Source organism: Sphaerodactylus townsendi, linkage group LG07, assembly GCF_021028975.2.
Source record: "Sphaerodactylus townsendi isolate TG3544 linkage group LG07, MPM_Stown_v2.3, whole genome shotgun sequence".
Classification (NCBI taxonomy): Eukaryota; Metazoa; Chordata; class Lepidosauria; order Squamata; family Sphaerodactylidae; genus Sphaerodactylus; species Sphaerodactylus townsendi.
In genome coordinates, this window is record NC_059431.1 from 17,898,096 (window position 1) to 18,042,274 (window position 144,179).

Here is a 144,179-nt window from a genome sequence, read left to right on the forward strand (position 1 = left end):
CTTTCAAAAACAATCTTGTTCACACTTTACTTTCACACAATCTCTGGGAAATTGGGAGGGGGGATAAAAATGAATGTAGAAGCCAGATCCAGCAGACCTGGTTTCCTGGGTTCAGGGAACTTGTTGCCTACTCAGTAAAGATTGCCCCCATCCCATATGCACATACACCCCGATGTGCCCTGCAAGCCACTGCTCTTTACTAGTAAATGCAAAGGTTTCCAAACATTCCAGGATGGATAAATGTCAATGATTAAAAATAATAATAATTAAAATCAGATTTTAAAAGTTAAAATCAGATCTTTTCAATAAAGTGCTTTTTTAGGGGGGAAAGATAGTTCTCTATTTAAGACACATTATAGTCAAAAGGTTATTCATCATGAAATAAGGATTATTTTTTTTAATTATGTAGCATGAGAATGAAAATTCATTCAGTGTTTTTGAGTAAATGAATTCCATTAATCCATTCACAATGTTACGTTTTCCAGAGGTTTCTGTAAAATTATTTTGGGCAGTTTTTCCATCTAGACGAGATTATCACAGATGCTTGGTTTTGCAAAACTGTTAAATTAGTCTACAGAGATAACATGTGTCTTCTTCACTGTAAAAATGTTATAAAATAATCATACAGAGTTGAGAAAAAGACGTTAATCCCATTGTTCCTTTACAAATCTATGTATACAGAATCAATCCCTTACCTTTTAAGTACTAAATTTCAAGCAGTTCAATTAGAAGATTGTTGAAAGTGGAACAGAGCTGCACAAGGAGCTAAGTGTGAGGAGGGAGGAGCAAGCAAGTTTCTCTTACTCTACAAGTCTTGGGATCTTTGTGTGTATAGCCTGAGGTTTATCATATTATACTCTCCTGGAGGAGAAACTCTACTATGGCAGCAGGTCATAAAAACAGACTCAGTTTGGGAATATTTGAATGAGCCTATGGAACGTTTTACCTATGGAGAAGGCAGGTTGCATGCAAAATACAAAAACTGCAACAAGTTTAAACTAGAAATTAATCTATGGCAATGAATAAGCACAGATCAAGAGGTTACACAAGACAGGCCAGCCAGGAACAGTAAGTTCTGAATGTCACAAGACATCAATTTAATAACCACTGTAAAGTGAAGACATTTTCTTCTAACAAAAAGAGGTTGATCGTTCTTGTTTGAATGCAGACAGTAGGAGGAGGAAATGCGTTTTTTAAATTATTGATGGACAGCATTTTGCTAGACTACGGCGTGCCCAGAAGATCTCGACTAGGGTTTGCAGCGCTGGACGAAGCGTGGATAGAGACACACATCCCGAATGTGGTGCCTGTTCAGAATCCAGGTCAGAAACCTTTCCAAGCCCAGACCGTAGCCTCCGTGAGGGCAGGTGCCAAACTTACGCTGGGAAGCCAAAGGTAAGAGAGAAACACGGTTAGAGATGGAAGAAGAAGAAGTAGTAGATAGACAGACAAGCCTTTATTGGCATTCCAAAATACAATAAAACAATTGTCCATAAAAGACAGATAGATGCAACAACCATTCAGAGTCTTATCAATAGTTTAGTCCAAATGGACTCATCAAAAGTGCCATTCCCATACACCTCTCCACAGACCAGACTGAAGACCCACCAACAGAGCCCAGGCATCACAACAGCATACAGTATCAACACTCCACTGTAAAACACAGAGTTTGTTAGAGTGGCACCTAACACAGAACAAGGGATAGGGGGCGAGGAAATGGGCGAACAATTGATTTGACTCCAATAGGTTGCTCGGCCTTCAGTTGTCACACCATCTGGCAATCAATAACAAAACTACGACATCTCTCAATGAATCACCCACAGGTTATTTGCCTTTGGGTGACCGTGAACCCACAGGTTACTGGCAGAGGTAGGCACTGTAAAAAAGTAGTAGTAGTGGTAATGGTGTTTGGATTTATACTCTGCTTTTCCTCTCTCCTGTAAGGAGTCTCAAAGCGGCGTACAAACTCCTTTCACTACTTTTCCCCACAACAGGCACCTTGTGAGGTAAGTGAGGCTGACAGAGTTCTGAGAGGACTGTGACTGGCCCAAGGTCACCCAGGCTCCATGTAGAGGAGTGGGGAAACAAATCCAGTTCACCAGGTAAGATACCACTGCTCATGTGGAGGGGTGGGGAATCAAACCCAGTTCTTCAGATTAGAGTCCACTGCTCTTAACCACTACACCATGCTGGCTCTCTGAGAATCAGAAGAGCTCAGTATTCCAGCTATTTTGTGGCATGATCCCAATAATGGGCACTTAGACCAGACATAGGAGCAGACCCAAGACCTAAGATGCATCTGGTGCTGGACTATGCAAATTCAGTCACTCCCAATACAGAAACACGGCAGAGTAATTCAGAGAAGCCAGTGGCAGAAGTTAGGCCAAAAGTGCAAAACATGCAGAAACACAGTAGGTGCCTTCTGTTAAGGGTGTTCTCAGAGCCACCAGAGCCAGCGTGGTGTAGCGGTAAAGAGCAGATGGATTCTAATCTGGAGAACCAGGTTTGATTCCCCACTCCTCCACCTGAGGGGCAGAGGCTTATCCGGTGAACCAGATGTGTTTCCACACTCCTACATTCCTGCTGGGTGACCTTGGGCTAGTCACAGTTTTTGGGAACTCTCTCAGCCCCACCTACCTCACAAGGTATCTGTTGTGGGGAGAGGAAGGGAAAGGAGCTTGTAAGCCACCTTGAGTCTCCTTACAGGAGAGAAAGGTGGGGCATAAATCCAAACTCTTCTCCTTCTTTTTCTTTAATTATTAGCCAGCTGATTATTTTATCATTATATAGGAGCACTGAAATTGAACAGCAGCCTAAACATTTGACATACTCGTCACAAGTCATGCACTTCTGAATGACATGGGAGAGGGGGGAGGAATGTGTGTTAATATTATCTCAGCTGTAGTTTTTTGTTCCGCTAGGTGTCCTCTGGTGGATGCGGGTAATCCAGTTCTTCCAAATTAATCAAAACAGTTTGTGGTCAAAATGTTCACTCCTGCTCTTTAGTTAGTCGCTGAGCATGCAGAACCACCGATTGATTGATTGATTGATTGATTGATTGATTGATTGATTGATTGGATAAACCGCTCTACCCCAGAAGGGCTCAGAGCGGTGTACCTATCACTCGCAACAAACAAGCTGTGGTTAGAAAGCATTTCTAAACCTAAGTTGGCATGTTCCTTGTTTTCATCTGCATTTTGCTTTCCAGCCTTGGTGCATTCAAACATAAAAAGCCACCGACACAAATCTTACACACCTGGTCTGTGTACCAGTAGTAAGGTGTGGGGTCAATGCCTTCCCTCTTGTAGCCGGCCAGCAGCTCTTCACTGTCCCAAATACGCATCGAGCCTCCGACGATCTCACCAACGTTGGGCATCAAGACATCAACCTGAGAGAGGCAGGGTGGAATAAAATCATGAGTTTAGTGAGCAGAGGAAGCCGTTTCCGGTTATAAAACTCTATCTAAAACCTGATGCATAGGTGTCAAACTCGAGGCCCTCCAGATGTTATGGACAACAGTTCCCATTATCCCCTGCCAGCACACTGCTGGCAGTGGATGATGGGAACTGTCGTCCATAACATCTGGAGGGCTGTAAATTTGACACCTATGACCAATGCAATGCTGAAAGTTTTTGGCCTCATGCAATCCATGTTAGCTGGGCAACTGAGAATATGAACAGGTACAACTGTCAGAAAAAGGGCTTCTGATCAGAGAGTTACTAGCAGCAACACCCATCATCGGTGCCATTTGCACATTATGTAAGCAAGGTCAGGCAAACTGAATGTGGACTGTGTGAACAGACCCATGGAGAGGCAACCTAAAGAACACACCTGCTTTTTGGTGAAGCCACATCTAATCTGCACAAGACATAAAATAAAGCAGGAGGATTCTCAATCGTTGACTTCCTGCTAAAGGGGTGTGAATATAGGATGTGGGCAATGTATTTCTGATTGAGAATATTAAGCAGTCTTCTCCCCAGGGGGCTCCTATTGCTACATGTATGTTCTGAACAGAAGGGAGCATTTCATGATGCCAAAACTCTCAGTTCAAACCAGCTCAATCTACCCACTTCCTGATTCTGCAGAATGTGTGGATGTGCCCAACAGGCGAGGAGGAATCAAGAGGCACTTGCATAAATTGACTCTTACAGAGAAGCACTAAAGCCCATCTCAAAATATCCAGGGATGTTTTGAACTTCCGAATCTAGCTGCTTACCTTGGTTACAGACATTGGTCAATCAGTTCCCATCCTCCGTGCTCACGCCTGCTTGTGTAATGCAACTAGAAATTCTATTATTGGGGCAGGGAGACACACACTAAAATCCCTTTAGAGCTTCCTATATTTTGCAAGTGCCACTTTCAAGGGATATACACTGACCGATTCAGTCAGGCGAGAATCCTCAGGACAGCGCTGCATATAGAAGGACTTAATCTCAGTGGGGAATCGACACAACAGGATCGGCTCGTTGATGGCATCTGTCATGCGTCTCTCTGGAGCCTCAGGGATGTCCTGCGATTGAGAACAAGGCCTATGAATTGATCTCCCCCCATGGAGGGGAATGGTCTCTCCCACCCACACCAAGCCCTTCCTTAAAGCAACGTGACCCTTAAACCACACCAAGCTCAGTTCATCCGCAAAGACAGCAACGGGGGTGTCTACTCTTCGGAGTAGACAGCCCCTTTTCGGACAACAGTCCCATGCTGTCAAATGCTCCCTGAACCCCAAATGTTCTCAAGTGCGTGGCAGGCAACCTTGTCAACTGAGTCATGGCAATATCAGCGCAGCAAAGGAGGAACGAAGGCCATTTGCTTTTCAGCCATGTGGGAGATAGGTTCTGTACACATCGTCAAAGGCAGGCACACACAGGACCCAGTGGGGCTAACATTTACCTCAGGAAATTTCTGTTCTGACTTTTTGTCACCAATGTATCCAAACAGAAGATGCTGCAAGGGCACAAATGCGTATGCGATTTAGATCGCGGATACACTGCTGGGTGGTGCTGGTGTTTAAACCTTCCTCTCCCACCATGGCTGCTGCAACGCCTTGTCCCCGCCGTCCCCCCCTCACCCCCCATGCATTCAGCTGCATTACAGTCTGGCTGCAGAAACCCAAATGCCACTCAGACCTCTCTAGCAGCTGCCACCAACACCTTACTTCTCCGAATTCGTAATAGGTGCTGTCTTCCTTCTTCACGTCGTGCTCCTTCAGCCACACAATGGCATCTGCATAGTTCATTCGCCTGAAGGGTCGCTTGGGGGGCTGAAATTCCTGCATTGAGAGAGAGGCCGACGGATGAGGCTGTAGCCTTCTCAGCATCAGTTATTTGCCCGTTTCTAATGCTGTTGGAAAGTAGGGTGTTTTTTTCCTGGCTTACAATAAAAAGAACAATCTATCTGATCAACATCTGTATAACTGGCACAAAAAGATGGTCTCTCTATTAGAGAAAAGATTATTCAGTGACCAGAGTTGGAAATAAATATTGCATTGCATTTACCAGTTGGATTTCTGTCTGCTGTCTATAGATATGTATCACTGAGTCCTTCTCCATGGATGAAATAAAATTATGAAGAAGGGTCACATGACCACAGTAAATACCCCAATCAAGTGCCTCATCAAGATTCACTGGAACCAAAGAAGCACGTCACACACCTAAGACGGAGGTTGCACTAAACCAATATATGTATATGTAACTTGCTTTTTAACAAATTCTAGCACAACAATTCATATGGAACAAGTTTATGGGCATTCGATAATTAATAGACCATAACCATGGTTTAACTAACTGAAAAATAAATCAGAGAGACTGACTGAGATTGATTCTATAAAACGTTACTAAAATGGATATGATTTTGATTCTATGAAAAAACTGTAAATGGATGTTTACTGCTCCTATATAGGAAAATACTGAAGACATGATTTATTTTTCAGTTAAACCATGGTTATGGTCTACTAATTATCGAATGCCTATAAACTTGTTCCATATGAATTGTTGTGCTAGAATTTGTTAAAAAGCAAGTTACATATACATATATTGGTTCAGTGCAACCTCCGTCTTAGGTGTGTGACGCGCTTCTTTGGTTCCATTGTATTACGTCACCAAGATTCACAACATCCCCCATAATCCTTTGCAAAGTAATGGGGTTTTGTGGAAGAGGGACTGGGGTTCGTGCGAGAAGGTTTCCCTGAAGATACTGACTCAGCAAAGCAGTACTGCCATGCTGGGAATAGATGCTACAGCCTTGGCCTCTTGAGGCAGTCAAAGCAGTTGAAAGGAACTAAGAACATTTAGTTTTCTTTCACTTACTGGGTGCAGCTCGTACACCAAAGCTGACACGGGCGATTTCAAGACTCGGTCCACTACGTCGCAGACAAGATCCTCCAAACGGTCCAAGAGGTCTTCGTAGGTGATGAAAGGGCATTCAGCTTCAATGTGTGTGTATCTGCAGGACAAAATGCAGGGCCTTTAAATCAAGCAGAATGAGGACATGGCATATACTTCTGCCAAACCTCCCTTTCTTAGCTGTGAGACAGCTTTGCAGGAAAATCTGCAGAAGATACTAGTCCACATTATTTTATACTGGACCATTAGAACTAACAAGTTAGATGCAGCACGGTTTCACGGTTAGAAATCAGATGAGGATGTGGGAGACCAAGGTTCAAATCCTGACTGCCATGGAAGCTTGCTGGAAGAGCTAGGATCAGTCACACACGCAAACTAATTTATCTCACAGGGTTTTTGTCCTCACAAAAATGGAGGCGGGGAGAACAATGGCTGATTCTGCACGGGCCAAAAACAGCAGTGTGAAAACGGTGTGAAAACAGTACAAACCCTTTTACACAGTTTTAAACCCTTTTACACCATTTTCACACTGTTTTCACACTGCTGTTTTTGGCCCATGCGGAATCAGTCAATGTATGCTACTTAGGCTCCCCACCAAGGAGAAAGACAGACCATAAATAAGGTATAAATAAGGGGATTCCTAAATCTGTCCTTTTGTTCTCCAAAGCCTGTAAGACACAGATCATCTTCTGGGAGAAAGGCAGAGTATCAATAAGGTTAAAAAAATTAAAAGCCAAACAGGTTTTCTTGCTCAGTCTTTTTCAATCCTCCTGAATACTACAGCCCTGCTCCACAAGACATTTGTCAGTGTAGATCCCATCAATCCCAGCAGAGCTATTTTTTCTTCCCTTTCTGAAAAGCAGGAAAACTGGTTGGATACAGCCAGAGGTCGAGCAGACCCTAGTTCTGCAATCACAGCGCCACAACAAGCCACTGATGCTGAATATTGCCTGTTCAGACTGGCAGCCCCTCTCCTGGGTCTCAAGGAGGTGTCTCTCACATCACCTACTTCCTGTTCCTTTTAGCTGGGGGTGTTGGGTATTGAATGTGGAACATGCTGCATACAGAGCAGACAATCTACAGCTGAGTCAAAGGACCTCCCCTGCAAGATTAAGCCTCAAAGCCTTCCAAAGCCAGGGAAAAGTCAACACTGAAAACACTGTCTCTCCTAACTACGTCCTGGCTGCCGCTTTGTGCTGCACTACACAAGACATGTCATCTCCCCAAAGCTTACTCAGCCAGGTGTCTGCGGGTGCGAGACTGCTCTGCTCGATATGACTGAGCGATGCAAAACGAGTCTCCCAAAGAAGGAATGCAGGTCTCCAGGTACAGCTGGGACGACTGCGTCAAATACGCCTCTTCCCCAAAGTAGTCCAGTTTGAAGAGAGTCGAGCCTCCTTCTACCTGTGTTTGGACCAGTGTTGGTGGGGTGACCTAGAAAAGGAAAACTGATGTTATACATTTGTCATAAAAATTAATCTCCAAGGAACCAATCTATCATGTGTTATTTTACAGTATAGAATGCAATGAAAGCTTCTTCTGAAATACACACACACACACGGTTTTTATGATTGTCTTATATGTTGTTTCTAATTTTGTAAATCGCCCTGAGACCTCCATATAGGACAGACTATAAATTCTCTCATATATATAAATAAATTCATTCATTCATTCATTCATCCATTCATTCATTCATTCATTCATTCATTCATTCTCTCTCTCTCACATACACACACACACACACACGAGAGAGAGAGATAATTTATAGTCTGCCCAATATGGAAGTCTCAGGGCGATTTACAAAATTAGAACCAACATATAAGACAATCATAAAAACCATAATATTACCCTCCCACATACCCCCCCCCCCAAAACCCGGAAGCCTCCTGATGGGGCATCAAGAGGGTTAAAGGCCAAAAGCCTGAATGAATAGGAAGGTCTTCACCAGAACTGAAACACACGCAAACAAACACACAGATAAATAAAACTTTACTGAAAATATATGTATATGTTTAGCTCTTGCAGAGTTGTAGAATGCACTGTAGAGGTGCTGAATTTGGCAGGTAGTGCATGATTCAATACTGCAAGTGTAAGAATCTTAAGTTTCCTTTTTAAAAACAAATATCTAACCATCAAGGCTGCACACAATAACTCAGAAACTGTCTGGACAGTTTGAAAAAGCATCTAATGCTTGATAAACCTGTATACTGAACACAGAATAAATGCAGAGCTGTCCAGGCATTAAAGTTTATTTATTTATTGGATTTATGAGCCTGCCCTTTCTCTCCAACTATACCATTTAACCCAGCTCTTCAAATCCTTCAGTTTTCCAACACCCTAAGACCAACAGATAGACCAATCTGAGGGAGGTAACATACCACGGCAAAAAGGTCATAAGGGGATTCCTAAATCTGCCCTTCTGACAGACCTGGCAGAACATCTATGTCTTACAGGCTTTGGAGAGCAGAAGTAAAGCCCAATCCACAAATGGCAGGTATCCCCCACAGGACTTTCAAGTGGAAAAAAGCACAAAACCCCCCTGGGCTACCTGAAAGCCCTCCATAGAACTAAATGGAGTTATGTCACCCTTTGGGCTGGCATTAAGTCTGAGGCCCCGGTCGCTGCGTTCCTGGTCCTAAAGAATTGGCTCCACCCCCAGGAACACGCTGCCTTACTCCCCGCCCCCGGCACCAGTGTCCAATGAGATGTCAACATTCCACCGTGGCGGCACCCACTTCTTTGTTTTGCTGCTGTGAAGCTAAGGGATGCCCCTTTCAGCAGTGGTGGGGGCAAACACACTGGCCGATTCACCCTCTCCATAGAATTGGGCCGCAAATCCTGCAAGTGCACTGGTCTCATTTGAAAGACCATATAATAATAATAATAATAATAATAATAATAATAATAATAATAAGAAGAAGAAGAAGAAGAAGAAGAAGAAGAAGAAGAAGAAGAAGAAGAAGAAGAGGAGGAGGAGGAGGAGAAGGAGAAGAGTTTGGATTTATATCCCCCCTTTATCTCCTGTAGGAGACTCAAAGGGGCTTACAATCTCCTTGCCCTTCCCCCTTCACAACAAACACCCTGTGAGGTAGGTGGGGCTGAGAGAGCTCCGAGAAGCTGTGACTAGCCCAAGGTCACCCAGCTGGTGTGTGGGGGAGTGCACAGGCTAATCTGAATTCCCCAGATAAGCCTCCACAGCTCAGGTGGCAGAGCTGGGAGTCAAACCCGGTTCCTCCAGATTAGATACACGAGCTCTTAACCTCCTATGCCACTGCTGCTCCCTGATCTGATATTCAGCCTGGAGCCAGTGCAGCTGACAAGAGCACTGGCTGGATATGCACCCTCTGTGGTGTTCCTGGGAGGACCTGTATAGTGACATTCTGGTCCAGCTGAGGCTTCTGGAGTAGCCTCAAGGGTAGGCCCTGAGTAAAGCAAGTTACAGTAGTCTAGTCTGGATGTAAAAAGGAACAATTTGAGGAATAATTAAGTACTTATTTACAACTTACAGATAATGTATAGAACTCACAAGTTGGAAATTGGATTCAGAAGTACTGTCAAAAAGGTTTAATGAACAGCAAGGCAAATGTCCTCCAAAATCCCCCACTAGTCTGTCTGTGACGAACACAATGGTGCAGAAAATGCTACATAATTGATTATACCCATTCCACTTGGTTCAGATTAGCATAGTGATGAGGGACAGAGAGCAGGTCTGTCTTAGCACAGGGCACACCCACCTCTACAGATCTGAAGATGGTTTTCCAACAGACAGCAAATGTATTTTTTTTAAGGAGCAGAAGATGAACAACCTCTGGGGTGCAGAAGCGACTTTTACACGCACTTACTTCAAAATAGCCCCGGTCGAAGAAGTGGTCCCGGAAGCACTGGACGACCGTGGAGCGCACCTTCAAGATTTTGGTCAGGGTGTCCCCACGAATCATCATGTGCCGGTTGTTCAGCTGCACGTCCACATCCGACTCTTCGTTGAGCAAGTTATCAACTCCGCCGGCCGGAGCCAGGCCCACGAGCTCCCAGTAATCGCAGGACAGCTCATGACCTCCGGGAGCCTGTGGGGTTTTAGTGGGAGAAGAAGAAGAAGAAGAAGAAGAAGAGTTTGGATTCATATCCCCCCTTTCTCTCCTGCAGGAGACTCAAAGGGGCTTACAATCTCCTTATTGTTTGGGTTATAAACCTTCCTCGGAGGCCAGGCCTGTCGAAAATCTCCTGTGGAATCATTTTGTTTTAACCGCAGTTCGATTAATTGGAAATAAAAGACCAACATTTTGTGTTTTAGTCACACAAGTAGGATAAAGCAAGGTTTGGAAAATTTTAAGCAAGTGAAATCCTAGTATCTTTTGTCCGCCCTCTCCCACACCCAACACAGATCAGGGAATGTTTACTTTAGCTGAAGTCATTTTTTCCACCAGCTCTGCTCACAAAGTCTGTCTACTGTCTATTCAAAGTCAGCTTGTGAAGAGTGACTGGGTACAACATATTTCAAATCAGCCTCTTCAGATCCATCCTGTTCCCTGCTTTGAAGACATAAGAAGAGAATGACAGAAATACAACGGATGGAAGAGAAAAGAAGAGGAGGGTCAGATCAAATCTGGAGAACAAGAACAGTCACGTTTGTTCTGCAACGTTCTCCGGGGAAGCGGCATTCTCACCTGACAGATATGCAGTATATTCTATGAGGTTCGTTCTGGAAGAGAATGCAGTCCAGCATGTCCTGCAAATACACACACGCAAAGACACCCTCGGTCTTGTGGCACTTCACTTTAAAACCAATGTTCCCCAGCTGCGCTGTACATCAAGCCTGCTGCAGATATGAATCAAAGGAGATCTGATAAGGATGGTTTGTTCTCAAAGCTTTCTCTATTTACATAAAGTCTCTTTTTTGTTTCTGTTGACCTCCAGTAGAATGTTCTTCCTGGCCCTATATAACTTCAGGTGTCATCTGCACTATAGCCTATTGCATACATTTCTTTGGCATTTTGCAACAGGAAGCAGGAAGGAAATATTGCAGGGAACAAGCACAGTGGATCCCAGTCATATTTTACAAAGGGGAAAACAACACAGTAGCCATAGCAATAAATGACCAGGAAGTACCTTGCAGGTTTGTTAGCCTGATGTTTATGTTCTTCATCCTGACGTTCTTTAAATATACTTCATTGCATGGCTTTGAAAGACTGGCCTGATGCCAACCCACTTCTCCAGTGTCAAGTGAAAGAAAGGAGGAAAACTGAGACCCTGGAGCAGAACAGAATGCATAATGAAGATAGTCAATAGGGTGCTGTGTGGTTTCCAGGCTGTATGGCGTGTTCTGGCAACATTCTCTCCACGACGTTTTAGCCTGCATCTGTGTGGCATCTTCTGAAGATGCCAGCCACAGATCTGGCAGAATACTACTAAGTATGACCCTTGATCAGCTCCACAACTTTCGTATTCGACGTGAAAGCCGACAATACATTGAACATCTCTACGAGGGAGAATTGTTCCAAGATCCTCTGAAGATGCCAATACACAGATGCAAGCGAAGCGTCAGGAGGCTGCTGCTAGAACCTGCGACCATACAGCCCGGAAACCACACAGCACCCAAATTGATTCCGGCGGTGAAGCACCGACAATACATTGAACATCTCTACAGGGAAAATTGTTCCAAGATCCTCTGAAGATGCCAGCCACAGATGCAGGCGAAACGTCAGGAGAGAATGCTGGGAACTGCGACGCCTGGAAACCACACAGCACCCAAGTGGTTTAAGTCCGTGAAAGCCTTCGACAATACATTGAACATCTCTACGGGGAGAAATTGTTCCAAGATCCTCTGAAGATGCCAGCCACAGATGCAGGCGAAACGTCAGGAGAGACTGCTGCTAGAACACGGCCATACAGCCCGGAAACCACACAGCACCCAAGTGATTCCGGCCGTGAAAGCCTTCGACAATACATTGAACATCTCTACGGGGAGAAATTGTTCCAAGATCCTCTGAAGATGCCAGCCACAGATGCAAGCGAAACGTCAGGAGAGAATGCTGCTAGAACACGGCCATAAAGCCCGGAAACCACACAGCACCCAAGTGATTCTGGCCATGAAAGCCTTCGACAATACATTGAATAGTCAATATTCTGTGCATTTTGGGTAGCCTTTAAGTGAAGCAGGATTTATCTGCAATAGTTTTGAATCCATTTAGATTGGCTCTTGTACAAGTTCCATTAATCTTTCAATCAAAACATTGGGACAAACTAGATGTAACAGCATTCACAATTCTGACCTATGGATGCTGTCGCCATTTTAGAGTGTGCATCTCAGCTGTGTATGGCTACATAGGAAACCATTTGTACTTCACGAAACCTCTTAAAACTGGCATTATTCTGGCAGGGGTTGATGGGAACCATAGTGCAAAAACATCTGGAGTGCCAGAGTTGGACACCCCTGCCTTAAAAGAACAAAAGGCAAGATGTGTCAATTCAGATGCCGAGGAAGAATTGTTCAAAAATGTAGTCTAACCCCTAAACATGTTGTTGCCAGCCTTCCCAGGAGCTTCTGCACTGAATGGCTTCATTACTTCTCACCTGAATGTTGGAATATCTCTAGCAGTTGCCAGCATGCTGGCAGCTTCTGCACTTGAAGGACTTAATTACTTCTCACCCGGATGTTGGAATGTTTCTAGGCAAGTTGCCAGCACACCGGGAACTTCTGCAGTGAACGGCTTTATTACTTTTCACCCAGAGGCTGGAATATTTCTAGGACAACACTTCACGTGGCTTCGAAGCTGAATATAAGGGACCATTTATTATGTAAGTGTTTTAAAACTTTGATACTGACAACAACATTTGGGCGTTTCCTTACCCGAATCTTGAGCGGCCAGGTCAGCGTTCCGGCGCCAACCCGGCTTGGCAGCTAGGACGTCTGCGGACGGTCCTGGAAAAAAAAGCGGGCAGCGGTGTATGACGCCCGGCCTGGCCAACCGAGCGTAATCGGCCTCCGGCGTCGCCCGAGGCCTGAGACCATGGCCCTGTAGCGCCTGCTCCAGCGGCGCGGGGCGAAGTAATCTGAACACCGTGACAGCAACCGAGGGTCATGAATGCCGAGGTGGGGAATCTGAAGCTGCTGCGTTTTGCTTTCGGCAGCGGCTTCAAGCGGAGTTCTAACAAAAAAATTAACTCCCGGCTCTGGGAAGCCTTTAATAGCGGCCGATGCGTAGCGAGGCGGCCTTGACTGCAATACGCTCGCCCTATCGCGAAATGGTTAGCTGGAGGCGAAGCGTTTTACTGTCTCAAGGGCATATCCCATTCGGAAAGCGACTAAGGTGGTCCACAGCTGGAAGGTTTACAAGTTTGCGTGCAGAGATTATCTGTTGTGACACGTAGCGCTTTCTGATGTCTTATTGTTGATTTATAGCACCTTTGCACTGTTGAACTTTTCTGCTTTATTAAATCACTGAAGTTTAAATTTCTGAGCCGCCCTTCAACTGTCCCAATGCATGTCAAATGCTATACCTTGTCTGGATACTGGTATGGTTATAGTAAAGACTAGGGTGTGGCTTGCTTTTATCAATCTCCAGTTCAATTTAAATTATAATCCCCAAGGCCTAACCCCCTTGATCTTTTCAGATGCGTGGTTCAGAGCAGTTAGAGGTCAGCTGACAAGAAATTTCCGTTCTGTCAATGAAGCATGAGCAGGCAAAGCAAGCTCTAAAGCAAAACGGATATTGACTGGCAGGCAGACCTAGGCCCTGTCCAAACAGCAACTGTATAGTGGGTTGCAGTCGGGATAAAGTAACCCATTTTCCTGTTTTTGCATTCGCATGCATCCGTGCAGGCAGCAATTGGAGCCCACAGAAACAATCTGGGTTGCTGTTGCGTCTTCGCACGAAGCGCGTCTATTTTTTAAAAATTTACTTCCCACCGATGAGTAGCTACACATGCATGCACAAATGAATCCCCACAGCCATGCTGAAGTCCCACAATATGACCATCTGCCCCTGCGTAGCTACGCAGATATAAGCTGTGATTTTTTTAAAAAGGAAAATGGATGCAAATAAAGCGCCTCCTGTCTGGCCGCTCACTCACTCGCGGCTGCAACCTGGGATTTTTGAAAAGAATCACAAATAGCACAATTCCTAAACATACCCAGTTTGGGGGACGTGGCGAAACAGGCTTGCTTTATGGCTGGCAGGCCCTATTTCGCGCTCTGCACTCTCCCAGGGGTTATCAACTTTCCCTTGGGGGAGGGCATGCTGCCACCACTTGATCTTTTGAGGACTGCCCACTGGGAAAGACCAGGATTTCCCAGCTTCCTCTCCCGGTTACAAGGCCTCTGCCTCAGTTTCTTAATCACATAGCGCCGTGGTGGCGAACCTTTGGCACTCCAGATGTTATGGACTACAAGTCCCATCAGCCCCTCCCAGCTGGGAGGGGCTGAGTGAGCAACAGTCCTGCTGATCTCAGGGCCCCCCCAGGCCGGGGGGGGGGGGGCATACATGGCACAGAGACTTTTTTGTATGGAGTTTGAAAAATAAGTGTTATTAACGAAAACAATCATAAAGAACTCTCTGGCAGCGGACTGGCGAGATAACACAAGGAAAAACAAATAAAAGGAGACAAACCACAAATCCCTTTCCTTTCTCTAACATGCACCCTGCCTATTAGATGTTCAAAGCAGGGGTGGAGTCCTCAGCAAACAGTTACCCTCCGCAGTGACTCACATCTCTAGGCTGAGCACACGGCCTGGAAATATGGCCACTGCCTCAAGCCCATCTCTCTTAACAACAAAGACCAGCAGACAGCCAGAGAACCAAAGAACCTTCTACCAGGTTTCTGCCTGCTTTTTATAATACCACCCCTTTTGGTGCCCTCTACTGGTGTTGCCAGGCACACTGCATTTTCTGCCCTCCAATCTGAGTCCTCCAGATCTCTGGTGCCTGGTTGGAGAGGGGGGTGGGGGGAGAAAAGGAAGGGGGAAAGCCATTTCTCTACAGGGGAAATAACATGGGGCAGATTCATTTTAGCTGCGGGATCATGCCAAAATCCCATGGAACACTGTCCTACACCCGTGTTTATTGGCCTATGTGGTTACCAGCTTTTCTACCTCCTGAAAATGCAAGATATGTAGTCTCCCCTGATACCTACCTTTTTCATTTGGAGACTTGTAGCCACAGGAAGGCATTGGCCCTTGCTAGATGCCAAATACTCCCATCTTACAGTTCTGCATAAAATCTACAGAAAGACTTCCGTGAAGAATAGGGTATGTTCCTGTGATTTGGGGGAAATTGAAAGTGTGGAACATGTTTTACTTTTCTGCCCATTTTAAGTTTATTGCTCCCCTTCTTAACAGATATCCTAGTCACTTGGATTTGGTGTATTTCAAGATGTTATCTATGGATAAAAACCCACTGCGAAGTTCTGCACTGTAACTAGAAATTTTTATCAGATACTGTTGGGTTAAGATTTAAATATACATATTGGGATTTAAAATCTTTTCATACTTTTGTATTTATAATTTACCCTTATGAACTTATGAATTTGTATATGGAAAATATGTTTAGGTTTATGGGTTATTAATGTTTAGGGAATCTGAGAAGTTTATGCTGGTCTTTGACTATATAAGAGCAAAGATTAATTGACTAGGGTCTCATTTTACAAACCTAATGGGATGGTTCTCAGATCAATAATTAAATAAGAATTCAGGAAAACAAATTCCACGAGGACAGGTTGAAAGGAACAAGCATATGTTCAGCTGGAGAAGAGAAGACGCAGGGGAGACATGATTAAACCGTTTAAATACTGAAGGGTTGTCAAATGAAAGAGAATATAGGTGTGTTCTCTGCATTTCTAGAGGGCAGGACTATATCTAACATGCTTCATGTGCAGGAGAGAAGAGATACAGGTGGAACATTTCTACGTTGTAACGGTAGATTCCTGGTGAGACCAATAATCAAGCTTCTTCCTTTTGGGTTCTCAGGAGGAAGTAATTTATGGGACACACTTAATTACCATATATACTTGTGTATAAGTCGACTTTTTTGGCACATTTTTTATGCTGAAGAAGCCCCCCTTGTCTTATATTCGGGTCTTATATTCAAGTATATACGGTATTTATATATAACTGTATGTGCTATAGCTGAAGCTCTATTTGTGTAACCCAGGGTCCATTGGGCGGAGCTAAAGAGGACAGATTTTACATATAAGCAAGATAAGGCTCCATTTCTGCAGAATTGTTAAGAGGGCTGTAGCTGCATCAACAGGGCCACAGGACACAGCTAGAGAACTGTAAAGGACTGCGGGACCTGCTTTGCATAGCGGGCTAGAACTAATATCGTTGATTATTGTTTCTGTATTGGGTTTGCCATATTTCATTGTTATATTGCACACTATTGTTTATGAAACAGAAAACAGATTTAAAGTTTCTTTTGTTGTAAGTCTGGTGAATGTTAAAGGTCACAAGGTGGGATCACACTGTCAAAGACTTGAACTCCTTTTCCATTTCTGATAATATCCCTCTTAAAATCTAAGTTGGGTTACATTTGGACATACAGATGATGAGGAGTCGTCCAGTTTTGAAGGATTTTAACTCTTGTGTTTTAGTTTGGTTGCTGATTGAGCTAAGGTTTTTGTACTTTTAAAGTTATTGTTGATACCATATTGTTTTTGTTGACCCTCTTTTCCACTTACTGTTTTTCTTTGAAATAAATATTCAAAAACATTTAACCTACTGGTGCCTCAATTAATGTAATTTTATTGGTATCTATTTTTATTTTTGAAATTTACCAGCAGCTGCTGCATTTCCCACCCTAGACCTATACTCGAGTCAATAAGTTTTCCCAGTTTTTTGTGGTAAAATTATGTGCCTCGGCTTATATTCGGGTCGTCTTGTCCTCGAGTATATATGGTAGTTGTCTTTTCTTTGTCATACCACCATTAAAAGCTCTGTTCATAATGAAGGTTTTGGCTAGCAAGGGAGGAGTAAGCAAGGGGATTTTGTCTTTATCTGTCGAATTCTAATATGTTTTATTTATTCGTTTTTTTAAAAAAAGGTAGACCACCTTATCTCTTGAGACTCAAGGAAGCTAACAATGGAACACCAAGGTTTAAGGAAACAAAATATAGCAGTCTATTATCTTTTTTTAAAATATAATTTTTTATTGTATAGAATATTCATACATTTGTTACAATCAATATCTTCATTTCATTTATACATTTTTCCATTTTCTCCCCCCTCCCCCCTTTTCTATTGGTTATTTTATGCAGGCAGCAGGAGATTCATTCTTCTTATTCTCTTATTCCATAGTTCTTTGTTAAATCCGGCTTCTTCCATCCATTTTTCATACACTGTCCATAGTTTCATAATATCTTCCATTTTTTCTTTCCATAATTTATTTTTTGTCAGTCTCTCAAAGATCTCTAACTGTATTTGTTCCCATATATATTCCAGCCATTTTGAAACTGTCCCACTTTTGTATCTTTCCAGCCGCCAACTTTTCGCGTGTGCTGCTATCTATCCGACCAATATTATATTCATTGGTCCCAAACTTCTATTACTCTTATATCATCTATTATTCCCACAATTAATAAATCATTTGTTTACATCAATTTTTACTTTTACTAACTGTTCTACATATTTCAAAATATTTTCCCAAAACTTTTTCACCATTTTACATTCTATCCACATATGAGTATAATATGCTCCTTTTTCTCCACAATGCCAACATTTTGGGCTTAATCCTTTAATCATATAGGCTAGTTGTATTGGGGTTCTGTACCATTTAAGTAAAATCTTTCTTTCTAGTTCCACATATTTTTCAATCTTTAACTTCTTCATACTATCCATAATTCTTTCTATTTTTTCTTCATCTAAAATATTATCTTTGGTTTAAAGTTCTTCTAAAATATTATTTTTGGTTTAAAGTTCTTATCTATAGCAGTCTATTATCAAGATTTTAAAAACATGGAGATTACAGATTGGAAAACACGAAGGTGGATTCTGCACAGCATCAATATAATGTCTCAGGACATTTCAAAAAGATCCATTTTGGCATTTTGTGTTTCCACAGCATGGGAGAACACAAGTGTTATCAGTGAAAATGGATCTTTTTTTCCTCGCCTGCTGCATGTAGCTCTTGTCAGTTTCACAGTGGTGCCTGCCATTTGGTGTGTTGCAGCAGATTTCCCGTGAAGATTGCCCACAGAGGTTACCTCTGTTTGCTGCTCATTTGTTTCCTATTTCTCTGCTCCGCGTCTCGTCTCGTTCTTACGCTGACCGCGTGGGTCGACTACAAGATGGTGCCGAAACCCGGGAATCCTCTAACCTCCACCCTGCTCAACGTCGCCTAGAAGGGGCCGCCATACCGAAGTCCGCTGGATTTTCGGCACATCCAGGGACCACCGCTTCGGTATCAGTCTGATCAAGGGATCGGCGTATCCAGAGATCACGCGTCCTAGGACACTCTCTCACCGACGGAACACCGGTGAGCATGTGAGCTTGCAAAAGCAGGGCTTGCGACAAGCACGCTGACTTAACTGAAAGAAGTAACGTAAAATGCTTAGGGTCCCCGTATAGAGAAGGGAGCTGCGCAAATTCATTGAGTGAGATTTCAGTTTAGTGTCCATGGCAACCAGAGGGGTGGACATTGAATCTTAAGGACCGGGAAAACATCGGGCACACTCTTCAGCATTATTCTTGCAGTATTGGCGTCGATGTCGTTACCATCTGACGTGGAGAAGAATGCCTTGTCGCCATCAGCCTCTGCAGACCTACGCAGTTCCTTGCTGTAGCAGTCAGCTCTCCTTTCGATCTTTCACCTTCACCAACCCCGGAATTTTCTTCTATCCACCAAACTGGACGCCTGTCCTCCTTCTGCCCCCCTCAGCTCCTTCACCCATTTCAAACTCTCCCGCCGCCCAGCCGCCCCCTCCCCTTGTTCCGCCTTCCTTTGCAGAAGCGACTACTCCCTTCCATCAGCGCGACGTAATGGCGCTGTGGTTTCAAAACTCTCGCAGAACGTAGATAAATACGCATCTGCAGAAGAAAATAAACCCTGACGGAAGACGATGCCGATATTCTTGCATTGTCAGCCCGGATTCACTTTAAAAGTAGATATTTTGAGGAGGGATGAAGATAGTTTCCGGTTGGCGAGTACCGCCCCCTCATTATTTGGCAATATCCTTATCGAAGCTCCGCAAAGCAACGCGGGACGCAGGAGTCACTAGTTCTCACGTGAGGAGAAGGCTGGAAGTTAATGCAGAAGTAGAAATCCATCTAATGGTTCCAGATGACCGGAAAACCACGCCGAGGCGTTCTCCGGAGCCCTGCACAATTTGTGCCCATGGGAAAGTGAGTTCCGCCAGCAGTGCTTCAACAGAGCAGCCACCTCTGGCGGCGCCGAGATCATACCAGCTTTATGTAGTTTCGAGGTTATAGCCAATCCCAACGCATCAGATTGCGTCAGCCGCCTGAAGGCCACCCTCACGGTCGCCTCTGAGTGCGCCTATAAGGCGTTACCTATCAAAGTCCCCAATGCCGGCCACGAAGCCAACCCAGAGTTTCTCCTCCATCCGGTAAAAACCCCAAGAGCCCTGGGCGCTGAATTTCCAGAACAAGAGCTCCAGGAAGCGCTCAAGAGGCAGGCAGATAAAGCGAGGAGGCCCAAAACGAGTTTCCTCATGCGCTTTCGTAGATAAACGCTTCCACGGAACGACGTAGAGTAATTCAGCGGGGCTCAGCAAAAATCCCGAACCGTCGGCCACGCTTAAGGCCGCCAGGACATCGGATCCTCCTTCACTGCCAAGCGGGGCTCTTTAAAGCCGTGAGTATTCTCTTCCTTCCTTCCAGGCAGCCCTGATAGACATCGCAGACCAGCGGGGACTCTGACATTTTCTCCAAGGGAAAGGTAGCCCGGCGGGGGGGCCGGTACAACCCCGATGGAGAGAAGGTCCTCCCCGAGGAGGAGAAGCGCCACCGCAAAACCCAAGCAAGCCCAGCCGCGCAAGTGGGCTTCGGTTGGTAAAACGGACTGCCCGCTTAAACTCCCGCCTCTGGCGTCCCTCCTGTTTCAGGACTGGGTGAGGAGAGTACTAGAGCAGACCCAAACGCCAAGGCCCTTGGCACAAACCACCCCCTTCTCGTGGTATCCAGCTGGGATGGACTCAGCCCAAGTCAGACTTTAGAAGCCTTCTGTGGTTTCTGGTCGCACCAATCAGGGCGATATGACGAGTCATCCTTAAGCCTGGGATAATTAATAAAGCGCAGCCAAAGGCTCTTCTGGCGCTGGAATTAGGGATTGTCGCATTATCTTCCCCGGAGTGATCGACTTCACGCTATCAGTGATCATCACTCTTCAGGGTTTAATAGCCGATCTGCATAGGAGTTAAGCCTCTGCCTGAGTTGGTTGCGCTTAGCTGATTCTTTCGTCGGCGCTGCCTCCATGGTTGCCGATCATAATAAAGGCTACGAGCTCCCAGCAACCAACATGGCGCAGCATTTCTATATCGTACCGCCGCAGCGGTGTGAGACGCTTATCGTGAGGAGCCTTGCCAGCCCATACCTGGAGCTCGCCATAGAAGGGTGTAAGTTCAAGGGCCTGGTGGACACCGGCGCTGATATCACGGCCATCAGAGCAGCCAGAGCGGCCCGACCAGTGGTCAATCGAGGCTTCGCTCCAAGCATTATCTGGGGGGTGGGGGGGAGACAAACCGCGAGACGGAGCATCCGCCCGCTCACGGTCGAATAGCCCAGGACCTGCTGCGGCAGCTGCCAGTCCTACCATCGCTCTAGACATCCATGCCGATCTTCTGGGGAGAAGAGGAGACCTCATGAGTTAGGTTAAAACCCATCATGGGTTCAGATGGGTAAAGCTGCCACGGATCATTATTGATTCCAATCGTGCCTTCCGAAGTTATCTTCACTCCATAGGAAATCTGTTTTCCTCTCCCCTCCCCTTTTTCCTTCTGTTTTTTCAATTAGTAAAGGCTGAGGGCCAATTGGCTGACGGGTCTCTGGATTAAAAATTCGGGGCCCAGTTCTGCGATACCGCAGCACCGTCAGGATAGGGCTCGAAGTGGTGGTGGCAAGCAGCGCGATGAGGGTGCCTTTAATAATGAAACCCATTTGGCGAGATGGTTTCCCAGCGCCTGGCAACTTTATCAGTACCACATAATAAAGGCCAGGCCAGATTTAAACCGCCCTTGATAGGAAGGTTTCGGCGTATGGCATTTCTCGGCAAGATAACTCCGTATCAGTACCCTTAGCACCATCCGAAGCTTCCTGCATTAGGGCCGCATTTCATATTACGGTAATTGCACTCCTTTGCAAAGAAACCCCCCCTTCTTTTCTCTTTTCTGTGTGAAGAGGAATTCCGCTTCCCAATCACCCGATTGTCGATACTTCCTTCCCCGGATAATCGATCTCTGGCAGGTGCTTTCCAAAGCCCCCTGTGCCAGTTGACGGGCTAAGCATTCATACCCACAATCCCCCCAGGACTCTGGCTTTTCCTTTCCCCCTCGAGGTTCGGACCCTCGCCTTGACTAATCCTGATGACGCTCTGAAGCCAATTCCCACCAATTGTGGTTGGCTACCTCCTGCCCTCCCTGTCAAACAACCAAAAATATAGGAGCAGGCGGCATTCTGCGGAGCGACGTTAGATTGAAAGCAACCTTCAAGCGCTGCAAAACAAGCCTTCTTCCTTCTTATATTAAATTCAAAAACATCTCCCGCCATCCGCTCTAGAACTGAGCCTGGCGGGACCCTGCCCCCCCCCCCTGGGGAAACCTTTGAAAGGGGGGTGTGCTTCAGTCCCTTTTTCTACAGGTTCCCGTGGATTCCAGTGATTTCCATGCCATTGCGCCAACCCATGGAATACCAGGAGGAAACCAAACCCCATCCCGGAGATGAAACGCATCTCTCCAGAGGATCCCTACCATACCCCAGCAGGAACGCCGTCGCCAACGCCCAAAGACCCGAACACCTGGGGAGACGCCATGGCGACTACCAGCCAGGCTCCCAGCGCCACTGCGCCAGCAAGACCACCCCCGGACACCCGAGAACCCCAGGTGTTGCTCTCTTTGCGATCATCACCCACCAACTCGAAATGACCACCATCCTTGTTCCGTTTCTGCTGCCTCCCAGTCGATGGCTAATCGGCCACCCCCTGGCAAGCTTTCACCAGACCAACATCTGGGAGCAGTTTGCTGCCGCTGCCAACGCCTCATCTTTCTGCCTGGGGCCAGTACCTTCCAGTTGAGTTTGCGAAAGTCTCTGCCTGCTCCTCGCCTGCAAAGCGCTCGGAGACTTCCTAGCGGAGTCTGGGCTAAGCCCCTTCATGAATGCCTCATCTATCAGGTACTCTATGAGTCGCCGACTGAGGACCACGTCGTCCAAACCCTTCCGGCTGGCCTCTCCCTTGTCACCAAGACTGTCGCTAACCCACGAATCTAACACCTCGCCCGCATCACCGGCACAGCCTGAACGGGAACCGACCCGGGCCCATTCGTCGGCCGTCGGCCAAAGTTGGAAACTGCACACACATGGAGGACATTCTTCCCGTGTTCGGAAACATCCTGTGGCTCCCCAGGGGCTGGTTCTGGACCTGCGGGGAGAGGACATTTAACTACATCCCCGCCCGACTCCCTGCCGGAGCGCTCTTTGTTTGCCTCGATTAAGCCTCACCATTGTCCTACCCAGGCTCCACCCCAGGAGCCCGGACGGGCCTTGCCGCCCGCCCAAGCTCAGCTTCTGCCTTTCGACCCCCCTCACCAGCCGGAGCGACCAGCGGTCGCCCTCTCTGAAGCGGAGTTCGTCTCCCTACGCCCAGCTTTCCTAGTGGGAGTCCCGGACTGCGCTTCCTGAAATGCTTCAAGACGATATTGGCCGGCTGAAGCCTGAAATGCCCATTAGTAAGAGATCCATCAACTTCTACCTCCACCGCTCTGGATGCTGCCCTGGCTCTCCGAGCAGCAGGAACTTAGATCCAGCGACCCTGAACAATCGTGCAGCTATTGATTATTTGTTGTTGTTGCATCACCAAGGTTGTGAGAAATGTACATAATATGTGCTGTTTTAATCTTTCTGATAATTCCCAGTTGATCCACATGAAGGTGCCAGTGGAGCTGCAAGAAGTTGTATCTAATCTGAGTGCGTATGGATGTTTTGCCCCATTGGTGGTCAGCCCTCTGGAGCTGGCTGCCGGGAGGATGGTTGAGAGTGCTATTGTACAGCTCTGCATTGGTTTAATTGTATGCCTTGTTATCCGGATCTTGTTTAGTTCAATGCGTGTCTAATATTGCCTGGTAACGATGTAAGAAACCCTCGCATTTCCCTTACCCCGCAAATCCAGAAAGTTCTAATGTTGCACCAAAGCAGCTTGGCTTCAATTTGACCAAACGGTACGGAGGAGACAAGCGCCCCTTTAAATCGCCCCTTAGCGTTTCGGACCCCGCTTTCCTAAAATGTAAAAAAAAAAAAAGGAGGAGATGTAGTAGTGCACTGCCGACCCAGCAGTGCCGTGAGTAGAACGTTAGGAGACGCTAACGGACCTCGCGGCTCTTGCCGGTCGAGCTGATCGCGACCCTCACTCCTCATCCCCCCATGAGAATCCACGAGGTCATGAACTGTCTGGCTCAATCACCGGGCGCCAGGGAACAATGGTCTTGCCCCCAGGTGAGGATTAGGCTCAGACAGCTGTGACGCTTCCTTTCCTCTCAGCACGTAGCCAGATGAGATCATGCATCACATGATGATCTCCCGACCTCCCGCTCTCCCGGAACTCCCCCCAGTCCTCCCTCCTACACGCCCCCAATAGAGTAACAATAAAAGGTGCCAGGAACCGGCAGACGAGAGACTCGCTAGGAACACGGACCTCCGGTCTCCCGCTGCTGGCGATCTCCACCAGATGTTATCTCCGCGTCTCGTCTCGTTCTTACGCTGACCGCGTGGGTCGACTACAGTCTGTTCCTGTAAACTATTATGGAGTACATTTTCCCATCTACACAGGAGATGCGACACTGATTGGTTACTCCAGTTGTATGTTACACTTTTCTATCCAAGCACAGGTAGAACTACTCACATGGGCAGTATGAAGCCACCCTCCAAATTAGAAGAAAAAACCCCCAACTGAAAAGAGACATGACAGAGGATTATAAAAATATACAAAGAGTGGAGAAAGGGGACAATTTTTGAAGCTGATGGGAAGTAGATCCATGAAATGAAAAAAGGCAATACTTATTTACTTAAAAATTAATTTGTGAAATACACTGCCAGTCGATGCTGTGAGGGCAAGAAGAACATAAGAACGAGCCTGCTGGATCAGACCAGAGTCCATCTAGTCTGGCACTCTGCTACTCGCAGTGGCCCACTAGGTGCCTTTGGGAGCTCACATGCAGGAGGTGAAAGCAAGGGCCTTCTGCTGCTGCTCCTGAGCACCTGGTCTGTTAAGGCATTTGCAATCTCAGATCAAGGAGGATCAAGATTGGTAGCCATAGATCGACTTCTCCTCCATAAATCTGGCCAAGCTAACCAGGCTAATGGCCATCACCATCACATGTTGTCTGAAGAAATGTTTCCTTTTATTAGTCCTAATTCCCTTCCCCCCCCCCCCCCGCCCCAGCATTTTCAATGTATGCCCCCTGGTTTTAGTATTGTGAGAAAGAGAGAAAAATTTCTCTGTCAACATTTTCTACCCCATGCATAATTTTATAGACTTCAATTATATCCCCCCTCAGACGTCTCCTCTCCAAACTAAAAGAGTCCCAAACGCTGCAGCCTCTCCTCATAAGGAAGGTGCTCCAATCCCTCAATCATCCTCGTTGCCCTTCTCTGCACTTTTTGTATCTCTTCGATATCCAAGTGCGGTCGCACCACTGCTTTATATAAGGGCATGACAATCTTTACAGTTTTATTATCAATTCCTTTCCTAATCATCCCCAGCATAGAGTTTGCCTTTTTCACCGTCACCATGCATTGAGTTGACATTCCCATGGAACTATCAACTAAGACGCACAAATCCCTTTCCTGGTCTGTGACTGACAGCAAGAAAAAGGAGGAAGACGGGAGGAGAAAGAAGAAGAAGAGCTGGCTTTTATACCCCACTTTTCTCAACTATAAGGAGTCTCAAAGGGGTTTACAAATTCCTTCCTTTCCCCACAAACCAACATAAATTACACTATAAAAGGCTCACAGCGATTGCTGACAACTTTCAGATGAAGTCTTTGTTATAAATATAATACATGTCCAAAACCACAAACAATACAGCAGTACCATAAAGTACCTGAAATACAGACCCTAATAACACTGATAAAATATCCTGTGTACTACACAACAAAGGTCCTGTGTAATACAATGAAAGTCCACTAAGCTAACCGGAACCCAGATGTGTCCCAGTCTCGAACAAACTTCAAGGTTACTGGAACATAAATTCCATATGCCTGAGCTTCCAAATGTTCAAAAGTTTGTTTGAATGGCAATGATTTGAAACTGTGTGATCTGAAAATTCGGGCTGCTGCAAATTTATCCCCAGAGACTTCTACACATATGGGTTCCTGTTAGCTTAGTGCACTTTTACTGTATTACACATGACCTTTGTTCTGTGCTACGCAGGACTTTTATCAGTGTTATCAGGGTCTGTATTTGAGATACCTTGTGGCATGGTTGTACTGTTTGTGGTTTGGGGCACACATTATTCTTATAACAAGGCTTCATCTGAAAGACAGCAATTGCTGCAAGCCTTTTCCAGTGTAATTTCTACTGGGTTGCACTGTGTCCACTGATCCCAATTTAATTCAAATGATGCTTCCTCTCCTCACAGCAGACACCTTGTGAGGTAGGTGGAGCTGAGAGAGTTCAAAGAAAACTGACTAGGCCAGCAGGCTTCATGTGGAGGAGTTGGGAAACCAAACCTGGTTCTCCAAATCAAAGTCTGCCACTCTTAACTACTACATCACGCTGACTGGCTTTAAAAAAAGGATTAGCCAGATTCATGGAGTAGAAATCCATCAATGCCTGCTAGGCGTATTAAGTATGTGGAATCTCTACAGAGCAGCAAACCACAGAATACCAGTGCTGGAAGGCATCATTGAGGAAGGCCTTGGCATCTATGCCTTGTTTGTTTTCCCTCTAGGTCAGTGATGGCGAACCTTTTCGAGACCGAGCGCCCAAACTGCAACCCAAAACCTGCTTATTTATCACAAAGTGCCCACACGGCAATTTAACCTGAATACTGAGGTTTTTGTTTCGAGGCGTGCATTACTAAGGAGTAAGCTTGGTGGTAGTCGGTGGCTTTGCTTTGAAGCAACTGTGCAACTCTTCCAACGGGTGAATCACAACCCTAGGAGGGTTTATTCAGAAGCAAGCCCCATTGCCAGCAACCGAGCTTACTCCCAGGTAAAGGATCGCACTTTAGTTCTTTGTATGAAAATCAGTGGGGTTTAACAGAGCTTTACAGGGTTACCTACACTGCTTCCCCAAAACTAGGTCTTAGGTTTAATGCTAATAATCGAGCCCAGCAGACCAGGTCAGCCTAGATGTGCGGGGGGGGGGGCACTCTGTTTGCATGTGCCCACAGAAAGGGTTCTGAGTGCCACCTCTGGCACCTGTGCCATAGGTTCGCCACCGCTGCTCTATGTCAACTGGTTGGTTGCTGTGTGAAACAGGATACTGGACTAACTGGACCACTGATTTGATTCAGAAGGGCTCTTCCTATTTTGTTAACCAGAATTCACATCATGGCGCAAATTAGGTAAACTGGGCTATCTTATAGTCCGTTAACCTGACAGGGAAACTCGGACTAACAAGACTGTACCTTCAGAGCTGTTTTGAATGGCTTCTCCTTCGTCCCGTCTCCTGTGGAGTCACATCCTTCTCGGTCTGAGACGTACACCTCTCCTGTAAAAGCACACAGTGATTTTCACTGCTGTTTTGTGTATACAGGCGTATGTACTCACGGGCAGCTCAAGTCAGATAAAACTGAAACCTGATTTTCTGGAAGGTTTCAGCTTCCAAATAAGCAGACTGTTAGAAACGAAGGGGAAGCGAGTCTGCTCCTCTCTGCTTTGGTGGTGACTTTTTAAGCAGTGGATGCTGGAAGCCTTATCAGAATTCATAGAAACAGACAAGCGAAGACAAGGAGTTTGCAGGGGACGGTCTTATTGCAGTAGGGGCAGAAAATTTGAGGAAAACCACCATTCCTCCCTTTCCCACATGCAGCCATAGACACACCCCTATGTCTTTGCAGGTGGAACATCTCCCCCCCCCCCCCCATACACACACTGGTTGTCAAAGGGCCAACCAAGTTGCAATAGAAGCATAACGTGAAGATCGCAGGAGTCTTTGGAGAGTCCTGTCTTCCTATCTCACCCCATCTCCATTGGCCTCCAGCCCGCATTGAATCCGCTCTCACCTCCTTCAAAATCTCTTGCATCCTCCTACCCCAGAACTGACCATGGAAGTAGCAGGCAGGGAAAAACGTGGCCAGAATCACCACTGCAAATCCCCGCCCCCCTCTCCCCAGCAGTCTTGACAATACTCCTTTGCCTCTTTCCAAGGAGATTTATCCGGACGACAGAGAATCAAATTCCTGATTCCGACAGTGGTGTGAAAACGGTGTGAAAACAGTATAAACCCTTCTACACCGTTTTAAACCCTTTTACACCGTTTTCACGCTGCTGTTTTTGGTCCATGCGGAATCAGCCAAAGGGCAGATCCAAAGAAGTTCTGATTTTGGAACAGCTGCTACTTATACCCAGACTGCTTTTGTTTCTGGGTAGCGCGAATGGAAGAGGAGGGGGGGAGGGGGGTCTTTTCGAGCAGACGCAGGCTTGGAAAAATCCGGGAGCACAATCGTGGCTAAGAAGGCCATCCTTACCCCGCCCGTTTGCAACAACCCGCGTGCAGTGCAGAAGACGGACGCAATTCCGCCCCCCGCCCCCCCGGCTGTACAGCCCCATGAGCCCCAGTGAAGCATACACGGGAACACAACCCCCTTCCCCATGCCTAAAAGGGCTCCCGGCCCCAGATCCCCAAGGAGGCCGGCAGGGCAACCCCCCGGGCCTGCCTTTCCCCTTGCAAGCTCACCCAAGGCCAGCCTCTCCGCCTTCTCAATCACCACCGCAGACATGGTTGCTCTACAGGGCCGGGGACCAGAGGTCGGTGCTCCTCTCCGGGCTGCTCCTTCCCCTCTACAGCGACACCCCCGAGGAATCACGCCTTGCACCAGCCGGATTGCATCAGGCACGAGCAGCCTGACCCGCCGCAAAGCGAGGCTGATCCCGCCCCCTGCACGCCTCTTGCATGCGAAGGAGGAAGTCTTGCAAGAAACAAGGACTATTGCATGCACCCCTAAGGCTGCTTTCAGTTCCGGCTTCCCATATGACAATTAGCTAGCCTTCCTTTTAACTAAAAATGCTCTTTGCCTGTGCACAGAGGCCGGGTTGCTTTTCAAGTTGTGTTTTTTTAATACAGCTGCGGGGGGGGGGGGTTCTGTATCAGCGATGCCAGCCTCCAATATAAACAAACAAGGAATTGATCAGGACAATACAATCAGACATGGTCCCTGGGAGTGAAATAACACGCTCGAGCCCGTAAATTGGCGATCCGGTTGCATGGCATGATTGGCAGGACACGGCACGACAGTCACGCATTGTCATGGGAGGCTGCCCTTGGTCAAGACCACACACGGACTGCCTTAAACTGAATCAGACCCTGGATCTATCAACGTCAGCCTTGTCCATGCAGACTGACAGCTGCCCTGGTTGCATATTCCAGCAACTCCCCCCACCCCCGTCCCGCCCCGCTAAAGTGCACCCTCTGACAGCCAGATTGCATCAGGCACTCTACCCATGTCTGCCGCAAAGCGAGGCAGAGTGTCGCAAAAATGCCGGGTGATTCCTCCCTCTGCCTGGAGAAATTCAGCATGGCCAGGAGCAGGGACCTGCTACATGCGAGGCTGACGCTGGTTTTAGTTTGTCTCCAGGGTCACATTTAATTAGCCCTCCTTTAAAAATGCTCTCCGCTTGTGCACAGAGGTGGGCTGTTTTTCAAGTTGTGTTTTTATATGACTGATGGTGGGCGGGGATACCGTGTCAGGGAAACCAGCATCCAGGTGGAATCTGGAGATGCCCGGAATTACTGCTCCTCTCCAAACTACAGAGAAAAAGGCTGCTTTGGAGGGTGGCCGGTTTCCCCTACTGCAGCATCCATTCTGCGTCTGCACCCACCACTGTGTGAAGAAGAAGAAGAAGAAGAGTTTGGATTTATATCCCCCCTTTCTCTCCTGTAGGAGACTCAAAGGGGCTTACAATCTCCTTGCCCTTCCCCCCTCACAACAAACACCTTGTGAGGTGGGTGGGGCTGAGAGAGCTCCGAAAAGCTGTGACTAGCCCAAGGTCACCCAGCTGGTGTGTGTGGGAGTGCACAGGCTAATCTGAATTCCCCAGACAAGCTTCCACAGCTCAGGCGGCAGAGCGGGGAATCAAACCCGGTTTCTCCAGATTAGAATGCACCTGCTCTTAACCACTACGCCACTGCTGCTCCCCAGACTCAATCCCAAATTCTCAATCCCAAAATCAATCCCACACTGTGTCCAGTGTGTTAACAGACCTCCCTCTGTGATACACCTCTGAAGATGCCTGCCACAGATGCAGGCGAAACGTTAGGAACAAGATCCACCAGGCCACGGCCACACAACCCGGAAAACCCACAACAACCAGTTGAATCCGGCCATGAAAGCCTTCGACAATACATTGTTGTGGTTCAGTTGTTCAAAAGCTTCTCCAAACCCGGTAGGTTGAGGGAGTTTCTGTGATGTTCCATGTTCCATTTATTGAGAAGTTATTGGCTTCATGGAAGTTATTGAGAAGTTATTGGGCTTCATGGAATGTAATCTTTTATCATAAATGTACGTAGAATTGCAGGCTTGAGCAACATTCATACACGCAATCCAAGATCCTTCCTAGTCAGACCATTGGTCCATCCAGCCAAGTGTCATCTACTCTGACAGGACCTCAAGCAAGATTGCTGCCAGAGGTTCTTATGTCTAGAGGTGCAGCATCTGAACTTCCTGCAAGCAAAGTACCGTACATGATCCTTGTGAATGTGATGGCCCAGTGCAAGCTGTTGCAAACGTATATAGCATGAAAAGACTGATGGTTTCATCCATTTTCCTGTTGGGGGAAAAAGCTGCGAAATGTTTGGGGAAAACTTCAAAGCCTTGAACATGCCTTTGTGCTTCCAAATCCAAACTGATCCAACCCAGCAGTAGACAAAGAATGAACGGCTACACACATATTTATACAAGTTCACTTTAATAAAAACATTCAGATTTGTAAGAACACATATTTTCTCGCATCACTTAAAAAGATTAAAATGGGAGGTCTTTTATGTACACACCATCATCTTTTAAACAAAATGCTTATGCATTTTACAGATCTGAGACATGTAAATGGAACATAGTTTTCCGCCTGCATCTTGAAAGTGCTGTCACTGCCGCCGTATTAGAAGGATCTGAAATGTATGGTCAGTTTATCTTTTAAGGAGACAAGCAGAGGTTTCTACGTACTTACTAAAAAGAAACAGTTGTAAACCTTTCCACATTCAATAATAATAAAGAAATGTATGAACTTGATACACCTAAAGAAAAGATGCGTTTTTTACACTTGGCTTTGCGGGAGGAGGAAGAGCGTGAAATTGTATTGTGAATATTTAAACATCATAAAATGGCGTACGCTGAAATTCTGGAAATGTAAACAATTCACGAGTACCCAGCTTGCTGGGCGCAAAGTGTAGATGACCGGGGGAGGCATTGGCAAACCACCCCGTAAACAAAGTCTGCCTAGTAAACTTTGTGATGTGGTCCCCTCATGGGTCAGTGATGACCCAGTGGGATCTACCTTTATCTTTAAACCATTTATATGTCCCAGCACAAAATTAAGTGAAAGTATACAACACATTAAAAACCCTACAAACATACACTTAAAAAAAAACTATTAAAACATAGTGAAATACATTGATGCCAAATGTGAACTACCACCATGCTCCCATTTTATATTTTGAAATCTCCCGAAGAGCAAGGAAGTTTTGTGCTCGGCTTCCCGTGTGGATCCTATTTTGGTGCAAGATGCATGTAAAGTTTGCGCGCACAATCACACATGAAGAGCCCACACCAGTCTTTCAAACAGAGAAGCTAAACATTCTCAAAGTGTGGCCTGCAATATCTCACCTATGGAAATAATACAAAGTATTAAAACTGATGAATTTGCCCATAGCAAGTTAGTCATGATGATTTAGCAAGTAGAATCAATGCATCTCCAAGAAACTATCCTCCCTTCAATTTTTCAAGCAGCTGTCGAGAACAGAGAGAGATGCTACAGTTTGTGTGTCTAGGAACATGATAGCTATGTTTAAATATCTGAAGGGATGCCTTGTCAAAGAGGGAGTGAGCTTGTTTTCTGCTGCCTCAGAGACTAAACCTTTGGCACTCCAGATGTTATGGACTACAATTCCCATCGGCCCCTGCCAGCATGGCCAACCCTAACCCAATTGGCCATGATGGCAGGAGCTGATGAGAATTGTAGTCCATAACATCTGGAGCGCCAAAGGTTCGCCACCACGGGACTAGGACATGGAGTAATGGATTCAAGGTGCTGGAAAAGACATTCCACCTAAACATTAGGAAGAACTTCCTGACTGTCAGGGCTGTTCGACAGTGGAATTCATTGCCTTGGAAAGTGGTGGAGTCTCCTCCTTCAGAGGTTTTTAAACAGAGGCTGGATGGTCATATATCTAGGAGTGCTTTGATTGTGTGTTCCTGCATAGCAGGTGGCTGGACTTGATGGCCTCCGGAGCCTTTTGGTTTTTTCCAAACTCTAAGATTCTACAAGACAGTGATAGGCTAGAGGAGAAGCTGAAGGACAATAGCTTCATACACACAATCCAAGAACGGCCGCATCCCATGCAACCACCACTCGCTTCAGTGGGTAGTTTCAGATGGATCGCCACGTTTCGTCTGCAGTAGTAGAACAAACTTTGACTCTAGTAGTACATTAAAAGACCAACGTTTTCCAAGGTGTAAGTTTTTGTGGGGAGGAAAGGCAGCATGGGATAAGTCTATCTACATTGATTTTGGAAGTTAAGCCGGGCTATTTTAGGGAGACCTCCAAAGAAGACCTCGGTTAGGAGAAGGCGAATAGTTAAAACCACCTCTGCATCTCACTTGCCTTGAGAGCCCCATGCTGGGGTTGCTTATCAGTCAGCTGCACGTTATACATACAGAAGTTTTTTTTGCGAGTCAAAACTCACTTCCTTAGACACATGTGACACTGGAACACTTTTGTTGGTCTTTAATGCACTACTGCACTCTGTTTCGCTTCAGTGGGGTTTTCCTTCCAGAATCCTGTTCAGAGCCCCCCCAAATAAATGTTCATGGCAAAAAGAGCACAGCACTTCCTGCGACTGGATTCAGTTTTCCTATAAAGGCACTAATCAGATTAAACATTTTTTTTTAATCTAGATTTTTTTCCTCCATCCAGATTCCTCAAGAGAGCTGTTGAGCATTTGTCACGGCCACTGCAGTGGCATATAACGTGCAAGCAACAAGTCCAATCTGGGAGGAGGTGAAAGACACTTGGCAGTAGAAGGGCAGGTATGCTGGGGGCCAGCTGCCCCTAATCTCTTTGGCGGTGAAACCCAGAAGGTTGCCATGGAGCTGCACTGGTGTCTAATTCATTGGAGAAGCAGTGGCTTAGGAGGTTAAGAACTTGTGTATCTAATCTGGAGGAACCGGGTTTGATTTCCAGCTCTGCCGCCTGAGCTGTGGAGGCCTATCTGGGGAATTCAGATTGGCCTGTGCACTCCCACACACGCCAGCTGGGTGACCTTGGGTTAGTCACAGTTCTTCGGAGCTCTCTCAGCCCCACCCACCTCACAGGGTGTTTGTTGTGAGGGGGGAAGGGCAAGGAGATTGTAACCCCCTTTGAGTCTCCTGCAGGAGAGAAAGGGGGGATATAAATCCAAACTCTTCTTCTTCTTCTTCTAATTGGATGCTGGCCCAGGGGTGGGGTGGGGGACAGAATTGTTGCATTGTGGTTATATTATTGTGGAGGACAGCATTCCCAGGGGCGAAGTTGCTGTTAGTCGGCTTCTACTCCAGTTTCAAAGGCAAGTCAAATGCAGCACATGACTCCAATTCCAACCCTTTCAGGTGGCACAAGTCCATTTAGTCCTATGGAGGGCTTTTTGGTGATGGGTTTGGGTTTTTTGTCCCTGCACTGCCAGAAAGTCCTCTGGAAGTGGTAGGACGGCAGGGGCACCATCCCTGGCCGCCTCCATCTGTGAATTGGGCCGCCTGTACATTATGCCCCTGTTGCTTGCAATGTAAAACTGCACAGGTAACTTCACAGAAAAAAAAATCTTTGGTTCTTTGAAATCGTTTTTACTGCAGAATAAATTGCTGGGACTAAGTGGCACACACATTTGTTCTGCTTCTCAGCTACTCATCTGTGGTGTTGACCCAGAAAAACAGCCGGCTGAACATTTATTTCATCATCATCATCATCATAAAAGAAGAGTTAAAGTTCTAAGGAACTGTTGCTTTAAAAAAAAAAAAAGACCCAGTCCTTTAAAAACATAAGTTCTGGAGCCTCTTGATCATTTATATCTTCCAACTTCACTTGAAACAAGTATTTATAAAAGGATGAACATCTTAACGAAAGAACTACTTGGTTCTTCAGTTTGTCAGTGATTCCCAGCCAAGCAGTTTGTAAAAACTATACAGAGTATGGTCTTTAGAACTGTACATAATTTTTTTAAAAAAGGAGAAGGATCCTGAGTCTTTCATAAAAAAATAAAAACTTTGTGTAATGTCTTTTTTAGAGACCCATCAACTGGCTTCTTCAGCGTGTCTGATTTCTGCCAAATTGTTACTAAGCACCGCACTTAACGACGCTTGCCTTTTAGTTAATTGTTCTCTATTCAGATAGCCATCAGGTCAAGAGCAGTCGCTGGCAGCGCAGAAGCCAGAAGCATATTGCCGGTTCTGAGATTCTCTATTGGAAGACGCTTGGCCGCCTCTTCCACTGTTCTTCTTCCGCCTTGTACTTCTTGCGATTCTTCTGTATCTTTAAAAAGAGAAAAAAACAAGCAAGACGTTAAATTAAGGGAAGAAACTGATACACTTCTCAAGAACAGATTACGTGTGCCGTGCTCTGAACCCTCAGTGCACTCAGCAACCATAAAGAAGAAGAAGAAGAGTTTGGATTTATATCCCTCCTTTCTCTCCTGTAGGAGACTCAAAGGGGCTTACAATCTCCTTTCCCTGCCCCCCTCACAACAAACACCCTGTGAGGTAGGTGGGGCTGAGAGAGCTCAGAAGAACTGTGACTAGCCCCAGGTCACCCAGCTGGCATGTGTGGGAGGCTGAAGGACTAATCTGAATCTCCCAGACAAGTTTCTCTGAGAGCTCACCAGGCAGAGCTGGGAATCAAACCCGGTTTCTCCAGATTAGATGCACGAGTTCTTAACCTCCTACGCCACTGCTGCTCCTGGTACCACAACTATTTTATATATTTATTTATTTATATATATTTATTTAAAAATTTATTATTATGTCTTTCTACTCTTATGGAGGACCTCACAAGACCTACAAAGAGTACACATACAAATGGAATACCAATAAATGAAATACACATAAAAACCTCTTTAATTTAAAATCAGTAATTTAAAGCTGCCAGTAGGCAGAACTGAAATGAATACAACGTTATTATATTTTCATACAGTGCAAAAAAGATAGGATTCTGCCCAGAGGGGATTACAGTATAAATTTCCATGGGAGGGAGAAATAGGAGAAAAGTAAAATCAGATGGTTTAGAGGTACATATGTCAGTCTAGCACAGTTGAGACCCAGGTTGAAACTCCCAAGTTGACTGGTTACCTTATCACTTTCTGAAGGCCAGATTGTCATGGACGTTGGGGCTGAGTGCAATCTGAGGCTGCTAGGGCATGGCCACATTTCCAAAACAGCCAGAGATAGTGGCTTGCTGGGGGAGAGCATTTGCAGCAGTACCTGGAAAAAAACAGACCAAGCCGTTGTGATGTCTTTGCTAACCAACAGCATCATGCATAAACCAAAACAGTCACAAGACACAAGTGAGACAAATAATCAATAACAACTGGTGGCAAAGTACAAGTGCTTAATGACAGTGACAGTTTTGACTTTTTTTTTTTAAATATTTTTTATTGATATTTCCAGGAATTCATTGCCAGACTATGAATGTGCAGTCATTTACATACATCCTCCAGATCTTTTTTCTCTTTTTTTCTCTCCTCCCTCTCTCTTCCTTTTTTTCTTTTCTTTTTCTTTTAGATGCGCAGTAGCAGGTCCATTCTCTTCAACCTTCTTGGTCCATTTTTCTTCAGTAATTCCAATTCTCAAAGAAATAGCCAGTCTTTGAAATCCATCCAAATCTCCTTCCATGTCCTTTTGAGCTAAGTGCCAGATTTGATTTTTTTATATTGTAAAGCCTAGTAATTTCTGAATTAGAGTTTCCGTCTCATGGTTCTAAACCATTTCCCGTACTGTCCAGATTTTTTCGAGGTCCCTTCCAACCTGAATGCCATTACTGCATGGGCCGCTCTGACTCAGCGAATCCAGAAAAGTTTTCTTTTTCTTTGTTCTACTAGAATATGGATCTATCTATACCCATGTAAGAGTAAATCATATATTTCTTCATTCTTATTTTTACCTTGCCATATTTTTCTATGCATTTCATCATGCATTTTTCCTATACACACATTTTACTTCTGCACATTCTAGCCATTTCATGGATATATATATTTGGCATTTTTATCTCCACAAATAAATATCTCGACCTGAGTTCAATTATCATTGGCATGGTGCTAACTAGTTTCCATGTGTTCTAAGTACCATTTTAAATATTAATTTCTTTTCTAGTTCTGCATATTCATCTCATTTTATTTTATTTTATAATAGTCTATAAACCTTTTAATAAGCCCCATGTCTTTCATATTATTATATATCTTGTTGCCATTTTTTCCCACATGATTCTTATCACAAATCCCTTGACCTTCTATCATTTTGTTGGTAAGACACTATAAGATTTGGTCCTTTCTTTTCCTCATATATTTCTATAGAATCTTTTTATTATGAGCATTCTCTTCTCTTTCTCCTGTGAGCAGTTTCTTTTGTCTTCTTTTCCAGATTCCTTCTAATAATAACCAGTTTTCTTTACCTCCTTTCTCTAAAAAATCTAGAAACTGCACACCTCCTCCTCTTTCATTGTACAGCTAAAAGTGCTACCTTATTTTCTCCTGTGTCTCATATGCAGATCCCAGGCTGCTTAGAGCCCTTCCTTCCTGTCCAACCATGCTCACTAGTGGTAGCCACATCCAGCAACCCTGGGTAATCCATTTTCCCTTCCATTCTCTCCCAGATTTCTCATTGATACTCTTTTTAGGGGCCTTTTAATTTCTGACTTTCTATTTCTGAACAACTTGAATATATTCCAAAGTCACCAGTGTTCAAACTCTGATTTCTATTTTTCAACTCAATCCATCTGCCTTTCTTTTATCTATCTGAATCTTCATCGGGGACTTTTTATTCTGAAATGCCCAGGAGTATCTTTGTATTTTCTGAAAGCCCCCAGCCCATGAGTTTTTGAGACATATAGACCATTTCATTCATCACTCTTGGGTTCTTCTTGGATTAAATGCCCATAGTTTGAATTTCTTTTGTCTCATTCTTCAATGGAGTTTTTTAACTTCTTAATCTCTAAAAGCAAAGTACCTAACAGACAGTAAAGAGTTTTGGCATTATACACATTTATGATGCTAATTATTTTCTTAGAAATAGATAGATTCTTCTCTCAGCCTACTCCTTTAAATTGCCTATGTTATTTTTCTCTATAATACTTCGCATTTATATTTTAAAGATTCTGTTCTTTCTTTGTTTACAAATGCTACACCCAAACATTTAATCGACCTCTTCTCCACTTCCTTCCCTAGTAGTTTTTTTTAGATATTGGTCTTCCCAGCATTTCAGTTTTCTCCATATAATAACCACCAAACTAGAAATTGCTTTTTTAGAAAGTCCTCTGAATACTACTTTTACTCTTTTAATTTTTTTAAAGTTTCTTCAGGAGTAGATGTTATTAGTAGTTAAATTCATTCAGCAAATAAATTTCGAGCCTTATTTCTTCTTTATTGATTTTATAAACTCAGATCCTAAGCTGTGTGAGCTTTTGAATTTTGACAGTCCAACATAGACATTCCATATTCCATTGCTACTACTTAATAATGATGGAGAAAGTGTTTAACCTTGTTTCACAATTCCTTCTATCTCATTTTTTTTTCCAATTTTATCCATTATTTACTGGCACCCATTGCTTTATTGTTTTTGCATACCTTTTATTATCGTTATACATCCTTTCTCCAAACCTTCCGCCTGTTCCATTATTTGAGAAATAAAGAGTGTATAATAAAATGTGTCAAATGCTTTCTAGATGATCACACTTTATCATGGGATTATGTAGATGTGGATCTTTTCCATGTTCCATCACTATTATTCAAATACATTTCTTAAGTGATAGCTAATATCTCTCTCATCTTTCAAATGAATCCGCATTGACCTTTAGACCCAATTATTTTTGGCACATTGCCTGATTATTGTATTCGACAATAATGAGTAAAGATTGGAGGTCCTGGGTCGGGACAACTGAGAGGGTCTACATGATCCAACCTGCCCTGGATTGTCTCCACGGTTTTAACATAGCATTTATTTCTGTTTCTTCTCTAAGTTTCTATATTTTCTGTCCCTTTAAGATCTTATGAGACAACCTTTGTAATTCAGGTAACATAATATTTCAAATATACTCTTTGTAATACTCATGTAAATCCATCCAAACCAGCATCTTATTGACTTTGAGTTATTTGCTTACTAAGCCTATTTCTTCTAGTATTCTATCTTCCTCCATACTTCTGTTTCTTCCTCCCAGTTAGATCTTTTATATGTATTTCTTCTATCCTTTCTGTATCTATCCTTTTAAATACCTTTTGATAGAACCAGCAAAACCTTGGTCTCGATTCTTCATATTTCCTGTCATTCTTTCTTATTATTTTTCATTTTCATGCTATTGATTGAACTCTTTGTTTTTCTATGCTTCTTTCAACAATTGGCACAGCTGTTCTCATTGACTCATAACATTGGTTCTTTGAAATTGATTTTTGACCCATGTGTCTTTTTTCCATAACTCTGACTGATCTAATTCTTCCAGTTGTTAAGTGAGTGAAGCTGACCGATTATAGTCTGTTATATTATTTCTATTCTGTAGTTTATCTCTGCAGTCTTTGATTTTTTCCACTAATTGATGTCTTTCCTTATTTAATCCCGTGAGAGGGCAGGCACAGGGCAGCTGGGCCCAGCCCCGGACAACTGTTAATACCAGTATAAAACGCTTTGATTCTAGTGTCTGTGAGCAAGACTATCCTGTGTTGAAAACCATAACAACCTGAATGGGACAAAGCTTGGAAACAACTCTTCAATCTTTTCTTGATCTTCCACAATTTCTGCTCTGCTGACCAAGAAGGCCTTTGTTGACAACATCAATAATTCAGTGGGTACTATCCCCCTGCTCTGGTTTGCTAACGACAGCATGTTCTTCAGGCCCAAGGAGCTGTTCGTCAATACAAAAGGTTCTTGCACCGGGATGAGACACTGGGATGAGACACTGGGATGAGACACTATCTTTTGTAACGAATACTTTCGGTTTTCTGGAATTTTCATAGTTATTAGAAGTTTATTCATTTAGATTTGATCACATAAGAACACTCCATACGGAACTCAAAGAATTTCTGCATTTACATATAATTTACATCCATTACATCCATATAATTATTAGCCAAAGACCATCTACGCATTGCCACAATCATAATCCATCCAAGAAACTTTTAGCCTAAAAAGTTTAAGATACTAAATACATAAACACATAATAAGATCTGGGTCTGGCTGCAACACTGCTTTTAAGATAGGTGGTTCAGTTAACTATTACTAATTTTAACAACATACCAGTATAAATCAGTAAAAACATTAAACCTGAAAATTAAAAAATAATAGTTAAATAAATATGACATAGAATCTGATTATTTGTAGCAAAATGGGGTCTATAAGAACCAGCCATCACTCTTAGCTTTTATAAATACAATTATACAATTATAATTTACTAAAATTAATAACATTTGATCCTTCAGAAACATTTAGGCCAAGAAATGTTAAAGTTGCCAGAACCTAGCATGGAATCCTATTATGCATAACAAAAATGGGTACACGTAGACCAGCCATGTTACAGCTTAGCTTTTAAAATAGGAACTTCAGTTAAAATTTCTCTAACATTCCCTGCTAAAAACAAAAGAGTGGCTACTTTGGTCGTAACCCCGGCAAACATTTACGATCGGAAAAAATTAAGTAGCACTGACCCGTAAACGGGAAGGCAGATGGAAAGAGGACATGGATGCCGGCACTGTGCAGGTCGAACATAATCCCAAAGTAAAGTGCAATGCTCCCAAATATGGAGAAAGCGTTAACGAACGTCCAGTAAGAGGTATCCAGTCCCATCTACAAACAAAACAGGTAGCCATTGGTAAGGGGATCAAGACCAGATGGAGAAAACTCTGGTAGAAACTGAAGCAAAGACTCAAAAGATTAAAAGGAGAGCAAGAAGAACATCTTTGAAGAGGGGAGGGTGGCAACTAACTGTGGGATCAAAACAAGATCTGATGAGGTAGCTGATCCAATTGAAACCATTTTGATTGACTCCAATTAAATCGGCCAGCAGATTTAAAATATATATCTTTGGAAAACATACTTTTATTTTGTAAGCCACCTTGACCTTGAATATGGCTATTAAAAGAGAGAGTATAAATACTGGTAATAGATTATAAATATAAATAGATTATAAATAAAATACTGAAAAACTGCAAATGGCAAGTGCTAGCTGAAAATGAGCTTCCTCTCCTGTGCGGACAGGGAATGCTTCTTGCCAGAAGATTCCTGTTGCAACCATTGCATGCAAATTCCAAAAGCACAGAATAATATAATATACAACATAATATTTATTTATTAAACTAGTGACATCTCATATGCAAGTGTGTGTGGATTGAATTAGATAGACCGATCAATTAAGAATTCTTCAACCACACACCAAACACTTTGGGGGTGGAGGGGGGTTCCTTAGTAGCCAAACAATGATGTCAAAAGGTGCAGAGAGCCTTCTGCTAGGAGGCCTAGACATTATGGGCCCCTCCTCTGCACTCCTTCAGCATACCACTGTTCCTCCTCTTTCCCTGACTTAGAAGAAGTGGTGTTTGGATTTATACTCTCCTTTCTCTCCTGTAAGGAGACTCGAGGTGGCTTACAGGCTCCTTTCCCTTCCTCTCCCCACAACAGACACCTTGTGAGGTAAGTGGGACAGAGAGAGTTCCGAAGAACTGTGACTAGCCCAAGGTCATCCAGCAGGAATGTAGGAGTGCGGAAACAAATCCGGTTCACCAGATAAGCCTCTGCCACTCAGGTGGAGAAGTGGGGAATCAAACCTGGTTCTCCAGATTAGAATCCACCTAGTTTCTCTTTAAACGACATACGAAGGCTGAAGCTTTCAGAGGACCAATTGTAGATAGTGAGCTTGTAATTTTGCGGAGGGGTTTGAGTAATGACAGACAAGGGCTTTTAAAGTCCGTTAAGCAGCACTAGCAAACTACGTCAACAAGTTGGGACAATCTCATTGCTCCGCCCCCTGTCAGCAGGTTGTGCTTCAAAGACAGTACTTGACAGAATGAAGGGAAAGCCCCTTGCCTGAAAATTGACTGCGAAGATGAGAGAAGAGGCTGTTGTAACGGCAAAGGACTGGTAATCCGAGGGGGCTTCTCCGTCTTGCCCCATGGTTTGTAGGTAAGCGCCGTAGGGGATGAAGAAAATAATGAGGGACGTTATGACACCGTGTATGAGGCTTATGCAGAACTTCTTGTAGTTGAAGAGCAAGTCTTTCTGTCCCGACAAGTACAAGGAGGGGAACCGCAGGCTCAGTTTGTCGCTCACATCCTTAAAAGAACAATTACAACAACGTTAAACAGCGGTTTTGTCAAGCGAAGTACTGCAGAATCCGATTCATCTCCCCCAACTGTGCCCCCACAATGTTTACATGGAAAAGAATTCAGGCAGAACAGAAAAGTGTGCATCAGTGGTGGGATCCAAAAATTTTAGTAACAGGTTCCCATGGTGGTGGGATTCAAACTGTAGCGTAGCGCCAATGGGGCTGGGCGGGGCACGACGGGGGCGTAATCGGGCATTCCGGGGGTGGGGCATTGCTGGGCTAGCCAGTGGTAAGGATCGCAGCCGCTGCACAGTGCTTAGTCTTGAGAAATGAATGCATGCAGATGCAATGCCTAAAGTGCACCTCCTGCTAGACTGCTTCAAGTTATGCACGCTACTGCTGAGGAGCGGAGGAGGGTCGTAACTAAGGCAAAAATCACGTGGCAAAATCACCAATTAGTAACCCCCTCTCGGCACACACAAATAATTAGTAACCTACTCTCGGGAACCTGTGAGAACCTGCTGGATCCCACCTCTGGTGTGCATTCTGTGGGCAAAAGAGAGAGTTTGTGCACCATTTATTTACAGACATAAATATCTGCAGGCACATTAAAGAACAGGAAGTGACTATGGACACGTTTCTTTGCTTTGCGTAGTGGAAGGATACACATCTGTCAAATGGGACTGAAAAAAATTCCCAGCTGGATCACAATCCAGTTGGTTGTAGCATGTCAAAACACAGGCTAACATTTCCTGCCTTGTGGGACACAAACTCCAATTTCCCAAGGCACCACACTGGGACATCAAGGCAAATTGGAGCTTTTATATAAACTAGGACATCAATCAAACTCTGGACGCAAGAAGAGGAGGGAGATGGAAGATGCCAAGGGACCACCAAAAAAAAGTGTGTTTGTGTCCCAAATAGAAATCTTTAGAAATCAGAGTTAAAACCATTCATGAACTTGTTTAATTGAAATACAATGACAAACCAGTTAACATGTTATCATTATTGTTGTGGTAGTCTCTGCAAAAGAAAACAACCGAGCGAATTAACATATAGTCATCTGCCATACTGTACTTGTATGGGTTACCTAGAATCACGTAGGCACTTCCTATGTTAGCACAAGCAGGTTCAACAGAAATATGACACTAATGTGTGAAGTGTGAAGTGCCCGTATCATCCTGTTGCCATGCAAACATACTGCACAAACTGACCATGAGGAAGGGACTTTCTATCAGAACGGAACCCCACCTTCCAGGTCAGTAATTCAGGAACAGTCTTTCTATGGCATCTACAACCCTAAATAGTTGTTAAAATGATCAGTCAGTATGACATATGGTGTACCTGATCAAGCAAACCGACGAGAAGGACCGGAAGGCTGGAATATAATACATTGTAGAGTGTGATAAACCAGTCTTCATAGGCTGTCTGCAACAAAACCGAGAAAAAAAAATCAGCTATATCCTCTCCATCCAAGTAAGGGGGGTGGTAGGTGAAGAGAATTCACATATTATCAACAGTAAAGTATTAGGAAAATCAAGTGGAAGAATGCAGCTTCTGTGATAAGAACATAAGAACATAAGAACTAGCCTGCTGGATCAGACCAGAGTCCATCTAGTCCAGCTCTCTACTACTCGCAGTGGCCCACCAGGTGCCTTTGGGAGCTCACCTGCAGAATGTGAAAGCAATGGCCTTCTGCTGCTGCTGCTCCCGAGCACCTGGTCTGCTAAGGCATTTGCAACCTCAGATCAAGGAGGATCAAGATTGGTAGCCATAGATCGACTCCTTTTCCATAAATCTGTCCAAGCCCTTTTTAAAGCTATCCAGGTTAGTGGCCATCACCACCTCCTGTGGGAGCATATTCCAAACACCAATCACATGGTACAAAGATTAGAAATCCTAGATTTATGAGTGAAAGGATTTTCTTGAAAATACTTGGACTGAAGCTCTCATTCAATCTAATTTAACTTTTGTATCCTTTCCTCCAACTCTTCTTCCGAAGAGCTCAAAGCAGCATTGATGGCTCTCCCACCATTACTCTGTCAGGCAGGCTAGAACTGTAAGCAGGCAGACTCCTCCTTCCACTAAGGCAGTGGTGGCGAACCTTTGGCACTCCAGATGTTATGAACTACAATTCCCATCAGCCCCTGCCAGCATGGCCAATTGTAGTTCATAACATCTGGAGTGCCAAAGGTTTGCCACCATGGCACCAAGGGGATGGCATGAAGGAATGGGGGCCAAAGATTGGCATCAGAGCAAGATGCTGCTCTTTACAAAGCCGATGCCTCTCAGAGAGTTTTGGGATCCTTCTTGTGGGTCAAGCCTAGGCAGGAAGGCGGTTCCACTGGCTCTAAGGGGTACCTGGATGGACAATGAGGCTAGCTCCAGGGTCTGCAACCTGCGGCTCTCCAGATGTTTATGAACTACAATTCCCATCAACCCCCGTCAGCATGCTGGCAGGGGCTGATGGGAATAGTAGTTCATAAACATCTGGAGAGCCGCAGGTTGCAGACCCCTGGCTAATCCCCACAGTATCACCTTAAGGTGATTCAATCAGTGTTCCGAGCAGACCGCTATTTACTCTATCTGCATCCATCCCAGCAATCAATCTGCATTCAAGAGAATAGCCCAGGCATTCTGTTGGGTCTTGGTGACTCACCAGTGTCTCTCTCCTATCTTTTTGTTGGAACCCCAGAAAGAAAAATCAGCAATTTGTCCTTAGCTTACCTCATACTGCCTTAGGTCCCAATTTGGGGTATACATTTTTAATCCTTCAGCCATTCCTAATTGTGTGTTCTGGATCTGGATACCCACCCCCATATGCTTGTGGGGTCTTCCTTTTGCTCCTGGACAAGTTGGTTGTTTTCAGCACTGCTTTTCCTGGACATCCCTTAAAGACATCCCTAAAAGACTTGTTTTCTGCTGCCTTGGAGACTAGGGCACAAAGTAATGGATTCAAGGTGCAGGAAAGGAGATTCCACCTAAACATTAGGAAGAACTTTCTGACCGTCAGGGCTGTTCGACAGTGGAATTCACTGCCTCGGAGAGTGGTGGAGTCTCCTTCTTTGGAGGTTTTTAAACAGAGGCTGGATGAACATCTGTCGGAAATGCTTTGATTGTGTGTTCCTGCATGGCAGGGGGTTGGACTTGATGGCCCATGTGGTCTCTTCCAACTCTATGACTCTATGACTCATAACCATCACTCATACCTGGAAGCCTATGCAACTTCCGCCTTTTTCTCTTAGTTAGTTCTTGTATGCCGTGTGTGTGTGTATGTTTTTTGGTTGAAATATATATCTCTCTGTGACGGTTTATATACCATCCACAGCCAGCCAGTCTCCCAGACTGAGATAGATGTCGCCATAGATCACATCCGTTGAGATTAGTTCCATCTACATCTCTCTGTTTGGAGCACTGCACACACCCCCTCCCCGTCTTTTCTTTCCCACTGCAATAAACAGAGAGTGGTTGGGAGACAGATGAATTATTTTGTACTATAATGTTTTAACTAGAGTACTTGTATTGGGTTTTGATTCTGATTGCAAGGAGCTCTGAGCCCGATTTGGGCCAGAACTGAGCAGGGTACAAATTCAATAAGGTAAAATAAATAAAAAAATAAATTATTTAATAATTTTTTTAAATTATTCAACTGCCTGCTTACTTGAGAGTTTTCTCCCAGGACTATCCTGGTATATAGAGGTCATCGATCCCAGCTAACCCTTCTCTTGCTCTGTGACTGCAGCTAATTCCCCCAGCAATGGCGTAGGTGGTTAAGAGCTCGTGTATCTAATCTGGAGGAACTGGGTTTGATTCCCAGCTCTGCCGCCTGAGCTGTGGAGGCTTGTCTGGGGAATTCAGATTAGCCTGTACACTCCCACACACGGCAGCTGGGTGACCTTGAGCTAGTCACAGCTTCTCGGAGCTCTCTCAGCCCCACCTACCTCACAGGGTGTTTGTTGTGAGGAGGGAAGGGCAAGGAGATTGTAAGCCCCTTTGAGTCTCCTGCAGGAGAGAAAGGGGGGATATAAATCCAAACTCTTCTTCTCCTTCTTCAACTAAAGTGGAGACTGCCTACTTGAATAACGAGGATGAGAAAGTGAATGGCCCAAGGTCATTCCATGAGCTCCATGGCTGAGTGAGGGATAAAACCCAGGATACCCACATCTTAGCCCAACTCTTTAACCTAAAGGTCCTCAACATGGTGCCTATGAATGCTAAGGTACCCGCCAATACCTTTTCTGGTGTCCGCCAAGTGTTTCTAGCAAGTGGGTGGGACCAAGTAGGGGTTTTGCCCAGCAAAACTTCTGAATGGCTCTTGCAGATTTGATTGGCGGTGCAGATTTTTAAATAGGGTACTTTGGCAGCAGCTGCCACCCCGACACAAAAATGTTCACTGTGTGACTGAAGTGAAGCTATGACAATCATTTCGTGGCTCTGTGCCTCCTGTGGAAGCCATTTTGTGGCTCCCCACCATGCTGTGTCAGAATTCCAAAGCTGCCCACGGGCTCAACAAGGTTGGGGAGACCTGTTCTAACCACTACACCACATGGTCTTTTTTAAAATCTAAGCTTGGCAGACATTACCAAAAAAGGCAGAACATTCACGAGCCCTCCTCTTACCTGTGCAGAAAAGCCGTTGAAGAAGGAATACCAAAAGTGAACCAGAGTAAATGCAAAGTTCTTGTAGAAAAAATATCGTAGGAACTTGCACATCCGGATGTACGACCATCGGCCATGAACCAGTAACAATCGCTGTAGGTATCTGAACTGGCCGAAAGAGTAGTCACTGGACATGACCGCTTGCATCCCTTCTTGTCCGCTGATTCCGACCCCGATATGAGCAGCTAAGTATTTTTTAAAAATACAATGGAAAGTTAGTTCTTTCTGAAAAGCATTCTAAGGAACACCCACTCAATGAGAACGAAGAAGAGCCTTGTATAAGCACCAGAGGTGGGATCCAGCAGGTTCTCACAGGTTCCCGAGAGTAGGTTACTAATTATTTGTGTGTGCCGAGAGGGGGTGACTAATTGGTGATTTTGCCATGTGATTTTTGCCTCAAGTTACGCCCTTCCTCTGCTCCTCAGCAGTAGCGCGCAGAACTTGAAGCAGTCTAGCAGGAGGTGCACCAGTGTGCGTGGCAGCCTGCTTCAAGCAGCATTCGCGAAGCTTCCCCATCATTAAAGACCGGCGCAGCGGCTGCGTCCTTGCCACAGCCCCGCCCTGGAATGCCCGGCCATGCCCCTGTCGTGCCCCACCCAGCCCCTTTGGCGCTACACCACTGTTTGAATCCCACCACCATGGGAACCTGTTACTAAAATTTTTGGATCCCACCACTGATAAGCACCACCGTATCATTCTTTATTTGGACTATGTGAGGGTGGATGGTTGGTTAGTTAGGCTGTACTGGGTTCCCTCCCACTTTGATATTTCTAATGTGAATGTATATGTGAATGTTGTTCACCGCCCAGAGCCCCCAGGGGATGGGGCGGTTTATAAATCGAAACAATAAATAAATAAATAAATAAATAAGTTTTAGGTAGTGTGTTATTGTATTGTTGTAAATTTTATTGAACTAGTGTTAAGTATAGTTAGATTGTTTAGGTTTAACTTAGTGATATGATACTGTATTTTTAGATTATTCACTAAGTTAGGCTCCTTACACTATGCAGCTGTAAACTGTTGGGGGTCAGTTCTTAGGTCATTGTGTTTTCTGTAGTTTATGCTAAGGAAGGGGCATGTTGCAAGGTTACACAAGTCTATTCTACACAAGACTACAAAACTATACAGAACTCTTCAGTTAGAACAAAGTTCAACACACACATAGAACTCAACTCAGTCTCTGTATCTCTATCACTATCTGAGAACTGAGCATAGCATATACAATGCATACATCCAACAGGATACTCCCCCCCTCCCCCAAGCAACAGCCTCTCACTGGTCTAGAGTTACAGTTGAACTAACCAATCATGTTAACTGTTGCTACTTCTTGCCCCTAAACTGACTGTCTCCGGCCTCTGGGGTTGGCAAATTTCTGCGAACTTGAAGATGACCTTTTTTGTGAACCTTTCTCTCTCTTTTACATATCATGACATTAACTACCGTGTTTGCTTACAATGTTATATTTATTGTTGCTCATCATGTTATGTTTATAATGCTATGTTTATTGTTGTTATAATGCTATCTTTATGATGCTATATTCATTATGTCATGCTTATGATGTTTATGATGCTAAGTTTATTGATCCTGAGTAAGGAGAGCGCGTTATTGAAGCGATGTTTACTGAACGGTTGTTGTAGGCTGATGTTAGGATTACTGGATGTTAGTTGTTGGAAAGTAGTCAGGCACCTACTTCCTGAATCTCTTTTCTTCAGAGAAGGGCGGTATATAAATTTGATGTACAATACAATACTTTCATCATCGTTTTTTCCCTGGTAGAAAAGAGCAAGACTCGAGTCCAGTAGCAACTTAAACCAACAAGATTTCCAGGGTAAAAGCTTTTGAGAGTCAAAACTCCCTTCAAATAGGACTGGCATTTGACAAAGGCAACATATTCCTTGGAAATCCTATTGGTCTTCATGATATATCCAGACTCAAATCTTGCTCTTCTGCTGCTGACCAACATAGCTACACACTTCAAACATTTCTTCCTAGCGTACAGAGCGAGTCTTCAAACCATTTCAGCTGTTTGTGGGGAAATCTCATGCGTTACCTTTGAAGCATTAAACAACCACTTTAAGAACTTGGGGAATTCTGAATTTTAATTCAGAAAAAAAATTCCTCTCCATCACTAAGGCTGATTCCGCATGGGCCAAAAAAAGCGGTGTGAAAATGGTGTGAAAACAGTATAAACCCTTTTACACTGTTTTAAACCCTTTTACACCATTTTCACACCGTTTTCACACTGCTGTTTTTGGCCCATGCGGAATCACCCTGAGTGACCGGGCTGACTGTTGTGCGGGGCCTTTGGATTCTATGCAGGTGCCTTTGTAGCAGGTTCGTCCAAAGGGGGAGGAAAGCCGTTTCCTAGGATTTTGTGACCCAGCCCTATGACTCAGGCCCACAGACGGAAGACCACTGCCCTGCAGAAGCCCAAAATGTCATACTTTGTAAACAAAACAGACTGCTTGGATTTTGTGCTTGCAGAGGTCAATAAATGGGGCAGTGGTTTTTTTGGCTCAGGTGCTACACAGGTGCAGCACGTTAAGACAAACAATTAATCCCCACCCTAGCCTTTTGGGTGGTCAAAGGACCGCCTCCCTTCATCAGCAGAAGATCCGACTGGTCCAGCTCAAAGCTGGCCACATCTGAGTGCAACCCAAATCCCCAGGTTGCTACAGCTCCGCAAGGCGATTGGACAAAACTCACTTTTGATCATGTTGACGTCGTTGGCCCCATCCCCAATAGCCAAAGTGATGGCCTTCTTGTACCTCTTCACCAGGTCTACCACCATGGCCTTCTGCTTGGGAGTCACACGGCAGCAGATGACCGAGCTGCACTCGCACGCAAAATCCACAAAATTCTGCTGCTGTTGCTCCTTGTTTGCTTCTAATTTCCTTTTACTCTGGAGGTGTTTCTGTTTCTCTTCAGGGGTTCTTGGAAATTTCAGTTTCAAGAGCTTCTTTTTCCTCTTTTTCTTCTCCAAGAGGATTTCATTCTGCGTGTGAGAGAGAGAGAGAGAGAGAGACAGAGACAGAGACAGAGAGCGAGAGAGAGTCTATAAAAAGGTCAAGTGTCATCAGTAGAAATCAGCAAAATTGCCCGCAAGAAGCTTGAGTACTTGTCTCTTGTTTTCAGAATTTCCTAAACAGGCATGCAAGTGCTGTCAAGTCACAGCCAACGTATGGCAACATCAGCAAGGGGCTTTCAAGCAGGTACGAAGCAGCGGAGGCCTGGTTATGCCATTGAGTGGTAGGGTAGCTGCAGTTTTCCGGGTAGATACAGGGAGCCGTTACTCCATCGCCTTCACCAGCATGGGCCAATTAGGGTCATGCTGACAGAGGCTGATGGGAATTCGTAGTTCCTGAACTATCTGGAGAAGTCACAAACAGGTTCCTACCCCTGGTGACTTCAGCGAAAGGTTAAGAGCATATGGCAGCATTCTAACCTGGAGAACTAGGTTTCATTCTCCACACCTCCACCTGATTGGCGGAGGCTTATCTGGTGAACCAGATGTGTTTCCGCACTCCTACATTCCTGCTGGGCAACCTTGGGCTAGTCACAGTTCTTTCAGAACTCTCTCAGCCCCGCCTACCTCACAAGGTATCTGTTGTGGGGAGAGGAAGGGAAAGGAGCTTGTAAGCCACCTTGAGACTCTTTACAGGAGAGAAAGGCGGGGTATAAATCCAAAGTCGTCTTCTTCCTCCTCTGCAGATTCTTCCTTGATGGTCTCCCTTCCAAGTATTGACCCTGATTTACTTCTGAGATATAGCATCCCTCCCGGAACTTCCTAAGGACCGATAAACTTATTTGTGGACATGCCTAGATATTAATGAGCTCTATTCAGTTCCACTCACCGATGTATCCTCCAACTACTCACAACCCTTGCTAACCATATTCAGAAAAAGACCTCTACAGTAACAGCTGGGGGGTTGAAAACATAGATGCTGGATGCCAAATGGGAGAGGAACCTGATCCAATAAGCTTCAGAAAATAACCAGGTATCTGCAATGAGCTATACATATCAGCAGGAGGGAAATTTGAAGAAGATACTTTCGTTCAATGCACTGGAAGAAGCAGCTGTGAATGGGCCATAAAATATGGCAAGCTTATGTGTATCCCACAATTCAAGCAAGGACTGTGGAACAAACATGGTCGCTTTGAGATGTTGCAGCGGTGTAGACCTCCCCCAATTTGCTGCACCTGCATTTTTACCAACTATTATTGATTTTGAACTCTCCACTTGCATCAAAACGAAACAACTAGGTCTGCTCTGTACTTACCAGCCAAGAGCCCGTGATAATCAGAGCATGCTTTCTACCCCTCTGCAAGAAGGGTTCGTTGGTTCTCTGAGATGAATTTAGAGTTGATCCAGTTCTGTTCCTCTGGTTTTCTAGTCTTGTTTGTAGAAGGGCACTGGGGACGCAAAGAGAGATCCATCACTTAACTTTTGGAAGTTTAGCCATGGGAGGTTTCCAAGAAAACAATGAGGAGACATAAGGATTTAGCCAGAAGTTGAAAACCTGCAGCTCAAAGAAGATTTTGACAAGTTTTGGGCCTTGCGGGACATGTCTCAATTCCACAGGGCCTGGAAGACAGAGGTATTATGGCAGGCCTATGGTTGAGGGTGGCAACACAATGTTTCCATCTTATCTGTGCCTCCTGCTCCTGCCTCTATTTCTCTTTGCCCTCTTCTCATTTCCTTCCCATTGGCCTTCATTCCCTTTAGTCCAGAATTTTATGGCACTACTGAAGGATTGATAAATTGCAGTGGTTATTAAACTGTTTTCTAGTGAGCCACCCTGAGCCCGCCATTGAAGAAGGGCAGCGTGTAATCAAATAATAAATACATTTAAAAAATAAAACGTTCTGAAGTGGGTCTTTGTGGCATTTGATCCAGAGAATCAGTATTTTCACACAACTGGGGCTTGTAACAGCGTGGTGTAGTGGGCAAGAGCAGGTGGATTCTAATCTGGAGAACCGGGTTTAATTCCCCACTCCTTCACCTGACTGGCATAAGAACATAAGAACATAAGAACATGCCTCCTGGATCAGACCAGAGTCCATCTAGTCCAGCACTTCACTACTCGTAGATGCCTTTGGGAACCCTTAGAATTCCTTGCATCCAGGAACACGACCCATTTTCTGTTTACCTTACGTCTTCTCCATAATAGATCTTAGTTTCATCTGTCAGGAGTTCACAGGAATAGCCAATGTTTTCTGCAGTCTCTGTAACAGAAGAAAACGCTGTGTCACAACTGGTTCCATCATTGCGACTTTTAAAAATACACTCACATTTACACACACATCACACTTAGACCCAGTCAGACAGCAAATAAAGAAAAAGGTACACAAAAGAACATGTTCCATTTTTTCCCAACCCTACTTAAAGAAGATAAGAAACAATTATTCATATGGCTCACCTTTTTTATCACCAGTCAACACCCAGATCTTAATATCTGCCTTTGCCAGTTTGGATATTGTTTCTGGAACCCCGTCCTGCAACTTGTCTTCAATTGCTGTGGCACCTAAAAGCTGCAGATTTAAGAACATGCTTAAGTATGGTAACGTAACTGACCTGAGGTCTCTGCCTTTGTGAGCCATTCAGCACTTCTGGAATGTTGAGAAAAGCTGGTGGCACCACCACAAAATGGCTGCCACAAGGGACAATTAAAAAATGGTCACCATATAAACAGAAAACACTGGGATACTCTAAAGCCAAGCATCCTCTTGTGATGGAGGTAGCCATTTCTGAAGGAGTGCTCCCAAATGTGATACCTCCTGGGGACTTCTTAAACACCTCCTGTTCCAATCAGTGGGAGGGAAGCCAGTATTGGCCCTTATTTTAGGGAAGAGATGCTTTAGTGAACAACTGGGCACCAGAAGATGTCTCAGAAGAGACTGTAGCATTCACAGGTGTTATCTTTGAGTGTTTGTGCAGGAGAAGCAGTGGCATAGTGGTTAAGAGCAGGTGCATTCTAATCTGGAGGAACTGGGTTTGATTCTCTGCTCTGCCGCTTGAGCTGTGCAGGTTTATCTGGGGAATTCAGATTAGCCTGTGCACTCCCACACATGCCAGCTGGGTGACCTTGGGCTAGTCACAGCTTCTCGGAGCTCTCTCAGCCTCACCCACCTCACAGGGTGTTTGTTGTGAGGGGGGAAGGGCAAGGAGATTGTAAGCCCCCTTGAATCTCCTACAGGAGAGAAAGGGGGGATATAAATCCAAACTCTTCAAACTCTTCTTCTTGTCAGAAAAGTTGTCTACAGATAAGTTGTTGGGGAAGAATTGCAGTAGACAGACAATACAGATATATATTGTCCACCCAGACCATTATAAATGCTAAAGGTAGCCTATCTTGAGGGAGCTTTGAAAGATTATTGTAACTCGCTCTACGCGGGCCTTCCCTTGCGCCTGATCCGGAAACTGAAATTGGTCCAACATGCGGCGGCCCGGTTGCTCACAGGGGGTGCCTTTCGTGAACACATCTCCCCTGTGTTGCGCCGCCTGCATTGGTTACCTATCGAATTCCGAATCATGTTCAAGGTGTGGGTGTTGACCTTTAAGGCCTTACTGCCCGGGACCCTCGTACCTTCGGGACCGTGACACCCCATATGTCCTCTGCCTCAGTCTCCTCTAAGCGCATCAGCAGAGGCGAATCTACTGGAGATCCCTGGCCCCTTGATGACGCGGCTGGCCTCCACACGGGCCAGGGCCTTCACAGCCCTGGCACCGGCCTGCTGGAACACCATTACCACCAGTTGTCTGGCCCCAAGTGGGACCTTGGAGGAGTTCTCACAGAGGGCCTGTAAAACCGTAATTATTCCACCGGGCCTTTGGAGAGTCCAGTCACCGATAATGCCCTCGGCCTCACCTAAGCTAGTAGGGTCCCCTAACATCATTGGGACCCCTCCTCATTTTTTGGAAGAGGGTGGTATATGGGTCTCTCAAGGGTCCCTATTGTAGAATGTACCTGTTTTAAGATTTTTATGTTTTTTGTATGATTTTATGTTGTTCACCGCCCTGAGCCCTCCGGGGATAGGGCGGTATAGCAAGTTTAATAAATAATAATAATAATAATAATAATAATAATTAATCTGCCGAATACTGAGCCAGACAATCAGTTCAACACATTCATAATTGCCTGCTCAGACTGGCAGCAGATCTGCAGGGTCCCAGGTCCAGGCTTTTCACATCACTCGCTCCTTGATCTCTTTAACTGGAGATGCTGAGGACTGAACTCGGGGCCTTCTGCATGCAGAGAACTTGCTCTGCCACTAAGCCATGGCCCACCACATGGATGATGGCAAAATTTGCCTTGGCTGTTCCTTCTCTCCAGACTGTGGAAGTGGACAACTCTGGGCCTTTGGAGCACCTAAGCAAGCTGCCATTGTCGGCTGCCTTCAAGGAAGTGGAGGAGAAGAACCCACCAATGCAGCCCACAGATGGACCTCAGCTTATGGTCCCAGGCCAAATTGTACATTACAGTCTCCATAAACTAGCATAAATTTTGGAGTGGTTCATACCGTAGAGAAGGCGCACAGTTGGATATGTCAGTCAGTAGAAAATGCACAGCCAAACAAATGATAGGGAGAATGAAAAAAAGATTGTCCTGTCAAGTTGCAACCAAGGAGCAGCAGTGGTGTAGGAGGTTAAGAGCTCATGTATCTAATCTGGAGGAACCGGGTTTGATTCCCAGCTCTGCCGCCTGAGCTGTGGAGGCTTATCTGGGGAATTCAGATTAGCCTGTACACTCCCATACATGCAAGCTGGGTGACCTTGGGCTAGTCACAGTTCTTCTGAGCTCTCTCAGCCCCACCTACCTCACAGGGTGTATGTTGTGAGGGGGGAAGGGCAAGGAGACTGTCAGCCCCTTTGAGTCTCCTGCAGGAGAGAAAGGGGGGATATAAATCCAAACTCTTCTTCTTCTTCTTCAACTCATGGTGACCCCAAAGCCATGGGCTTTTTTTAATGGCAAGAGATGAACAGAGGTGATTCGCCATTGCAGTCCTCTGCTTTAGCAACTCAAGTCTTCCTTAGTGGTTTCCCACCAACCACTGACCATGGCCAACCATACTTAACTTCAAAGGTCTAGGCCAGGGGTCTTCAAACTACGGCCCTCCAGATGTTCATAGACTACAATTCCCATGAGCCCTACCACTTGGCCATGCTGGCAGGGGTTGATGGGAATTGTAGTCTATGAACATCTGGAGGGCCGTAGTGTGAAGACCCCTGGTCTAGGCTATCATAAAGAACCCCACAGGAGGACTGCAAAGTTCAACGTGGAATTTGATAGTGATTTCGCACACCATTCCCCTGACCCCACAATAGACTCACAATGAGGTTTTTTTCAATTTCTTCATACACTTTATCCAGAGCTTCGTCACGGTTTCTCACAGCGACACTGGCAGCCATGAATTTTTTATTCCATGCCTCATACTCCTCATTGCTAATGTCCTTGTAGGAGAGACACAGTGTCCTCAGGGTTTCACTTGCAAAGATCTGGCAAAGAAAGGAAAAGGACTGCACTGAAGCCTCTATTGAGAAAACTCCCCATGAAAAATCAAACTGAGAGGAACCATTCTACCAGTGAAGGCAGTGAGGGAATGACAGATTGTTGTGGGTTTTCCAGGTTGTGTGGCCATGTTCCAGTAGTATTTTCTCCTGACGTTTTGCCTGCGTCTGTGGCTGGCATCTTCAGAGGATCCGTGGCTAGCATCTTCAGATGCCAGTCACAGATGCAGGCGAAATGTCAGAGTGAGCTTCCTTACGTGAGAGTTTCACACAATGCCTGAATTGGGCCTTTTTGGTTCCTGTTTATCATGATTTATTTCTTTACAGTAACGAAGTGCTTAGTGCAAATAAGGCAGTCTAGAAATAAAGGAAATACCGGTCTCAGCACTGAGAGCAGGAAAGGAGGTTGCAGATTCCACACGCCAAGTAACCTCTGGTTTTGGCGCCAGCATAGCACATCAAAAGCATCAAATGACTACTTACATCAAGTGCCTCCTGCGTAGCCTGCCTTTTAGGATTCCGTGGGTGCAGCCGTTCATAAATCACTGTATCAGCCCCTTTGCAATACAGCTGAATTTTACCATTGGGGTCTCTTACTGCAAAAGAATCACACAAAAAAATCAGTAAGGCACACACACTAGATATCTCTGGGTGCCACTGGCCCTTTCAACACTTTTTCTGGCATCCACCAAACAGGAAGTAGGTGGGGTCATGTAGGTCTTTTGCCCAACAAGGCTTCTGATTCCCTGTGCAGAGTTTTTAAAATGTTGCTTTGGCAGCAAATGCCACTACAGCACAAGGGTCTGCACCAGTGGTGGGATCCAAAAAAATTAGTAACAGGTTCCCATGGTGGTGGGATTCAAACTGTGGCGTAGCGCCAATGGGGCTGGGTGGGGCACAATGGGGGCGTGGTCAGGCATTCCGGGGGCGGGGCTGTGGCAAGGACGCAGCTGCTGCGCCGGTCCTTGGGCAGGAAACGAATGCACGCAGGCGCAGGCTGCCATGCACACCAGTGCACCTCCTGCGAGACTGCTTCAAGTTCTGTGCGCTACTACTGAGAGGAGGGGCGTAGCTAAGGCAAAAATCACGTGGCAAAATCACCAATTAGTAACCCCCTCTCGGCACACACAAATTTATTTATTTATTTTATTTATTTCTTAGACTTTATTTCTTAGACTTTTATACCGCCCTATCCCCGAAGGGTGCGAAATAATTAGTAACCTACTCTCGGGAACCTGTGAGAACCTGCTGGATCCCACCTCTGATCTGAATTCTGTTCTTAAAGTTAAGCTGTGGTGGCCATTTTGTGGCTGGCTCTGCCTCCTGCAGCAGCCATTTTGTGGCAGCCATTTTGTTGCTACGCTCACCATGCCATGTGAAAATTCAAAATGAGCCCGCAAGATCAAAAAAGGTTACGGATCCTTGCACTAAATAATAATTTTGAATAGGAGGGGAAAAGGCAGCTCAGCTATTTCTCCAGCGAGCAAAGTTTCCAAACCCTTCTAGAAACAGGATTTAAAAAAAAACCAAACAAACTTACTGATAATCGACATCCGTTTCCGATCGCTGTTGAAGTCCAAAATGGCGAGAACGTCATATGTCCTAACAATCCCCATCTCGCTTATCGTAATAGTATTTTGTGTCCGTGAAAGAAATGCAAAGCCGAAATTTCTGGCTGCAGTGACCAACGCTTCTTCATCAGGGGAGGCTGCTTGATAATTCAGGTCACCTGGGTTATTAAATTTAAAATAGGCAAAAAAGTCAAAATTATTGAAAACAAGTATGCTCCCTGCATATATTTTCAAAAATAGAAAAGTACATTTATCATAGGGGCTCCCAAAGTCATCTGAATTGAGTATTATTGGTAGACCTCTTGGTCCTTAGTGACCCAAACAAGAGTTATATCAATTTATAAAGTAAACAAGTAATACCCACATTTTTGTTTTGCTGTGGTTTATAATCCTGCCCTAGTCCACTGCTATGGCTGAGAGGTAGAATTACAACCAGTAGTTCACTTGCAAGTAAAAATCTTACAATATTAAAAATCTTACAATATTACATGCTGCGAGGCCTTTAAACATAAGCAACTTCTACGCAGTTTCAGGGGGTAGCTGTATTGATCTATAGTAGAAGAGCTAGTTTCAAGTTCAATAGCACCTAAGAGATAAACAAGATTTTCAAAGTATAAACTTTCAAGAGCCAATGTCCTCTTACTCATATACCACACCAGATTCCATATCTGGTAAAGGGAGCTTTATCTCTTGAAAGCTCATACCCCCAAAATCTTGCTGGTCTCCAAAGAGCTACTGGATTTGAGTCACGTTTCTAGGCAATATTCTTAGGCTACATTTGTGCAGCCTGATGTCAATGCCCCAATCATGCTGTGAACATGCTGATGTGAACATCCACAGTAATGCTTCCAAAAGAAGATCCTTCCGCACAACGTTACTCTCCAAAGAATCTCAGGCTGTCCACTGGGTATCAGAGGATGACTCTTACTGGGTTTTAATCTATACAAGACAGAACGTACCGTCGCTGGCATCCACCATCACTGTGTGGCAAAGTGCTAGCAAGAAGAAGAACCGCTGAATCTCAGGCTCGTTCCCAGATCTGATTTGTTCTATTAGATACTGGTCATGAAAGGTGAGTTTCCCATCAGCGTACATATTCCAGCTGAAGTCCACTTGCTGATAAGAAGAAATCGTAAAGGTTAGTTTAAAGGTCAGCCTTCATTTTTGCAAGTTCATGAGCTCAGGTGAGCAGCATAGCAGCGAGGACAGCTTTGACCCTGCCATACAATCTCACTTATTGGTTTTGGGCTTATTTTAAGGAACTTCAGATCCCACGATGCAAACAAATCAAATAAACGTTGGATTGGATTCAACCTACTTCCCCACCAGCGGAAAGGGAGGGCATCCACTCTGATGGACAAAAACCACGTGGGACAGAGACTGTAGTAAGAAAGGAAACTGAGCCAAATGGTGTAAAAGAGCTGGCTGGATATAATCCATTGCATTCACTTCTTGTATCCTTCTAGACTGAAAATCTGTTATTGGTTAGATACTTGCTATGCCTTAGCCATGCCCAAAGTCCTTCCATCTTCTGGCCAAGTGTGCCAGAAATTTCTATCTCCTGCATATACATGCAGAGGTGTATCTAGGGAAAATGTAGCCCAGTGCAAAATCTGAGTTTTCCGCCTCTCCACCCTCCCCCCCCCCATATGGGTCGCCACCCTCCCCCAACATGACCAAACAACTTTTTTTGCACCAGGTCTTGAAGTCAGTGTATGGACCCGGGGGAAAGGAGGAGGGGTGTGGAGGTGATTTTCTGCCCCCCACGTGACTAAATGGCTGCAGCCCGGGGACATATGACCCCAAATGTCCCCCCGGGCGGTACACCCCTGCATCCTTGCTACAGAGTTAAAACAGCAATCCTCAGACTACATTCAGACATTATGAGAATGAAGCAAAAGTGAGGATCATTCATTTTGGGGGCTTATGTCCACTTTCTCCCCTTACGCATGGGATGTGGTTTCCTGATTTAGTAGGTCTTCAAGCTAACCACAGTTTGCTCTGATAGCCATATTTGGGCACTATAACAAATTGGGGTTTATTTCTTGCCCACAAACAGGATTCTGAACAACTGTTTTTACTGTTTGAGGGTCAAACAGCAAACATCAGTTTATCAAGGCACCCAAATTGGGACATCGGAGAAGAATTTCCTCTCTGCTCTGCACACAAGGAAAGAGTAAAGGGCGACAGCAACCTGAGAATAAAACAGGTTCCTTTCACCACAAAGTGCAATAAGTTTGTATGACTGGACACAGAATATGAGAGAACCACAAAAGAGACTTCCCAACTCAAACCCACCATTTTCAGAGGAATTGCGAGGTACCGAAAGACACTTACCTCAGGACGATTACGTAGCTCTCCTGTCTTATCCCTGCATTCCCCTGAAAAGGAAAGCAAATTCCAAATCTGAGACAAGAAATAGCTCACTGGATGATGAACAGCCCAGACCAGTGCACAGTTTGTAGCAGCGATCAGCCAGATGCCCCTAGAAACCTTCCTTTTATGCCCTGCATTTGATAGCCCTCTTTGAGCATCTGTTCCTAAAGTCCGTGATCAAACAGAACATGGATATTCCATTTAACTATTGGGGTTAAATATGCTTGGTAAACTTGGCTAAGCCTGAATTGCCTAAGCCTTTCTCATAAACCAATGGTTGTTACCCACATCTTTTATTTCCATAAATATGCCTAAATAAACCAGTTCTTCTTTGTCTCTGCCCTTAACCTAGAAGAAGGAGGAGGAGGAGTTTGGATTTATACCCCACCTTTCTCTCCTGTAAGGAAACTCAAGGTGGCTTAAAAGCTCATTTCTCTTCCTCTCCCCACAACAGACACCTTGTGAGGTAGGTGGGGCTGAGTGAGTTCCAAAGAACTGTGACTAGCCCAAGGTCACCCAGCAGGAATATAGGAGTGTGAAAACACATCTGGTTTACCAGATAAGACTCCACCACTCAGGTGGAGTAGGGAATCAATCCCCGGTTCTCCAGATTAGAATCCACTTGCTCTTAACCACTACTCCACACTGGCTCTCTCTACAAATCAGTTCCTTTGGCTGATCCCAAAGAACCTCAGACTCACCAAAGGTTTGTCCATTTATACAACACTTCTTGAACGCCATGATGTTTTGCGTCAATGTACCCGTCTTATCTGTGAAGATGTAATGGATTTGTCCAAGCTGTTCATTCAAAGTTGTAGTTCTGGCCTTAGCAGCAGTATCCTTCTCTGGATAATACATTTGCAAGTCCCAGTTGATAAAATAGCTTTGGCCAAGCCGGATCACTTCAACACTGATGAAGAGCGTACGAGAAAACAAGTCACTATATTAGTTCAGAGGAGGCACTCAGAACACAAATGCAAAACAATGCAGTTTTCAAGGATGGAAGTGAAGCAAGCGAGATCCCGACTGATAAATCTCGGTAGTGCAATTATGTGAAGCGATAAATGGAAAAAGTGGTGATGGGTTATACACTCAACTTGGGATTTGAAAAATGAATAGAAAATGCAGCAGTCAAAATTATAAGCAGTCAATATTTGTATCAAGCAAGAATATTTGATAAGCGCATTTTAAAACCTGCCTTCATTTATTCAGGATAAGTTAGTTAAAGGGAAAGGTAGCCCCTTGTGCCAGCGCCAGGTCATGACTGACTGATGGGATGAAATCACATCACAACATCTATTAGGCAGACTACGGCCACTTCTGCACAAGCACTTTCAATCCACTTTCACAATTGTTTTCAAGTGGATTTTGCTATTCTGCTATTAAAAAAAAAAAAAAAGAAAGTGCATTATTCTGCACGTGCGGAAGGGGCCTAAGTTTATAAGGTGGTTTGCCATTGCCTCACCCCCTTGTCTATACTTTACCTCCAGGAAACTGAGAACTCATTTTACCAACCTCAGAAGAATGGAAGGCTGAGCTATCTGGTGACTTCCACTGGGACTGAACACGTCATGAGCAGAGCTTTTGACTATAGCACAACAGCTCACCCTGCCCTTAAAGAAGTTTTGGAGCATTGGTGAAAAATATCCTAAACTTTCCCTGCATTCAAACTACCTGAATGTATGGCCAAAACACTGAGGAATGAGAGGGCTGGTGCCATTATAACACTGTTCTTTAACCATAATAATAGGATGAGGATCAGGGATTAAAACTTTCCTTTTGCGTCCTGGTTTGAAGCTAACCCTGGTTAACATTAACAACTGTAAATGGCATAACAACCATGGTTAAAGCTGCCAGGAGAGAATTCCTGGGGAAATGTTGGGAGGAAGGTGGACATGTTCACCTTAAATTCCTTAACTCTGTCTAGAGGTCAAGAAGCATTGTTTTAAATCATGCAACCCCTGGTGGATTGGGGTGGAGGGTGAGGCAGCAGGGTATAAAGTCTGGAAAAGAAATAGTAAGTGACTTCCATCGGGATCAAACTCAGGGCATGAGCAAAGATTTTGACTGCACTACTGCAGCTGATCTGAGCTACACATTTGCAGGTATGTTCTCAGGACAGCTATAATACAAGTCTGATTTGGATTTATACATGCAAGGAAAAACAAGAAAAGAAAAACCGAAATAGCTCTATGGTAAAAGCAAAAAAAGAAATGAAGACAAAATCCCTTGGATTGAAATTTCACAAACCCTTCGCCACCCACAATAACTTCAGTATTTACACACATTCATAACACAGTTACCTCACATAAAGGGAAATTGGAACCATGGTGTTAAGGACAATAATGTATCCCCAAAAGTTGAGGAAGCCACGGTAGGAAGGAGTATAGTCCAGTCCATCATAGAGATACCAAGAAATATTGCCAATTTGCTGTTCCCAGTAAGTGTGTCCAATGGCCAGACCAGAAGACACCAAGATCAGCAGAACAAAGATCTGGAACATACAAGAAGCATCTTTTGTAAGGGGATGGTTGTACTTAATCATTTTTTATACCCATAACTCTAACTGCCATGAACAAGATCAAATTGCTGATTGAAGAAAAAAAATAACTTTCTGTATAAACTGTCTACAAACTTTTATAGCACCACACTATACAGCCAGCTGTTTCCTGTTTGGGATCACTTATTTAGTATTATTTATTTAGGTATTTACAAATGGGGGGCAATGTGACCCGCAGGTGTTTTTCCATCCCTTTATGTTGTCCACCACTACACCACTCCTTTGCCAGCCAGCCCACTCACCTGAACCAGGTGCATACAAATATCTACCATTTTGTGTCTGGCCCCAGCTTATGAGTTTTTTGATCTGCATGCTAAGCCCTACATTTAGTATATGATAAATTGCTTTTCTCTCCAATGGGCCCCCAAAATAGCTCACAAGATAGTTCTCTTTTCCTTCATTTTATCCTTCCAAGAGTCCTGTGAAACAAGTTAGACTGAGAGAGTATGACTCGTCCAAAGTCACAGAAGAGATTCGAACTTGGATCTCCCAGATCCTCGTCTTACACTCTGACCCAGGAGTGGCCAACCTATGGTGCCCCAAATGCTCATGGACTATGATTCCCATCAGCCCCGGCTCACATGGTCAATTGGCAGAGCTGATGGGAATTCTGATGGGAATTGTAGTCCATGAACATTTGGAGCACCATAGGTTGGCCACTACAAATTTCTGGCTCTCAGTCATCTTACTGCAAGCTAACACAACAGTCACTTCAACCAAGAGAGTCCATTCTATTAATAAGGGCAAACAGTGGGTTTAAATACATTATGATTAGTCACGGGTGCAGGAAAATCTGCACCTTAAAAGGAGTGCCCAATCAAGATTTTATTTTCCTCTCCAACATTTTGTTACAAAGACACAAGCCACTGCTATGCCAAAGTTGCTTACTGCCCTGGAAGCAGGAAATTCTTCAAAGACAAGAACAGCAAACAAAAGTCTCCATTGCACACATGGAGCTCCCCCATATATGGACAGCATTTCCTTTGATCCAGTCCTGCCCCTCCATCTCAGTTACAAAGGGACTGTAATACCCATTTCCAGCTATCATGGCTATCTGCCCTTGGATATGGAGGAAGGCTGTTCCTCTGTTTATCTGCATGAGTATCTTGGAAAGGACGTTTCAAGAGCAAGAATCCGGGAAACGTGCAGAGTTCGTGCCAGGATATGCCAATGGTTCAGTGCTCATGATAAAAATTTAATCTGCCCAAACATGAAAAACAGCAAACAGCTAATGAGCCACCCTTTCTGTACACAACAAAAGGAAAATGGAAAGTCTTACCGTGTATACCATATAATTCATAAGGGAGTCTATTTTGGTTCTTTTAAAGCGTGTTTTCCCGCTGTTTTTCATTATTTTTGTGTCTGCTCCTGAAAATCACATCAAAAAGTGCGGTATAAATGTCACAGCCGTTAAAATTGTAAACACAATGGAATTAAACTTAAACTTGTAAACGGATGGAGACACCTGTGAATCCTTTAGCACTACACAGGTTCACTGGATTATTTTTCACTGATAGATGTCCATCAGAAAATCTTGCCAGTATAAACTTCAAAAACTCGGTTTTCTGTGTTTAAGCAACTGTACCCTGTTCGCCCCATCAGTACCTGCGAATATGACCAGCCCGTGGCAAGCATCTGTGTTCCGGATTTTGCAGCCCCGCAGCAAGATTTTGTCGGCATCCAGGGCGTAACTCCTTCCTTTCCATTTCAAAGTTCCTGTGAATTTATCTAGCCGGTTGTTGGGTTCTTCACATTCTACCAAGCCTGAGGAGATTGTGGGGAGAGGGGGGTGAGAGGGAAAAATGGAGCAAATGACCAAAACCGGCTGGTCATGGAAGTATTTTAGGACATCCTGTTTTAGAAGTTACTAGGACTGCCAACCCCCAGGTTGTGCCTGGAGATCTGTCGCTATTCCATCTGTTCTTCATCTGCAGAAAATGGCCACTCTGGAAGATGGACTCTATGGAATTATACTCCACTGAAGCCCCTCCCCTCTCTAAATCCTGCCCACCTCTGATTCTACTCCCAAAACCTCCAGGAATTTCCAATCTGGAGCTGGCAACCCTAGAGTTGACACAAAGGGTGGTGGTGCACAGGATATCTTTATCCCCGCCTCTGAATACCACTGAAAGGGAAGGCATTACCTTTACCAGCAGGTGTCAACAGGAGCTGGCAGAGTGGCTAGACTGACAGCTGCAACATTATACAGGTGTGCAGCTACAGAAGGGGCGAGTGGTACTTGGCTATTACAAGGGATGTCATCACCCTGTGCTCATGTTGGGCTCCACTAGTCGCTCAGCGACTTTGTGACCCTGAAGTGCTATGGCTGTGGCCGCAGCATTTCCACCACTGCCTCCCAACGCTTGCCAAATGGGCACCCTTTCCCCCTCTAGCTCCAGGAGTACTTAGTGGAAGAGGTAAGGACATTCCCAGCACCAAACTCAATGAGCCACCATAGTTTTACTTGAAGGTCCAGCAGTGATACAGTTGCTTTAATTTAAAAGCAAGACGAAGTGACATAACATCCCCAGGTGCTTGCAGCCAGAACTGTGACTATATATTTTTTATTTTTATTTTATTATTATTATTATTATTATTATTATTATTATTATTATTATTATTATTATTATTATTATTATTATTATTATTTTATTTTATTTGGCTTAATAGACCGCCCAACCCCCGAAGGGCTCTGGGCGGTGTACAATGAGACATAAAACAAATACAATATAAGGTCTCATAAAATACAATATAACGATAAAGCATTAAAATCCATTAAAATACATTATAGCAGCAATTCCAGAGAGTACAAATAAAAATACATGCCCAAATGCATGCACAGTTGGCGCCCAACCCAAAGGCCAGGGGGGCCAGCATTGTGCCCAAAAAATGGATGGTATCAGTGATCAGGCAATGCTGAGCATTGATGGCAAAACTATGGTCGTGGGGGGCTACAGAGGGGGCAGGCAGTCTGCGGCTGGCATCCCCAAAGACCCGGTGGAACTAGCTTCTAGGAATGCTTACAGGCCTCTCTGCTTGTGAACTCACCAGGGTCCCGCAGGGAACCTGGACAGCAGATATGGTAAAGCATCTCCACCAGGGCTCGAGACCAGAGGCTGTAAAGGCCCTTGGCTCCAGGTAGAAAAAGGCCAACCCCGTGGATCCCGACGAGGGGCCGGGGACTACCAGCAAATTGGCCTCTGCAGATCGCAGAGGCCTATTTGGGACATATGGGGTTAGACGGTCTCGCAGGTATGAAGGCCCCAAGCCGCTAAGGGCCTTAAAGGTTAACACCAACACCTTGAAGACGATCCGGAATTCCACTGGGAGCCAGTGCAGACGGTACCGCACAGGGGTAATATGATCTCTAAAAGAACCACCTGTCAAAAGCCGGGCCGCTGCATTCTGGACTATAGCTTGAAGGGATGCCCTCTGCAGGAGAGTTTTTTGACACACTACTTCCCCTCAGGAATGGCTGGGGAGAAAAGGCTACAAATAAATAAACAGTTCAGGCCAGCGACCAGTTAAGATCTGCCTCACAAGCCCCTTCAGAGGGGAGATGGTCAATGACCATCATACACATCTGAAATCATACGAGGCAGTTGCAAAAAAGAAACAATAGTACATTTGCACAAACCATCAAAATCAGCCAGAGCACGTTCTTCTTGAAGATACTGATCGGTTACCTCCAGAGACATTTTGAACTTTAAGTTGGTTTCACTGAATGGGAGGGAAATGCATAGACTGTGAGGTGAACGTTCATTTGCAACCACGGGATATTTTGGGTCTTAATATTTACAAAGGATCGTGTGACAGGAATGTAAGATCATCTATTCTTATTCTGTCCAGGGTCATAATATAAAATTCCATATAACAGCTTAAAAACTGACAATACAAGTTGATATTGACAACGGTGTGACAAGAACTTATACAAAACGTATTTGGGGTTCTGTCTGGGAGGAAGTCAAATATTCCTCACACGCACAAAATTCTATTTTTGGTGCCAAAAAATTGATGGCCCAGTTTAGACATTATGTAGAATCAGGGTTTATTTTAACTATGGTTGTTAATATGTAGAACCATAATTCAATTCCAAGAATTAAATCCTAGTTTGTTTCAACATATGTGGTTTCATTTTCTTCTATCAGCTGCCTGAGAGGGTGGTACCCAGTGGTGGGATTCAAATAATTTAACAACCGGTTCCAGAGGTGGGATTCAAATAATTTAACAACTGGTTGTTTACAAGCATAATTTTAACAACCGATTCTGCCGAAGTGGTGCGAACCTGCTGAATCCCACCACTGGTGGTACCAGAGAACAAGCAAGGACAGAACCAGAAATAAGTCAGAATATCTGCATTCCGCCACCATGCGAAATCATACTCAATACTAACAGTGGTTAATAAACTTGAAATCTGTTTGATGGACCCTAGCTAGTGGAGCAGTTCATTTTCAAACAACTTCACTAACCATAGTTAAATTAATTCAACCATGGTTCCATGTGATATCTGAACTGAGCCATTATGTTTTACAACTTGCAACTTACAATTTTCACATGTTTTTAGACTGCTCCCTCCCAACCTCCTCTGTGCATATTTAATTATTCATGCAATTTTCGTGGAATTACATCTGGTCATCTTTCCATGGAAAGATGGAGAAAGAGGCTAATCTTTCCAGAGTACTTAGCAATGCGTCCCTGGATCAATGTTTCCTGGAAAAACTCAGGTTGTTGTTATTTTTAAAAACTACAATAGCACCAATGTGTTACATCGTTTGGTGTTGGTTTACACTTTAAAGTGCAATTGGCTGCAACTGGGGAAGAATATTGGCTGTACTTGAAAGACTTAGGCTATTTCGCTATGCGAAGGCTCCTCAGCCTTTTTGATCCTGCAGGCAAAGTTGAATTTCTGACAGAGTATGGTGGGAACAGTCACAAAATGGCTGCCACAGGAGACAGAGCCTGCCACAAAATGGCTGCTGCAGCTTGCCTTCAGTTACACCATGAATATCCTTGTGCTGAGGCAACATTTTAAAATATCTGCACAGCCAATCAAATCTCCAATGGTCAGTCAGAAGACTTAGTAGGCAAAAGACTTAGCCTCACTTACTTTCTAAAAAGATTTGGCAGGTGCCAAGAAAGACATTGATAGGTGCCCACAGAAACCATGCTTGGGAACCCTACTCTATGAACTCAGACAAATGTAAGGTGTTACTGTATGGATTTTCACCACAGGAAATTAATAAGCTACCTTAGAAACAGAAAAGAAAATGGTACAGCAGAGTCTTTCCACAGGCTACTTGGCAATCAGCAGGTTAAGACAGCAGACAATGATACTTATACAAGAATTACAATGCTATCTGAAGAACACTTCCATGGGAGTAAGTCCCACTAAACACACTTGAATAGGAATCTGACTAGACTGCTTACAAATACTTCCTTCCAGGGGCGTAACGAGGCAGCCCTGGGCAAACTGTAGCCCTGGGCAAAACCTGAGTTGGATGCCCCCCCCCCCATGGGCGGCCACTCCACCATGACCAAAAATGTTTTTGCACCAGGACATTGGTGCCTGCAGGGGGCGCATTTTTAGGCATATCAGCACCAGAATTTCAGCATATCATCAGGAGACTGTCCTTATGCTAGTCCCCATGTTTGGTGAGGTTTGGTTCAAGGAGTCCAAAGTTATGGACTCCCAAAGGGGGTGCCCCATCCCCCATTGTTTCCAATGGGAGCTAATAGGAGATGGGGGCTACAGTTTTGAGGGTCCATAACTTTGGCCCCCTAAACCAAACTGCACCAAACTTGGGGCGTGCCATCATCTCCAGATGATACCCTGAAATTTTGGTGCCGATACATCCAAAAATGCACCCCCCGCAGGAACATCCTAGAAATTTGCCCAAGAATCTTTGTTCTGCATTGAGTTTTCTGCATTGCTGTCAATGGGGGTTACAGGCTGTGGGGGACACATTTCTGACGGCCCAGTCTCAAAACTTTCAGGAATGTCTGGAGTCAAGGGAGACTGCCCTAAGGATACCCCCCCAGGTTTGGGTGAGTTTGGTTCTAGGGGCCAAAGATATGGACCCTCAAAACTGTAGCCCCCATCTCCTATTAGCTCCCATTGGAAACAATGGGGGATAGGGGCACCCCCTTTGGGAATCCGCTTAACTTTGGACCCCCTGAACTTTCAAAACTCCTCTACCCAAACTTGGGGGGGTAGCATAAGGACAGTCTCCTAATGATACGCTGAAATTTTGGTGCCGCTAGCCTACAAACTGCACCCCCTGCAGGCCAAAAATGGAAAACCACTAAAATACCCAAAAACGAACCCAGCATTTTGATGCCCCCCCCCCCACAAGGTGATGCCCTGGGCAGCTGCCCACCTTGCCCAATGGGCATTACGCCAGTGCTTCCTTCCTTAAAAAGCAAGACACTGTCTTCCTGCTTGCTAGGGATTCGGACTTACCCATCTAGTTCAGCCGTCTCTACGTAACAAAGGCTGTTGGGCTCTGAACTGGACAGCAGAAGAATATCAGCCTGATTAAAAAGAAGAATAAAGGGAGTTACAGAAATACTGCCTGGGTTTCGGCGCAAAATGCCAAGAATGTACATGCACAAAGATATTTCACTTACAGGAACAAAGGCATTCTTCCCCAGTCGGATGACATCACCAACTTTAATTTCTTTCCATTTTGTACTTCTGAACCTGAAGTAGCAAGATACTTTCCGTCAAACAAAAGCACAAACCTAAATTGAGCAGCATTAGAAAAATTGCTGACTGTTCTACACAATACCATTGAGCAATCTGTTTTTCTGTTTCTCATGCCCTGGGTGCCATTTTCGCTTGGTACGCCTCCGCTTCAAGCATTTGAAATAAACCTATGCTTAAGTTGGAAGCAGTAGCTGCATCTTAATTGCTCTCACTCTGTTAGGTAGCATAAATGCAAATTGTATGCAGTGCTAAATTTATACACGTTTTCCATATTATGGAATGTAATTCCATGTGAATGAGGGACGAGACAACTTGTCTAGGAAAATGCATTTCTTAACAGCACCCACTCCATTCTCAGCTACTGTCTGGAAAAGTGAGAAAACGCCAAGAATGCAAATACTGTTTACACATACAATGAATAAATATTCAGCCCAGGCAAGGCCACAACACAATACCTGCCGTCTTTGATCACATCACACGTGCGGTTGTTAATTTCGTTGTCCATTCGATGTCGAATCTGAATTGGGAGGATAAAGAGAGATCTTGTATTTGCCTAGATACTCTACAGTTCCATTCTAACCCAACTTCTACTTTGATTTGATGTACCCTATGAGAACCCTGACCGGGCTAGCCTGAACCAGCTTGGTCTTGTTCAATCTTGGAAACCAAGTAGGGTTGGCCCTGGTTAATGCTTGGATGGGAACCATCAAGGAAGTTCAGGGTTGCTCCACACAGGAGCCAATGGCAAGCCACCTCTGTTAGTCCATTGCCTTGAAAACCCCTGCTTTTCACAGGAAGTGATGTAACCATGCCAGGATGATAATAGCACCTGGACACACACCCCCACCCATTTCCCTCTGGGTGCCATAGGATGCAGCCCAGCAACCCTAAAGAAGCCAAAAAAGAGGGATTCTTACAATATCATCCACTAGATCTTTAACTGCAGTGATGCCCAGTACCAGGAGCAAAGGGATCAAGGTGGTATACCAAGCGAGGGTAGTTATTTGAGGAATTGACTGTGGACGAAAAAGGCCCTACATTAGGCAGAGTTCTTCCGATGCGAAACAACCATGAAACAACAAAAGAAAATCACACAAAGCGTGTTAACGTTGGAAGTGACCCTAATTTATTTTCATGCTTTCATTCGAGTAACTTCTTTAGGTGCCTTCCTCCAAGTTAGGGGCTCAAAGCGGGACTCGGAGGTGCTCAAAGAAAGTAAGCAAAGGCTGAATGCTGTAGAACAAAATGTCCACGGAAGGCAGGTCTACCGTTCGGGTGTCATATCTAAGCCTCCAAAGAAGTATGAGAACTGCAGTTATGTAAGAGACGATGGACCTGGGTTTGTAGTCTCACTCTGAAAACACTGTTACAGGCATACAGGAAGACACAAGAAGCCTCCTTATACTGAGTCAGATCATTGGTCAAGGTTGCCAGATCCAGATTGGGATATACCTGGAGATTCTGGGTGTGGAGCCTGAGGAGGCAGGTTTGGGGAGGGACTTGAGTGGGGTGTAATACCATAGAGTCCACCTTCCAGGTAGACTCCATGGCATTAGGCCCCAATTTTCTCCAAAGGAACTGATCTAAAAATCAGTTGTGATCACAAGAGATCTCCAGGCACCACATAGAGGGTTGGCACCCCTACCACTGGTCCACGAAGGTCAGTATTGCTTACTCAGACTGGCAGCAGTCCTCCAGAGTCTCAGGCTGAGGTCTTTCACATCACCTTCTCTCTGGTCCTTTTAAATGGAAATATCTGGGATTGAACCCAGGACCTTCAGCATGTAAAGCAGAACAGGGCCAGGTCAAGGGATTTCATCACTTCACACAAGCTCTACTTGTCGCCCCCTCTCATGTGAATGCCAGGTCAGCCCAACCTGAGTTCCTACAGCAAAGCCACAGGGACTTTTAGACTGAGAGGATGGAAACTTCGATCCAGAAGGCAATGCCCATCATTGTCCACTCTTCAATGACCATGAGCGAGCCAAAACTTTGCAGTTCATTGGCATCCTTCTCGTGGTACCTACCCAGTCAACAACGTAGCCAGAAGACCCACACTGGACATCAGCAATTACCTTATCCACATCAGGACAAGGGCCCTAATACAAGATCCCAGCTACAAAAAGTATGTCCAAGGCTCACAATCCGGTCAAAACCACAAGATGGCGTCAAGGAACAGAACATTTGCTAGCTGCGAATTCTACTGTATTCCCGGGTCTGCAGGTGCAACTGTTCAACCAAGTGCAAACGAAACAGAATCTTCAAAGAAAACTCTACCTGTGTCTTACCTGCAAAATTAGGAGAATCAGGAAATAGAAATTGGCAGCTCTTTTAAACTGTTCAAATAAGTTCAGTGGCAAGAAGGTGATGGGGTTATACTTGTAGGTTTTAATTGCATTCCCCTGTTGAGAACACAAAAAGGATGGGAGTCAGTCTTGACAGAACATCAAATATGCTATATTCAATTTGAATGCTGTGTAGAACATTTCTTTCATTTAAATCCTTCTCCAGGCCGCTTCGGTTGGACAAATGCATTATGCAAACCACTTTGCCACAGGTCACTGACTTGAACAAATTGCCTGAAACAGACTCTGAAGATTTAATATTTTGCAAGAAGTCTTAACCTCTTTCCAAAGATCGTATCAATCAATTATTTTAAAAACAGATGTCAGGCAAAACAAAGAATGGAAATAAAACATACAAATCTTTCCTCTCCACATGAAGTTGTTTTTAAGGACTGAATCCTGTCGTTGGGCAGAATATTTAGCATTGGAAATATTTAGTGCATTCACAAAAGCACTGCACATATTATCTTCTTATAATCTTTACAAGGCAGGCAAGTAATATTGTCCGTCCCCCCCCATATTGCAGAAATCATTGAAGACTTTCTATTCCTTAGCTGCATCGTCAATCCAAAGGGAGACTGTAACCAAGGAGACGGGGGCTAGGTAGGGCAGCCATGAAAGCACAAGAAAAAAACTTAGCGTCAGGATGCGTCATGGGCAACCAAGATCAAATTAACTGATGCATAGTATTCCCTATTACTAGTTATGGGTGTGAAAGATGGACAACTAAGAAAGCTGACAGAAAGGAAGCAGATTCCTTTGAAATGTGGTGTTGGAAAAAATTGTTTCGGATACTGTGGACTGCCAAAAAACCAAATAAGTAGGTTTTAAATCAAATCAAGCCTGAACTCTCCCTAGAAACGAAAAGGACTTAACTGAGGCTGTTGTATTTTGGTCACATAATGAGAAGACAAGAGTTACTGGAAAAGACAATAACACTAGGAAAATTTGAAGGCAGCAGGAAAAGAAGAAGGCCCAGTAGAAGATGTACTAACTCAATCAAGGAAGGCACTTGCAAGACCTGACCAACAAGAAGAAGAGTTTGGATTTATATTCCCCCTTTCTCTCCTGCAAGGAGACTCAAAGGGGCTTACAATCTCCTTTCCCTTCACCCCCCCCAACAAACACCATGTGAAGTGGGTGGGGCTGAGAAAGTTCCAAAGAACTGTGACTAGACCGTCACCTAGCTAGCATGTGTCAGAGTGCACAAGCTAATCTAGTTCACCAGATAAGCTTCCACAGCTCAAGCGGCAGAACGTGAAATCAAACCCAGTTCTCCAGATTAGAGTACACCTACTCTTAACCACTACGGCATGCTGGCTCTCAACAAGGCTGTTAACAATGGGACATTTGGGAGGACACTGATTCATAAGGTTGCCGTGCCTCAGAAGCAATCTGACAGGACTTTTCGCACACACATATTGCAGATGGGAGATTAACAGCCCAATCCACGGGTCGGGGGGGGGGGGTAGTTTCATGGTAGCAGGAGATGGTGCTGCCCCACCACCTCCAAAGAGGTTCTTGGTGGCATGTGCTACAAGAAAAGAAGGAAGTATCCCCAGCTGCCCTGAAACTCCCCTATGCAGCCCAATGGGCCGTGCCACCCTTTTAGTTGGTGTAAATTGACGCCAGTCAAAGAGGGCGTTCCCATACTGAAAGCCAAAGGGGGCATTCCCAGGCATCCGTGACAAAGGAATGCCAGTGTAGTGGCTCCTTGCCATTGGCATAAGTGGGCCTCCACAGAAGGTAAGTGCCACTTAAGACACATGGAATGACAATGGTGCTGGGTCAGGCTGGCTTCATAGCCACTCTGCCTCCTGCTCATGGATTGCACTGTTAAGCTAAAAGGGAAGTTAGTGGGAAGCATAATATAAGTATGCACAGGATCACACCTTTCAGTGTTACCCTTATACTAGTTTCCACTTCTAATGTACGCATGCAAACTCTATGTGGAATGTCACAGAATACACCAAAGAAGGGCACCAAATACTTTGATTAACCAATTTCACCTGATTGTCTGCAGAAACACTGCAAGAAGGCAGCAAAGGTGACATTTAATACAGGTTTTGTTCAGATATCACACCAACCTGCAGCCGGGCACGAACAGCGATTATTTGCTGTGCTCATGCATTCGCCTCAACCGTTCTCTCTCCCTTCTGCTCTTGTACACAGAGCGTGCTTCAGAACTTCCTGGTTTGCTCAAGCTCTATTTCACCGTGACCGCCGAATGCCAAGCCAACCTGGAATTGGCTGACTTCCTCACAATGCAGTATTTAAAACCCCCAGATAGACCCCTGACTTGTTCGTGGGGAGCAGGGGAAGACCTAGGCATCGATGCAGATATCACAACAAACTGAAACCTCAGCAAACCAGGAAGTTTCTAAACAAGCTACGTGCATGCAATGAGGAAGAAGGAAGAGCCGGGAGGAAGCACAGCAAACAAGCTGCGTTCACACCCCATCTCAGTTTAATTCCCACTTGTTGGGAAATCTGAATGAACATATGTTGGGAGTGCTTTGATTGTGTGTCCCTGCCTGGCAGGCGGTTGATGGCCCTTTTGCTCTCTTCCAACTCTATGATTCTATGAATTTAGCCAATGTCTGGCGAATATCTAGAACTCAAGATTCAGATAAGTTGCTGTCATAGGACCACAACCAGAGTGTCCTATTAGGAACTAGTGTTGCCAAATTGTGAACATTACACAAATCTCAAAGCCTAAGACCTATATATCTAAAATACTTTCTGTTCCCTCTTTGTCCCCATGCACCACTGTGGGCTTCATGCTGTTATCTGATAGCAGCTCTCCTGACATGTGCCATCGTAGACCCCACTTTACAGAACAGACTCCCTTATGAGTTGAGGGGGGAATACCTTCTCTGGAGATAATCAGGGGGCACTGCAAGGCTACCGCCCTGACCCAGCGCAATTTAAGAGCTGAGAAGATAGCCTTCAAGTTGCCTCTCTGTTGCCCTATGTGTCATCGGCTTATCTGATAATCTGCCAGTCCCCTCCCGGGGTTTTACCGGACGTCATCCACCTAATTGATTAATTATGGAAAGGTTATTGCTGCTACTGTTTTATTGTATTTATTGTTTTAATTGGGATTATTCGATTGTTTTAGTTGCAATGTATTGTGTTTGGTTGCCTGTAAACCGCCCTGAGCCCTTCGGGGATAATAAATAGAATAAATAATAATAATAATAAAAGTACAGTACTAGAGCAAGAACAAAAGACTAGCTGTTGTGGGTTTTCCAGGCTGTGTGGCCGTGGTCTGGTACTTTTTGCTCCTAATGTTCTGCCAGCATCTATGGCTGGCATCTTCAGAGGTGTGTCACAGTGAGATGTGTTTCTCTCTGAGGCACAGTGTGAGGAAAGTTAAGCAGATGTGGACAGAAACACATCTCGCCATGACAGGCAATGGAAAACCACCTCTGGCTGTCATTTGCCTTGAAAATGCTGCAGGGTCACCATAAGTCATCTCTCTGCCACCACACAAGGCGTTTGCAAGAGCTTTCAATGGGTGTTGGATGCAGGCATTTTGGGGAAGGGGCATGGGGGGAGGGAGTCTTAAATATTTTAAATTTCAATTTGTAGTCTTAAACCTTAAACCACTACGGAAGGCAAGATATACATCATTTCAAAATGAAATAAGCCAACTATCTTCATCTGGACGTCAGCATTCAGGAACATGTTGTGACGACAAGGCATGACAACACACTTATCACACACACTACAGTATATGTAGTGATTAGAGTGCCACATGAGGATCTGGGAGACCCAGATTCAAATCCTTCCTCCGCAATGGAAGCTTACTGGATGACCTAGGCACGGTCACACTATCTCAACCTAACTTTCCTCACAATGTTACTGTCATGGGGATAAAACAAGGGAGAGAATGATATTCTAAGTCCCACTGGGTTCCCACTGGGGGAAACAAAACTTGAGGCCAGGCTACTTCTATTCAGATGCATTCACCTATTGACCTTGCTATCTTCATTGTTACTCACATGCTACAGACTTCATTGTTACTCACATGCCAGGCTACTTCTATTCAGATGGCCTCACCTATTGACCTCACAGTATATATATTCCACTTGCTTTCCTTTCCTACTATCAGATCCTCTGAAGATGTCAGCCACAGATGCAGGCGAAACATCAGGAGAGAATGCTGCCAGAACACGGCCATACCGCCCGGAAACCACACGGCACCCCAAAACTTGAGGCATATGTTATCACAGTTAGCATGTGTTACTGTCTTCTGTGAAGAAAACTACTTACTGAATATATACTTTTCTTAAGGCACAGAAACTTTGTTTTCTTAAATTGCGGCAGTTCATAGAAGATGCGATCATTTGCTTTAACTTGCCAGCTGCAGTCTGAAAAAGAAAAACGCAATACTCAGCGAACGTAGAAAAAGCTGATCCGACCTACTCGGTTAGGTAAGGCTAAGTAAATTTTAGATTTTATTCCAGTTAACTATTCCTGCAAAAACTACAGTTTAAACATTAAAAAGGAACCCAACAAACATCCAGATGGCAAATACCTCCTTTTTTTCTTATCAGAGTTAAAATTACTGGGGAAAAAAGAATGATTTAAATGTCAAACTATGTTTCATAATACCCAGACAGCTTGGTACTCATCAGTACCAAGAAACTCGCATTCCATGCAAGTTCACTGAATTTGTAGCACTGTTTCTGACCTTAGTATGCACTTCACTTATGTTTCAATTAATGCAAACTAGAAATTCTAGCAAACCAGCAAAACAACCTTGGCAGAAAAAAAATATCAAAAAACTGGGAGAACAAGTTTTTAGAAGACAGTAAAACAAAATTTATCTCTGGGATGTGGGGAGATACACCAGGTAAACAACATACAGTCCGTGCTATAGCACCCCCCAACACTCCGCATTTAGAAAATTAGGGAAGTATGATGAGAGACTATATCAGTATCTCCATTTGCAAGCAGGATATATTGGAGCAGCAATGGCGTAGTGGCTAAGAGCAGGCGTACTCTAATCTGGAGGAACCGGGTTTGATTCCCTGCTCTGCTGCCTGAGCTGTGGAGGCTTATCTGAGGAATTCAGATTAGCCTGAACACTCCAACACACACCAGCTGGGGGACCTTGGGCTAGTCACAGTTCTTCTGAGCTCTCTCAGCCCCACCTACCTCACAGGGTGTTTGTTGGGGGGGGGGAAGGGAAAGGAGTTTATAAGCCCCTTTGATCTCCTACAGGAGAGAAAGGGGGGATATAAATCCACCTCTTCTTCTTCATCATCTTCGAAGAAAATAAACGTAGCCCTGTAACTATTCTTCCTCACACTGAAACTATTATTGTTTACCTTCCCAAGTGAAATTTGTTCATGCAATAACAGTGATCATCACAATGGGTTTAGGAATGAGCTGGGTGGTGCACAACATATTAATCTATACAGTAGAGCATAACATAAAACATAACAAAATACAACTATAATATCAAATATATGGCTCTATTTGGATTAAAAAACCCATTAAAACACAGCGTTCCAGTATACCATCTCGCGTCTGTCAACTAAAACCCTCCCAAAAGGGGAACGGTAGGTCCCTCAGAAGTCATGGGGACCTTCAGAAGAGGAGACCACCAGAAATGGGGGGGGGGGCGGCATGAATGTATACATGAATAACATATAACAGACAGAACAGAGATCCCAAAATATACACGGACAATAATGAGTTTCTGTATAAACAATATCCCTTCAGTGAAAATCCCTTCAGTGAAAATCCCTTGTAAATCAGTAGTAAGCAGCAAGCAGACCTCCAGTAATTAAGTCAACTGAGGTGAAATGAATGCTTGTCCTTCAACAAAAACACTGTATCATACAAACAGTATGCTGATTGTTGCTCTGATGATGGAGGCGTGAAGTGCTCCAGTTGCCAGATCTCATGTGGATACCATTCCCCAGGAATTCCTCAATCTGGAGTTGGCAGTTCTATACCCACTGCAGGTCACTTTAAGCATCCGCCCATCTTAGGAGCAGCAGTGGCGTAGGAGGTTAAGAGCTCGTGTATCTAATCTGGAGGAACCGGGTTTGATTCCCCGCTCTGCCGCCTGAGCTGTGGAGGCTTATCTGGGGAATTCAGATTAGCCTGTGCACTCCCACACACGCCAGCTGGGTGACCTTGGGCTAGTCACAGCTTCTCGGAGCTCTCTCAGCCCCACCTACCTCACAGGGTGTTTGTTGTGAGGGGGGAAGGGCAAGGAGATTGTAAGCCCCTTTGAGTCTCCTGCAGGGGAGAAAGGGGGGATATAAATCCAAACTCTTCTTCTTCTTCTTCTTCACTTACCACTTTTCACACTTCTACAAGTTCCAAAATGACCTTTATAGGTGCTGCACTGTGTTAACTCACAGGTGCCTTTGGGATGAGGCAGAAATATTGTAGCGAACAGTCAACATTACATCTGTAAAATCTGACTAGGTGGTTATCACTCGCCGTGGTCCTCACCCTTTCTAAGCGTTTCTCGGGTCACTTCCACCTCCCGGTTGATGCGATTCTGCTCCGGTTCGACCGCGGGCTGAGTTTCCAATTCGTCCTCCGTTTCATCGTCACTATATGGCATCACCTCATCATTGGGCTGGGAATCCTCATCGAAGGTGGTCTCTGAATCTCTTTCCGAAATCATCCTGCAAGCCGTTTCTGAAGGCAGAAAAGAAAATTTCAGTCCAGGTGTGGCAAGAGACATAACAGGGTGCCTGCCTGTCTAGTTCTCAGATGTCTCTGAGTGCCAAAAATACAAGTACAAACAAAGTTCACAGAGCAGCATTTTAACCACATTTGTAACTTTCTGAACCTTAAGCCTACAGAGGAGGGGCAATGATTTTCAAAACTTAATGATGTTACAAACTTCTTCTCACCTTGAGTCCTTTGCTGTAGACCCTTAGAACATTGCAGAGGACTCGGAAGTGAGTTTGGGGGCACACAGTCAGTTCTGGCATTGGGTGTTGTGGGTTTTCCAGGCTGTGTGGCCATGATCCGGTAACTTTTGCTCCTAACAGTTCACCTGCATTGATTGCTGCCATCTCCAGAGGAATGCCACGGTAGGACACATTTCTCTCTGTACCGCTCCTCTGAAAATGCCAGCCATAGATGCCAGCAAAACAATAGGAGCAAAATCTATACATCCCATAACAGCCTGTTGATTCCAGCTATGAAAGCCTGCGACAATACGCTGTAATGAACGTAATGAAGGTATAGGAGGGGCAAGATTGCCTGATCCCTGAAGCCCCTTCCGCACATGCAGAATAATGCACTTTCAATCCACTTTCACAACTGCCTGCAAGAGGATTTTGCTATTCCGTGCAGTAAAATCCAGCTGCAAAGTGCATTGAAAGTGGATTGAAAGTGCATTACTCTGCATGTGCGGAAGGGGCATAGGTGCCAGTTTTTTCTCGAAAATATTGCTGGTGTTTGGCCCTGCATTAAGGTGGAATCCTGAGTTATGTGTAGTTTGGTCTTTGAGGGGCTCTGTTATCAGAGAAAGCAGCAGCGAGTATTTTGCAGCTGCACAGAGGACCAGAAGATGGGCAGCGCAGCCTTGAACCCTTCCCTCAGCAGCGATTTCCTGCTCAAACAGAGAGCAGCTTTTCTCCAGATCAAACAGGCAAGCAAACTTTATTCCACTGAATGGTGGGAGGAGGGGCTGAGCAAACAAGATAGATATATGTATAGATATAGACATGGACTGTATATACCAGTGATGGTGAACCTTTTTGAGACCAAGTGCCCAAACTGCAACCCAAAACCCACTTATGTATTGCAAAGTGCCAATACGGCAATTTAACCTGAATACTGAGGTTTTAGTTAAGAAAAAATGGTTGGCTCTGGCGTGCGTTACTCGGGAGTACGTTTGGTGGTAGTTGTTGGCTTTGCTTTGAAGCAACCATGCAACTCTTCGAACGGGTGAATCACGACCCTAGGAGGGTTTACTCAGAAGCAAGCCCCATTGCCAGCAACCGAGCTTATTCCCAGGTAAAGGATCGCGCTTTAGTTCTTTGCATGAAAATCAATGGGGTTTAACAGCGCTTAACAGGGTTACCTACACTGCTTCCCCAAAACTAGGTCTTAGGTTTAATGCTAATAATCGAGCACAGCAGCCCAGGCCAGCCTAGATGTGTGTGGGGGGAGTGATTTTCCACCCCCCACATGATGAACTCTGTTTGTGCGTGCCCACAGAGAGGGCTCTGAGTGCCACCTCTGGCACCTGTGCCATAGGTTCACCATCACTGGTATATACCAAACTCAAAAATACAGCAATCGGCTGCTACATAAATAGAGGCGACCACAGTCTCTCTCTAGAATATTTGAATTTTAAAGGCACCCAACCTCTCTCTCTTCCCAAGTCTCAATCTGTGATAAAAGAAGTCCGGGGGGGGGGGATCACCCAGGGAGTGGCCCAGTTAATGCCTAACAGGATAGTAAAACCGTTAGCCACTCCTCAACCAACATTTCGACATGTCTTTACCACCGGATATTCGCAAAGGATAGAAATCATGACCTTCAGTACTTCCTCCAAAATAAAAAAGTAAAGTCTTGCATCAGGGTAAACACAGTAATTGCATATCCCGCTGGCTCCTTTTCTGCCCCCACGTTTATATAGGTTGTGTGCAAGATAAGAAATCAGAAAACAGTAAAGAGAAACCTTGGTTTTCATTGCTTTCGGTTTTCACTGGTTTCGGTTTTTATCGATTTTTTTCAGTGAAAATTTTGTCCCGGTTTTCATTGATTTGCAGTGAGGTGCAGGGGTTTGTGGAGAAAAATCACCCGGACAAAGCTGTTGCAGGCCGTGTCTGCAACTTATTTAACGACAATGTTTTGCCCCATTTCAGACAAATCTTAAGGAGGCGTCAAACAGACCTCTTTGGACAGCTTTCTGGTGTGACATTGGTCCACTGGCTCTGAAGCTGGTCTTAGTGTTATTGTTTGTTACTGTTTTCAGCATTAAACACTATGTTTAATCACCAAAAATGAGTTTGGGGTATGTTTTTTGGAGTGCCTAGAACGGATTAACTGGATTTACATTGATTCCTATGGTAAAGTTTGCCTTGGTTTTCATCGGTTTCGGTTTTCATCGATTCTTTTCAGATGGATTACCAACGAAAACTGAGGTTCCGCTGTAATGCAAAATGCCTGATGTGCAACTCCGCACAAGAACAGGAAAATAATTGGAAGTGGAGGAGCACCAGGTCTGGTCTAGGTAAGCAGCATGTCAAGGCAGAGATGGAGAGATGCCACCTTGATCACCTTCAGGCATAGACCAGGTCTCAATTTATTCATATCTCTTTAACTGGCTTTCTCTCTCTAATCCTGGTTAGAAGATATATGGGGAGAAGAAGAGAAGAGAAGAGTTTGGATTTATATCCCCCCTTTCTCTCCTGCAGGAGACTTACAAGGAAGGAAGGAAGGAAGACTGTACTTCCTGGACGGACAGCCCACCCACTACACAAGTTCGGCACAGTTTCCAAAAGGGCTCTCTTCATTGGATTCGATTCCCAGCCTAAATATGACAAACATTCTGGTCTTCACATTCCAGCTTTCTTCTCCATGAAGAGGGTTACCAATCTCCAGGTGGGGCCTGGAGATCTTCAGAATGACAACTGATCTCTAGGTGGAGATCAGTTCCCCTGGAGACTCAAACGTCCCTTCCACACATGCGGAATAATGCACTTTCAATCTACTTTCAATGCACTTTGCAGCTGGGCGGGGTAGCAAAATTCACTTGCAAACAATTGTGAAAGTGGACTGAAAGTGCATTGTTCTGCATGTGTGGAAGGGACCATAGCAGAATCCACTTGCAAACAATTGTGAAAGTGGATTGAAAGTGCATTGTTCTGCATGTGTGGAAGGGGCCATAGCAGAATTCACTTGCAAACAATTGTGAAAGTGGACTGAAAGTGCATTGTTCTGCATGTGTGGAAGAGGCCATGGCAGAATCCACTTGCAAACGATTGTGAAAGTGGATTGAAAGTGCATTGTTCTGCATGTGTGGAAGGGGCCAAAGCCATTACACTTTGCTGTGGTCCCTATTTTTCCCAATCTGTGCCCTTCCCAGGCTTTACCACTAAATCTCCAGGAATGCCCCAAGCTATAACTGGCAACGCTACTCATGAGGGTGCCCTTTAACATATTCTTTCCTATATATGTATATGAATAGTCAATCTCATCCCAACAGTCCCGCTCAAAACACTGTTAAGAAGATACACCTTCATTCGCAGCACAGAATGTTCCATCTCAAAGCACACCAAATAGTTAGCTGAGGATATCCCAATCCCAAGTGAGTGAGCCCTTCACTGTCTATGAACATCTTCTTTGTAGTTAATAGTGCCCTAGAGATATACATTGCAATTAAATATGTTCCAGAAATACTGACAGCGTCCCAGGGCAGGAGAGTTTTCAATTGCACAGCCAAGTCAAGGCAATTTCATATCGAGTGCAATAAAATCTAACCAGGGTTGATTTGTCAATGGGCCTATTTTTTAAAAACTGTCTGCTCAAACTGTTTAAACTTTTTTAAAACTGTCAAACTAATAGGATTGCCAACCTCCAGGTGGGGGCTGGAGGTTTTCTAGAACGCCAGCTGGGTTATACAGATCAATCCTCCCCCCCCCGAGAAAATGGTCTCTGGAAGGTGTACTATATGGCATGAAACACCAATGAAGTCTGTCCCCCCCCCAAATCCTGCCCTTCTTAGACTTTATCCTCAAAATCTCTGGGTATTCCTCAATCCAGACCTGATAACCCTTCTTCTTAAAGAGTCTATTGCTTCAGCTCTGGAAATGTATTCTGTAAATGCCCACCTAAACAATTAAGTTTTGCCAACTACAAAGCATTGCATCTACTTGAAAACTCCTATGTTTGCATACTAAATAATGACTATGACAAATGGAAGGAAGCAGTAGGGAAAACAAGAGACCTCGAAGTAAAATACAGGAAAGTAAAAATAGTCCTTATGTCTGCCCTTCTCAAACATCCAAAAAAGGGTTACCAACAGGTAGACAGACAGTGGTGTAGCACTAACCGGGCAGCACCGCGGCGGGGGCGCAGGGCGCACACGTTCCCCGGGCACAGTTCCCCCTTGTTTTGCCCTTGTAGACAGGGGCTTAAAAGTCTCCTGGAATTACAAGCAATCTCCAGAATATAGCTATCAGTTCCTCTGGAATAAATGGAAGCTTTGGAGGGTCAATTCTACGGTATTATCTCCCCAAATTTTGTCTCTAATACTTTGGTAATCAGACCAAACTGAAGAAACCCTGAGATCAAACCATACCGGAGTTTGGTCAGCCCCCCAAAAGTCTTTTTGTATCCCTATGATTGCTGTGCCTTTAAAATTCAAATATTCTACAGAGAGACTGTGGTCCTCTCTTTTTATGTAGTAGCCGATTGTTTTATTTTTGAGTTTATATACAGGCCTTGAGCTGTATTTTTGTGTGTGTGTAAATTATTCAAGATTAGAGAATCTGTACCATGGGAATACTTCTGTGTATTTTGAAATAATTGTGCATGTTTGAGGACAGCAACATTATATTTGATTTTGTGGACTGAAATGTGGGGGGTTTTGTGCCTTGAAGACTTTTCAAGGCAAAAACCGCTTGTGCTTGGCTTCCAGAATCTTGTTTGCCATTGGACTAATTATGCCTGACTCTCAGCGTCTTGTTTAGAATGAGATTAGAATATTAAGAGAAGTTTGTCTTGAACTGAGATGTGCTTTTCTTCCTGTGTTCTGAGTTCTATGGTGATTTGAATGCTTTGCATAATAAGTGATTGTTGTTTTTAATTGCACTGTAAAACTGTTACCTCCATTAGGGAACAGGATGAGCTACCCCCTCCCGTTTGGAGAGTTACAGAAATTGACAGGAGACAAGGGATCTTAAAGGAGCTAGTAAGTTTATTAAGGATGGTAGGGGTTGCAGAAGCACCCGGGAGGGAGACTCAACTTTAGCTTCTGAAACCATCTCTTTTATAGGAAAACTCCACGTGAAGAGTCATCAAATTCCCACACATCACAGGATCCCTGACATCTTAGAGATGGGGTGGTATACCACCACCCAGAGCCCTCCGGGAATGGGGCGGTATACCAAATTGAATGAATGAATGAATGAATGAATGAATGAATGAATGAATGAATGAATGAATGAATGAATAAGAATAACTTACAAAAAGACTTAATGTCCTTCAGTTGCCAGAGTTTTACAGATATATATTATTTTTGGAATCTTGACAGATTAACGATTCTTTGATTGAAAGATGTTTTCTTTTGTACTTCTCATAAGCACGTTACAGATCAATCATCTCTTTACTACGGACACATTAGTACATTCCATCAAACCCAAGGTTAATTATAAGGAAAACATAATAGCAGGTACTTTCCCATTTCATTAAGACGTTTTCTTCCAGACACTTATTAACTTTTGACATTGTTTCAGGGTTCTGGTCTTTGCGAGCTTAAATATAATGGCAGAACAAAGAAACTAAAAAAAGAAATATTGATAAGCCCAAAACAAAATGCAACCTTCATCTTCTCCTAAATGCTAATGATACATATACCTCTAAACCAGTGGTGGCGAACCTATGGCACGGGTGCCAGAGGGGGCACTCAGACCCCTCTTTGTGGGCACGCGAGCTGTCACCCCAGTTTGGGCACTCGGCAGTGATATAGCAAGGGGCGCGCGATGTACTGGGCGCACGCCCCTGCGGGGGCGTGGCGAGGGTGTTTTGGGGGTGGGGGTGTTTCAGGACATTCCGGGGGCAGCAGCAGCAGGAGGAGGAGTTTGGATTTATATTCCCCCCTGCGGTGGTGGGATTCAAATGATTTAACAACCAGGTTCTGGTGGTGGGATTCAAATAATTTAACAACTGGTTGTTTACAAGCACAATTTTATCAACCGGTTCTGCAGAAATGGTGCGAACCTGCTGAATCCCACCACTGCCCCTTTCTCTCCTGTAACGAGACTCAAAGGGACTCCTTTCCCTTTCCTTCCTCTCCCCACAATAAACACCCTGTGAGGTGGGTGGGGCTGAGAGAACTCCAAAGGATTGTGACTAGCCCAAGGTCACCCAGCTGCCATGTGTTGGAGTGCACAAGCTAATCTAGTTCACTAGATAAGCCTCCACAGCTCAAGTGGAAGAGCAGGGAATCAAACCCAGTTCTCCAGATTAGAGTGCACCTGCTCTTAACCACTACACCCCGCTGGCTCACCTGCTCTTACCCACTACACTATATTAACTCTGGCTAGCACTGCCAATTCTGTGTGGAAAAATTCCTGGAGATTTGCTGGTGGAGTTTATGGAAAGATGTAGGTTTGGGGCAGGCGGGAGCTTGAGGAAGATGTAATGCTCCAGAGTTCATCCTCTAAAACTGCTATTTCTTCTAAGGAAACCTGTGCCATCTGGATACCAGTGGAAATCCCAAGAGAAGTCCATTTGAAGGCTGCCAGCCCTAATACTAGTGCTTTCTCTAAGACCAATCCCCCAGTGTCCCAGGAGTCATTTCAGGGACCAAAGGACATCAAGCAGACTGAGCCACAACAGTGACGTGTTCTTAAAAGTTAGCTTACATGTGTCAGGGAGCCGCAGGCCAGTCACAAGGCCCTAACACATATGCACACAGGTTGAAGAGGACACATGGATGTCCTTCACAGGTTTCCGCAGGGACGACTAGTGTTAACAGAAGCACACCTGCTGCAGAGCAAACACAAGTTAAGTATGTAAATGGACTGGATTGATTGTAACAACTGAAATGTTTGCCTATGGTAGGAAAGCCCTGCCAGAACAAACCCAACACAACAGCTCTTCCCAGAATTAGAAGCAATGTTTACAATCTATTACTTGTGCTTTTTGACGCCGCTCTTCCAGATGGATAAATTAAGCAGTTTGCAACAGCAAAAGAAGTTATTCGGGGTGTCGTCCAAATCAGGATATATGGGGGACAAACTACATAGCAGAGAGGTCATAAAAAGGAAAATGTAGTCCCTCAGTATAAGCAGGGGGTCATTTAACCCAGGTGCCATATGCCTGGGTCATGTGGGGGTGCATTTTGGACCTACTTTCTCCCCACACATTTTTTACAATGACTATGCTTCTGAAATAAGGATGCATGTCTGTGCAGACACCTGCTATTGTAGTTTATACGATCTATTGCAAACAAATTAAAAATCCCGATTTAAATTAGAGCCAATGCTTGGCCCTAGGATACAAGAATTTAATAGTATGCACCCTATTTATGCCTAATAAAGGTTTACTGTACTGTACAGTATGCACTCTAATGGAACTATTCTCTTAACCTTGCAATCACAGTTAAGATGAGTAGCAGGTTACCTCTCCAGGAGAAAAGAGTGTTTAATGAGCTGAATGCTTGGGAGACCACCCATGGTTCATTCAGCAGTGAATGAACCACGGTTCATTGGAGCAGCAGTGGAATAGTGGTAAAAGAGTAGGTGCACTCTAATCTGGAGGAACCAGGTTTGATTCCCCACTCTGCCGCTTGAGCTGTGGAGGCTTATCTGGGGAATTCAGATTAGCCTATGCCAGTGGTGGCGAACCTTTGGCACTCCAGATGTTATGGACTACAATTCCCATCAGTCCCTTCCAGCATGGCCAATTGGCCATGCTGGTAGGGGCTGATGGGAATTGTAGTCCATAACATCTGGAGTGCCAAAGGTTCGCCACCACGGGCCTATGCACTCCCACACATGCCAGCTGGGTGACCTTGGGCTCGTCACAGTTCTTCTGAGCTCTCTCAGCCCCACCCACCTCACAGGGTGTTTGTTGTGGGGGACAAAGGGAAAGGAGATTGTAAGCCCCTTTGAGTCTCCTACAGGAGAGAAAGGGGGGATATAAATCCAAACTCTCTTCTTCTTCTTTGTAAGTCCCGGCCTGACCCATCTCACAGGATAAAATACGGAATGGCCTCATTTACCATGTCTTTTTGAGGCAAGGAAGAATTATAAAAGTAGCAACACCATAGTTCTGCAGACACTGTTCTTTCTATTCTGCAAGGCCATAAATTGTAAAAACTACTATACCCTGTTCCTCATAAAGATGATAGTAGATGGTATATTTCTCCGCCACAGTACAAAGCCTGCCGGACCTTCTTTGTTGCAGAATGCTCCGCCTCGGTCCTAGTGCCTACCTAGCCCTGCTCCCCACATCTGTTTGATAGTGCAAAAATAAAAATACATTTTGGCATAAGTGTATCAAAGGACTGTGTTCAATAATGCACAAAGTAAAGGTCAGAAAAGCTATGACTAAAAATGAATGATATTTCTCATATTCCAGGATTATATTCTAAGTTTTAAGGTGGAAGAATACAACTTTCTCATCCGCTGCACCTCAACTGACCAAACTATCATCTTTATGTGAAACTGAGTATGGTAAGTCTTCACATGGGAAATAGTATATCTGTATCCTACACTTCCCTCTACATCCTAATCTGAGAATACAGTGTCTCTGCACATGCACAGGGTGGCTTCCTGTAACCTCTCAGTAACTGCAGCCAGCCTCTGGGTATATTTCCTGAGCTGAAATTCAAGGTCAAGGGACGGATTCCACCTAACCTTGAGTCCCCAACCTCTAAATAAATCACTAGAATTGCACAGATAAAACAGAAAAATATCCTGTATACAACTGAGAGCAGCCATACAGAACTACCTAGATAGGACAAAACTGCAACATCTGTGAACAGATGCAATTTTGATGGATGGTTGCGTCTTTCAATGCACCTCTTGTATAAGAACAGCTGCTGCCAATGCTGCCAGGGCAGAGTCAACAGTACCGGGCGTGGAAGAGTAAATAATAGATCTTTTGAGGTGTTATCACTACAAAGGTCCAGCCACTACATCAGAGAGTTCAAAGTACATTTGAAACTACACAAATCTGGAACCAGTTTTTAACTGTACAAACACGTGAAGCCGCCTAATACCAAATTAGATCACTTATCCGAGTGGAGCATTATGGTCTACTCCAGGGTCTCCAACAGGTAGCCCATGAGCTCCCCAGAGTGGGTGATACACCCTCTAGAAGACCCCAGAAAATAAAACAAAAAGGGGTTTTTTAAGCTTCTGTTTCAAGGGATCTTTCTCTGTGTGGTTTAGGCGACATCTTCATTTCTGGTGCTCTTCCTAGTCCACATTCTGAGACAGAACAAAGCTCGGCAACATGCCAGGGGGAGAGAGAGAGAGAAATAGCTCCGGATATTTTTTAATTACCAAAAGTTGACCTCTCGTGGAAGTAAAGGTTAGTAGCTCCATTGGCAGCAACTCCCTAAGGTCTCAAGAAGAGTTTTCTTCTGACCTGGATATAATGGCTTAAAGAACTTCATTCTTATTTGTATCTGATGAAGTGAGCACTAACACACAAAAGTTTGTACCCTAGAAAGGTTTTTTGGTCTCTAAGGTGCTACTGTATTGTAATTTTGTTTTGCCACTACAGATGAACATGGCTACGCAGCTGAAACTATACTGAAGAAGTGGATCTTGAGAACAGGAGAGGCAATTCAAGGATTAGGGGAACATAATGCAATGGTAGCTAAAAGGAAGCCTCCAGTAACATTTAATCTTCCAAGAAGTACGCGCAAGATTTTGAAGATCATAATGATCCAGCACTAAGGTGAGCTGAATATGTACTTCTACGGTTCCTCTTATCCAATTAATCCTTCACAAAAGAACCGGTCAGTTGCAAAGCATATTAGAGACAGAACAGTTGTTGTGTCATTTTCAGGAATCTCAACCAAACAGCCTGGTGGAATATTATCCTTCATTAAAGTTGTAATAGTTGTTTTAATTGCTTAAAGATGTATTGATGGCTCCTGTAACAGGAGATTCGGCAGGGAAGAATCCAAATCACATAACCAGATATGCTTCCAAAATGTTAACAAGGGTTCAAAGTCGGTCATGCACAACTCGCTGACTTGTGTCCAGCCGAGTTCAAGAATCTCTTGGACCACCATTTGCAATCAAGGAAGGCAAAATAATATCCAGCTGAATATGCTCTAAACCAGGGGTCTGCAACCTGCGGCTCTCCAGATGTTCATGAACTACAATTCCCATCAGCCCCTGCCAGCATGGCCAATTGGCCATGCTGGCAGGGGCTGATGGGAATTGTCCCCCCCCCCCCCCACCCCCCCCCCCCCCCACCCCCCCCCCCCCCCACCCCCCCCCCCCCCCACCCCCCCCCCCCCCCACCCCCCCCCCCCCCCACCCCCCCCCCCCCCCACCCCCCCCCCCCCCCACCCCCCCCCCCCCCCACCCCCCCCCCCCCCCACCCCCCCCCCCCCCCACCCCCCCCCCCCCCCACCCCCCCCCCCCCCCACCCCCCCCCCCCCCCACCCCCCCCCCCCCCCACCCCCCCCCCCCCCCACCCCCCCCCCCCCCCACCCCCCCCCCCCCCCACCCCCCCCCCCCCCCACCCCCCCCCCCCCCCACCCCCCCCCCCCCCCACCCCCCCCCCCCCCCACCCCCCCCCCCCCCCACCCCCCCCCCCCCCCACCCCCCCCCCCCCCCACCCCCCCCCCCCCCCACCCCCCCCCCCCCCCACCCCCCCCCCCCCCCACCCCCCCCCCCCCCCACCCCCCCCCCCCCCCACCCCCCCCCCCCCCCACCCCCCCCCCCCCCCACCCCCCCCCCCCCCCACCCCCCCCCCCCCCCACCCCCCCCCCCCCCCACCCCCCCCCCCCCCCACCCCCCCCCCCCCCCACCCCCCCCCCCCCCCACCCCCCCCCCCCCCCACCCCCCCCCCCCCCCACCCCCCCCCCCCCCCACCCCCCCCCCCCCCCACCCCCCCCCCCCCCCACCCCCCCCCCCCCCCACCCCCCCCCCCCCCCACCCCCCCCCCCCCCCACCCCCCCCCCCCCCCACCCCCCCCCCCCCCCACCCCCCCCCCCCCCCACCCCCCCCCCCCCCCACCCCCCCCCCCCCCCACCCCCCCCCCCCCCCACCCCCCCCCCCCCCCACCCCCCCCCCCCCCCACCCCCCCCCCCCCCCACCCCCCCCCCCCCCCACCCCCCCCCCCCCCCACCCCCCCCCCCCCCCACCCCCCCCCCCCCCCACCCCCCCCCCCCCCCACCCCCCCCCCCCCCCACCCCCCCCCCCCCCCACCCCCCCCCCCCCCCACCCCCCCCCCCCCCCACCCCCCCCCCCCCCCACCCCCCCCCCCCCCCACCCCCCCCCCCCCCCACCCCCCCCCCCCCCCACCCCCCCCCCCCCCCACCCCCCCCCCCCCCCACCCCCCCCCCCCCCCACCCCCCCCCCCCCCCACCCCCCCCCCCCCCCACCCCCCCCCCCCCCCACCCCCCCCCCCCCCCACCCCCCCCCCCCCCCACCCCCCCCCCCCCCCACCCCCCCCCCCCCCCACCCCCCCCCCCCCCCACCCCCCCCCCCCCCCACCCCCCCCCCCCCCCACCCCCCCCCCCCCCCACCCCCCCCCCCCCCCACCCCCCCCCCCCCCCACCCCCCCCCCCCCCCACCCCCCCCCCCCCCCACCCCCCCCCCCCCCCACCCCCCCCCCCCCCCACCCCCCCCCCCCCCCACCCCCCCCCCCCCCCACCCCCCCCCCCCCCCACCCCCCCCCCCCCCCACCCCCCCCCCCCCCCACCCCCCCCCCCCCCCACCCCCCCCCCCCCCCACCCCCCCCCCCCCCCACCCCCCCCCCCCCCCACCCCCCCCCCCCCCCACCCCCCCCCCCCCCCACCCCCCCCCCCCCCCACCCCCCCCCCCCCCCACCCCCCCCCCCCCCCACCCCCCCCCCCCCCCACCCCCCCCCCCCCCCACCCCCCCCCCCCCCCACCCCCCCCCCCCCCCACCCCCCCCCCCCCCCACCCCCCCCCCCCCCCACCCCCCCCCCCCCCCACCCCCCCCCCCCCCCACCCCCCCCCCCCCCCACCCCCCCCCCCCCCCACCCCCCCCCCCCCCCACCCCCCCCCCCCCCCACCCCCCCCCCCCCCCACCCCCCCCCCCCCCCACCCCCCCCCCCCCCCACCCCCCCCCCCCCCCACCCCCCCCCCCCCCCACCCCCCCCCCCCCCCACCCCCCCCCCCCCCCACCCCCCCCCCCCCCCACCCCCCCCCCCCCCCACCCCCCCCCCCCCCCACCCCCCCCCCCCCCCACCCCCCCCCCCCCCCACCCCCCCCCCCCCCCACCCCCCCCCCCCCCCACCCCCCCCCCCCCCCACCCCCCCCCCCCCCCACCCCCCCCCCCCCCCACCCCCCCCCCCCCCCACCCCCCCCCCCCCCCACCCCCCCCCCCCCCCACCCCCCCCCCCCCCCACCCCCCCCCCCCCCCACCCCCCCCCCCCCCCACCCCCCCCCCCCCCCACCCCCCCCCCCCCCCACCCCCCCCCCCCCCCACCCCCCCCCCCCCCCACCCCCCCCCCCCCCCACCCCCCCCCCCCCCCACCCCCCCCCCCCCCCACCCCCCCCCCCCCCCACCCCCCCCCCCCCCCACCCCCCCCCCCCCCCACCCCCCCCCCCCCCCACCCCCCCCCCCCCCCACCCCCCCCCCCCCCCACCCCCCCCCCCCCCCACCCCCCCCCCCCCCCACCCCCCCCCCCCCCCACCCCCCCCCCCCCCCACCCCCCCCCCCCCCCACCCCCCCCCCCCCCCACCCCCCCCCCCCCCCACCCCCCCCCCCCCCCACCCCCCCCCCCCCCCACCCCCCCCCCCCCCCACCCCCCCCCCCCCCCACCCCCCCCCCCCCCCACCCCCCCCCCCCCCCACCCCCCCCCCCCCCCACCCCCCCCCCCCCCCACCCCCCCCCCCCCCCACCCCCCCCCCCCCCCACCCCCCCCCCCCCCCACCCCCCCCCCCCCCCACCCCCCCCCCCCCCCACCCCCCCCCCCCCCCACCCCCCCCCCCCCCCACCCCCCCCCCCCCCCACCCCCCCCCCCCCCCACCCCCCCCCCCCCCCACCCCCCCCCCCCCCCACCCCCCCCCCCCCCCACCCCCCCCCCCCCCCACCCCCCCCCCCCCCCACCCCCCCCCCCCCCCACCCCCCCCCCCCCCCACCCCCCCCCCCCCCCACCCCCCCCCCCCCCCACCCCCCCCCCCCCCCACCCCCCCCCCCCCCCACCCCCCCCCCCCCCCACCCCCCCCCCCCCCCACCCCCCCCCCCCCCCACCCCCCCCCCCCCCCACCCCCCCCCCCCCCCACCCCCCCCCCCCCCCACCCCCCCCCCCCCCCACCCCCCCCCCCCCCCACCCCCCCCCCCCCCCACCCCCCCCCCCCCCCACCCCCCCCCCCCCCCACCCCCCCCCCCCCCCACCCCCCCCCCCCCCCACCCCCCCCCCCCCCCACCCCCCCCCCCCCCCACCCCCCCCCCCCCCCACCCCCCCCCCCCCCCACCCCCCCCCCCCCCCACCCCCCCCCCCCCCCACCCCCCCCCCCCCCCACCCCCCCCCCCCCCCACCCCCCCCCCCCCCCACCCCCCCCCCCCCCCACCCCCCCCCCCCCCCACCCCCCCCCCCCCCCACCCCCCCCCCCCCCCACCCCCCCCCCCCCCCACCCCCCCCCCCCCCCACCCCCCCCCCCCCCCACCCCCCCCCCCCCCCACCCCCCCCCCCCCCCACCCCCCCCCCCCCCCACCCCCCCCCCCCCCCACCCCCCCCCCCCCCCACCCCCCCCCCCCCCCACCCCCCCCCCCCCCCACCCCCCCCCCCCCCCACCCCCCCCCCCCCCCACCCCCCCCCCCCCCCACCCCCCCCCCCCCCCACCCCCCCCCCCCCCCACCCCCCCCCCCCCCCACCCCCCCCCCCCCCCACCCCCCCCCCCCCCCACCCCCCCCCCCCCCCACCCCCCCCCCCCCCCACCCCCCCCCCCCCCCACCCCCCCCCCCCCCCACCCCCCCCCCCCCCCACCCCCCCCCCCCCCCACCCCCCCCCCCCCCCACCCCCCCCCCCCCCCACCCCCCCCCCCCCCCACCCCCCCCCCCCCCCACCCCCCCCCCCCCCCACCCCCCCCCCCCCCCACCCCCCCCCCCCCCCACCCCCCCCCCCCCCCACCCCCCCCCCCCCCCACCCCCCCCCCCCCCCACCCCCCCCCCCCCCCACCCCCCCCCCCCCCCACCCCCCCCCCCCCCCACCCCCCCCCCCCCCCACCCCCCCCCCCCCCCACCCCCCCCCCCCCCCACCCCCCCCCCCCCCCACCCCCCCCCCCCCCCACCCCCCCCCCCCCCCACCCCCCCCCCCCCCCACCCCCCCCCCCCCCCACCCCCCCCCCCCCCCACCCCCCCCCCCCCCCACCCCCCCCCCCCCCCACCCCCCCCCCCCCCCACCCCCCCCCCCCCCCACCCCCCCCCCCCCCCACCCCCCCCCCCCCCCACCCCCCCCCCCCCCCACCCCCCCCCCCCCCCACCCCCCCCCCCCCCCACCCCCCCCCCCCCCCACCCCCCCCCCCCCCCACCCCCCCCCCCCCCCACCCCCCCCCCCCCCCACCCCCCCCCCCCCCCACCCCCCCCCCCCCCCACCCCCCCCCCCCCCCACCCCCCCCCCCCCCCACCCCCCCCCCCCCCCACCCCCCCCCCCCCCCACCCCCCCCCCCCCCCACCCCCCCCCCCCCCCACCCCCCCCCCCCCCCACCCCCCCCCCCCCCCACCCCCCCCCCCCCCCACCCCCCCCCCCCCCCACCCCCCCCCCCCCCCACCCCCCCCCCCCCCCACCCCCCCCCCCCCCCACCCCCCCCCCCCCCCACCCCCCCCCCCCCCCACCCCCCCCCCCCCCCACCCCCCCCCCCCCCCACCCCCCCCCCCCCCCACCCCCCCCCCCCCCCACCCCCCCCCCCCCCCACCCCCCCCCCCCCCCACCCCCCCCCCCCCCCACCCCCCCCCCCCCCCACCCCCCCCCCCCCCCACCCCCCCCCCCCCCCACCCCCCCCCCCCCCCACCCCCCCCCCCCCCCACCCCCCCCCCCCCCCACCCCCCCCCCCCCCCACCCCCCCCCCCCCCCACCCCCCCCCCCCCCCACCCCCCCCCCCCCCCACCCCCCCCCCCCCCCACCCCCCCCCCCCCCCACCCCCCCCCCCCCCCACCCCCCCCCCCCCCCACCCCCCCCCCCCCCCACCCCCCCCCCCCCCCACCCCCCCCCCCCCCCACCCCCCCCCCCCCCCACCCCCCCCCCCCCCCACCCCCCCCCCCCCCCACCCCCCCCCCCCCCCACCCCCCCCCCCCCCCACCCCCCCCCCCCCCCACCCCCCCCCCCCCCCACCCCCCCCCCCCCCCACCCCCCCCCCCCCCCACCCCCCCCCCCCCCCACCCCCCCCCCCCCCCACCCCCCCCCCCCCCCACCCCCCCCCCCCCCCACCCCCCCCCCCCCCCACCCCCCCCCCCCCCCACCCCCCCCCCCCCCCACCCCCCCCCCCCCCCACCCCCCCCCCCCCCCACCCCCCCCCCCCCCCACCCCCCCCCCCCCCCACCCCCCCCCCCCCCCACCCCCCCCCCCCCCCACCCCCCCCCCCCCCCACCCCCCCCCCCCCCCACCCCCCCCCCCCCCCACCCCCCCCCCCCCCCACCCCCCCCCCCCCCCACCCCCCCCCCCCCCCACCCCCCCCCCCCCCCACCCCCCCCCCCCCCCACCCCCCCCCCCCCCCACCCCCCCCCCCCCCCACCCCCCCCCCCCCCCACCCCCCCCCCCCCCCACCCCCCCCCCCCCCCACCCCCCCCCCCCCCCACCCCCCCCCCCCCCCACCCCCCCCCCCCCCCACCCCCCCCCCCCCCCACCCCCCCCCCCCCCCACCCCCCCCCCCCCCCACCCCCCCCCCCCCCCACCCCCCCCCCCCCCCACCCCCCCCCCCCCCCACCCCCCCCCCCCCCCACCCCCCCCCCCCCCCACCCCCCCCCCCCCCCACCCCCCCCCCCCCCCACCCCCCCCCCCCCCCACCCCCCCCCCCCCCCACCCCCCCCCCCCCCCACCCCCCCCCCCCCCCACCCCCCCCCCCCCCCACCCCCCCCCCCCCCCACCCCCCCCCCCCCCCACCCCCCCCCCCCCCCACCCCCCCCCCCCCCCACCCCCCCCCCCCCCCACCCCCCCCCCCCCCCACCCCCCCCCCCCCCCACCCCCCCCCCCCCCCACCCCCCCCCCCCCCCACCCCCCCCCCCCCCCACCCCCCCCCCCCCCCACCCCCCCCCCCCCCCACCCCCCCCCCCCCCCACCCCCCCCCCCCCCCACCCCCCCCCCCCCCCACCCCCCCCCCCCCCCACCCCCCCCCCCCCCCACCCCCCCCCCCCCCCACCCCCCCCCCCCCCCACCCCCCCCCCCCCCCACCCCCCCCCCCCCCCACCCCCCCCCCCCCCCACCCCCCCCCCCCCCCACCCCCCCCCCCCCCCACCCCCCCCCCCCCCCACCCCCCCCCCCCCCCACCCCCCCCCCCCCCCACCCCCCCCCCCCCCCACCCCCCCCCCCCCCCACCCCCCCCCCCCCCCACCCCCCCCCCCCCCCACCCCCCCCCCCCCCCACCCCCCCCCCCCCCCACCCCCCCCCCCCCCCACCCCCCCCCCCCCCCACCCCCCCCCCCCCCCACCCCCCCCCCCCCCCACCCCCCCCCCCCCCCACCCCCCCCCCCCCCCACCCCCCCCCCCCCCCACCCCCCCCCCCCCCCACCCCCCCCCCCCCCCACCCCCCCCCCCCCCCACCCCCCCCCCCCCCCACCCCCCCCCCCCCCCACCCCCCCCCCCCCCCACCCCCCCCCCCCCCCACCCCCCCCCCCCCCCACCCCCCCCCCCCCCCACCCCCCCCCCCCCCCACCCCCCCCCCCCCCCACCCCCCCCCCCCCCCACCCCCCCCCCCCCCCACCCCCCCCCCCCCCCACCCCCCCCCCCCCCCACCCCCCCCCCCCCCCACCCCCCCCCCCCCCCACCCCCCCCCCCCCCCACCCCCCCCCCCCCCCACCCCCCCCCCCCCCCACCCCCCCCCCCCCCCACCCCCCCCCCCCCCCACCCCCCCCCCCCCCCACCCCCCCCCCCCCCCACCCCCCCCCCCCCCCACCCCCCCCCCCCCCCACCCCCCCCCCCCCCCACCCCCCCCCCCCCCCACCCCCCCCCCCCCCCACCCCCCCCCCCCCCCACCCCCCCCCCCCCCCACCCCCCCCCCCCCCCACCCCCCCCCCCCCCCACCCCCCCCCCCCCCCACCCCCCCCCCCCCCCACCCCCCCCCCCCCCCACCCCCCCCCCCCCCCACCCCCCCCCCCCCCCACCCCCCCCCCCCCCCACCCCCCCCCCCCCCCACCCCCCCCCCCCCCCACCCCCCCCCCCCCCCACCCCCCCCCCCCCCCACCCCCCCCCCCCCCCACCCCCCCCCCCCCCCACCCCCCCCCCCCCCCACCCCCCCCCCCCCCCACCCCCCCCCCCCCCCACCCCCCCCCCCCCCCACCCCCCCCCCCCCCCACCCCCCCCCCCCCCCACCCCCCCCCCCCCCCACCCCCCCCCCCCCCCACCCCCCCCCCCCCCCACCCCCCCCCCCCCCCACCCCCCCCCCCCCCCACCCCCCCCCCCCCCCACCCCCCCCCCCCCCCACCCCCCCCCCCCCCCACCCCCCCCCCCCCCCACCCCCCCCCCCCCCCACCCCCCCCCCCCCCCACCCCCCCCCCCCCCCACCCCCCCCCCCCCCCACCCCCCCCCCCCCCCACCCCCCCCCCCCCCCACCCCCCCCCCCCCCCACCCCCCCCCCCCCCCACCCCCCCCCCCCCCCACCCCCCCCCCCCCCCACCCCCCCCCCCCCCCACCCCCCCCCCCCCCCACCCCCCCCCCCCCCCACCCCCCCCCCCCCCCACCCCCCCCCCCCCCCACCCCCCCCCCCCCCCACCCCCCCCCCCCCCCACCCCCCCCCCCCCCCACCCCCCCCCCCCCCCACCCCCCCCCCCCCCCACCCCCCCCCCCCCCCACCCCCCCCCCCCCCCACCCCCCCCCCCCCCCACCCCCCCCCCCCCCCACCCCCCCCCCCCCCCACCCCCCCCCCCCCCCACCCCCCCCCCCCCCCACCCCCCCCCCCCCCCACCCCCCCCCCCCCCCACCCCCCCCCCCCCCCACCCCCCCCCCCCCCCACCCCCCCCCCCCCCCACCCCCCCCCCCCCCCACCCCCCCCCCCCCCCACCCCCCCCCCCCCCCACCCCCCCCCCCCCCCACCCCCCCCCCCCCCCACCCCCCCCCCCCCCCACCCCCCCCCCCCCCCACCCCCCCCCCCCCCCACCCCCCCCCCCCCCCACCCCCCCCCCCCCCCACCCCCCCCCCCCCCCACCCCCCCCCCCCCCCACCCCCCCCCCCCCCCACCCCCCCCCCCCCCCACCCCCCCCCCCCCCCACCCCCCCCCCCCCCCACCCCCCCCCCCCCCCACCCCCCCCCCCCCCCACCCCCCCCCCCCCCCACCCCCCCCCCCCCCCACCCCCCCCCCCCCCCACCCCCCCCCCCCCCCACCCCCCCCCCCCCCCACCCCCCCCCCCCCCCACCCCCCCCCCCCCCCACCCCCCCCCCCCCCCACCCCCCCCCCCCCCCACCCCCCCCCCCCCCCACCCCCCCCCCCCCCCACCCCCCCCCCCCCCCACCCCCCCCCCCCCCCACCCCCCCCCCCCCCCACCCCCCCCCCCCCCCACCCCCCCCCCCCCCCACCCCCCCCCCCCCCCACCCCCCCCCCCCCCCACCCCCCCCCCCCCCCACCCCCCCCCCCCCCCACCCCCCCCCCCCCCCACCCCCCCCCCCCCCCACCCCCCCCCCCCCCCACCCCCCCCCCCCCCCACCCCCCCCCCCCCCCACCCCCCCCCCCCCCCACCCCCCCCCCCCCCCACCCCCCCCCCCCCCCACCCCCCCCCCCCCCCACCCCCCCCCCCCCCCACCCCCCCCCCCCCCCACCCCCCCCCCCCCCCACCCCCCCCCCCCCCCACCCCCCCCCCCCCCCACCCCCCCCCCCCCCCACCCCCCCCCCCCCCCACCCCCCCCCCCCCCCACCCCCCCCCCCCCCCACCCCCCCCCCCCCCCACCCCCCCCCCCCCCCACCCCCCCCCCCCCCCACCCCCCCCCCCCCCCACCCCCCCCCCCCCCCACCCCCCCCCCCCCCCACCCCCCCCCCCCCCCACCCCCCCCCCCCCCCACCCCCCCCCCCCCCCACCCCCCCCCCCCCCCACCCCCCCCCCCCCCCACCCCCCCCCCCCCCCACCCCCCCCCCCCCCCACCCCCCCCCCCCCCCACCCCCCCCCCCCCCCACCCCCCCCCCCCCCCACCCCCCCCCCCCCCCACCCCCCCCCCCCCCCACCCCCCCCCCCCCCCACCCCCCCCCCCCCCCACCCCCCCCCCCCCCCACCCCCCCCCCCCCCCACCCCCCCCCCCCCCCACCCCCCCCCCCCCCCACCCCCCCCCCCCCCCACCCCCCCCCCCCCCCACCCCCCCCCCCCCCCACCCCCCCCCCCCCCCACCCCCCCCCCCCCCCACCCCCCCCCCCCCCCACCCCCCCCCCCCCCCACCCCCCCCCCCCCCCACCCCCCCCCCCCCCCACCCCCCCCCCCCCCCACCCCCCCCCCCCCCCACCCCCCCCCCCCCCCACCCCCCCCCCCCCCCACCCCCCCCCCCCCCCACCCCCCCCCCCCCCCACCCCCCCCCCCCCCCACCCCCCCCCCCCCCCACCCCCCCCCCCCCCCACCCCCCCCCCCCCCCACCCCCCCCCCCCCCCACCCCCCCCCCCCCCCACCCCCCCCCCCCCCCACCCCCCCCCCCCCCCACCCCCCCCCCCCCCCACCCCCCCCCCCCCCCACCCCCCCCCCCCCCCACCCCCCCCCCCCCCCACCCCCCCCCCCCCCCACCCCCCCCCCCCCCCACCCCCCCCCCCCCCCACCCCCCCCCCCCCCCACCCCCCCCCCCCCCCACCCCCCCCCCCCCCCACCCCCCCCCCCCCCCACCCCCCCCCCCCCCCACCCCCCCCCCCCCCCACCCCCCCCCCCCCCCACCCCCCCCCCCCCCCACCCCCCCCCCCCCCCACCCCCCCCCCCCCCCACCCCCCCCCCCCCCCACCCCCCCCCCCCCCCACCCCCCCCCCCCCCCACCCCCCCCCCCCCCCACCCCCCCCCCCCCCCACCCCCCCCCCCCCCCACCCCCCCCCCCCCCCACCCCCCCCCCCCCCCACCCCCCCCCCCCCCCACCCCCCCCCCCCCCCACCCCCCCCCCCCCCCACCCCCCCCCCCCCCCACCCCCCCCCCCCCCCACCCCCCCCCCCCCCCACCCCCCCCCCCCCCCACCCCCCCCCCCCCCCACCCCCCCCCCCCCCCACCCCCCCCCCCCCCCACCCCCCCCCCCCCCCACCCCCCCCCCCCCCCACCCCCCCCCCCCCCCACCCCCCCCCCCCCCCACCCCCCCCCCCCCCCACCCCCCCCCCCCCCCACCCCCCCCCCCCCCCACCCCCCCCCCCCCCCACCCCCCCCCCCCCCCACCCCCCCCCCCCCCCACCCCCCCCCCCCCCCACCCCCCCCCCCCCCCACCCCCCCCCCCCCCCACCCCCCCCCCCCCCCACCCCCCCCCCCCCCCACCCCCCCCCCCCCCCACCCCCCCCCCCCCCCACCCCCCCCCCCCCCCACCCCCCCCCCCCCCCACCCCCCCCCCCCCCCACCCCCCCCCCCCCCCACCCCCCCCCCCCCCCACCCCCCCCCCCCCCCACCCCCCCCCCCCCCCACCCCCCCCCCCCCCCACCCCCCCCCCCCCCCACCCCCCCCCCCCCCCACCCCCCCCCCCCCCCACCCCCCCCCCCCCCCACCCCCCCCCCCCCCCACCCCCCCCCCCCCCCACCCCCCCCCCCCCCCACCCCCCCCCCCCCCCACCCCCCCCCCCCCCCACCCCCCCCCCCCCCCACCCCCCCCCCCCCCCACCCCCCCCCCCCCCCACCCCCCCCCCCCCCCACCCCCCCCCCCCCCCACCCCCCCCCCCCCCCACCCCCCCCCCCCCCCACCCCCCCCCCCCCCCACCCCCCCCCCCCCCCACCCCCCCCCCCCCCCACCCCCCCCCCCCCCCACCCCCCCCCCCCCCCACCCCCCCCCCCCCCCACCCCCCCCCCCCCCCACCCCCCCCCCCCCCCACCCCCCCCCCCCCCCACCCCCCCCCCCCCCCACCCCCCCCCCCCCCCACCCCCCCCCCCCCCCACCCCCCCCCCCCCCCACCCCCCCCCCCCCCCACCCCCCCCCCCCCCCACCCCCCCCCCCCCCCACCCCCCCCCCCCCCCACCCCCCCCCCCCCCCACCCCCCCCCCCCCCCACCCCCCCCCCCCCCCACCCCCCCCCCCCCCCACCCCCCCCCCCCCCCACCCCCCCCCCCCCCCACCCCCCCCCCCCCCCACCCCCCCCCCCCCCCACCCCCCCCCCCCCCCACCCCCCCCCCCCCCCACCCCCCCCCCCCCCCACCCCCCCCCCCCCCCACCCCCCCCCCCCCCCACCCCCCCCCCCCCCCACCCCCCCCCCCCCCCACCCCCCCCCCCCCCCACCCCCCCCCCCCCCCACCCCCCCCCCCCCCCACCCCCCCCCCCCCCCACCCCCCCCCCCCCCCACCCCCCCCCCCCCCCACCCCCCCCCCCCCCCACCCCCCCCCCCCCCCACCCCCCCCCCCCCCCACCCCCCCCCCCCCCCACCCCCCCCCCCCCCCACCCCCCCCCCCCCCCACCCCCCCCCCCCCCCACCCCCCCCCCCCCCCACCCCCCCCCCCCCCCACCCCCCCCCCCCCCCACCCCCCCCCCCCCCCACCCCCCCCCCCCCCCACCCCCCCCCCCCCCCACCCCCCCCCCCCCCCACCCCCCCCCCCCCCCACCCCCCCCCCCCCCCACCCCCCCCCCCCCCCACCCCCCCCCCCCCCCACCCCCCCCCCCCCCCACCCCCCCCCCCCCCCACCCCCCCCCCCCCCCACCCCCCCCCCCCCCCACCCCCCCCCCCCCCCACCCCCCCCCCCCCCCACCCCCCCCCCCCCCCACCCCCCCCCCCCCCCACCCCCCCCCCCCCCCACCCCCCCCCCCCCCCACCCCCCCCCCCCCCCACCCCCCCCCCCCCCCACCCCCCCCCCCCCCCACCCCCCCCCCCCCCCACCCCCCCCCCCCCCCACCCCCCCCCCCCCCCACCCCCCCCCCCCCCCACCCCCCCCCCCCCCCACCCCCCCCCCCCCCCACCCCCCCCCCCCCCCACCCCCCCCCCCCCCCACCCCCCCCCCCCCCCACCCCCCCCCCCCCCCACCCCCCCCCCCCCCCACCCCCCCCCCCCCCCACCCCCCCCCCCCCCCACCCCCCCCCCCCCCCACCCCCCCCCCCCCCCACCCCCCCCCCCCCCCACCCCCCCCCCCCCCCACCCCCCCCCCCCCCCACCCCCCCCCCCCCCCACCCCCCCCCCCCCCCACCCCCCCCCCCCCCCACCCCCCCCCCCCCCCACCCCCCCCCCCCCCCACCCCCCCCCCCCCCCACCCCCCCCCCCCCCCACCCCCCCCCCCCCCCACCCCCCCCCCCCCCCACCCCCCCCCCCCCCCACCCCCCCCCCCCCCCACCCCCCCCCCCCCCCACCCCCCCCCCCCCCCACCCCCCCCCCCCCCCACCCCCCCCCCCCCCCACCCCCCCCCCCCCCCACCCCCCCCCCCCCCCACCCCCCCCCCCCCCCACCCCCCCCCCCCCCCACCCCCCCCCCCCCCCACCCCCCCCCCCCCCCACCCCCCCCCCCCCCCACCCCCCCCCCCCCCCACCCCCCCCCCCCCCCACCCCCCCCCCCCCCCACCCCCCCCCCCCCCCACCCCCCCCCCCCCCCACCCCCCCCCCCCCCCACCCCCCCCCCCCCCCACCCCCCCCCCCCCCCACCCCCCCCCCCCCCCACCCCCCCCCCCCCCCACCCCCCCCCCCCCCCACCCCCCCCCCCCCCCACCCCCCCCCCCCCCCACCCCCCCCCCCCCCCACCCCCCCCCCCCCCCACCCCCCCCCCCCCCCACCCCCCCCCCCCCCCACCCCCCCCCCCCCCCACCCCCCCCCCCCCCCACCCCCCCCCCCCCCCACCCCCCCCCCCCCCCACCCCCCCCCCCCCCCACCCCCCCCCCCCCCCACCCCCCCCCCCCCCCACCCCCCCCCCCCCCCACCCCCCCCCCCCCCCACCCCCCCCCCCCCCCACCCCCCCCCCCCCCCACCCCCCCCCCCCCCCACCCCCCCCCCCCCCCACCCCCCCCCCCCCCCACCCCCCCCCCCCCCCACCCCCCCCCCCCCCCACCCCCCCCCCCCCCCACCCCCCCCCCCCCCCACCCCCCCCCCCCCCCACCCCCCCCCCCCCCCACCCCCCCCCCCCCCCACCCCCCCCCCCCCCCACCCCCCCCCCCCCCCACCCCCCCCCCCCCCCACCCCCCCCCCCCCCCACCCCCCCCCCCCCCCACCCCCCCCCCCCCCCACCCCCCCCCCCCCCCACCCCCCCCCCCCCCCACCCCCCCCCCCCCCCACCCCCCCCCCCCCCCACCCCCCCCCCCCCCCACCCCCCCCCCCCCCCACCCCCCCCCCCCCCCACCCCCCCCCCCCCCCACCCCCCCCCCCCCCCACCCCCCCCCCCCCCCACCCCCCCCCCCCCCCACCCCCCCCCCCCCCCACCCCCCCCCCCCCCCACCCCCCCCCCCCCCCACCCCCCCCCCCCCCCACCCCCCCCCCCCCCCACCCCCCCCCCCCCCCACCCCCCCCCCCCCCCACCCCCCCCCCCCCCCACCCCCCCCCCCCCCCACCCCCCCCCCCCCCCACCCCCCCCCCCCCCCACCCCCCCCCCCCCCCACCCCCCCCCCCCCCCACCCCCCCCCCCCCCCACCCCCCCCCCCCCCCACCCCCCCCCCCCCCCACCCCCCCCCCCCCCCACCCCCCCCCCCCCCCACCCCCCCCCCCCCCCACCCCCCCCCCCCCCCACCCCCCCCCCCCCCCACCCCCCCCCCCCCCCACCCCCCCCCCCCCCCACCCCCCCCCCCCCCCACCCCCCCCCCCCCCCACCCCCCCCCCCCCCCACCCCCCCCCCCCCCCACCCCCCCCCCCCCCCACCCCCCCCCCCCCCCACCCCCCCCCCCCCCCACCCCCCCCCCCCCCCACCCCCCCCCCCCCCCACCCCCCCCCCCCCCCACCCCCCCCCCCCCCCACCCCCCCCCCCCCCCACCCCCCCCCCCCCCCACCCCCCCCCCCCCCCACCCCCCCCCCCCCCCACCCCCCCCCCCCCCCACCCCCCCCCCCCCCCACCCCCCCCCCCCCCCACCCCCCCCCCCCCCCACCCCCCCCCCCCCCCACCCCCCCCCCCCCCCACCCCCCCCCCCCCCCACCCCCCCCCCCCCCCACCCCCCCCCCCCCCCACCCCCCCCCCCCCCCACCCCCCCCCCCCCCCACCCCCCCCCCCCCCCACCCCCCCCCCCCCCCACCCCCCCCCCCCCCCACCCCCCCCCCCCCCCACCCCCCCCCCCCCCCACCCCCCCCCCCCCCCACCCCCCCCCCCCCCCACCCCCCCCCCCCCCCACCCCCCCCCCCCCCCACCCCCCCCCCCCCCCACCCCCCCCCCCCCCCACCCCCCCCCCCCCCCACCCCCCCCCCCCCCCACCCCCCCCCCCCCCCACCCCCCCCCCCCCCCACCCCCCCCCCCCCCCACCCCCCCCCCCCCCCACCCCCCCCCCCCCCCACCCCCCCCCCCCCCCACCCCCCCCCCCCCCCACCCCCCCCCCCCCCCACCCCCCCCCCCCCCCACCCCCCCCCCCCCCCACCCCCCCCCCCCCCCACCCCCCCCCCCCCCCACCCCCCCCCCCCCCCACCCCCCCCCCCCCCCACCCCCCCCCCCCCCCACCCCCCCCCCCCCCCACCCCCCCCCCCCCCCACCCCCCCCCTCCCCCACCCCCCGCCTATGCCCCCCACCCCCCCCCCCCCCCACCCCCCCCCCCCCACCCCACCCCCCTCCCCCCCACACCCCCCCCCCCCAACCCCCCCCCCCCCCCACCCCCCCCCCCCCCCACCCCCCCCCCCCCCCCACACCCCCCCCACCCACCCCCCCCCCCCCCCACCCCCCCCCCCCCCCAAACGCCCCCGCCCCCCCCACACCCCCGCACCCCCAACCCCCCCCCCCCCCCCACCCCCCCCCACCCCCCACCCCCCTCACACCCTAAAACCCCCCCCCCACACCCCCCCCCCCCCCCACCCCCCCCAATCTGGAGTGCCAAAGGTTCGCCACCACGGCTCTAGAAGAATTCTGCAGAAGGGATCAGTAGATTGGTGCTGCAAATTATGTGCCATAAAAAAATCAGGCGGTTGACACGTACAAGATTTAAGTGCAGTAGATCCTTAAAGAACAACGACTTTTTCCAGGGAATAAGCTTTAATGAGTCAATACTCACTTTGGCGGGAAAATGCTGTTGGTCTTGATTTTGTTCTAACACTACAGCTACCCACCTGAAACTACTGCCATGGACAAGTGACCATCTGTACAGCGCAATTCAAGCCCAGCAGCTCCTTAGGGACCAGCAAGATTTTCAGTCAAAGCTCGTATTTTGAAAACCTTGTTGGTCTCTTTGGTGCTACTGGACTGTTTTATTGCAGATCTAGCTGTTCTATTGCAGACCAATAGGGCCACCCTCTGAAACGGTTAGGGATTGACCGTGGCTGTATAAAACTATAGACGATGATTGCATCTTGGTGATTGAGATGCAGCCCTTTAGATATATGTACTCTGCCTGCTCAATGTAATCACGGTGTCAATGGAACATTCTTTCCTTGATCTTCCTTTTATGGCTTCACTCGCTTGGTAGATAACTAGGCTTCTCCCTGGCACTTTCTACTCCCATGGGAAGCGGGACGTTTCAGTTGCTCTGTGGGGGCAGGAGGCCAGATGGCTTTATCTCTATCTGTTGCTGACCTTGGAGGACACTTAAGGAGGAATGTGAGAACTCTTTCTCACATTCTTTGGGAAAACGGGAGGGGGGGATTATTTTTGGATAAAGAGGGTCACAAAAGTCAGGTCAGGCAGAACTAGCTTCTTGCAAGCTGGGTGCTTCGTTACCTTTCCAATAAACGCTACTGACCAACAATCCAGAGCCTGTTTATTGATTCAAGGATCAAGACCTAACAGAAATGTGTGTCTGTCGTATCTCATTTAAGATGTTATAAAAAGCCACATCTGAAACCAAAACTGGCCCTTTCTGCACCAATCTCCTAAAACATTTGTAAAACGTTTTACAACCCCCTCCCCCCATTTGTTTGCAATCACCCTCTTGAAACAATTCCTGGTCACTTTTTTCTGTTTTCCCATTTTTCCCCAGTGTGTGTACAAATCGGTGCTTCTGTGCTTCACAACCTTGTACTTCACATTTCCTGAGTCTTCTGTAATCCATGCTGTGAAGATTAAGCCCCCCAAAATCTCAAAAATGCTCTGAAATGCTCCAAAAACAGGGCAAGGGGTTTCTGCAGGCAAAGAGTGAGCTGACAAAATGGAGCCTTAAAGGGACAGCACACAAATGAAGCCTTTTAAAAAAACATGTTAGCCAAAAGGATCGCTAGAAAAGAAGATGCATTTAAAATGTTTTGAGGATGCAAATAAAACATTTGTGGGGGGGGGGGGGGGGAATGCAGAACTCCTTGGGGAAAATGTTTTATTTCCTATCCCAAAACATTTTAAAGCATCTGTGTGGAAAGGGTCACCGTTTGCAGAACTGATGTCTTACAGTTCTATTAAAAAAACCCTGAACATTTATTTAGACGACTACATAATTTGTGATAATACTTCCAGTCTAAAGACACAGAGAATTCTCTTTTCTTCCAAAATCAACCTTAATTCACACATGCATTTATTCACCCAAGATTAACCAGGCTGGAACCTAATTCCGGATTAATGTCAATGCGAAATGGATGCCTTCTTCACCACTCAGAATCTAGGTTTCCTGGAGATGCATTTAATTATCAACTTGCTACTAATTGAAACGAGAACTACCACATAAAGAGCAGGAAAGAACAAAGCACTGTAAACAGGGAATTCATTCCCTGGAGGCAGAAGTCAATAGAACTAATTAACATTTGGTTCTTCCAAGACTAATTGGAATGTTTTCAGCACTCGGTTCAGAACCGGACACCGACAACCTTTCCAGAACCACGGCTAGCATTACTGGACTTTAAGGAAGAAATTTTGGACAGCAAATTGCTATAGCGAACAAGCAACAAGTCAATAGTTGGGTTCAGCTGGGGGTTTAAAAGAATTTTTAAAGCTACATTTGCTGACACTCCTCGAAGGCTGGAGGAACACCGAGTCCATCAACTTGCTAGTTAGGAACAATCTGGAACAGTAAAGTGTTAAATAAATGGAAAGGTTATTGAACAGTCCCTCTTATTTAATACTATACTGCTCTAAATTGTTCTTAACTACCGTGAAGTGTTACTAAAGTGTCCTTTCTCAATCACCAAAATCACACCTCAGGAAGACTGACTAGCCATTCCCTTCTTCCGCACATAGAAGTGTATATTTTAATTGCGGTTTCTCTCCTCGTGTTCTCATAAAATGTGTCCCGTTAAAGGACTTTCTCTCCTTCTCAATATCTTAATGGGCTATCGCCTGGAGGGTGAAAACCATAGAATCATAGAACTGCAAGGGTCTATAGAGGCCTTCTAGTCCAACCTCCATTCAATGGTTAATCAGCATCCCAGACAAGTGCTTGCCACACAGCAGCTAAAAGACTGCCAATGATAGGGAGTTCACCACCTCCCTAGGTAGCTGATTCCACTGTTGAACAGCTTTTACTGTAATTTTTTCCCCTAATATCCTTTCTGCCCTTAACTTAAACCCATTGTTAAGAAGTCTATCCTCTTCTGCCAACAGTAACAGTTCCATTTTGTTGGAAAGAGGGTGGGGGGAGAATAGCTTTTTTTCTTCGATACCATACTGGTCAAAAGCACTCACACTGGAAGGGAAAATAGAAACTCCTCCCCCACCCACGGTCATCCCTTCAAGTTGAGTACTTTCTTAGGTGAGTTCTCACAATATATATCTGATTGCTAGTCTGGTTACACACCCACGACCTGACACATCAGGTGCATTGTATAGTTACACCCTTGGTCATTTGATAACAGCCACACCCCTTGGGTCACCATACATGGCTGAACTACACCAGCATGGTATAGTGGTTAAAAGTGGCAGACTCTAAGCTGGAGAACTGAGTTTGATTCTCCACCAGGTTTGTTTCCCCACTCCTGCACATGAAGCCTGCTGAGTGACCCTGGGCCAGTCACAGTTCTCTTCAGAATCTCTCAGCCATACCTACCTCACAAGGTGTCTGTTGTGGGGAGGGGAAGGGAAGGTGATTGTAAGCCACTTTGAGTCTCCTTAAAGTGAGGTATAAAAACCAACACTTTTTTCAGAGCGGTATATTATATATAGGGCGGTATATATGTAGGGGGGTATATTAAATCAAACAAACAAACAAACAAACAAATAAATAAATAATGCCAAAAGGAAATGTGCATACTCTGAGCATCCCATATTTTCCGGTCCTTCCAGGTTATTTAAAATTGTTAACCTTTCCAATACTTTTTTTTTCTTGGCCAGACATAATGCCTTGTCCCTCAGCGAATTATTTGGCAGGTTCTCAGACAGTCCAATTGAACCAAGGCAAAGACAGAAACATTTACCCATTTTAAAAACTCAATTGTGATTTACACTCTCCTATAAGATCTTCTTTGATTACCCCGCTGATCTCAAAATGTCCAGCTTATTACTGACTGGCACCTTGAGAAAGCATCCAAAGCTATAATCACTTATGTCTAAATGCTCACTGGCACGCAGGAGCTTATTCTGCACCTGAGCTGGAAGCTGCGTGACAATTAGGGAGGGTAGGCAACCGGGCAAAGCTGCACCTTTTCAGAGCTACCCAGGCCAATCTTGGTCGTCCAGTGCAACCCTATAATGAACCTCTACCAACAAGAAGTTCCATAAACGTGTCTCTTTAGGGTCTCTTTCAGGGTCCCTCGGAAACAAATCATTCATAAATATTCTGATCTGCTAGCAGGATTGTGCCAACCGCACACAAAACAAACAGATAAGATAGAGCAGATACTGTTTAAGGACAGGACAAACTTGAAATGCCTATAGTACTCGAAGAGACGGATATCAGACTTCATACATATTCACAACACCATTCCGTCATTTCAAAAGCAACTTCCTCTACTACTTAATACTGGTATGAATGTTGCAGTCTGACCTTTACTCCGGTTATCCGGAAGCAATCTGGTTCACGCAGGACACAGCAGCCTAGTTCAGACATCATGTATAACTAAGGTTTGATTCAACTACAGTTAGGGCAGCTCTCTGAATATGGTCTGCTCTGTATCAACGAAGATACCCTGTTCTGCATTTGATGCCACTATGAATCCAACGGAGCATCCACATAGGAACCTTTTGTGTTCTTTCCTTTGGTAGCCACCATTTGTAATTTGTTCTCTTCTGTGCTACCCAGGAACTTCAAATTTCAGTGATTGCTCTAGTGGTGGTGAAAAATGCCACCAAGTCAACACTGAGTGATGGCAACCTGGTAGGGTTTTTAAGCTAAGAGATGTTCAGAGGTGGTTTGCCATGGCCTGCCACTGAATCATGACGCTGGACTTCCTTGGAGGTCTCCCACCAAAATACTGCTCAAGGCTGACCCTGCATCACTTCCAAGATCTGATGAGATTGGGCGGATCTGGGCCATCCAGGTCAGGGCAATTGTTATAGCAGTGTGTCATTTAAAAGTCCTCAGTGGTGTAGAGCAGCAGTGGCGTAGTGGTTAAGAGCAGGTGCACTATAATCTGGAGAACCGGGTTTGATCCCCTGCTCTGCCACTTGAACTGTCAAGGCTTATCTGGGAAACTAGATTAGCCTGTGCCCTCCAACACATGCCAGCTGGTTTAAGGCCTTATCTCTTTGCTTCAGCCTCACACAACAGGAGGATAAGGCTACCTTAAAGGGCTGTTGTAGGGATTAATGACAAAATGTATGTGAAATTCACTGAATGCTTGAAAAATGGTAATATTACATCCACCTAAACAACCAATTCTCAGATCCTGATTTCTCTGGCAAGGGATTCCTTCTGCTCCCCCAAAAGCTGATGAAGTCAAAAGAGTGAACATCAGAAGGACGACCTATTGTTATTGGTCATTACCCAAAATCAAGTCATTTATTTACTTCAACAAAATTATGAGCCAAGGTATGGGGAACGCATCCACACATACACAATATTTGGCTTAAGTTTGAGGCCTTTTCCATAAGTCTACTAATGGAAATGTTAAATCCTAAAAACTGGAACACAAGTAATCTGGGAGGGGGAAGATATAGTGTGATCCTGATTGTACCATAGAACTGTGGAAGAAAAACATTTAGGCCGGAATGGATACTGGCTTTCTACAGGTCCAATTCTTTTTTACCTGGTTTCTGGCAGTCCTACTAAATGTTAATCACACTGTGGTTATAAAGCATGCCAACACTTTCACTCAAAGAGCAAAAATGTTTTTGAAGCAGACAGAGATTTTCCACACTTAAATGTTTTCTCTCTGACTCTTATTCTGTAAAAATATTTGTGGAGGTGTAAACTCTCTGCCCTCTCCAGGAAGAAACGGTCAGGAAGATTACCCCATATTCCTTTGTCGCACAATCCTTCAAGTGCTTTCACTTATAATAGTGGTTTCACTATTGCTTGGTGGCACAAACATTATTTATGAGATGGTTTGTACAGCAGAACATACCTCCAAAAAAGCCGTGGTTCTGTGGCAGAGCACACAGGAAAGGAGCAGCAGTGGCGTAGTGGTTAAAAGCAGGTGTACTCTAATCTGGAGGGACTGGGTTTGATTCCCTGCTGCCTGAGCTGTGGAGGCTTATCTGGGGAATTCAGATTAGCCTGTACACTCCCACGCATGCCAGCTGGGTGACCTTGGGCTAATCACAGTTCTTCTGAGCTCTCTCAGCCCCACCCACCTCACAGGGTGTTTGTTGTGGGGGAGGAAGGGAAAGGAGTTTGTAAGCCCCTTTGAGTCTCCTATAGGAGAGAAGGGGGGGGGGATATAAACCCAACTCTTCTTCTACACAAGCCAAAGGTTCAACTCCCAGCATTTCCAACTAAAAGGAAGTTGGATGGCAGGTATTGGAAGATACCTTCCTCTACCAAAAACCTGGACAGTTGCAGCCAATCAGAACAGTCAGTACTGAGATAGATGGACCAATGGGCTGACCTCATCTAAGGCAACTTCATAAGTATCTATGATACCAGAAATTTCAGTAGCACAGCTTTGAAACATCACAGCTTCCCTAGTCAAGGTTGCTTTTTTAATGACTTGTGGCAGGAAAGTGGGAAATGTAATAAACAAACAAATAAATAAACGTAGTTCATTTGTACCTAGCCTGTCTCCCCAGGGGGACAAAAGTGGCTGACATTTTTCTCCTCTCCTCCATTTTATCCTCACAACCACCCTGTGAGGTAGTCTGGGTTGAGTGTATGCAACTGACCCAAAGGTTCAATGCTATACATATTGTAGGATCCTTTCCCCACATTTAACTGTGGAAGAAAAACCTTATGGCAGAAAATGCACACACAAAATAATAGCAGGAATAAAACCAAGCATGAATCACTCAGGATGAAAACCAAGAATGACTGGTTTTCTTTAGTCCACTGTTATGTCAGATGTTGCAGCACATGCGAAACGTTTTTCACTGAGTAACGTTACACGTTTCTGCATCTGCTCTTTTCAGTGCTTTATGGATCACACAACCTGTGACTATAATTACTGTATTTAGGTGAGACATTTGTCAACCCACATCTAGAGCTGTTTATAACAATGGAATTTATCCAAAGTTTAATACCTCTGTCAGGTTTCGGATGCTGCTGCGCACCTGTCAACACAACCTCTTTGTCATTTGCCGTCATCACATCCCTGAATTCCCTGAAAATGGGATATAATCATGGCCATTGGCCAAAGCTCAATCTAATTCGTGGAGAATAAATCCATCAACAGTGACGAGCCATAAGAAACTGTGGGCCAGCGACGAGTTGTGATGATAGTGGGGAATTAAATTACCTGAAAAGGTGCCTCTCCAGGATTATATAATCTTTAGGGGAATTAAGCAGCCAATCCGTTCCCCCCTTTCAAAAAAAAAGATTATCAACTGCTGTCAACATTCCATGCCTCAAGCAGCCTACTCAGTCCTAATTAAGCAAAGGGGTTGGGGGGGGGTGTCTTTTTTAGACCATATCTTAGGGACTGTCTCTCCCCTTACGTCCCCACTCAGTCTCTTTGATCTGCAGAGGCCAACTTGTTGGTCCCTCGGTGATACGACTCCACCTGGGCCAGAGCTTTTTCTGCCATGGCTCCTGCCCTGTGGGAACACTCTCCCTCCTACTGTGCCATCAGAGCCCTGCGGGACCTTGAGCAGTTCCACAGGGCCTGTAAAACTGAATTGTTCCACCAGAACTTTGGGGAGACTGGTCATTGAGATCCCCCCCTCCGTATACTGTTACAGCGGGCTATGCAACACCAACATGTCCAATCTCCCCAGGACGGAGGGATAGACTATAGTTGAGTCACCATCTTGGTTTATTTGTTGTCTCGTGTGGTTCAAAATTTTAATCGGTATATTTATTTGTTGTAATGTTATCTTGTTATGTGTTTTTGTATACCACCCAGAGCTCTTCAGGGGTGGGCAGTATAGCAAATTTAACAAATAAAACAATCATACTTCCAAAGCGTCCATGTCCTTCAGGAAAACTGATCTCTGTAGTTTGGACATGAGCTGTCATTCCAGGGATCCGCAGGTTCCAACTGGAGGATGGCATCCCTAGCTGCTTCTATCACCTGAACAACAATCAGCCACTTTATTAGAGATGTATTACATTTCCACAAAGTACGGCAGTATACCTCTGAATACCAAGCACTGAGAATACACCATCATTTTTCATGGGTTTTCCATGGCTAGAAATAGAATGTGTTGGCCCGGATAGAATTCAGTCACACCCAGCCAGGCAATTCCAGTTTATTCAACTACTTTTTTTAACATACTAGATTAAATCTGTGGATATATTTGTTTTTCATTCATTTCATGATATAGCGTGGCAGCAAGAAAACAACACAAACACTGGGAGGATTAATGAATGCACTGTTCTGAAACATTTTTAAATAGCCCAGGGTTCAGAGAGAAGTCAACAAGAAGACTGTGATCCCAAATCCACACCCAAGCATGAGAAAGTCACTTACTGTAGATTATAGTGGCCCAAGAATTCCAAAGAGGATTCTGGAAAGCTTAATGTGAAAAATATACGTTGCTATACTATTTAGGAAACCCCATTTTTACATTTAAACGCTCATGGTGTATATTTTGAAATATGCACAAGCAAATTTAGCAAACATATATTGAATGCACGAAATATAGACATAAAATACAGACTTCAATATTAAATGCTTCCTGAAATTCTGCCAAAGTATCTCTTTATTGATCCAGAGGAATTTACATACACATTTTTGTACAGAGCCACTATATTCCCCCCCCCTCCTTCTGCCTACATTTGCAGGCTGCTACTGGCAAACAACCCTGTAAACATACTCAGCCTAGTAAACATCGTGATGTGATGTCACACCAAGGGTCAGTAATGACCTATGATTGCACAGGGGGACTACCTTTACCCTTTACACACATTAGTAACACAGCAACCTTGTGTGGCAATACTGAACACAAACAGACTTGGCTGACAAAACGCCCACGTCTTCATCCAAGTCTGTCCATCTTTCCCAATTAGGATATGGAGAAATTGAACTAAAAATTGGAAAGCAAACAGATACAGGTGATAACAATTTCTACATCATCTTCTACAATTATGAATCAGAGGTTCAGAGAGTCAAACTAGTATTTGGGGGACCAAGGTTTGAATCCTCACCCATGCCACAGAAGCATGCTGAGGGACCCTGGGCCAATCACACTCGCCATCAGAGGCGTAGCTCCAAGGGGGTGGGGCAGGTTCATGACACACCACGAACGGGCCCCGGTGGGGGTGTGGCGAGGGTGTTCCAGAATGTGGCAGAGGTGTTCCAGGGCGGGACAGGGGTGGAGGATGCACCGAGCGCTTTCCCCCCTTGCTACGCTTCTGCTCTCCATGGGTTGTTATGAGGAAAAATGGACAAGAGAATGATGTAAGTCATATTGGGTTCCCATTGGGGAGAAAGATTAGGTATAAATGAATTAAGTAAATATATAAGATGAACTGCAAAAATGTTGTGCAAAATCTATATCTGGTAAGACCATGTGTACTTTTAAAACTCACCCATACAACTGGCAAGATTTTTTTTAATGTGTACGCATAGTCATATTATGCAATTGTGTCCATGACCAAACAATGTACACAATGAATACATCCTAGTCATTTTCTACCGAACTCGATGAAGAATTAATAAAGTTGCTTTTCTAATGGAATTTTAAGAAGCTTCTCTGATAGCGCTGCATGCCATCAACTTGTGTTAAGCGTGCTCAGAGTTTAAACGTTTCGCACTCTTAAAGGCACCACAGCTACCATTTTTGGAGAGCTGAATAAGTCACGCCATTAGGAACGCAACCTGGGTGTAACATCTTCCCATTGTAAGAATAATGATGAGCACATCTTTAAGACAGCATGGGTTCACAGGAAAATTAGCGTCCAATAAAATGTTTTATTTCAGTCGCGACGATGCTAAGCATTCTCATTCCAATGGCAATTTCTCTATTACACTAGTCCACATATTTTTTTTAAAAAAAGATTTAAAAGCTTAGTAGCAATTTATAAGCAATGCTATCTCAAGATTGGCTAAAGCTGCAATCCTAAACATGCTTTCCCAACAATCATTTGCAACAATATCCATGACACAAGCAATTGCTATCAGAGTTCAGATGCATACGGTCATTCTAAATTATTTTATTCAGAGTGTCTATGGCCCCTTCTGCCCATGCAGAATAATACACTTTCAATCCACTTACACAATTGTTTGCAAGTGGATTTTGCTATTCCGCACAGCTGTAAAGTGCATTGAAAGTGGATTGAAAGTGCATTATTCTACATGTGCGGAGAGGGCCTCTATGTAACGGAAGTAGCATACAACACACGCCAAGCTAAGCACAAAGTTGCCTTTTCTATTTGGGTAGCTTGGATTAGAACTGGATCTATGTGAACCCAATGGATCTATGCAAAATGTTTAAATATTTAAGGGTGGCCCCTTCCCCCATACACTTAACATCCAAAAACCAGAGCAAAACACATGAAGATGTTATCTTCTCACCACTGCTGGAAAAACTTTTTGGGTATTTATGAAAGTTAATGTCCAACCTGCTCGAAACCAAATTTAGGCTTGCCACTTCACAATCCAGTCTTATGCCTGTTTACTTGGGAGTACGGTCCACAGAAATTAACGGCCTCCAGGAAGTGGGTGAAGGATCACATGGCTCCAGGGAAATGTGTGCATTAAGTGCCAGGCATGCCAAGTTTCCAAGGCAAGAGGTGGTTTGCCATTGCCTTCCTCTGCAAGGTGACCCTGGCATTCCTTGGCAGACTCCCATCCAAGTACTAGCCAGGACCAACCCTACTTAGGTTCTAGGGATCAAATGAGATCAGCCTAGCCTGGGCTATCCAGGTCAGGGTGTACTACTGGTTAAATACATGCGCTAATTGGAGAAGCAGGAACGACACTGATAACATTATGAACTGTAGTTCTCTGAGCAAGTTCTAATGAGTATGCGATAGCCCTGCAATTTCAGTGAACCAACATCCACATAGGCGGAACCTACTACTCTTTTGAAACTGTGAACACAGGTATGCAAATACAAGACGGAACAACCCAGAGTGTGCAAGTCCAATTCTCTGGCTCAGGACTGTGCAAATCTGTGGGGAGTGATAACATCGGAAAAGAGGCATTAAAACTCCTTGCCCTCTAATCCACTGCAGACTTCCAATGCGTTCAGAGTGTATTTCAGCCACGAATAACCCTGTTTTTAATCCACATGGTCCACAAGGAAGTGAAACAAGGTAATCATCTATTTTACCATCTCACTCACACATAGATTTAAAAAAAAAAACTAGCAAGCTTAATTTGTTCCATTGATTACAAAGAGAGTGTTTGTTTTTTTTTAAAAAAAGAAAACAAGGAGACGTCACGCATGCTCTAAATACAAACAGCCATAAGCTATTCTTGCTCATTTTCAGCAAAAGTGCAATCCAAGCCAGGGCAAGTCTGGAGATTTGTGTTTTCTCTCTGAAAAGCAGTTACTGGAAAAGAATCCGAGAGAGGTCATTTTGACAAGGAGCAAGATGTAAGTCAACTAAGTGTCCAGTAGTTACATAGTTGAGGTGAGGGAAAGTCATATGTTTCCCCTGGTGTTCAAATACATATTGAAGTTGTTCCATGGAAAATAACCTGATTTCACTTCTGAAGAGTGCCTCTAGTTACCTGCCAAGCCCAGCTTGCAAAGATCTAAAGCTCTGGGTAAACAGCAAGAGTGTTTAAAGAGGGAAACTTTGAGCAGTGAATAAGGGAGAGTAGAATCTCTAAACCAACCACACATCTGGAGTCTGGTTAAGACCAGCTTGAATTCTTGCTTCTTGGGTGACCAAACCAGTTTGCCATTTTACTCACAAACCCAACAGCAAGTATTTAGTTTTGTTCTGTTCTAAGTACTACCAAGGGAGGACAGTGTCCTTTTGTTTATTTCGTAAGAAGAGCCCTGCTGGATCAGACCGGTGGTCCATCATTCAGTCTGACAAAGTGGACAACCAGCTACTCTGGAGGGCCGACTACAGTGTACAGAGGCCAAGCGCTTTCCCGGATGTTCCTCCTATTACTGGTACTCAGACATTCACTGCCTCTGAAGGGGGAGGTTCTATTTAGTCACCATAGCTAGCACCAATGATAGACCAATCCTCCATGAATCTGGACAAGCTAGGCACTCTTCAAGCATAACAAAAACCTATGATCAAAACATTGATTGCTCAAAAGTCCCAGACTACAATCTACACAAATCTGATGAAGCCGGCTGTAGTTTGCAAAAACTTATGCCACAACTACTTTTTTTAGCCCTTGAGGTACCACAACACTCCATGCTGCTACAACAGAACAAATTCTCTGGAAATGGCTACAATCCTACACATGCTTACTTGAGAGTAAGCTCACTGACACACAGAATGACTTGCTTCCAAGCAAGCTCTCACACTGCCGGACAGGTGCCGTACCTCTTTCCTTCTCATCTTCAATACCTCATGCGAAAGACTCATAGCAGCATTACCGCATCCAGTTAGTAACACACTCAGTTCATGCACTTTATTGTATAAAGGGCAGAAAACAGCCTCGTGCTGTGATTAAAAGCTGAAGGCCTCCTGGAAACTCAAGAGGAACCGTTTCTCCCCCTATGAAGGGGGCAAAAAAACCCACAGAAATCCATTCAGCAGCTACATGAGGCGGTTAACCTACTCGTGTCGACTCACAATCCTACTCGGGTCTACCCAATGGAAAACTCTCAGAAATGAGTTCCTGGGATTTCACTGTAAATGACATAGCCAGATTTTTTAACGATTGGACTCGAGATGAGAAAATAAATGCAGACTTTTAAAACACAAGAGGGAGGGGATAACATTGCTGCATAGACCTCACTTTCCCCAAGCAGCAGCAAAAAAAAAGATTCAGGGCACTGAAATCTGTGGTTCGATTTCCCTGAGATGACGGCACGAGAGGCTTGTGGAGTCATCGTAACACTTGCAAAAATTTTAAATACACAAGGAGGCAAACAGGCATTTAAATGCCTCATTTCAGAACTCCAAAAAGTCCCTCAATTGTAGCCACGACACATGCCTCTGTTCTTCAAAACCTTGAACTGTGGTCTCTTCCTTTCACCTGCTGAAGTTACACCTCCACACTCTGATGTGTGCATTATTCAACAACACAGAGTCGAAAGGCCACCTCTCACTGATGAAACACCTGCTCCCACTGAAGAAACGATGACTTACTATCCTGACCTATCAAGCAACAGATCAATAAATATCCTCTAGACCAGAATTCAGGAGAGGAGAAACCAATGTCCATATGTCATAAAAACATAAGAATCCTGCTGGTTCATCCGCTCCAGCATCCTGTTTGACCAAGCGGCCAGCCAGCTACTCTGAAGGGCCAACCACAAGGGATAGAGGCCTTCCTCGAAGTTGCCTCCTATCACTGGTACTTAGAGGTTTACTTCCTTGGACCATGGAAGTTCTCTTTAGTCACCATGAATAGCAGCCACTGATAGAACTATCCTTCTTGAATCTATCTCGTTCCCTTTTAAAGCTGTCTCTGCCGGTGGTCATCACTACATGCTCTGGCAGCAAATCTCACATTTTAATCAGTATGTGTGTAAAAAAAGTGCTTCCTTTCGTCCATCCCGGCAAGTTTCAAGTGAGAGAACGGGGGCCAAAGTTTTCTTCGGAAGAGTCGGATTGCAGATTTTGGTATCGTTACAGCAGCTGAGCAAATTCCAGTCAGATTCGGGGGGCGGGGGGAGAACCAGAAACCCAAGTGGTCCTGATCCAGGTAGCCCAATCCCAGCACAACCAGTTTGCTAAACTTGGATCGTCTAGTTGGAAAGAGGCAAGCCAAAGGCCAAGTTAACTTTCCACACAATCAGCACCTGCGGGGGATAGAGGGATGCGGCTTTGTCTGTGACAAATGTAACCGCCGGAAGCAAAACAGGCAAGAATCCTATCCAAAACAATTTTTAAAGAATTAAAATCTGGCTTCCCTTTGAGGAGAAGAACCCTTAGCTGCTGGCCACAACTAGACATGCGCCAAGCTTCTCCGCAGGTCCTCAGAGATGCTTCTGACTTTCCAGGGAGGCACAGAAAGTGTTGAATGGGGAGATGCCCCACTCGGTACCCGGACTCAGGTGAGAACAAAGCCCCGTACACATACAGAGGACTCCGTGCCAGCTTTCTTCAACTGAATGGGGAGATGCCCCTCTTGTAACGGGTCTCAGGTGAGAACAAAGCCCTGTACACCTGCGGAGGACTCCACGCCAGCTTTCTTCAGCTGAACGGGGAGATGCCCCACTCGTTACCTGGTCTCAGGTGAGACAAAGCCCTGTACACCTGCAGAGGACTCCGTGCCAGCTTTCTTGGATGGATTCGAAGGCTGTCCCCTCTCCCCGCTGTCACTTACCCTCCCGGTCTTTCCAGGCAGTGTCCCAGGCAGGCTGGTGTCCAGCTCAGCACCCTCTCATGCTTCTTGGCCAATGGCTCCTTTTTTCCGCGCTCCTTCTTCCTTTAAGGCGGGATCACACAGAGTCAGCCCGGGGTTGCCAAACAAGTTTCGCAACTTTTTCCTCCACCACCACCCGATTTGATTTGTCCTCTCCCCCCTCAGCCAGGTAAGACACCTCCCAACAGGGGGACAGGAGGGAGGATAAACGGCGTGAATGGAGGCCAGGTGAGGATTGTTTGGGACCAGGTGGGGGAAAGGAAGCGGGAGGCGGAAGGAGAGGAGGACCCACCTCCGGGCTCTGGCGGCGCTGGCAAGGCAAAGCCCAGCCCTGGCCGGGAAGCGCTCACGTGACCTGCAGGTAAGGGCTGGGGCAGGAGGGGGCGCCGCCCCCCACCCCGGAGCACCACGCCCATCGAGGGACCGCCGCCAAGGGCGCGCACGCGCACAGGCGGGTTAGCGCGGCGAGCGGTTCACACGCGTGTCCGGGCGTCGTGGGAACTGTGTGCGCGACGCATTCACGGCTTTGGTGAACTCTTCGAAGCGCCACTGGGCAACTGCGCCCGGGTTTTAAAATATGAAGTTTTTTCTTTAATTACATTGAAAAAGACGGTCGTGCTCCAAATCATATAAATGCGCTTTTTCTCCAGCAGCTTTCCCTTTCGTGACCTGGAGTCTTGTTCGCCTTGAAGGGGGCAGACGTGTCAGGGCAAGCTTGGAGAGGAGACACGACTCACCTGTTGCACGGCTGCACTGTTGTGCAATGCAAGTTTTTGCCATTTCGGCTGGAACCAATGGCGATTATTGCAGGCGAGCGGGGGCTTGCATGGCGCACAACTCCCTGTTGCTCTTTGTGGACTGGGGTGCGGAAGAACACCGAGATGTTAATTGCTCCCCCTCGTGGGATCTTTCAGGGGCCAGGTTTATTTCCTGGTGTTTCATTGCTCTTGTTTGTTTGGTTTTTTAATGAGAATTTGTATTTATTTTACACATCTAAATAGCACATACATAGAAAGATAAAGAAAAGAGCCCCATCTAGTCCCCCCTCCCCATAATAGTAATATTAAATGAAAAGGAAAGGAAAAAATCACATACACAAACACCGACACCTATATATGGTGACTTCCAGCTGCCTCACTAAGAATCCAAGCAGAAATCTAACTCCGTGCTTGTAATTAATATCTACATTTTTTCCACTTTTAGTCCTTCTTATAAAGTTGTCTTAATCCAATACGCTGTTTTCGTTTAAGTCTTGAATCCTGCCGTTGTTTCTCTGTTTGTATGTTTTCAGTAAGGAGTCCACAAAGGATTTCCAGTCTTTCAGAAAATTGTCCATATTCTTGTCACTGATATTTTATTGCTCTGTTTACTGTTAATGTACATTTTACGGATATAGATAATGGCGATGCCAGTCGCTCTGAACCTGTTGTGGCAGGGGAGAGCGGCATAGAAGCCTAATAAACGAATGCCTGACTCAGAAACCTGCCTCCACAATAATATAAAGCTTTTGAGTTCGGAGACTAAAGAAATCGCTTTCGTGGCCTGGCCCCCAAACTTCCTCATTGTTGGGTCAATGGTGGATGTGCCAATGGTGGATGAAGTGGCTGGGCTAGCAACACAGGAGGGGATTTTTATCGATTTACTATGCTTTTTGATATTGCCCTCTACGGGGAACTTTTTTGAGTAAGGGGGAGTTTCACCCATGCATTCCCAAATCCCCCTCCCCCAGTTGTAACTTTTATTGTCATTTTTTGTGCCTATGGCTGATTCCGCATGGGCCAAAAACAGCAGTGTGAAAATGGTCTAAAAGGGTTTAAAACAGTGTTAAAGGGTTTATACTGTTTTCACACCGTTTTCACACCACTGCTTTTGGCCCATGCGGAATCAGCCGATGTGTTTGTATTTTCCATGAACTGAAGCTCACCTGCTGTCTACAACAATGATTTGTTGGTATCTTTGCCAACCCCCCGCTTTTAAGTAATTCTCCAACATGAAGCTTCCCGGGAAACCATACAACCAGCTCAAGCAGTTCTTTCAGAACTCTTTTTTAGCCCCAATTGACTCCTATTAAAGTGTTCTGTTGTAGGGAGAGGACGGGAAAAGGAATTTGTAAGCTCCCTTGAATCTCCTTACAGGAGAGAAAAGCAGGGTATAAATTCTTTATTAGATTTTTAAGCCTTCTTCTTTATTAGACTTTTATTCCACCCCTTCTCAACCAGAGTCAGCTCAGGGCAGCTAACAACTCATTGAAACAATCAAGTTCATATATTAAAACAATATAAAGTATCCCTGGCACAGTAATATTCTTTCATTCACCACTCAGTGACTAACTGAGCAGCAGTGGCATAGTGGTTAAGAGCAGGTGCATTCTAATCTGGAGGAACCGGGTTTGATCCCCCGCTCTGCCGCTTGAGCTGTGGAGGCTTATCTGGGGAATTCAGATTAGCCTGTGCACTCCCACACACGCCAGCTGGGTGACCTTGGACTAGTCACTGTTCTTCTGAGCTCTCTCAGCCCCACCTACCTCACAGGGTGTTTGTTATGAGGGGGGAAGAGAAAGGAGATTGTAAGCCCCTTTGAGTCTCCTACAGGAGAGAAGGGTGGGGTATAAATCCAACTCTTCTTCTTCTAACTAAGAAAGGATGGATCTAAAACAAGGCAACACAAATACAATTCAATAAGGATAAACAGAATAGGACTCCCGGTTCTAGGCCTCACCATCATGTTTTTCTGTTGGGTGCAAGCATCACACTTCACTATTTATAGTGATAAATATTATTTTAAGTATTCCACTGATGTACCCAGTCTTTTACTGAGCAAGTAATGCAGACAGAAGTGTTGATACTTCCAACCTCTCTAAAAACACAAGTCTCTCTTTCAGGCTTCTGGTGTCTTTAACAATTATAATGAGGTGCTGAAATTAACCTCAGGTTGGCCTTGCTTAGTATGGAGGTATTAAAAAAACCCTTGCAGGTCTAGACATTGTAGTGTTCCTAGTTTGAACTCGCCTCCAGCTGTTGATTTTTATTTCTTTGCATCAGTTCTGTTTAAGGTTGCCGGCTCTGAGTTGGGAAACACCTAGAGTTTTTTGGGGGTGGAGTCTGAGTAGGGTGGGGTTTGGGGAGGGGAGGGGCTTAAGTGGGGTATAATACCAGCTTCCTAAGGGGCCATTTTCTCAAGGTGGATTGATCTCTGTTGCCTAGAGATCAGTTGTAATCCCAAGAGATCTTCCACTGGCATACTGTTGTGGCAGCATCTTGTTCCACTGAATGGCTTGCACTTTTAATCTTCTACTTTACTGTGCAGTTCGTCACACCTGCACAGGGTTGTTATGAGGATTCTGCGGAAGATGGAAAGCCACACATGCTGTTCTGAACTCCTTTTGGGGAGGTTTTAAAAAGCTGTATAGAAATCCAGTTTATCTTAATTTCCTGCAAGTGTGTTTTTTCAAGGAATAAAGCTGTTCAGGGTGTGCCCTGTTGCTGAAGTCCATAAAATATGTTTGCGCTGAAGTAGCACAACAGAAAGGGGCATGATCATTTTATTTGAACAGCTTTTGTTCAAAAGGTCAACGGCTTTTCTTACAAAAAAGGAGCCACCGGCAGAACAGAAAAGCCGGTTATTTACAAATCAGACCCATGTTACAGATATATGTAAATTTCATACTTGTCCAAAGTTTGGAAAATAATTGTGAAACCATATTAGAAAAAAACCAGAATGACCAAAATGATATTTTGAAGCCAATTAATGGAACAAATGTGTTGGAGTTGATTGCAAACAGATTCAAATATTGCTGAGGTTCAAAAGAAATCTGTGCTTTTTTGCACAGGTTGAAGGGAAAGTTCTTATAACTTCCCTTTTTCAGAATAACTGTGGAGATTCACTTGTTTGGCCTATATGAAATATGCTACACAGTTATAGCCGTGGAGGCTTGACATGCAAACTATTTATGTTGGTTGTTGTTTGTTGTGTTGGAGTGTTTGTCATATACCTTTTTTAAAAACAATAAAGTATATTAAAAAAAGAAATCTGTGCTTTTTTGGAACAGAGTCCCATGTAATTTAGAAGAAGAAGAAGAGTTTGGATTTATATCCCCCTTTCTTTCCTGAAAGGAGACTAAAAGGGGTTTAGTCTCCTTCCCCCCCCCTCCCCCAACAAACACCCTGTGAGGTGGGTGGGGCTGAGAAAGCTCAGAAGAACTGTGACTAGCCCAAGGTCACCCAGCTGGCATGTGCTGGAGTGCACAAGTTAAGTTGGTCCAGCAGATTTGCCTCCGCAGCTCAAGTGACAGAATGGGGAATCAAACCTGGTTCTCTAGATTAGAATGCACCTGCTCTTAACCAGTACACCAACCTGGCTCTCAATTTACCTGAAACTAAAAATGTAGAGTCAGCTTTAGGAGACCCCAGGAGCTTCTGACAAATGAATCACATTCTATCAGTTCTTCTACCAGCATGGGCTGCTAATTGGCCATGCTGACAGAGGCTGATGGGAATTGTAGTTCCTGAACATCTGGAGAGCCGCAGGTTCCCTACCCCTGTTTTAGAGCAAGATTTGAGTCAGGTAGCCCGTTAAAAACCAATTTGATTTCTAGGGTATAAACCTTCAAGAATCAAAACTCACACTGGAAATCTTGTTAGTCTTGGATCTTGTTCTTCTATTGCAACCCAACACAGCTATCTACTTGAAACTAAAGATGCTGCTGTCATCTACTCTTGTTTCCATCCCATGACGGGTCAGAAACCTGTGTGAAGGGCATTATGTGTGAAAGGATGCTTATTTGCTGGTACTTTGCACCCAGTTGACTTCGCACTAGACCATTTGAAATAACAGTGTGGCCTGCCATACTTCCTAACCATTCTTGCAGCTCAGCTTGTGAAACAGACTGTTGTTCAAAGAAATGTTCTATGCACACCTTGGGTGTGTCGGAGTATTTTGGATTTTTGGCTGGTCTCTGCAGCTTCACAAATAGCGCATTGTGACAATGGCACAGAACATATATTTTAATAATATGTATTGTTGCAACCAGTATGAACACGTTCAGGTAGAAATGAAATCTTGCCTTTATCTTTGACTTCTCCTTTATTCTCCACAGCCACTCATTTAACCGAATTGTGGCATCCCTCCCCCGCCCCCCAGCTTTCTGAACATTGCAAAACCTGTGTTCATAGTCGGGTTAGCTCCTACATAACTTACCTATCTAATCTGGAGGAACTGGGTTTGATTCTCCGCTCTGCCGCCTGAGCTGTGGAGGCTTATCTGGGGAATTCAGATTAGCCTGTGCACTCCCACACATGCCAGCTGGGTGACCTTGGGCTAGCCACAGCTTCTCGGAGCTCGCTCAGCCCCACCTGCCTCACAGGGTGTTTGTTGTGAGGGGGGGAAGGGCAAGGAGATTGTAAGCCCGCTTGAATCTCCTGCAGGAGAGAAAAGGGGGATATAAATCCAAACTCTTCTTCTTCTCTCTCTTCTTTTGTCCTTGTGACATACTTCACTCTGCTGCCAAAGGTTATTCATCTCTGTTGTCATGGCTGCCCTTCTTATCTGAAGGTATATAGTCGAGGAGTGGCCTTTATCCCTGGGCCCCGAAATGAACGAAATGGATTTAGAACCTTCTTCTACGTTGTGTTTTTATGCTTCTTCTTGGAACTGCATTGAATGTTTTTGTTTACATTATTATTGGGCACCTTGGTACACTGCTTTGGGTTCCCATTGTGGAAAAAAAACCAGGGTAATTAATTAATTTATTAATATTATTATTAATTTATTAATTTTATATACCGCCCACCCCCGAAGGGCTCTGGGCAGTGTACAACATAAAATGACATAACATAACAGGAAGAGCACAATCATAATCTCAAATATAAATATATTGCCCATTTCCTCGCCCCCTATCCCTTGTTCTGTGTTAGGTGCCACTCTAACAAACTCTGTGTTTTATAGTGGAGTGTTGATACTGTATGCTGTTGTGATGCCTGGGCTCTGTTGGGGGGTCTTCAGTCTGGTCTGTGGAGAGGTGTATAGGAATGGCACTTTTGATGAGTCCATTTGGACTAAACTATTGATAAGACTCTGAATGGCTGCTGTATCTATCTGCCTTTTTTATGGACAGTTGTTTTATTGTATTTTGGAATGCCAATAAAGGCTTGTCTATGTCTAAAATATAAATATAAATGTGGCTCTACAAAATTAAAATAACTAAATCCATTTAAAATGCAGCATAGAATATACAGCGTCCAACAGTTTAAAAAACCCCTCCTGAGAGGGGAACGGAAGGCCCCACAGATGTAATGGGGACCACCTAGGTTAAAGGGGGGGGGGGGGAGGCTCAATTGGCTCAATAATAATCAGCATCTCAGCCTATTTTTGCTGTTTCATTTCTAATAGCCTCAGTTAGTCAAAGATCCCTTCCTCTTTAAGCAGCTGCATATTTTCTCCCTTGCCGCCCCTTATTCCTGGAACTTTCTCCCAAGCTGTTTATTATCTGACAAAATTCACTAGGAATCCTTTGGCTTAATCCTTAATTGTTGATAACTTTTTCCAGACAACGCTCAACAACTCATTCTCTATTTAAAACTATAAGTGTATTTAGTAATAGGTGATAACGCTGCAAAAACATCTCGTTAAATTATAAACCAAATGTATACCAACTTGTAAACATTAGTCTATATATCTAATAGCAGAAGTGCAGTTCTGATTGGGAACAAAATGGCAATTGAAGGCACAGAATATAGCTATTGTAGACTCAGAAACTGAAAGGAGGAACTAGATTGGGGTGTTGTTGCTTACAATGGACTTTATATCTTGAGTAAAAAAAATAATATCCTACACTCTCAGCCAAAGTGGCTCTTGAAGTGACTTTCAGTCTCTGCAGTGAGATTATCAGGAGATAATGAAAACTGCTAGCAATAAAGCATTGGTGTTTTAAATACTTGTAGGGTTGCCAGGAGATCAGCTATAGTTTCAGGGGATCCCCAAGTCTCACCTGAAGGCTGGCATCCCTAGATACTTGCTTGTATCCTAACTTGGTTACAGGAACTTTCCCTAGCTTAAGTGGCTCCTCTATTGAAGGAAGGCTTCAAATTTCACTCGGTGTAGTTATAAGATACATGTTAATAGTAGAATTAAAACAGCAATTTAAAAAACACCCTATTGGTGATGAAGCTTTGGCAGATTCCGCATGGGCCAAAAACAGCGGTGTGAAAATGGTGTAAAATTGTTTAAAACGGTATAAAATGGTTTACACCGTTTTCACACCGTTTTCACACCGCTGTTTTTGGCCCATGTGGAATCTGCCTTTAACAGACAGAAGTGGGTGCCAAAACAGAAAAGGCCCTGTTTTGGGCGGTTACCGCTTTAACTGTCAAAGAGGGAAATCAAGGGTACATCACCTTAATGAAGAGGAAGGGCCATGTTTCATATCTCTATTTATACAATACCTTGGATTGCTCTAATTTTCATTCCCTGTCTCTAGATTAAAATTAACAGGGAATTAAGACTCCCTGTTGGATCAAACCAGTGGTCCATCTAGTCTGTTTATTAATTTGTTTACTAACTTTTTTCTACGTGATTTGTCAGAATAAATATAAACAAAGTATTTATTTTTGTTTCTAGAAAGAATTTACATATAGAATGGGAGCATCTTTTGCCTTTTTGAATGTAATTGTCAGGTAACCCAAGATCTTGAAAATGTGTTGTTTTAATGAAATTTGACTTGAATAGTGTTATTAATATTTTTATATTTGCTGTTCCTATATAGAGTTTAAACATCCTGAATGCAAGATATTGGGGTAAAATATTGAGCGTATCCGTCAGGTAACATACGTTGTATAGAGTATAAACTTCAGTACTTTTTTATGTTTTGGTACAATTTTCTGATATTGTTTACATTTACTTCAGATGGTCCCTTGAATAAGCCTTTTGGCGAAACACTGAAGTAATTGGCTATCATCTCACTGAGACGACTCAAGAAATTGAAAGCAGACCTTATTAGAATCTGCCTTATTAGAAGATATACTTTATTCCTACAGAATATTGTTTCAAGATTATGTATGTATGCGAAGAATCAATAGCATGATGTTAGCGAAAATTATCAAAATAAAACACAAATACATAAAAGGTGATTTATAAGACAATTCTATTCAGGTGCCTTTAAAATTTTTGAACACTTGGAGATTGAAAACACTATCAGATGTTTACTGTCCGACTGTGCAGTTTTCCCTTTAATTACCCTGGCCCGTAGCAACTGATTCACACCACGAATCTGTCTACCCCCCGCCCCCCTTAAAGCCAATTTAACTCATTCTTTTGTTTATTTTTTAAACGTTTGCTAAACTGACACAGCTCCAGGAAAGAGGTATTAAATACATTTTATTCATGTATAAACCCAGGCCAATCTCCCTCTTTAAATGTAACTCTATGCCAATGATTTATGTCTTGCACCTGTATCTAAGTTAGTCTTTCCAAAACCATTAAGTTAGCAATGAACGTGAGTTGCCCACGTTCTTGTCTTAACTGCTTTCATGTGCTCTCCACCACAATCATGCAGACTATTCACCTCCGGTTGTTGGGGTTCCTCCCATAATTGTTACCTTCCAAGCTTCTCCCCTCTCTGTGTTCTCACCTGTTCCAGCTGACAGGTAAATTTTGTAATGAATTGCTTAAGTGGAGATTGGTCACTAGCGAGGAATGCGGTGACTCTCCCAAAGACGGTGCGCCAGGACTAAAAATAAACCACCAACTTTTGTGGCTGAAAAGAATTCCTCTTGCTGTCTCGCTTGCCACACCATGGACGTCCTGTGCCTTCCACACAGGTATGGGTCTGTGGAGTAAAACTCAAATGTAAGGTCATGGCAGTATCATTAATCAGAAAAGCTTGAGGTTCTAATTTGCCCTCAGATGGTCAGCCTGACAAAACTATTTTGATGTTCAAATGTTTCAATATTTTGATGTTTGTTGCCTTAGGGGAACTATTTAGGCGGAAAGGGGCATACAATGTTTTAAATTAATAAAATGAACAACTATGATAATACAAGCACCTCCCCCCCCCCTTTCTGTTTAAAATTGGTCTGAATTCCTTCACAACTAGCTTGACACATAAAATTTTATGCCAGTGATGCTAACAGGTGAAGTCAGGTAAATTGGGAAGTATGGTTGCCAGACCCTCACCAAGGGTTGGGGATGCCCCGGGTTGGGGTCCCTCCCCCCAGCACTGTTTATCTGGCTGGCAGGGGGCTTACCAGCAGTAAACTGAGGCACAGAACACTCTCCCCCCAGCTGTCCGGGCCCTGCGGGACCTTGGGGATTTCCGCAGGGCCTTAAGACTGAGTTGTTCCACTGGGCCTTTGGAGAGACCGGCCGCTGAGGGTGCCCCTTCCCCCTCCTCTTTACCCCCATGGGCCCTAATACGATCAGGACCCATTATTTCGCATTAGGAGGGTTTCGTAAAGGCGCGGGTGATGTTCCAAGATACGACTGTTGTTTTAATTATATGTATGTTTTTAGCTGATGTTTTATCTGTACACCACCCTGAGCCCTTCAGGGATAGGGCGGTATACTAAATGTATTATTATTATTATTATTATTATTATTATTATTATTATTATTATTATTATTATTATTATCATCATCATCATCATCATCATCATCATCATCATCATCATCATCATCATCATCGACGACGACGACGATGTTTGATTCTTGAGTGGTAGATTGTATACTATGAAAAAGTGTTTTATGTTATTGATTAACTGAGGAGATTTCACATCCAATATTATTTTGCCATTTTGAGGAGATTGTACATCCAATATTATTTTGCCATTTTGATTGCAAAAAGCACAGAGATATTAGAGCTGGTTTTAAATTGATATTTATTGATTTAAAATATAATACAGTGGTACATTGAGCTATATTGGTGTAGGGAGTATTTCTTATCAAATCACCAGACATGGCCTGGAAACCTTTCAGAATTACAGCTGATCCAGACAGCAGATCAGTCCCCCTGGAGAAATTGGCTACTTTGAAGAATGGACTCTATGGCATTATGTCCTGCTGAGGTCTCTCCCCTTCCCAAACCCTGCCCTCTCCAGATTAGACCTCCAAAATCTCCAGGAATTTCCCAGCCTGGAGTTGGCAACCCTAATGTTGCAACTTGATGGGTCTGATTCCCAACTTTTCCACATGTGTACGGTCTGTAATCTGGTGAACCAGGTTTGTTTCCTTACTCCTGCACATGAAGCCTGTTGGGTGACCTTGGGCTAGTTACAGATCTCTCAGAACTCTCTCCGCCCCACCTACCGCACAAAGGCCCCTTCCGCACAAGCAAAATAATGCGTTTTCAAACCACTTTCACAACTGTTTGCAAGTGGATTTTGCTATTCCGGACAGCTTCAAAGAGCACTGAAAGCAGTTTGAAAGTGCATTATTCTGCATGTGCGGAATGAGCCAGTGTCTGTTGTGGGGAGAGGAAGGGAAGGAGTTTGTAAGCGACTTGGAGACCCCTTTCAGTTGAGAAAAGCTGGGTAAAAATCCCAACTCTTCTTCACGGAAGGAAATGCAAGAAAGACCCCAGAAGTATTGTCTATCAAAACCATTCAAGTTGTCTACTATTCTTCTTACCTACCTCAATGAGAAGTTCTGAAAGAAAGTTCCTTCCTTGAGCCCAAAACCCAAGTCTCTCCTCTCATCCTCCTGCTTACTAAGGAAGGATCTTCTGTGGGAGAATAAAAGATTTTTGCAATGATAAGTCTACGGAAGGGTTCATTAGTCCTGCTTTCTGTGTAGTTACTTAACCTATGCCCCAGTGACTCTCGTTCATGCTTGCCTAAATTAAAAGGTGGTTTTGGCAAATGCCTTCCTGTTACAGGTAAAGATAGGTCACAGAATGTCTTTAGTAATTCTTGTTTCAAGAATTAGGAACAAATATGGACAGTGCTGGCTTTGGGCTGAGTATCTTTGCTGTCTACCATTGCTATTTTTTTCAGTTTACAAGCGACAGAAAATTTGCATATGGCTTGTCTTTATGACGAGTCCAGGATGGTGTCACTTGCTGGTATGTTGCCCTGTCACCTAGTTGTTGACATCAATGTTGTTGCTACTCACGTACATCTGAGGAATTCCTTTGGAATCACATTACTCTCCACATTGGGGTTTTAGTGAATGCAACTACATCATTGTTCTGGTCGCCGTTCTGGTAATATTTTTTTAAAATTTATTATTAGATTTTTATATTGCTTCCATTTCATTTATTTATTGGACTTGGTATACCGCCCAATCCCCGAAGGGCTCTGGGCAGTGAGAACTCTCTTCCACAGAACTCTCTTCCATGGAAGAGAGTTCTTCCACCCCTAGGCAATATTTGGAGAGGAGACGTCTGAGGGGGGATATGATTGAAGTCTGTAAAATTATGCATGGGGTAGAAAATGTTGACAGAGAGAAATTTTTCTCTCTTTCTCACAATACTAAAACCAGGGGGCATTCATTGAAATGCTGGGAGGGGGGGGGGAGAATTAGGACTAATAAAAGGAAACATTTCTTCAGGCAACACATGGTGGTGATGGCCATTAGCCTGGATAGCTTTAAAAGGGGCTTGGACAGATTTATGGAGGAGAAGTCTATGGCTATCTATGGCTATTATGGAGGAGAAGTCTATGGCTATCTATGGCTACCAATCTTGATCCTCTTTGAGCTGAGATTGCAAATGCCTTAATCAGTCCAGGTGCTCAGGAGCAGCAGCAGCAGCAGCAGCAGGCCGTTGCTTTCACATCCTGCATGTGAGCTCCCAAAGGCACCTGGTGGGCCACTGCGAGTAGCAGAGAGCTGGACTAGATGGACTCTGGTCTGATCCAGCAGGCTAGTTCTTATGTTCTTATGTTCTTAATATACCCAGGGCTTGCTTTGGAGCAGCACCAGTAGGATATTTCCCAGCTTTTGGTTGGAAATACATGGAGATGCTCAGGGTGGAACCTGGGGAGAGTGGGATTTTGGGAAGAGGGATATAATAGCATATAGCCCACCCTCCAACGCTGCCATTTTCTCCAGATGAATTGTTCTCTATTGTCTGGAGATCAATTGTAATAATGGGACCACCTCAAGGTTGGCAACCCTATGAACCAAGTGAAAGGTATATCTCCGAATTAGGGCTGCTAGTCCTTCAGCAGCAATTCATGGGTGTATTTTGGGATGGAGCTTGTGGATGGGGAGTGTCATGGACTCTATGATGTCATATCCAGATGAACACCTGGAAGTGACAGTAGGGGGTCTGTGACACTCTAGGAATTCCCGCAATCTGTACGGTAATTAACATAAAGATTGGTGGTGTTCCTAGGGCATTGCAGGCATCATGATGTCACTTCTAGTGCTCACCTGGATGTGAAGTCATGGCATTCTTGCTGTCATCCCACCCTCCCCCCCGGCCTACTGCTTCTCCATTGATCTGGTAAAGGCCATGAAACATGGGACTGGAAGGCTTTTACTGCAACTGGCGATCTGGTAAGCATAATTTTGAGCCTTTCCCCAAGGCCTGCAGAACCTCACGTGCGGTTTTCCTTTCCCTTTTCTATCCTCATAGCAACCTCATGAGGTAAATGTGGGATTGCCAACCTGCAGTTGGGGCCTGGAGTTTCAGCTGATCCCCAGACTACATAGGTCAGCTCCCCTGGAGGAAATTGCAGTTTTGGATGGTGGACTCCAGACTCAAATCCCTTCTGAGCTCACCCCCACAGAAAAGTCTGCCCTCCCAAGGCTGTACCTCCAAATCTCCAGGAATTTCCCAAGCTGGAGATGGCAAGGCTCGGCGAGTAGAGCTCAGAAAGTGTGTCTGGCCCCAGGATATTGATTCAGCCTCACGGAAGAACAAGGACTTAAACCCAGGCCACCCAGATCCTAATCCCATAGTGGCGAACCTTTGGCTCTCCAGATGTTATGGACTACAATTCCCATCAGCTCCTGCCAGCATGGCCAATTGGCTGATGGGAATTGTAATCCATAACATCTGGAGTGCCAAAGGTTCGCCACCACTGTAATCTAATACACTGACCTTTACATCATACTGGTTTGCTGTCCAGCATATTTGATGACCTTGACTTCATTATCATACTAGAATTCCCTGCCTACAGCCACAGAATTTGGGTCACGGTTGCATGCACCACAGTGTCATTAGTGTGCCTTTTGTGGGATGAGACAACTATAATCCTTATGTTGTGGGTACAAAAAAAAAGGGCAAATGTACACGAAACGTGTGAGAGAGAGACAAGTTGATTCCAGACTTACATCACATTGCAATCCCTTTGTGCAGTTTATGCAGTGCATTTTTGTTCCGCCCGTCCTCTGAAAAGCTCAGACTGCCAAGCATTACTCTTCCTTCTCCGTTTTTGTTTGACGTTCCGTCACACAACAAGAAGTGGCTTGCAGTGCTGTTCCCGACAGAGTTACACCCTTTAAAACCCATTTAATCCCACAGACCTGTGGAAGGGTTTACCTCAGTTTAGGATTGTATTGAAAGGACCCCCAGCTGCTCGTCATGAAATCCCTGATGCAGATCTCTCCTCAGTCATGAACTCACTGCTTTGCCTCGGGCAAGTTGCTCCATCTCTCCTTCTGCCCCACTTCAAGATGGAAATGCCTCTTGACCCACTTTTTAGGGCTAAGGAGATAATGAACAGTAAGTGCTCTGAGTAGTCTAACATGCGACGTCAGTGTTGGGTATTTGCTTGGTAATACTCCCCAAGATGCTGGAGGCAAAAGGAAGAGGACATCGATTGAGGAAGCACATTGCCTGTATTGGCAGCAGTCCCGTTGCTATGGTGACAACTGTGGTGGGGAATTAAACCTGCCTGGGCATCCCCCACTCCAAAAAAGGAGAGGGGGAGAATACTGCCCCCCACACAGAGATGTGCTCCATGTTTACATAGCGGGAGAGGTTTCATCTAGCACTTGAAGCTTGCACGTTTTATGAAGCCTTCTTTATAACTGGCAGCACATGGACACATGATGTCAAGGTCAGTATTATCTGCTTTGACTGGAAGCCTCTCTCCAGGGTCTCAAGACCAGGTCTTTCACATCACCTACTACCTGGACCTTTCAAGTGGAAATGCTGGACTTTTTGCATGCAAAGTTGATGTTCTACCATTGAGCCAAAGCCTTGACCAGCAACAAACAGGAGTTCCCCAATGGCTTTATTGGGAGCAGTGAGACCAAGCCCAAGTTAGGACAGAAGGCATAACGTGTTGGAATTTTCAGCCTTGTTTGCATGCAGCAGCAGCACAAGCAGCGGCAGCACAAGCAGCAGGGAATTCTGGGAAAGCTGCACGAACATTCTAAAGGTGACAGTTAAAAACCGTTGATAGTTCTGTTGTTCCCTGACTGACTGAGAGAAAAGAGGTTTCTCTGTGTACTGCTAACCAATGCTATGTAAAAGTGATTTTGACTAAAAATAGTGTATAAGCTTACCATCGCAACCAAAATGTAACCGACAATGAGCCATGAATGTAACGATATATATGTGATACTTTGTTGATATGTATATATATTTTTCTCAGTTAAAGTAAAGTTCTCTTCATGTTTATGAACTTCTGAGGAAAAACAGCTAGTCTATTGAGAGATAACTATTCTAATTTAACGTGCCACAAAATCCACATTTCTGCTCATATTGTAAATATACCTGTTGTAAATATTGTAAATATACCTGTTGTCCTTCATAATGGATGTCTTGGTTCTGGCTAAGGCTGATTCCGCATGGGCCAAGAACAGCGGTGTAAAAACGGTGTAAAAATGGTGTAAAAGTGTTTAAAACAGTGTAAAAGGTTTTATGCTGTTTTCACACTGTTTTCACACCGCTGTTTTTGGCTCATGTGGAATCAGCCTAACTCTATTGCTGAGGTCTTTGTTGCTATGGGAAAATCACTCCACTTTGCTTCTCTTCACAGAATTATTGTGGTTATCAACAATTCCCTGGAAATTCCAAAAGCAGCCTATGGAAACACATTTATGTCGATGTACTAAGAATGAGATTGAGACAATTGTTCACATATTACTGCGCTGTCAATTTTATGTAGTTTTAAGGGAGAGACTAATACTACCTTTATGATCATGGCGCTTTGGCTTTTCCCTGCTCTTTTAATAGTTTGGATGAAATTTTAATTAAATATTTATTGGAAGACAAAGTTCCTAACATAACATATCGAGTAGCTACATTTCTTTATATTGCCACAAGATTACAACAAGCTAAGTTTGAATGCACTTAGGCTCTTTTGTTAATACTCATGAGATGTTTTATCTTTTATAACCAATGTGAGCTTATCTCCCTGTGATCGAATGACTGTTAATCTTTGGAAGATCATCTGATCGTTTGTGTACGTTTTATCTATTTGTGGGTCAATGACCAAATAAATACTTATCATATCGTAAAATTCCCTGTAACGGATCCATTTAAAAAGTGCTTTTCAACTACTTGAAAAACAGGAGTCAGATACTCTAGTTTAGTTGAGTTAAAACGTTAGCTAGCTGGGGGAAGATGCTGTGGAATGGGTTTTAAATTCTGAGGAAATTTTGTTTCTCCTTTCTTGTGTCTTGGAATTCAAGGCAGATTATGTGGCACGTAGATTTGTAGTCTAAGGGTTCAGGGTGGATTTTGTAATTATGCTCCAAACTATTGTTAAATGTACTTATACTACTATGAGGTTTAACTAAACAACCGCAACCCTTGTCTGTCACCTGGGATAGTGATTTCCATCTAGAAGACATGCAGTGTGTGTGTGAAGACACTCCTTTCTATGTTGAGCCATGCATGATTATTCCTGTATATATTTGACCTGCTCTCTGGATCAACAATACTGTTATAAAGGATGTAATTTATATATAACATGTGTGTGTGTATTATATGAAAGATATAAAAACTTTGCTTTAAAAAGCGGTATGTGGGAAAATACAAACCTATATGACCCTTTGTGAACGTTTTTGAGGCGATATAATGGTTGGCTTTTTAAATTTTATTCCCTCCCACCCCCCCAAGAATAAGCCTTTGATCCTTGACATCAATCATCCTCCCACCTCTGTAATTCAGAATGGCATCCCAATCCTTTATTAAGCAAAACATTTTGAGAGGCATTTTGTGACAGGTTTTGACTGTCAAAGCTGTCTTCCTGTCAGAATGTCGTCTCTCAACAAGAGCTGTTTCTGCAGCAGCCCAGCAAAATTCGATAGCTGGTGTTTTTGTTACACTAATGGTCAGAAATGGTTACACCGCAAATTGGCCTGCTGTCTGCTGTTACACAAAAATTGGCGCGTACTTTTGACAGCTTGGTTGTCAAATGTTTTCACTCTGTCAGGATCTTCTAAATAAAACAAGACTATTCTTCCTCAATAAAACAAGAATCTAAGGTAAACAGATTTTTCCTTGATTCCATTAGGATACATTTTCAAGCCACTAATAATTTACTGCAAATAAGGTTGTAAAATCTTATTGGCATCAGGGATTTTTGTGAAATCCTCAGTTAAACAGGATTTCCTTTTCATAGTTATTGTGACACTGTGGGTAAGTTTTCCTCCATGTATTAAAAACTGTAATGCGAAATCACAAACTATAATATTCTTTTTTTTAATTAAATGATTTATTGTATATCACACAGTAAGAAACAATACACAAAAGTCAGTGAAATAAACATTTCATATACCATTTAACCAATTCACTAACATATCTGCATTATTCTATTTGGTTTAATAATGATTAATAAAATTAATTCTTTCTAAGGTTTCCCATTCCAAATAATATAGTAGTCAAGTATCGAACTTCCCCATCGAGTTAGCTGAATCTGGAGAGTTAAGAAAAAAAACCAATCATATATTAAACAAGTAACAGTCTTAACATAAGTAATACTCCTCTAATAATATTCCTAATATAATCTCAGATATATCTGTTTATATTTAATTTTCATATATGTATTAGTTTTCCATTAACACAAATTTGACTAATATTGAATTTTTGCTTTCCTTTTCCAAAAACAATAAATATGCTTTCCAAGTATTCTGAAATTTATTCCATTGTAGGTCCTTTACAAACTATAATGTTCTTAACAGTATATGGCGCCGTGTGTGTGTGTGTGTGTGTGTGTGTGTGTGTGTGTGTGTGTGTGTGTGTGTGTGTGTGTGGCTATGCACACACACACACACACACACACACATACACACATACATCTATATATATAAAAAGCTAACCGTCTGTTTGTTGGTGACGGTCTAACGCAGAAACGGCTGGACGGATCGCCCGCAAATTTTCACGTGACATCCCTTCCCGTGGCGAGCAGGTAATGCGCCCTTCGCCGGGGTCCCAGGTCACACCTGAGCCCCGTAAACTGCCCATTTCCCCAGACCTCCACTGGGCCAATGAGGGCCCACGGTTCCAGGGGGCGTGGCTTGCCTGCCTTTGCCGCAGCGTGCGCATTCATGCCAACAAACCCCCTGCTGCCGGACCCCAGGAGACCAGGGAGGAGCGTCCCCTGCCAAGCCGCGGGAAAAACCTGGTATGGCTCTCCCCTTCCTCCTCCATCCCAACCCCCCCCCTCTAAAGCCACAGCGAAGCGTGGCCGGGCCCGCTAGTGTATATATGTGTATGTATACATACATGCACACACGTACATCATAAGGAACATAGATAAGAGAAGAGAACCCTGTGGCACCCCACAAAAAGCAAAGCTGGTTTTTATATCCCACTTTCCTCTACTATAAAGAGTCTCAAAGTGACCAGGGACATAGGTATAGATTTTTTAGGGGGTGGCTCGGGGGCGGGGCCACACCCCCACCTGCCCCTGGGGTGTGGCCACGCCTTCCCAAGCCCTGCCCACACCCTCAGTGCTTACAAAAGCAGCTCTCCGAGGCTGGGGATGGCAGACTCCCCAGCCCCATCCTCTCCCGCCCTCCCCACTAGCGGGCAGCCGGAAGCCCCTTCTGCCCTCCCCTCTGGGCAAACACGTAGCTAGGAAAAATGGAGCCTGGTGCAAAATCTGAGTCCTCCCCCCTCAAAGGGCGGCTGCTGTGATTCTGGAATTCACCCCCAAACAGCATCACTTTCAATGATGTTTAAACTAGAGAGCCTAAATTCTCCTTTTAAATCCACCTTAAAGGGAGAATCTGGGGTCCCCAGTTAAAACAACATTGAAAGTGATGCTGTTTTGGGGTGGATTCTCCCCCACCCTGAAACATCATCACTTTCAAAGTTTAAACTGGGGACCTCAGATTCTCCCTTTAACTCCATGCCAAAGTGGGTGGAGTTAAAAGGAGAATCTGGGGAAATTTGGGGAGTGCCTGCTGTCAGGGGTGCAATTGTTAAGTTAGCAGCACCAAACTTTCTGGGTATCTTTAGGATACTATCCTAATGATACCAGCCAGGTTTGGTGAAGTTTGATTCAGGGGGTCCAAAGTTATGGACCCTCAAAAGTGTAGCTCCCATCTTCTATTAGCTCCCGTTGGAACCAATGGGGAATGGGGCACCCCCTTTGGGAATCCATAACTTTGGACCCCCTGGACCAAACTTCACAAAACCTGGGTGGTACCAGTAAGGGACTCTCCTGATGATATCCCCCAGGTTTGGTGGACTTTGGTTCAGGATGTCCAAAGTTATGGACCCTCAAAGGTGTAGCCCCATCTTCTATTAGCTTCCATTGGAAATGTGGGATACGGCACACTCTTTGGGAGTCCACAACTTTGGACCCCCTGAACAAAACCTCACCAAACCTGGGCAGTATCATCAGGAGAGTCTCCCAACATATCCCTGAAATTTTGGTGCTGCTAGCCTACAAACTGAGCCCCCTGCAGGCCAAAAACCAAAAAACCACAAAAAAACCAAAAAACCTACAAACGGGGGGGGGGGGGAGCTTCGGACATGTAATTAGGGGGTTGAACCCGAGAACCCACCCTTACCTACATCCTTGAAAGAGACTCACAATTGCCTCCCCCCTCTGCCCCCAGCAGGCAACCTTGGGAAGTTGGTGGGGCTGATAGAGTTCTGAGAGAACAGTGACTGGCCCAAGATCACCCAGCAGGCTTCATATGGAGGAGTGGGGAATCAAACTTGGCTCTCCAGATTAGAGCCCACTGCTCTTAATCGCTACACCATGCTAACTCTCAAGATAAATTCCACCAGTTGATTGTGCACCTTCTGTGGAAACTTTCTGTTCTTCCTGGATCAGAAGTCAATGTTAATCTTTCACATTCTTCCTCCTATAGGTCCCTTCCACATATGCTGAATAATGCACTTTCAATCCACTTTCACAATTGTTTGCAAGTGGATTTTGCTGTTCTGGACAGTAAAATCCAGTTTCAAAGTGCAAGTAAAATCCAGTTTCAAAGTGCATTGAAAATGGATTGAAAGTGCATTATTCTGCATGTGCGGAAGGGGCTGTATAGTCAGTCATAGCGGAACGTCTGCCTTGCATGGTTGCCAGCTGGCTGGCTTTTGTTTGCTAGGCTGAGATGGGCCAGGTGTTCCATAAAATCCGTCCAACTCTCCCGCCTCCATTTTACATCTGTAAAGCACAAATGTCTCTGTCTCCAAACACTGTAAAATATAAACAGCGAGAGGCCTGATGAAACACAGGCCCTGTCGAGTATATATGTCATCCGAAATAATAAATGTCGACTTCCCTGATGAAATGGCTTGGGGCTTCTACTTTATGCTTTTGTTTTTCCGCTGGATGGGAGGGGTTTTGTGCCAGGTGAGACTGTACAGTTGCCTTTGTCTGGGGAAAGTACAGCTCACGAAGCCAGAGAAAGGGGAAAGGTCACCCTGGATATGCAACCTCATTCATACACTGAACGCACAGTATGCTTTCTTGATCAGAATGGCAACTCTATTCTCAGCTAACAGCGGTCGTAAGTCCAGCAAACGACAGCAGCTGGGTTCGCACAAAGATCTGCCCACAAATGCTTTGTGATGTAATGGAATTGACCTGCCTGAGGCCAAAACATACCAAAAAAGAACGATAACACGGCACCAGATTATCCTGGCTGGGCAACCGGCCTGCAAATTGAAATTGCAGACTTGTATATCAGCAAATCAGATGCTGGCTTGGCTATAGGTTCCCCCATTCATTAGGCCATGATTCATCTATCCGTTACTTTATTATGTACAAAATGAAATAAGAACTGGCCTCCTTTACGGCCCTGGCCCAAGCCTGATGGAACACTCTTCCTCCAGCTGTCCGGGCCCTGTGGGACCTTGGTGAATTCCGCAGGGCCTGCAAGACTGAGTTGTTCCGCTGGGCCTTTGGAGTGTTCAGTTGCTGAGTAGGGCGCCCCCCCTTACTCACTCACTTTTATCATTCTATTTTGTTTACATCTACGTTACCCTCCTAGGGAGGAGTCCGGCTGTTCCCTCCTTTTGGGGAGGCTTTTTAATAAACTGGGTTATGGGACGCCTGTTATTATTGTATTGACCGCTGTTTTTAATGGTTTTAATGGATTTTAGTAAATGTAATCATTGTTTATTTATAAACTGTATATATGTTGATGTTGTTGTGCACCGCCCAGAGCCCCTTGGGGATAAGGCGGTCTACAAATCTAAACAATAAATAAAATAAACTGCAAAGCGCCACTGGAGATTTATTGTTTTACTAGCCGTCAAGCTCCTTGCGGGGGGCAGTGCCAAAAGGGGAGGCCCGGCACGCAGGTTCTTCCTCCACTGAACGGATCAGTCCCCACGCGCAACCCACCAAAGAGTGAGGCCACCTCGCTCCCGCCAAAGCTTCTTAAGCCAACAACCAATCACACAACACAGATCTGATGCTATGCAGCCAAAGGTCCATACCCCATTCCGACAGGTGGATGCCATCATTACGATACAGTGCCGGAAGGCAAAACCGAAATGTCTAGGTGGGCTAAGCACCTGCCCCACAGAGATTGCACAAGGCGTGCCACTGTCTTATTGGTCCTGCGTCTGGCCAGGTCCACTTTCTCCGGGGCCAATGCCCCACGCCATATTTGAGGCTCCAGTAGGTGTGACCAGAAAATAACACTTCATGAATTCCAAGTGCCAGGTAGCGGAGGAACATGGTCACTCCCACCTAAGGATCCCATCCTTTCCACCCCATTTATCAGGTTATCATGGCTGGTTAGGAGCAGATCTAAAATAGCCAATCCCCTTGTGGCCTCGTCCACCTTCTGGACCATGAAACTGTTTGCAAAGCAAGTGAGGAAATTGTTGGGCCTAGTAGTCTTGGCAGAGTTTGACGCCCAGCAAATATTGGGATAATTGAAATCTCCCATTACTACTATTTCTCTTCTTTATGAACGTTTGGCCATCTGCTCCAGGGAGGCATCATCCAACTCTTCAGTCTGGCTTGGGGGGGTCTGTAATAGACCCCCACAATGAGATCACTGTTGTTTTTCTCCCCCTTAATTTTTACCCAGATGCTTTCAACCTGGTTCCCAGATTTTAAGTCATGGACCTGCTCCCAGGTGTAATCATCCCTGATATATACTCTCCGCCTTTCTAGTTGATCTATTTCTCTGGAATAGGTTGCAGGCAGTGGTGGGATCCAAAGATTTTAGTAACAGGTTCCCATAGTGGTGGGATTCAAATTGTGTCGTAGCCCAATGGGGATGGGTGGGGCATGACGGGGGCGTGGCTGGGCATTCCAGGGGTGGGGCATTCCTGGGACAGGGCTGTGGCAAGGACACAGCTGCTGCGCCGGTCCTTGGGCAGGAAACGAATGCACGCAGGCGCAGGCTGCCATGCACGCCGGTGCACCTCCTGCTAGACTGCTTCAAGTTCTGCATGCTACTGCTGAGAGGAGGGGTGTAACTAAGGCAAAAATCACCAATTAGTAACCCTCTCTCAGCACACACAAATAATTAGTAACTTACTCTCGGGAACCTGTGAGAACCTGCTGGATCCCACCTCTGGTTGCAGGTGGAAAATCGAAAGCCCTTCTTGCTTTTGTTTATTTATCCTATTTCCGCCTTTCTCCCCAATGGGGCCCCCAAGTGGCTTAAATCATTCTCCTTGCCTCCATTTTATCCTCACAACAACCCTGTAGGTTAGGCTGAGAGTGTGGCCGGCCAGCGAGCTTCCATGGCATAGGTAGGGATTCAAACCTGGGTCTTCCATATACTAGCCTGATACTCCTAACCACTACTCCACTCTGGTTTCAGCGGGTGGAGGGAGAAAACCAAGAATGGGAGAGCTGTACTAGAGAAGAGACAGAGGCTTGCTTGCTCATGCAGTGCTTTCAAAGAGACAGGCTTGAGGTTTGGACTGATAGCTGGGAACCTTAGTGAATGCAGAAGAGATACTTGAAAATTTCCCATAGTGGGGTGTCTCAGGCATATACATAAGGAGGCAAAAGGTGGCGCACTTTGATCTCTCGGAAGGTTATACCCGTCCACTCTGTTTAGTACACACTTTATAGAGGAATGCTATGATTCATCCTATTTTAAAGGCTTGTTATGCATACTCTAGAGATTGCACCTTCACCTGAAGTCGTGGGCAGCGGTGACTAGTACGATTCTTAGCGCTTTTGTATCTGTGGAAAACAAGAACCTGAGGATCTCTTTCATTATATACTCTCCTGTCCTTTATATTCAGAAATAAGGAAAAGGTTTTTGGAGCCAATACTACCTAGGACAGCTTTTTTGTCCGATGATGAGAAACTGATTTTCTTACTATCTGATATTGATACCTATGTTTCTTACAAGATGGCTCTCTTTGCCCTGGCGGCTAGGAAATTACGAGCAACTGCACTTAAAGCGCTGTTTGAACTGATGTTCCAAAGTACTGGAGGTTAACTTAGACTAGCTGAAGAAGCTGCAAAAACATCTGACGTGGAAAGTGCATTTGATGGGGCATTTTAATTTATAGAGATCGCGAATACAAATAATTTATATTTTGAGGGTGCTAGGGTGGTTTCCGGGTTGTATGGCGTCAGTAGTTTTAAGCAGCATTCTTCTCTCTCGATGTTTCTCGCCAGCTCTCGGGCATCTGTGGCTGTGCAGGCTAAACGCCAGGAGAGAATGTTGCTAGAATATCGAGCCATACAGCACCTCGGAAACCACACAGCACCCCAGTGATTCGCGTCCGTGAAAGCCTTCGACAATAAATTTATATTTTAATGTAAAACTAAGTTATTGTTTTAATTTAAATGTTTTAACTGCATGTATCTCTGTATTGTTATAGCCAATGGCTCAAACAATAAATACTTGACTTGACTTGACTTGACTAGTGCGATGCTCTAAATTACATGGCGCAGAAGTGCTCTGCCCGTGAAGAAAATCTCTCATGTATCTGTGATTCTTATCTTATCATTTGCTGAGCGACAGAATGGTATCGCACGGTGCCCGGATCCAAGGCCAACACCGGGCAAAAATTCAGCACAGTTTATGGAACTGTTGGCAAACGAAGAATAACCATTAACTGCCGAGGAAGGACAGCTTCAGATATGCTCTTACCACACCCGAGTCCACATCTATGGGCAGGTGACGCGGGCGTTGGCAGACAACGGCATGGCCAAAGTACCCGTTTAGAGTAATGCAGCCCTGAAAAGGGAACCCACTGTTGCAAGCACACCTGGATCGCTCATTTGAGGCATTTGTGTGCAGAATATGGAAAATCAGGTATGCCAAACACCCAGTGGTGGGATTCAGCAGGTTCGAACCACTTTGGCAGAACCGGTTGTTAAAATGATGCTTGTAAACAACTAGTTAAATTATTTGAATTCTACCACCAGAACCAGTTGTTAAATTATTTGAATCCTACCACTGCAAAAAAAAACAAAACAACACCCATAATTATAAGTATTAATATGTTCTAAGACAGTGGTGGCGAACCTTTGGCACTCCAGATGTTATGGACTACAATTCCCATCAGCCCCTGCCAGCATGGCCAATTGGCCATGCTGGCAGGGGCTGATGGGAATTGCAGTCCAATTGGCCATGCTGGCAGGGGCTGATGGGAATTGTAGTCCATAACATCTGGAGTGCCAAAGGTTCGCCACCACGGTTCTAAGATAAGATACGACACAGGAGGGAAGACAGCATAACCCAATCTCTTCTTTCTCAAAAAAAATTTATTTTCTCATACTTAAAAACAAACAAAGCATACAAATATCCAAAACCACACACAACTCACTACACTTCATATATTGACTTCCAGCTATCTAATCTTTGATTAAAAGTTATTTCTAGATTCAGGAATATATATAATTAAGACATTAATTCAGTAGTTATTTCTGAAGTGTATTCTAATGGTTACAGACTACTGTTTTCTTTAGAAGTCAAACCCTGCTACTGTTTCTATTTTCTACTTGAATAGGTTTTCAAAAGACATTCCATAAAAGGGTTCCAGTTTTATAAAAATATATATGTTGATAGTCTCTTAATTATGTCATCAACTTTGTCATTTCTGAATATTACGTAATTTTAGAATGCAGCCCTCTTTTGCTGGTATCTTATTATCTCTCCATTTTTGTGCATATAAAATTCTTGCTGCAGCCATCATACATATATTAAAAATTCTATATTGCTTAGGAAAGTCCTCTCTCATAATTCCCAACAGGAGTCTTTTGTATATCCTTAAGTATCATATCCCAAAAAGTCTTTGCTTTTTTTACATGTCCACCACGTATAAAAGAAAGACCCCTCTTGATGCTGACACTTCCAACATCTATACCCTGTTCAGAATAAAAATGACAGGAGATTCATGAATTCATTCGCCATTTCCTGGACTGTCTTTGTTCTAGAATGCTCCGCTGGGGTCCTAGCGCCTTGGGGACAGAACTAGGTAGGCAGCTAGTGGAACATTCTAGAACAAGACAGTTCATGAATTGGCAGATGAATCCACAAATCTCCTGTCATCTTTATCCTGAACAAGGTATATTAAACACACCTTTGTACATCTTTGCCAGGTTTTTTCCTTTTCTTTGGGGTTTAGCACTTGTACTTCATTTTGTAATAGTTCTCCTTCAGATTATAACATGCTGTAAATTTTGAGCCATTCTTCCACAATCTCTCCCACTGTTTCGCCTGAATATCATGGCTGACATTTCTAGACCATTTAATCATTACAGATTTAACCACTTCATTTTCCATATCCCATTTTAGTAACATCTTGTATATTTGAGTGATCAGTCATAACCCAATCTCTTCAGATCCTGGAAATTAAGTAGGATCAGAACTTGGCAGGGAGATTGCTAAGGAAGACTCTACAGAGGCAGGCAATGGCAAACTATGCTTCTCACTTGCTTTGAGAGTCCCTTCCTGCGGTCACTATTATGTCAGCCGCAACTGGAATGAGAAGAATTGGGGAAGCGTGAAAATGCTTCCTGGATCCATTGACAGACAGACAGACAGACAGACAGACAGACAGACAGACAGACAGACAGACAGACAGACAGATATTGATATATAAAATATCCAATAATAGCTAATGATAATAATAATATTTTTGTATTGTCGAAGGCTTTTACAGCCAGAATCGTTAGGGTGTTGTGGGTTTTCTGGGTTGTGTTCCAGTAGCATTCTCTTCTGATGTTTTGCCTGCATCTGTGGCTGGCACCTTCATGAATGATCCTCTGAATCAAACCTGTTTCTCCAGATTAGAGTGCACCAGCTCTTAAACACTACACCACGCTGGCATAACTTTTCATAATAACAATGCACTGACCTGGATAGCCCAAGTTAGCCTGGTGGTCTCAGATTTTAGAAGCCAAGCAAGGTTGACCCTAGTTAGAACTTGGATGGGCAGTGTCCGAGAACTATCAGGGTCGTGACATGGAGGCAGTTCATGGCAAACCACCTCTGTTCATCTCCTCTCTTGAAAACCCTACCGGGGTCACCATGAGTCAGATGGGACTTGACAGCAAAAAGAAATTCTAATAATATTCAGTGGTGGCGGTGGACTATGTTGTTAAGTTGTAACGGACTCATAGCACCCCTGTAGGGTTTTCAAGGCGAGACGTTCAGAGGTGGTTTGCTACTTTTGCCTTTGCATCATGACCCCATATTTCCTTGGTGGTCTCCCATCCAAGTACTAACCTGAGCTGAGCCTCCTTACCTTCTGAAATCTGATAAGGTTTGGTTAGTTTGTGCAATCCAGATCATGACAATAATATCTGTTACACACACACACATAATCAATCAATTTAATAAGCAATGCAACAGGATTACGATTGATTAATTAGAAACAGTGCAAAGAAATATCAAACATGCAGATAGTGACATAGACTGTCCTGAATCCCTTTATAAAAGCCCATTCCTGACCCATTCCATTATACGACAGCCCTGTTCCCATAACAAATAAGTTCCTCCTACACAGTTCTGTTTTACATGGTTTGTGGAATGACAGAATGGGCGACTTCCCAATCACCTCAGCTATACCATCCCATGAAGTAGGATCCACAGTTATATATATTTACATTTAATTTGAATTTCTAGTGTTTTTAATTGTTAGCTCTGATCCCCGCTCTCCCACACTGGCCTGGGAAGGCATTTATTCATTAGCTTTGCTGATAGGCTTGATACAGATGAATAAAGGCAGTGGTGGGATCCAAAAATTTAGTAACAGGTTCCCATGGTGGTGGGATTCAAACTGTGGCGTAGCGCCAATGGGGCTGGGTGGGGCATTCTGGGGGCATGGCTGGGCATTCTGGGGGCGGGGCATTCCTGGGTGGGGCTGTGGCAAGGATGCAGCCGCTGCACCAGTCCTTGGGCAGGAAACGAATGCACGCAGGCGCAGGCTGCCACGCACGCCGGTGCACCTCCTGCTAGACTGCTTCAAGTTCTGCGTGCTACTGCTGAGAGGAGGGGCGTAATTAAGGCAAAAATCACATGGCAAAATCACCAATTAGTGTAAGGTAACCCTTTCCATTCCACAACAGAACTGTCCAGAGTGTGAATCCCGCTGTCCATGAGGCTAGTTGACACGCACAGTCCTGGCCTGGGTAAGGCAGAACTGGGGCAAGGAGGCTATCCCAGTCAGGCAGCAGAGGCAGGGTGGCGAGGCTCTCAGATCGAGGCCAGCTCCCTGGGTTTTTAAAGGGCCACGTGCAAAAGGAGCAGAGGCAGTAGTGTTGGTTCGCCCCCACCCCACGGATTTTCTTAGGAAAAAAAAGCAAACTCCAGCTCGCTTTTAGTAAAAGAGAGCTGTGGCAAATATGGGTGAGGAAGTGGGTAAGTGGTGGTTGGATGTGAGGGAGGGCAGAGTGAGGTGTGTGAGGATGAGCTGGATGTGTATTGTGTGGTAGCAGTGGGTGAGGCACAGAGAGTGAAAGTTACCTGCCTGTGAGGGGGGGGGCCTCACCTGACGTCTCACACGGCAAAGTGTGTATGTGTTTCACTTCCACTCATATTACCTAACAGTGTTACCTATTTACTGTTTTCACTGCTCCTCTCTGCCCATCTGCACGGACATCCTAAGCCCTCATACCAAGGCCTCAGGCCACAGACAGACAGGCTGCACAAACATTCTAAGGGTGACAAACACAGCCACCTTTGTGGCCTGGTGCACCAGGAAAAAGACGTTTTACCTGGCTCAGGTATGGACTTTTGGCGATTTGAAGGTCCGATTACCTGCCAGCAACAGGGAGGGACGTCATGTGAAAATTTGGGGGCGATCCGTCCAGCCGTTTCGGTGTTAGGGAGTCACCAACAAACGGATGGTTAGCTTTTTATATATGTAGATAGAAGATGGCGACTTTCTCTTTCCCAAATACTCTTTTGTTATGGGATATGTAAATAAACGAATTAATGTAAGGGGTTTTTTTTTTGCAATTGGCCACTAGAGGGTGAAAGAGACCACAAATAAATGAGGCTTTAAAGAAATCGGATGAATAAACACACACATAACTTGCTGGCACTGTTGTTTTCCTCTCTGGGTTG

At 49.4% G+C, this 144,179-nt stretch overlaps 2 protein-coding genes across 2 annotated transcripts; both read right to left on the reverse strand.

Moving 5' to 3' along the window:
- Nucleotides 1-1,069: 1,069 nt before the first annotated feature.
- Nucleotides 1,070-28,526, reverse strand: NARS1 (asparaginyl-tRNA synthetase 1). Its single transcript, XM_048504333.1, has 16 exons — nt 28,399-28,526; nt 27,128-27,210; nt 23,089-23,213; nt 22,679-22,849; nt 22,259-22,454; nt 21,368-21,474; nt 19,904-20,118; nt 13,189-13,260; nt 11,548-11,588; nt 10,184-10,477; nt 7,576-7,775; nt 6,306-6,441; nt 5,156-5,269; nt 4,379-4,510; nt 3,257-3,388; nt 1,070-1,381 (listed from the first exon to the last, which is right to left on the reverse strand). Exons 1-16 carry the CDS (start codon nt 28,439-28,441, stop codon nt 1,250-1,252), a joined length of 2,193 nt encoding a protein of 730 aa, XP_048360290.1. The 5' UTR covers nt 28,442-28,526; the 3' UTR covers nt 1,070-1,249.
- A 4,785-nt stretch (nt 28,527-33,311) lies between these two features.
- Nucleotides 33,312-116,578, reverse strand: ATP8B1 (ATPase phospholipid transporting 8B1). Its single transcript, XM_048503017.1, has 31 exons — nt 116,280-116,578; nt 76,623-76,814; nt 74,421-74,518; nt 70,086-70,199; nt 68,715-68,813; nt 68,253-68,314; nt 67,719-67,791; nt 67,552-67,622; nt 64,729-64,811; nt 62,697-62,855; nt 62,371-62,459; nt 60,835-61,025; nt 59,233-59,441; nt 58,493-58,536; nt 57,115-57,271; nt 56,125-56,313; nt 55,068-55,180; nt 54,408-54,572; nt 51,496-51,607; nt 51,226-51,301; nt 50,356-50,488; nt 48,782-49,070; nt 46,037-46,260; nt 42,762-42,845; nt 41,180-41,425; nt 39,805-39,943; nt 38,092-38,119; nt 36,946-36,955; nt 35,471-35,529; nt 35,249-35,300; nt 33,312-34,436 (listed from the first exon to the last, which is right to left on the reverse strand). The coding sequence occupies exons 2-31, from the start codon at nt 76,798-76,800 to the stop codon at nt 34,365-34,367; spliced, it is 3,618 nt and encodes a 1,205-aa protein (XP_048358974.1). The 5' UTR covers nt 76,801-76,814; nt 116,280-116,578; the 3' UTR covers nt 33,312-34,364.
- Between the last annotated feature and the right edge of the window lie 27,601 nt (nt 116,579-144,179).

What these genes read in the sequence shown, in the direction of transcription:
- NARS1 (XM_048504333.1), bottom strand. Translation starts at nt 28,441, where the DNA reads ATGTCTGCGGTGGTGATTGAGAAGGCGGAGAGGCTGGCCTTGG. An exon ending in CAGCGCCCAGGGCTCTTGGG is followed by an intron (nt 13,261 to 19,903) that starts GTTTTTACCGGA and finishes TTTTTTTTCCAG; the next exon opens with GACCGTCCGCAGACGTCCTA. An exon ending in CCTGGCCGCTCAAGATTCGG is followed by an intron (nt 11,589 to 13,188) that starts GTAAGGAAACGC and finishes GTTCTGCTCCAG; the next exon opens with GGTCTCAGTTTTCCTCCTTT.
- ATP8B1 (XM_048503017.1), bottom strand. Translation starts at nt 76,800, where the DNA reads ATGATTTCGGAAAGAGATTCAGAGACCACCTTCGATGAGGATTCCCAG. An exon ending in TGCTCTGGCTGATTTTGATG is followed by an intron (nt 62,856 to 64,728) that starts GTTTGTGCAAAT and finishes CAATCTCCTCAG; the next exon opens with GCTTGGTAGAATGTGAAGAA. An exon ending in CCAGTTGTTATTGATTATTT is followed by an intron (nt 35,301 to 35,470) that starts GTCTCACTTGTG and finishes TAGCAGCCTCAG; the next exon opens with ATTGCACTCAGCCCCAACGT.